Below are 144,179 nucleotides of genomic sequence, written 5' to 3'. Positions count from 1 at the left end.
TCATCATAAACCAAAATGTGATTTTGCTTGGGGACTTTGCGTGCTCTGGAAGCACATCCAGTGTGGTTTAATCATACATTTAAATAGCAACTGTGCTGGACAAAACCTGTATGCAGCGACATCCAAATATTCCAGAAACTTCCCTGAACTAATGTTTGGGAGAAAAGCAGATAAAAACCTGAGAAGCCTGTTGAACTGGGCATCCTCACACAAGCCATTAATTTCACTTGCCCTGTAGGAATAAATCAAAAAAAGAGAAGGGAAGGAAGACAGCACCCCAAACTGGTTTCCTTTCCAATTTATTCTCCCTGCTACATGCAAGACCGTTAACACCAATTGCCTTGCAGGGAGGATGCAGGATGTTAGCTTGTTTTTAAGTAATATTTCATTATATTTTGATTTAATATTGCTTCTATTGCTTGTACGCAGTTCCGAGAGGCTTCTTCTTCTGAGAGGCAACAGGTAATGAATAATGAAAACAATTTCTCCATGCTCTTAGTTCTGAGCTTGCTAAATAATCTGAAATCTGACTTTTTTTAAAAAAAACAACAACCGTTCTTTACATTTGGGGAAAAGCAATATAGACGAACATCACAGCCAACTGTTCGCCTGCCAACTCTAGAATTGCATCTTTTAAAGTTATTTTGATGTGTCAATTTTGGTGAATGGTATTTACAAAATAGAAAAACTTTTGGCAGTTGGGGGAAAAAAAGAAAATCAACTCCAGTAGGTCTCCTTTAAGCTTTTTTCTTTTTTCTTTTGCAGATTGAGCTGAGCTGCTAAAAGCTAAAGTGGACTTTGCATGTTTTCATAGTGGGCAAGTTTGTCTGTCTGTCTGTCTCTGTCTGTCTGTCTGTCTGTCTGTTTATCATCTATCTATCTATCTATCTATCTATCTATCTATCTATCTATCATCTATGTAGTTTTCTATCCATCCATCTATCCATCCATCCATCCATCCATCCATTTAAAAAGTTTGCAAATTCCTATCCCATTTATTAAATCTGCAAATTCTAAATTGCTATTTGGGCATGGAAATCTTCTTCCTGTGTATACAGAAATCCAGGAATGTCTGCAGAGAACTAGTGAGTAGAAAAGCTTCTTACAATTCCTCTCCAGATGAAGGAGAAGACTCAAGATCTCCCACAACTGCGCCAGACCAGGAGTCTCCAACCTTGGCAACTTTAAGACTTGTGGACTTCAACTCCCAGAATTCCTCAGCCAGCTTTGCTTTGCCAGCTGGGGAATTCTGGGAGTTGAGGTCCACAAGTCTTAAAATTGCCAAGGTTGGAGACCCCTGCTTCAGACAGTTGCTTCTCACAAGGAATCCACAAGACAGCAGTTTCCCATGGGTTTAGAGCAGGGGTGAAACCTACCTACTGGTTTGGGCCGTTTGCCCGAACTGTTAGTAAAAATTGCTACCGGTTTGCCGAATCGGTAGTAAAAAAATGTAAAAAAAAAAAAGTTCCAACGATCAGCTGAGTAACATGTGATCATCAGAACTTTTTTTGTTTTACTTTTTAAGCATTTTTTATTACCAGTTCTCTGGAACCAGTAGTTAAAAATGCTTTAAAAAGTATTTTAAAAAAGTTCCCACGATCGTGCGCCGCTCAGCTGATTGTTCGAACTTTTTTTTTCTTTTACTTTTTAAGCATTTTTTTACCACTGGTTCAGCCAAATAGATAGTAAAAAATGCTTTAAAAAAGTAAAAAAAAAAGGCTCGGATGATCGCGCGGCACAGCTGTGATCATCCAAGCCTCTTTTTTTAGTTTTTAAAGCATTTTTTTACTATCTATTCACCCGAACCGGTAATAAAAAAATGCTTTAAAAAGTTTTTTAAAAAGGTTCCCAAGATTGCGTGCCACAACTGATTCCCTCCCTGTTGTTCTACTTACCTTCCGAAGGCTACTTTTGGTGTGTATTGCGCATACACGCACAGCACACATTTGGTGCAAACCGCGCATGCGCGGCCAGCGAACCTGTAGCAAACTGGTTCAGATTTCATCACTGGTTTAGAGCTCTGAGTCTTTAAAGATTGGGTTAACATATTTCGTTTCTGACCATTTTCAAAAATGTTTTTTTTAACTTAAACATTAATGTGTAATAAACAAACCCTAGTATTTATTAAACCTTTTCACCTACCAGGATTCTTTGGTTTAACAGCACTGAGTGAGTTTCCTTCCATTCTTCGCGAAATAAGTTTTAAAGGACAAGTTTAAGGACTTATTATTTTTCCTTTTGCAATAAATAGCAAAGGAATGATTAGAACTTTGATTCCGGAAAGTTACAAATGGACTAAGGGTTGAGAGATGGATTTGAAAGAGGATTTTTGAATTAATATTAGGAATCCTTCACGTGGGAAAATCCTTTTATTTTGAATTCTCTTTAAATAAAATTTATAGTTGAAACCTTGAAGGTTGGACACTAGAGGGAATCAGAGGGAACTAAGTGTTAAATTCAGACTGGAGCAAAAATACTTTAGCGTTGGACATATTGAGGGATATCTTTGAATAATGGACCTAGAAATTTATTTTAAGAAAATCTGCCCCTGTAGATGGACAAGGTTTAAAAGAAGATATGGCAGAGGAACACGTTTTGCCAGACAAAACTGGTTAGAAAGTAGATTTTAAAATGACAAGCTACAAGAACGATACACAAAAAGATGCTACACTGGACATAAAAATGAAACTGGCTGATGTCTTAATAATAAAAAGAGGCATACAAATAACAAACCAAAAGAGCCGATTTAGATAACTTTGCTATATAGAATAGAATAGAATAGAATAGAATTTTTTATTGGCCAAGTGTGATTGGACACACAAGGAATTTGTCTTGGTGCATATGCTCTCAGTGTACATAAAAGAAAAGATACGTTCATCAAGGTACAACATTTACAACACAATTGATGATCAATATATCAATATAAATCATAAGGATTGCCAGCAACAAGTTATAGTCATACAGTCATAAGTGGAAAGAGATTGGTGATGGGAACTATGAAACGATTAATAGTAGTGCAGATTCAGTAAATAGTCTGACAGTGTTGAGGGAATTATTTGTTTAGCAGAGTGATGGCCTTCGGGAAAAAACTGTTCTTGTGTCTAGTTGTTCTGGTGTGCAGTGCTCTATAGCGTCGTTTTGAGGGTAGGAGTTGAAACAGTTTATGTCCAGGATGCGAGGGATCTGCAAATATTTTCACGGCCCTCTTCTTGATTCGTGCAGTATACAGGTCCTCAATGGAAGGCAAGTTGGTAGCAGTTATTTTTTCTGCAGTTCTAATTATCCTCTGAAGTCTGTGTTTTTCTTGTTGGGTTGCAGAACCGAACCAGACAGTTATAGAGGTGCAAATGACAGACTCAATAATTCCTCTGTAGAATTGGATCAGCAGCTCCTTGGGCAGTTTGAGCTTACTGAGTTGGCGCAGAAAGAACATTCTTTGTTGTCCTTTTTTAATGATGTTTTTGATGTTAGCTGTCCATTTGAGATCTTGCGATATGATAGAACCCAGAAATTTGAAGGTTTCTACTGTTGATACTGTGTTGTCAAGTATTGTGAGAGGTGGAAGTATGGAAGGGTTTTTCCTAAAGTCTACCACCATTTCTACGGTTTTGAGTGTGTTCAGTTCCAGATTGTTTTGGTTGCACCACAAGGCTAGTCGTTCGACCTCTCGCCTATATGCGGATTCGTCATTCTCTTGCATGAGACCAATCACTGTTGTGTCATCTGCGAACTTCAGTAGCTTAACAAATGGATCATTGGAGATGCAGTCATTGGTATACAGAGAGAAGAGAAGTGGGGAGAGCACACAGCCTTGGGGGGCCCCTGTGCTAATTGTACAGGTATTTGATGTGATCTTGCTTAGCTTCACCTGCTGCTTCCTGTTTGTTAGGAAGCTTGTGATCCACTTACAAGTCTGTTCCGGTACCTGTGGCTGGTTTAGCTTAGTTAGAAGAATGTCTGGAATGATGGTATTGAATGCTGAACTAAAATCTACAAAAAGGACCCTTGCATAGGTCTTTGGAGACTCAAGATGTTGTAGGATGTAGTGCAGAGCCATATTAACAGCATCATCTGTTGATCTATTTGCTCGGTATGCAAATTGCAAGGGGTCTAACAGCGGATCCGCGATAGTTTTCAGGTAGGAAAGCACTAGCCTTTCAAAGGTTTTCATGACTACAGATGTTAGAGCAACTGGTCTGTAGTCATTCAGTTCCTTCATGGTGGGCTTCTTCGGCACTGGGATGATGGTAGAGCGTTTGAAGCAAGAAGGAACATAACACATCTCTAGTGATTTATTGAAAATATGGGTGAAGATGGGGGCCAATTGGCCAGCACAGACTTTTAAGCAAGAAGGAGTTATCTTGTCTGGGCCTGGAGCTTTTCCTGGCTTTTGTCTGTGAAATAGGTCCTGCACTTCCTTTTCTGTGATCACTAGGGGTTGTGAACCCAATGAAATGGGGTCAGTTGTAGGAGGCTTGGCTGTTGTTGGTGTGTCTGAGATGGGGTTGTGGAGATAGGTGGCTGTAGTTTCCTTTCAAACCTGCAGTAAAACTCATTCAGGTCATCTGCCAGTTGTAGATTTTAAAATGACAAGCTACAAGAACGATACACAAAAAGATGCTACACTGGACATAAAAATGAAACTGGCTGATGTCTTAATAATAAAAAGAGGCATACAAATAACAAACCAAAAGAGCCGATTTAGATAACTTTGCTATATAGAATAGAATAGAATAGAATAGAATTTTTTATTGGCCAAGTGTGATTGGACACACAAGGAATTTGTCTTGGTGCATATGCTCTCAGTGTACATAAAAGAAAAGATACGTTCATCAAGGTACAACATTTACAACACAATTGATGATCAATATATCAATATAAATCATAAGGATTGCCAGCAACAAGTTATAGTCATACAGTCCTAAGTGGAAAGATATTGGTGATGGGAACTATGAAACGATTAATAGTAGTGCAGATTCAGTAAATAGTCTGACAGTGTTGAGGGAATTATTTGTTTAGCAGAGTGATGGCCTTCGGGAAAAAACTGTTCTTGTGTCTAGTTGTTCTGGTGTGCAGTGCTCTATAGCGTGCTTTTGAGGGTAGGAGTTGAAACAGTTTATGTCCAGGATGTGAGGGATCTGCAAATATTTTCACGGCCGTCTTCTTGATTCGTGCAGTATACAGGTCCTCAATGGAAGGCAAGTTGGTAGCAATTATTTTTTCTGCAGTTCTAATTATCCTCTGAAGTCTGTGTTTTTCTTGTTGGGTTGCAGAACCGAACCAGACAGTTATAGAGGTGCAAATGACAGACTCAATAATTCCTCTGTAGAATTGGATCAGCAGCTCCTTGGGCAGTTTGAGCTTACTGAGTTGGCGCAGAAAGATCATTCTTTGTTGTCCTTTTTTAATGATGTTTTTGATGTTAGCTGTCCATTTGAGATCTTGCGATATGATAGAACCCAGAAATTTGAAGGTTTCTACTGTTGATACTGTGTTGTCAAGTATTGTGAGAGGTGGAAGTATGGAAGGGTTTTTCCTAAAGTCTACCACCATTTCTACGGTTTTGAGTGTGTTCAGTTCCAGATTGTTTTGGTTGCACCACAAGGCTAGTCGTTTGACCTCTCGCCTATATGCGCATTCGTCATTGTCTCGAATGAGACCAATCACTGTTGTGTCATCTGCGAACTTCAGTAGCTTAACAAATGGATCATTGGAGATGCAGTCATTGGTATACAGAGAGAAGAGAAGTGGGAGAGCACACAGCCTTGGGGGCCCTGTGCTAATTGTACAGGTTTTTGATGTGATCTTGCTTAGCTTCACCTGCTGCTTCCTGTTTGTTAGGAAGCTTGTGATCCACTTACAAGTCTGTTCCGGTACCTGTAGCTGGTTTAGCTTAGTTAGAAGAATGTCTGGAATGATGGTATTGAATGCTGAACTAAAGTCTACAAAAAGGACCCTTGCATAGGTCTTTGGAGACTCAAGATGTTGTAGGATGTAGTGCAGAGCCATATTAACAGCATCATCTGTTGATCTATTTGCTCGGTATGCAAATTGCAAGGGGTCTAACAGCGGATCCGTGATGGTTTTCAGGTAGGAAAGCACTAGCCTTTCAAAGGTTTTCATGACTACAGATGTTAGAGCAACTGGTCTGTAGTCATTCAGTTCCTTGATGGTGGGCTTCTTCGGCACTGGGATGATGGTAGAGCGTTTGAAGCAAGAAGGAACATAGCACATCTCTAGTGATTTATTGAAAATATGGGTGAAGATGGGGGCCAATTGGTCAGCACAGACTTTTAAGCAAGAAGGAGTTATCTTGTCTGGGCCTGGAGCTTTTCCTGGCTTTTGTCTGTGAAATAGGTCCTGCACTTCCTTTTCTGTGATCACTAGGGGTTGTGAACCCAATGAAATGGGGTCAGTTGTAGGAGGCTTGGCTGCTGTTGGTGTGTCTGAGATGGGGGTTGTGGAGATAGGTGGCTGAAGTTTCCTTTCAAACCTGCAGTAAAACTCATTCAGGTCATCTGCCAGTTGTTGATTACCTTCAGCCTGGGAAGGAGGTTTGCCATAGCCGGTGATATTTTTAAGAGTTTTCCACATGTTTGCTGGTTCATTTGCTGAAAATTGATTCTTTAGCTTTTCAGAGTAGCTTCTTTTTGCTGCTCTTATCTCCCTTGTTAGTGCATTTCTGGCCTGATTGTACAGCATATTGGATTTATAAAAGAGACACTTATGAAAAAGGACTCCCAACAAGTTGAAGTCCATACGCCTTAAAGTTGCCAAGGTTGAGAAATATTGCTCTACAATCAAATTACCAAAGCTGAGAGATACATATCTTAGTATCAGCAGTATCACTATTTCCACCCATGTTCCATGGAAAACCAATGAAATGAAATGAAAGGCAGAGAATCTGGGGGAAAAAAACCCACAGAATAACAGAGTTAGAAGTCTTCTAAGTCCAACCGCTGCACGGGGAAGAGATTCTATACCTGTGATGACGAACCTATGGCGCGCATGCCAGAGGTGGCATGCAGAGCCCTCTCTGTAGGCACGCGTGCCGTCGCCAACTGCTCTTCTGGTTCCTGGCACGCACGTGTGCACCGGCCAGCTGGTCTTCGTGCACACCAGAGCGCTGGAAACCCGAAGACTAGCATGCACACCAAACAGCTGATCTTTGGGTTTCTGGTGCTCCGGCGCACGTGAAAACCAACTGGTGGGCGCTCATGAGTACACCGGAAACCCAAAGACCAGGTGGCCGGCGCACACATGTGCACTGGTCAGGTGGTCTTCAGGTTTCCGGTGCTCTGGCACGCGCACGCACACACATTCAAATTTGGGCACTGGTTGCCGAACAGGTTCGCCATCACTGTCCTATACCATTCCAGGCAATCTCTTCTTAAAAGCCTCCAGTGAAAACTAATCAGACCTCAAATGGTTGCTCCAGGAAGACACCCGGACAAATTCTTAGCGACCTCCCAGTTCTTAATTATCAGAAAGACGTCTCTACAATATTAATGGATTGTAGCTTCCTAAGGAGCACCTTCTGCTCATGTTACAGTAGGAAAACGGGAGAACAGCAGAAACTGAAACACACGTCTCAAAATAGCTAAGCGCGTAATCTGAAAATGTTGTCACAGGACGTTAAAAGCCACAGTGGGCGAGAAGAAGAAAATGCACCGGTTTTTAAAATATAACTTTCATTGATATTTTTAACAAGTTCTTTTTTAAAAAAAAATAAATACAAATATTAGAAAAGAAGCAAAGGAAGGAATTATGAATAAAAAGAAAAATATCATAAAGCAGCAGCAGCTTCCGATCTTTTTGACAGCGGTTAATATCTGCAGTGATTCGCTTAACAGCCATGGCAAAAAAATAAATAAATAATAAAATTGGGTGTGACTCACTTACCAACCACCTTGTTTAGCAACAGAAATTCTGGCCTCAATCGTAATCATAAATCAAGGACTACCTGTATAAAAATAATCCAAATTTATCCGCTGTTTATACTCTGCAAGATATCAAGCTCCTCTTTATTCTAAACTCTGAATTGTTGTTCTGTATTCTGTATGTCCTGCCATGTTGGATTAGAAGACCTCCAAGGTCCCCTTCTATCCCTATTATTTTATGTTCTTCTAGGTCATGATGTCTGAGCAACCTGGGGCCAGCATTAAGAGCATCAGGTTGAGGAAGCTATACTAGATGTTATTGCAGCAAGATGGGATGGACCTGGGGGTATCTGCTACATAACAAGCTAAGTTATGGTTGTCTGCCAAATGTTGGAAATGTAATCAGACCCCAGGTACTTATTATCATATGTGGTGGACGTGTATGAAAGCAAATAAATATTGGAAGAAAATACATACTCGGTTGGAAAAGATGATTAAGCAACATATAGACCTGAAACCAGAAATATTTTTGTTGGGTATAATGCTATGATAAAGAAAAGAATAGAATAGAATAGAATAGAATAGAATAGAATAGAATAGAATTTTTTATTGGCCAAGTGTGATTGGACACACAAGGAATTTGTCTTTGGTGCATATGCTCTCAGTGTACATAAAAGAAAAGATACGTTCCTCAAGGTACAACATTTACAACACAATTGATGATCAATATATCAATATAAATCTTAAGGATTGCCAGCAACAAGTTATAGTCATACAGTCATAAGTGGAAAGAGATTGGTGATGGGAACTATGAGACGATTAATAGTAGTGCAGATTCAGTAAATAGTCTGACAGTGTTAAGGGAATTATTTGTTTAGCAGAGTGATGGCCTTCGGGAAAAAACTGTTCTTGTGTCTAGTTGTTCTGGTGTGCAGTGCTCTATAGCGTCGTTTTGAGGGTAGTAGTTGAAACAGTTTATGTCCAGGATGTGAGGGATCTGCAAATATTTTCACGGCCCTCTTCTTGATTCGTGCAGTATACAGGTCCTCAATGGAAGGCAGGTTGGTAGCAATTATTTTTTCTGCAGTTCTAATTATCCTCTGAAGTCTGTGTTTTTCTTGTTGGGTTGCAGAACCGAACCAGACAGTTATAGAGGTGCAAAGGAGCTGTATATTTAGTTTTGCATGTACACCATCAAGGGTTGTATTTGTAACAATATTGGAAAAATGAGAACACTCCACCAGATGAGGATGTAATTCAGAAAATATCAGACTGTGTAGAGATGGGCAGATTGACTTTAAAAATAAAAGATAGAGAAGACCCAGAATATTACATGATATCAGGGGTGAAATGTAAAATTTGTTACTACTGGTTCTGTGGGCGTGGCTTGGAGGGGTTAATGTGACCGGGTGGGCGTGGCCAACTTTTCTTTTTTCTTTTTACTTTTAAAAGCATTTTTTCTACAACGTAAAGAAAATCCTTTTAAAAGCCTCTGATGATCAGGCAACTCAGCTGGGATTGCCAGAGGAGCCTTTTAAAAGCATTTTGTTTACAACCTCTTCGGCCAAAGAGTTTGTAGAAAAAATGCTTTTAAAAGCCTCTGACGATCCCAACTGAGCCGCACGATCATCAGAGGGTTTTTTTTTTTACTTTTAAAAACATTTTTTTGGCTGAAGAAAAAATGCTTTTAAAAGTAAAAAAAACCCCTTTGATGATCGCGTGGCTCAGCTGGGCATGGGCAGGTGGGGGGGAGGGATTTTTGCTACCGGTTCTCCGAACCACCTGCCGCCATCACTACCGGATCGGATGATCTGGTCCGAACCAGGAGCATTTCACCCCTGCTCGATATGGCATAGATTTTATGAGTGGTTGGAGATAAGAGGTAGGAATTAGATGAAGAAAGATTATTGCTATGTATGAATTAAATATAAAGATGGTTTGTAATGATAAATATGCCAATATAACTAACAGAATTATAAATAAGCTAATATAAAAAGAAATTTAGCCAAAACTATTCCGTTACATTATTACTATTGTTACCAGTATATGTGTTAGTATTTTTTTCTGTTCTCTCTTTGTTTTTCTTTTGTAAATGATATACCCTGACAATACACTGTATTCAAAATGTTTATGAATAAAAAAAACAAAAAAAAACACCCAACAAGCTAAGTCAGGGGTCTCCAGCCTGGGCAACTTTAAGCCTGGAGAACTTCAACTCCCAGCAAAGCTGGCTGGGGAATTCTGGGAGTTGAAGTCCTCCAGGCTTAAAGTTGCCCAGGTTGGAGACCCCTGAGCTAAGTGATGGTGAGCCCCATCCTAGAGTGTCATCATTTTGCAAGCCCACCTTCCTTGTGATAGGAATGGTGACATCACTGCACGTACGTAGATGCCATGAAATCACATCTCGTTCATTGCTTGCCAACAAAAAAAAATCAGCCCAGGTAGGTGTGTTGTTGTTGTTTTTCTGTCTACCAAAAATAGCTAATTTCTGGCTGAGAGCAGACCAGCTATAGATAGCCTTTTTTTTTGTTTTGTTTTTTTTAGTGGCTGCTTTTGTCGCATGGAATAATTAGCCTCCCCCCGACCACCCCTTACATATTGATTGTTCTGCAGCTCCCCCACCCCCGCTTGGTTTTTTTCTTTGTAAATGTTCTAGGAATCTATTTATGTCAAATGACTTCCCAGGTTGTCATATAGATGCTTAAAAATATCGACGCTCGATGCGAGCAGCATATCCAAGATGAAGAAATGTAATTAGAAACTTCAGCACATCGTGTCTCCTGTGATCTTGCATTAATGACAACTCTGAGAAAATTAACAGCTTTCATAGCAATGTCAAGGCTAAGCCCACCTGGGTGGGCAGCTGAAAGTTAATCTTAATACCGCACGGGATTCTCCCCGACTAATTTACAAAAAGTAAATCTGTTAGCATGTCTGGCTTCACACAGCACACTACAACCTAAACGGAGAGAACAGAATCATGTAGTCTGACATGTCAAAAAATCTTGTATTTTGCTTTCCGGTCTGATTTATAGACTGGAATGTACTGGGCCATATGGGGCTCTCTTACCCCCAGAATTGCATTGCCGAAATTCAGCAACGAAAGGGCTGATTTGGAGGGAAGAAAACTTTTGTTGTTTTTAATAAGGGTGGAGATGTAAATGAGAAGAGCCTAGGATGCAAGTATTTTTTTTTCTATTTTTTTAAAAAAAAGGTTTAAAATGACAGGCGACAAATGACATGAAAAAAGATGTTACCATGAACATCCAAAAGAAATTAGCTGATGTTTTAAGAATTAACAAATAACTAATTAAGAGAGAGTGACCAGGGTAATTTTCTTTTATTGGATTTACAAAAGAAGCTTGCTACAGCTTTGAAGAATTTTGTGAAATGGGACACAGAAAAAAAGAAACACAGAAATAACAAAAAGAAATCAAATTCTAGAACATTATTTGAAAGTACTAAATATTTGAGATTGTTAGAAGTAAGAGGAAGAAATATAAAGTTGGTTTATTTGACCAAGGCTAAAATAGAAATACTATTCTCTTTGGTAACTCTTAATAGATTTTTGTTGATCAGAACTGAACAGAGAGGCTTTAAGGATTTGTTCATAGTTAAGAGAAGAGACATTGATTGCACCTTGGTTTAGTTTATATTTGTTTTTTTAAAAAATTATGTTTAATAAAATTATTGTTAAAAAGGATTGCCATGATAGGCTGAACCACAAACTCCCCGCTTGCTCGGTGTTTATGAGAATTTGATATACGTGTTTCAAGGATTCCATACCTCCAGGCTTCCATTCTCTAACAGAGGGTCTTTAAAAGGACTGTAAGGAATACAGTGTTGAACCTTGACATGACCAGACTCTCTTATATTTGGGTAGGCTTAAAAATAATGGGATACCATCTGCTGCAGTGAGGAAGCAGATGCAGTGTAGGTTTTTTATTTATTTATTTACATTTATATCCCGCCCTTCTCCGAAGACTCAGGGCGGCTTACATTGTGTAAGGCAATAGTTTCATCCTATTTGTATATCTATATACAAAGTCAACTTATTGCCCCCCCAACAATCTGGGTCCTCATTTTACCTACCTTATAAAGGATGGAAGGCTGAGTCAACCTTGGGCCTGGTGGGACTCGAACTTGCAGTAATTGCAAGCAGCTGTGTTTAATAACAGGCTATCTTACAGCCTGAGCCACCCACGGCCCATGATATTATAAAGCTGTTTAGCAGTGGTGAAATGTAAAATTTGTTTCTACTGGTTCTGTGGGGGTGGCTTGTGGGGGTGGGGGTAATGTAACTGGGTGGGCTTGGCCAACTTTTTTTTTTAGTTTTAAAAGCATTTTTTCTACAACCTCTGGGAGTTGAAGTCCACAAGAAGTTGCAGAAAAAATGCTTTTAAAAGGTTCTGGCGATTCCAGCTGAGTTGCCTGAAATGCCAGAGGCTTTTGTTTTCTTTTAAAAACATTTTTTTCCCTTTAAAAGAAAAAAAAAGCCTCTGACGATCAAGCAACTCAGCTGGGATTGTCAGAAGAGCCTTTTAAAAGCATTTTTTCTGCAACCTCTTTGGCCGAAGAAAAAATGCTTTTAAAAGTGAAAAAAAAAAAAAAAACCTCTGATGATCGCGTGGCTCAGCTGGGCATGGGGGGAATTCTGGGAGTTGAAGTCCACACATTTTAAAGCTGGCCAGGTTGAGAAACATTAGTCTACACAGATAGATTTTGATAAATTTACCTGCTTCGGAAAAAGACAGGAGCAGACTAACCTTTTGTACCAGGGCAGGGGTCTGCAGCCTGCGGCTCTGGAGCCGCATGTGGCTCTTTCATCCCTCTGCTGCGGCTCTGTCACTCAAAATATGCATCACAACTGCCAATGTGTGATACTCGCCAGCGCATGATTTATTGAGCTTTTTGACCCATCTTTTTTTTGGAGTTCAAACATTTTTGTTGCAGAAATAAAAAAATCGCTTTCTCTGTAGCAGTTCATTGATTTCATAAATGCAGCACATTATAATGTTGAGACTGCAAACGATATATTATCTTCATTTTAGATGTCAAAAGGGTTTTGTGGCTTCTTGTGTTTCCTTTTCTGTGGGAAATGGGTCCAAATGGCTCTTTGAGTGTTTAAGGTTGCCGACTCCTGTACCAGGACATCCAGAAGGATGTGCATGAATGTCAACAACCACAAGGTGGCAGGTGCAACATCATAGTTGAAACTCTATTCCTGGCTGGGAGAATTCTAGGAGTTAAAAGTCCACCCATCTTAAAGTTGCCACAGTTGGAAAACACTGTCCTAAGCACACACTCGCTAGACGCAAACTCCCCCCCCCCACAGAACTAAACATTAAGAGAAAACACAACTCAACAATAGGGTGCTGAGTCATGTTTTACTGGGTTTATTGAGTAATCCACAATGGGCTGAACCAGTGGTGAAATCCAATTTTTTTAAACTACTGGTTCTGTGGGCATGGCTTGGTGGATGTGGTGTCGCTTGGTGGGCGTGGCAGGGGAATCCCCATTCCCTCCCCATTCCTGGGGGAAGGATACTGCAAAATCTCCATTCCCTCCCCACTCCTGGGAAAGGATACTGCAAAATCCCCATTCCCTCCCCACTCCAGGGGGAAGGATATTGCAAAATCCCCATTCCTACCCCACTCTGGGCCAGCCAGAGGTGGTATTTGCTGAACTGCTCAAAATTTCTGCTACCGGTTCTCCAGAACCTGCCAAAACCTGCTGGATTTCACCCCTAGGCTGGACTCGTAGAGGAAGAAATAGAAAAATACAGAATGGGAGGAATGAAATGGTGGAATAGTGTCTCCAGGAAAAGGGCAGAGCTAGTTGCTTGCTCTTGTCATGGTAGGTAAGATCAGAGGTGGGATTCTTGAGGTGGGATGGCTTAGGACCTGGGTACTTACGGGACCGCCTGCTGTTACCATACGCCTCCCACCGACCCGTACGCTCCCACAGAGAGGGACTTCTCAGGGTGCCGTCCGCCAAACAATGTCGGCTGGCGGCCCCCAGGGGAAGGGCCTTCTCTGTGGGGGCTTCCACACTCTGGAACGAGCTTCCCCTGGGTTTACGCCAAATACCTGACCTTCGGACATTTCGTCGTGAACTCAAGACTCACCTTTTTATCCGCGCGGGGCTGGCTTAAATCGGGATTTTAATGTTAAATTTATTAATTTTAAACGGGGTTTTAGTATGGTAAATTTTAATCACTGGGCTAATTTAAATAAGTTTTTTAAATCATATTTTAAATCTGTATATTGTATTGTTGGTTTTTTTATTATGCCTGTACACCGCCCTGAGTCCTTCGGGAGAAGGGTGGTATAAAAATCAAATAAAATAAATAAATAAATAAATAAATTCACATAATTTACCTACTGGTTCACCCAGCATTGAAAATGTGAGCGTGCATGTGTTTTACTTGTGCCCATGTGCTTTGCTCGTGTGCACACCTTCCGCACATGTGCCCAGACTCCAAAATGTGCCTAAATAGGACAGCATAGAGCTGGAATGGTGGGGGGAGTGGGTCCACCCATGATTTCCACTACCATGATACTACCAGAGGTACCATGATACTACCAGAGGTACCATGATACTACCAGAGGTACTATCCGAACCGGCTGGATAGTACCTCTGGGTAAGATCCATTGCCTCTCTTTTAGCCTTCAGGAAAAGCCTTAAATCCTGGCTATGCTGGCTGGTGTGAGGTCCTGAAGGTGAAGCTGTTGGCTGGAGGTGGTTTTTTCGGGACAGAGAAGTAACTCCCACTTCTCCCTTCCAAGTCTTTGTTTTTTAGTTTGTTTTAAATTTCTGTAACTTTAATCTGTTTTATAATTGTCGAATGTTTGTGCGTTTTATCTTGCTGTAAGCCACTCAAGAGTCGCTTTAAACTGCGAGATGAGCAGCAAGGTGTTTTCCAAGGCACCAGAAGGCCAGACAAGGAATAATGGATGGAAACTGATCAAGGAGAGATTCAACCCGGAAATAAGGAGGAATTTTCTGACAGCGAGAACAATCAACCAATGGAACAGAAGTTGCCTTTGGAAGTTGTGGGAGCTTCATCACTGGAGGCTTTTAAGGAGAGACTGGACAGTCATTTGCCAGAAATGGTGTAGGGTCTCCTGCTTGGGGGCGGGGTTGGATTAGATGACCTACAAGGTCCCTTACAACTCTGTTAATCAGGTTTTGGGAGTACGCCCTCGCTATTTGAGAGCGATCGCGTGCTCCGGCCCCCCTGCTTTTTCCCATTCCCCCGATGGCCAGAGTACTCGGGACTTGGGCCTCCGGCTGATGTTATGTAATGCAAGGTCCGTGGTTAACAAAGCCCCCCTGATCTCAGATCTAATTCAGGAGGGGACCACGGACATTATGGGCATTACGGAGACCTGGTTGGGCACGGAAGGGGGGGTTCTCCTAGTGGAGATGTGCCCACCAGGTTTCCGAGCATTCCATCAGCCGAGGGCCCAAGGTAGGGGTGGCAGGGTGGCGGTTATTATTAAGGAAAGCCTGGAACCGAGGGAGACCACTGTGCCTCAGATAGCTGGTTGTGAATCCCTCTATGTGAAGTGGGGCCGTAGGACTCAGGTGGGCTTGTTGATCACGTACCTGGCTCCTTGCTGCGTGACAACAGCCCTGGCCGAGCTGTTGGAGTTGCTGGCCGGGTTGGCAGTTGAAACCCCTAGACTGTTGGTCATGGGGGATTTCAACTTGCCATCAACTGGCGTGGCATCCTCGACGGCCCGGGAGTTCATGGCTTCCATGACGGCCATGGACCTGACTCAATTAGTGGACGGCCCTACCCACATCGGGGGTGGCACTCTAGATCTGATTTTTGTCTCTGGCCAGTGGTTGAATGATCTTAAACGATTTAGTTATCGAGCCTTTGTCATGGTCGGATCATTCTCTCCTTCGTCTGGACTTTCGGACCGCTACTCACCACTGCATGGAGACGGAACCAATGCGTTGGTTCCGTCCCAGGCGCCTGATGGACCCAGAGAGCTTCCTGATGGAGCTTGGGCCGTTGCCCAAGAATCTGGCCCGCGGCACGACTGAAGAACTAGTCGCGGCCTGGGAACAGGCCGCGGCTGGAGCTTTGGACTGTGTCGTGCCTTTGTGGCCTCTGACCCGGCACAGGTCTCAACCGGCTCCTTGGTTCTCCGAGGAGCTGAGGGAGATGAAACGCCGGAGAAGACGCCTAGAGAGTGCCTGGAGATCCAGCCGTTCTGAGGCTGACCGGACACTAGTTAGGTCCTATAGTAGGACCTACCTAGTGGCATTGAGGGATGTGAAACGTTCTTACGTTTCCCCCCTCATTGCGTCGGCAGATAACCGCCCGGCCGCCCTGTTTCGGGTGACCCGCTCTCTCCTTCAACAGGAGGGGCGGGAGGACCCATTACAAGGGCGTGCCGAGGAGTTTAATGGTTATCTATACGATAAAATCGTTCAGCTTCGGGATGGATTGGATCAAAATTGGGTAGATCCAGGCGAGAGTTTCGAGACCCGTCTTGTTGAGACTGTTTGGGATAGTTTTGACCCTGTGACTCCCGAGGACATGGACAGGTTGCTGGGAAGGTTGAATGCCACCACATGTTTACTGGACCCGTGCCCCTCCTGGTTGGTGCTGGCCACGCAGGAGGTGACACGAGGCTGGCTCCGGGGAATTACAAATGCTTCTTTGCGGGAGGGGGTCTTTCCCGCTGCCTTGAAAGAGGCGGTGGTGAGACCTCTTCTCAAGAAGCCTTCCCTGGACCCAGCTGTTTTAGGAAATTACCGTCCAGTCTCCAACCTTCGTTTTACGGCGAAGGTTGTAGAAAGTGCGGTGGCACGTCAATTACCCCAGTACCTGGATGAAACTGTCTATCTAGACCCGTTTCAGTCAGGCTTCCGGCCCGGATACAGTACTGAGACGGCTTTGGTCGCGTTGGTGGATGATCTCTGGAGGGCCAGGGATAAGGGTTACTCCTCTGCCCTAGTCCTATTAGACCTCTCAGCGGCTTTCGATACCATCGACCATGGTATCCTGCTGCGCCGGTTGGAGGGTTTGGGAGTGGGGGGCACGGTTTATCGGTGGTTCTCCTCCTACCTCTCTGACAGGACGCAGACAGTGTTGACAGGGGGGCAGAGATCGACCCCAAGGTGCCTCATGTGTGGGGTGCTGCAGGGATCGATTTTCTCGCCCCTCCTGTTCAACATCTATATGAAGCCGCTGGGTGAGATCATTAGTGGTTTTGGGGTGAGGTACCAACTGTACGCTGATGACACGCAGCTGTACTTTTCCACCCCAGGCCACCCCAACGAAGCTATCGAAGTACTGTCCCGATGTCTGGAAGCCGTATGGGTCTGGATGGGGAGAAACAGGCTCAAGCTTAATCCCTCCAAGACGGAGTGGCTGTGGATGCCGGCACCCCGGTACAGTCAGCTGCAGATGCGGCTGTCTGTTGGGGGCGAGTCATTGGCCCCGATGGAAAGGGTGCGCAACTTGGGCGTGCTCCTGGATGGACGGTTGTCCTTTGAAGACCATTTGACGACCGTCTCCAGGAGAGCTTTTTATCAGGTTCGCCTGATCCGCCAGTTGCGTCCCTTCCTGGACCCTATGCATGGTCACTCATGCTCTCGTTACTTCTCGCTTAGACTATTGCAATGCTCTCTACATGGGGCTCCCCTTGAAGAGTACCCGGAGACTCCAGTTAGTCCAGAATGCGGCTGCGCGGGTTATTGAGGGAGCAGTTTCGAAGCTCCCATGTAACACCTATCCTGCGCAGACTGCACTGGCTACCTGTCGTCTTCCGGGTGCGCTTCAAGGTATTGGTTACTACCTTTAAAGCGCTCCATGGCTTAGGACCGGGATACTTACGGGACCATCTACTGCCGTCCTCTATCTCCCAACGACCGGTGCGTTCTCACAGAGAGGGACTCCTCAGGGTGCCGTCAGCCAAACAATGTCGACTGGCGGCCCCCAGGGGGAGGGCCTTCTCTGTGGGGGCTCCTACCCTGTGGAACGAACTTCCCCCTGGACTTCGACAACTATCTGACCTTAGGACCTTTTGCCGCGAACTTAAAACCTATTTATTCCGCCTTGCTGGACTGGCTTGATTTTTTTTAAAAAAAAAATTTCGTTTGATTTTATGGGTTTGAAATTTCTGTCAATTTTATAGGGCGTTATTACATTTTAAATTTGGCCATTTGAATAAGTTTTTTAAGGGTTGTTTTTTAGTATTGTATGTTTTGTATTTTATTTTGGCTGTTCACCGCCCTGAGTCCTTCGGGAGAAGGGCGGTATACAAATTAAAATATTGTTGTTGTTGTTGTTGTTGTTGTTGTTGTTGTTGTTGTTGTTGTTGTTGTTGTTATTATTATTATTATTATTATTATTAATAATAATAATCTATCTCTATCTATCTATCTATCTATCTATCTATCTATCTATCTATCTATCTATCATCTATCTATCTATTAAATACATTTGATAAATAAAGGGTCGAAACATTGACTAAGAAGCCACTGTATTCCACCAGTCTGAAGGCAAGACAAGAAGCAATGGATGGAAGCTAACTCAGGAGAGAAGCAACCTAGAACTAAGGAGTAACTTCAGTGAGACAGTGAGAACAATAAACACCATTACAAGGAGGTTGTCAAAGAAAAGATTTGCCATTTGTCCAGAATGGTTTAGGTTAGGGTCTCCTGCATAAACAGGGGGTTGGATTAGAAGACCTCCAAGGTCCCTTCCCAACCTACTATTCTGACTTATTTATTTATTTATTTATTTATCAAATTTATATACCGCCCTATCTCCCGAAGGACTCAGGGCGGTGTACAGGCATTTAAAACACATAAATACAATGTAAGAAATATAAAAACAGTTAAAAAACTTATTCTAAACGCCTATTAATTTAAAATTAAAAATATAAAATAAAAGCCAATTTAAAAACCAGTAATTTAAAATTTAAAATTTAGCTCAGCCCTGCACAATTAAATAAATGTGTTTTAAGCCCGGCGGAAGGTCCGAGGTCCGAAAGCTGACGAAGACCGGGGTAGTTCATTCCAGAGGGTGGGGCCCCACAGAGAAGGCCCTTCCTGGGCGCCGCCAGACGACATTGCCGCTGACAGCACCCTGAGGAGACCTCTCTGTGAGAGCGCACGGGTCGGTGAGAGATATTCGGTAGCAGTAGGCGGTCCCGTAGGTAACCCGGCCCAATGCCATGGAGCGCTTTAAAGGTGGTCACCAGCACCTTGAAGCGCACCCGGAAAGCCACAGGGAGCCAGTGCAGCCTGCGCAGGAGGGGTGTTATACGGGAGCCACGGGGGGCTCCATCTATCACCCGCGCAGCCGCATTCTGGACTAACTGCAGCCTCCGGATGCCCTTCAAGGGGAGCCCCATGTAGAGAGCATTGCAGTAATCCAGGCGCGACGTCACGAGTGCGTGAGTGACCGTGCATAGGGCATCCCGGTCCAGAAAGGGGCGCAACTGGCGTACCAGGCGAACCTGGTAGAACGCTCCCCTGGAGACGGCCGACAAATGATCTTCTAGAGACAGCCGTCCATCCAGGAGGACGCCTAAGTTGCGGACCCTTTCCATCGGGGCCAATGACTCGCCACCGATGGTCAGCCGCGGATTTAGCTGACTGTACCGGGATGCCGGCATCCACAGCCACTCTGTCTTGGAGGGATTGAGCTTGAGCCTATTTCTCCCCATCCAGACCCGTACGGCCTCCAGGCACCGGGACAGCACTTCGAAAGCTTCGTTGGGGTGGTCCGGTGTAGAAAAGTACAGCTGGGTGTCATCCGCATACAGCTGGTACTTCACACCGAAACCACTGATGATCTCACCCAGCGGCTTCATGTAGATGTTGAACAGGGGGGGCGGGAGGATCGACCCCCCCGGCACCCCACAAGTGAGGCGCCTCGGGGCCGACCTCTGCCCCCCCGTCAACACCGACTGCGACCGGTCGGAGAGATAGGAGGAGAACCACCGATAAACGGTGCCTCCCACTTGTCGTGGTATTCTGCACTAAGATACACCAGATTGATAAGAATATAAATTTGCTACTTCAAGCAAAATCTGGGGGGAGTGATGTGTGTGTGTGTGTATACCTTTTCTTCAGGCAGCTTCAGAACTATCATGCCTTATAGCCATGAGGAGTAAAGGCTGCAGCTTCATATCATCCCAACTCAGATCTCCTCTGGTTCCTTCCTCTTCATTCTCTGGGGAAACACTGATTCCACCCCCCCGCCCCACCTTTGTTCCTCTAAATTCGACAAAATGGTACATTTCTGTGTTGACAACTAATACTGGAGCCAGGCAGGGTAGGAAGGCTCAGGCCCTCGTTTCCATGCTTGGATGAAGCAACAACTGTACTGTCACATGATGAGGTTATTGCTAGTTCAGTGAGTAAACTACGTAAGGCCTGGTTAAGCATATAATGGGAACATTGCAGTAGTGGGTTGCAAAACCTGTTGCTACCAGTTCACTCTTGCACAGAAGCGTCCGACGTGGGTGGGCGGAGCCTCCTACTGCTGCCGCTATCGGTTTGCCGATCCGGTTAGAATCACTACTGGAAAACTGGCTTTGAGTCTGATTTTCAGTTTCATTGATATATAGCAATAGTGGGTTTCAAAAATGTTAACTACCGGTTCTGTGGGTGTGGCTTGGTGGGCGTGGCATGGCTTGGTGGGTATGGCAGGGAAAGGATACTGTAAAATCTCCATTCCATCCCTATTCAAGGGGAAGGTTACTGCAAAATCCCCATTTTCTCCCGATCAGCTGGGACTCGGGAAGCAGAGAATAGATGGGGGCAGGGCCAGTCAGAGGTGGCATTTACCTGTTCTCCAAACTACTCAAAATTTTCGCTACCAGTTCTCCAGAACTGGTCACAACCTGCTGAATACGACCTCTGGTATATAGGTAGCCCTTGACTTACGACCATTTAACAACTGCTCAAAGTTACAACCGTGTTGAGAAAAGTTACGATCCAGCATCCCTGTGGTCACATATTCAAAATTCAAGCAGTTGACAATCGGAAAATATTTATGATGGTTTTAGCATCCTGGGGTCATGTGATCAACTACTTGTAACTTTCCCAAGGTGTTTCCAACATGCAAAGTCAATGTGGGGAAACCAGATTTGCTTAACGATCATGGCAAAAAAGATTATAAAATCGAGGGTTACTCATTTAACAACTGCATTACTTAGCAATGGAAGTTCTGGTGCCAATTGTGGTTATACAGTAAGTTGAGAACTACCTGTACACCAATTGCAGCACTTTAGATTTTAAGTACAGGTAGTCCTCAACTTACAAAAGTTCAGTGGTGAAATGTAAAATTTGATACTACTGGTTCTGTGGGTGTAGCTTGGGGCGGGTAATGTAACTGGGTGGGCGTGGCCAAGTTTTTTGTTTTTTGTTTACTTTTAAAAGCATTTTTTCTACAACCTCTTCGGCCGAAGAGGTTGTAGAAAAAATGCTTTTAAAAGGCTCTGACGATCCCAGCTGAAGCCCCACGATCATCAGAGGCTTTTTTTTTTACTTTTAAAAGTAAAGAAAAAATGCTTTTAAAAGTAAAAAAAAACCTCTAATGATCGTGCGGCTCAGCTGGGCATGGGGGGGGGAGGGATTTTTGCTACTGGTTTTTTGAACCACCCGCCGCCATCGCTACCGGATCGGGTGATGTGGTCCGAACCGGGAGCATTTCACCTCTGCAACGGTTCATTTAGTAACTATTCAAAGTTATACTGGGACTGAAAAAAGTGACCGTTTTTCACACTTATGACCCTTGCAGCATCCTCATGATCACTTGATCAAAATTCAGATGCTTGGCCCCCGACTCATAATTTTGATGGTTTGCAGTGTCCTGGGGTCAGCAATGATTACCTTCTGACATGCAAAGTCAATTAGGAAACCAAATTCACTTAACAGCCGTGTTAGTAGCTTAACAACTTCAGTGGTTCACTTAACTACTCTGGCAAGAAAAATGGTAAAATGGAGCAATACTCACTTAACAAAATTTTCACTTAACAAATATGTTTAGCTCAGTTGTGGTCGTAAGTCAAGGACCACCTGTATGAGTCCTTCTTGCATGTACCTGGTGGTACAATCCAGGGGTGGGCTTCAAAAATTTTAGCAAGAGGTTCTCTGCCCCGTTGCTGGGTGGGCGTGGTCTAGTCGGCCTCCTGCACCACCGCGGGGTGGTGGTGGTGTTCACCCTCCCTGAGCACCCTGCACTTACCTGCATCCAAAACGGGCTGCGTGGGAATTCCTGGGAGAGGCAGGGTGGGGTGGGGTGGGCCAGCCAGGAGTGGGATTTGGGGGTTCTCCGAACTGCACAGTGTCGGGCCTGGAAACCATACTAGACTTTAGGGTTCCAGACGCTGCCACATTTTTCCCCTGAGGGGAAGAAGGGGGGTTGAGGGGTATGGTAACATTCTTCAAGCGGTCAAGGTCGGATGGTGTTCACATCTGCAGGAGGAGTGGCGAGAAGATATTCGAATGAACTGGGAGAACGTGAGACCTTGTGACCAGCAAAGGGGTCAGGGGGGTGGGACTCTTGGGGTTTGTATAACTGGGAAAAGAATCCGGAAGTTCAGTTTTGGAATTTCACTCATCGTGTGCCAGTTTCCTCATGCTAGTAAAGAACTCTGAAAGACAATGGCTTCTGAGTTTTTTTTATGCAGAAGAGGTTTTTCTGGAACCTTGACACACAGAATCTTAGCTAGAGGTTCTCCCATACCCCTGCAGCCTACCCCTGGTACAATCTGATCTCCTGGCATACAAAAGTGGTGAGAGTTTTATTTCCAGCTCAGAGTTCCATGCCTTTTGAACACAAGAGGAAACAGATGCTTGAAAAATTCTTCAAACAATTCCAGGGAATTTACTCACGCCTGAAAATCTTACTTATTTTGCAGAAAACAAACATTAATTCCAATATCGACAGACAACGCTTATTAACAAGGACGGAAAAGACTATTCGTACTGTCTTATTATTAAAACTATTATTTTAAAAAAATCAGACCGTCTCACCTGTAATTGGAGATCCTCAGGAGTGGTGGGCATTTTCCTAAACTTCCAGTCTCATGGTTCTGAATAAAAGACTGATTTTAAGTAGATAGCTGCTGCATGCTGACCCTGGCATTGATTTGTTTACCTTTGGCTACATGAACTAACTTCCCTTGGGTGGAGTCTTCCTTAGATTGAAGATAGTATATCCTACTTGGAGAATTTATAGGTTTAAGGCAGTCTTCAGCATGCTGAAAAGTTGTAATCCAATTAATCTCTTCTAAAAGATTTGATGGGAATCAGCGACCAGTGGCTTCTGTTCCCATTTTCCAAGCCAATCATTTACCAGCCCAAAGTTCAGTTACACAATATTTTATGTTCCATTGTATGCTGAAAGGACAGATTCAGTCACTGGCTTTGCCAGATAAGCTGAAAGCCACCACTCCATGATCTCAAACAAATCCATTTTCTGGATCTGCCTAAGATATACAATAATAAATTCACAGGCCTGAATTCAGGCAAGTTGGACCACCCAAAAATAGCCCAAGGAAGGTTAACCTCCATCAAGTTGGGAATGAACACATTGCAACAGATCTAATTGACTCTCAGACAAGGGTAGAAGAGCTACAGCCCCACAATATTTATATCCATAATTTACTCAACCCAGTTTTCTGAGTTTGTATGACACATGGAACCATGAACCAAGTTGGGATGACATATGGGACCATAAACTAAGTATGGTTGACATATGGGACCATAAACCAAGTTTGGACCACAGGTGGAACCATAAACCAAGTTGGGATGATACATGGAACCACAAACCAAGTTGGGATGATACATGGAACCACAAACCAAATTGGGATGATACATGGAACCACAAACCTGATACATGGAACCACAAACCAAGTTGGGATGATACATGGAACCATAAACAAGTTGGGATGATACATGGAACCACAAACCAAGTTGGGATGATACATGGAACCACAAACCAAGTTGGGATGATACATGGAACCATAAACCAAGTTGGGATGATACATGGAACCACAAACCAAGTTGGGATGATACATGGAACCATAAACCAAGTTGGGATGATACATGGAACCACAAACCAAGTTGGGATGATACATAGAACCATAAACCAAGTTGGGATGATACATGGAACCATGAGCCCAAGTTGGGATGATACATGGAACCACAAACCAAGTTGGGATGATACATAGAACCATAAACCAAGTTGGGATGATACATGGAACCATGAGCCCAAGTTGGGATGATACATGGAACCATAAACCACACAGATTGGATTCAGACATAGTCAGATCATTGACCCCACCCTGCCATTTAAGGCAGAGCAGAAGTAGCAGTTTCGGTTTATCCTGCAAAAAAAAAAAAAAACAAGAGAAGGCACTTCCTTCAAAAACTGGGCCGAAATGCCTTTAGAACAGGGGTCTCTAACCTTGGCAACTTTAAGCCTGGTGGACTTCAACTCCCAGAATTCCCCAGCCAGCTTTTGCTAGCTGGGGAATTCTGGGAGTTGAAGTCCGCCAGGCTTAAAGTTGCCAAGGTTGGAGACCCCTGCTTTAGAAAATACCCTTGTAAAGAAGCCCACCCCCATCCTTCCCACCGACTGGCTATTCTTTTCCTCCTCCAGAGAGCAGGCAGCGTGCGACCCCACGGATGAGGCCGGTAAAGGGGGGTGGTGTCTCCTGTCTGACAAGCAATCGTGGGGGAGGGCGGCGGGCTGGAAGGAGGCGATGCCGCCGAGCCACCCCACCTCACGCGCGAGCCCTCGGTCCCCGCCTCACACGACGAGCGGCTCGGCTTAGAGCGAAAGGGGAGGGCAGAGCGAAGGAAGGTGGGGAAATAAGAGGGTTTCTGTGCCTGTGTGTAATTGCTATTACAGTAGACCAGCTGAAGGGTCAGCCAGGGAATATATTTATACACTCCGGCGCGCGCATGCCCGCCCAAGAAGCGCTCTCCTCAGCCGGGCCAGCCCCACTTTTCTTCGCTTGGCCAGCTTCGGCGGGAGACGGAGGGGTCGGCCAGCTCGAGAGCCGTTCCAGCGCCGGGGGGGAAAGAAAGCGGCGCAGTCGCGGAGCCGTTCAGGTCGGGAAGGCGAGCCAGCCAGCCGGCGTGAAGCGCTACAAGGTGAGAGAGAGGCTGCTGAGGTAAAAACGGTACCCGGCACGTGTAGAACGGAGGCGGCGGGCGTGTTTTTTTTGGTTTTTTTTTAGGCCGGCCTGGACCGTGGGGTGGGGGTCGCAAGACGGCTTTTCCGGAGGTGCTCGGCCACCGTCACATCCCGCGCTTCGGAAAGGCGCCGGGAAAGCCAAGGCCGCGGGACGGAGCGGGGCTCGGGACCACGCGCGTCCGGCCGCCCACGGGATGGCGAGTGGACAGGCGCCTCTGGAGGCGTTTTGAGAATGGACGGGATGCGCGGGAGTCGTTCTGGGGGCTGAAGGGGGGGGGGGTTTGCCGGCAGTGAAGTGGGGGTGGGTGGGAAAGAGATGCGGAAGGCACTTCCTTATTCCCGGTTCGACTGGCAAGCTACCGAGGAGGGCATACTGCGCAAGGCGCAAGGGGGGGAGGCGGGCCGGACGGGCACGGCCGAGTGTGGAAGCTTCGCCGGGGCTGCGCTTCTTCTTTCCCTTTTCCGGATTCTCGCCAAACGCGATCTCCTTCGATCCCTTTCGCGCAGCCAGCGCAGAACTGGACTGGTCTGTGGGGTGGGGGCGGCTTGTGTGTGTGTGTCAGGCGCTGCTTTATTCGCAAATGCTTCCCCGTCCCGTCTGCAATGGAAGGGGGGAGGCAAGGAATGTTACTTCTATTCGACCCCACTTCCTCTCTCCCCCACCCCTTCCTAACCCGGAGGAGCCTTTCGCGCTGATCCCTTTCGCGGGCTCTCTGGGCGGGAGGGGGGCGCGGTGTGTCGTCGCTCCCCCCCCCCCCAACTACCCCCTTGCGGTTGAATTCGCCGCGCGGCAGCCAGGACACCTGTTGGCCACCTTTCCTTCCTCTTTTTTTTTTTTTTTTTAAGGGTGGGATGGCCCGCTTCGCCCCACCCTCGCCCCCGGCTTCCTCCTGCCCTTTGCTGCTTCCCCCCTTCGCCTGCCTTTTTTGCGCCCGCTTCTTTCCGCCGCCGGATCGCAAGACTTGTATCAACCGAATTCGCTCGGCCTGAAGTGGGGGGGGGCGCCTCCGGTTCGCCCCCATTGATAGGCTCCTGGCTCAAGCCCCGCCCTCTTCGCGCACGCCGTTGTTGTAGGTCGGACGAGTAACCTTTGAGAAAGTTCGCCGCCGGCTGCTGACCGCAAATGGGTCCTGGGGTTGTGGCTGGGTTTTTGCTGCTGTTTTGGTTTTTGTAACGTATCCTGCGGAAATTACTACCTGCATCCTTAGGACAAGGTGGGCTTCCTTCCCTCTTATCCCCCCCCCCCGGTCCGGAGTTCCCACGACGGAATAAAGCCCAGGCACCCCAACTTTTTTCAGCATCTCCATTCCTCTTCCACCCTCCACGCCCCTTTTAGGCGATCCAAGTTTGACATACTGCATTGAGTGAGGCATCCAATGAACACAACTAACAAACTATAATTTGAACTCCAGTTAGCCGTAACATCCTTTTGACTTGTTATTTAGTAACAATCATCAACCCTTATGGCTTAGACTAGTGGTGAAATCCAAATTTTTTTACTATCGCTTCTGTGAGCATGGCTTGGTGGGTGTGGTGTGGCTTGGTGGGCGTGGCAGGGGAAGGATACTGCAAAATCCCCATTCCCTCCCCACTCCAGGGAGAAGGATATTGCAAAATCTCCATTTCCACCCCACTCTGGGGTCAGCCAGAGGTGGTATTTGCCTGTTCTCCAAACTGCTCAAAATTTCCTCTACCAGTTCTCCAGAACCTGTCAGAACCTGCTGGATTTCACCCCTGGCTTAGATTTAGAGCCATGCCTGAATTTAGCCATTTTTTTCTGTGTAACACTATCTGATTTTGCAACATGTTAACTTGTACCTAGCTCAGTTATGTCCATTCACTGCAAATGGAAATATTTTGGCTTTTATGTTTAAAGTCTTCTAAGAAAAAGATCTATTATTTTCTGCTCTGACTCTTGTCCAGCCTTATCAGTATCAACAGTAAAAATGTTTTTTTAATGTTAGCAATATTTGTATTGCGGTACATTATTAAATGTCTTCTTTCCAGAATTGGGAGTTTCCTCCAACCAGAAACGGGACAATTTTCTCTTCATTTCCAACACTCAGAGATCCGGGAATTGGTCTCGGCTTCTGACGGAAATCCTGTTTTTCAAAGCTGAAGATTGCATTGTGTGGGGATGAGAGGACCAGGAGGGCGGAGAAAGACTGTTACTATGAGTATTCTTAAATGAGGTGTTTCCTCTCCAGCATTAAGCAGAAGTTAATTCTCCTTCCTGAGAGAAAACATTTCTGGGGCCCATAGGGAGTGTTCCTCCACCCTTTTTTTTTTTTTTGGTAAAAATGTTGATTTTAGACTTAACAGCTTTTGGGAAAGGATTTTAGCTAAAAAGTGTTGGAGGTAGATGTTGTGAATACTGAAGGATTTGGATTTGGTTCCCAGCATTTTTTTTTTAGTAGAGCTGCATAACTATAAGAAACGAGCGGGCTGAGCTGGAGCGCAGGGTTAAACATGTCATCAGTTTAATCATCATGTCATTGCGTTCCCACAAGAGGCCCAAGTCCAGCCCCTCCCCATGAATTCTGTTGACCCTTATCTAATGCCCATTTGGCTTGACAGTTAGCAACTGTCCTCCACTTAGGATCACAATTGAGCCCAACATTTCTGTTGTTAAGTGAATTTTGCCCCGTTTTACGACCTTTCCTGCCACAGGTGTTGAGTGAATCACTGCGATTGTTAAGTTAGTAATATGGTTGTTAAGTGGAATCTGGCTTCCCCATTGACTTCGCTTGTCAGAAGGTTGCAAAAGGGGATTTACACAACTCCCAGGATACTATAACTGTCATAAATATGAGTCGATTGCCAAGAGCACCTGAATTTTGATCACATGTTCATGGGAGTACTGCCATGGTGGGGTGAAAAACTTTCACTTTTTGAAGTGCCGTTGTAACTTCGAACGGTCAGTAAATGAACTGTTGTAAGTCAAGGACTACCTGTAGTTCAGATTCTTGTGTATAGGTAGCATGGAATAAGCTTTCAGTGCTTTGAATTCTGATCCTGTTCTGGTTACTTGCACCTGACAGCAAGACTCTTGTAGAGGCAGTGAGAATGTCCTGGAAGGACAGCCAGAGAAAACTTGCTAACCAAGCAGGGGTGAAATGCTAACGGTTTGGACCGGATCGCTCGATCCAGTAGCGATGGCGATGGGTGGTTCGGAGAGCCAGTAGCAAAAATCCCTGCCCTCCCCATGAATTCTGTTGACCCTTATCTAATGCCCATTTGGCTTGACAGTTAGCACAGGTAGTCCTCCACTTAGGATCACAATTGAGCCCAACATTTCTGTTGTTAAGTGAATTTTGCCCCGTTTTACGACCTTTCCTGCCACAGGTGTTGAGTGAATCACTGCGATTGTTAAGTTAGTAACATGGTTGTTAAGTGGAATCTGGCTTCCCCATTGACTTCGCTTGTCAGAAGGTTGCAAAAGGGGATTTACACAACTCCCAGGACACTATAACTGTCATAAATATGAGTCGATTGCCAAGAGCACCTGAATTTTGATCACATGTTCATGGGAGTACTGCCATGGTGGGGTGAAAAACTTTCACTTTTTGAAGTGCCGTTGTAACTTCGAACGGTCAGTAAATGAACTGTTGTAAGTCAAGGACTACCTGTAGTTCAGATTCTTGTGTATAGGTAGCATGGAATAAGCTTTCAGTGCTTTGAATTCTGATCCTGTTCTGGTTACTTGCACCTGACAGCAAGACTCTTGTAGAGGCAGTGAGAATGTCCTGGAAGGACAGCCAGAGAAAACTTGCTACCAAGCAGGGGTGAAATGCTCCCGGTTTGGACCGGATCGCTCGATCCAGTAGCGATGGCGATGGGTGGTTCGGAGAGCCAGTAGCAAAAATCCCTGCCCTCCCCCCATGCCCAGCTGAGCGGCGCAATCATCAGAGGTTTTTTTTTACTTTTAAAAGCATTTTTTTCTTCGCCCGAAGAAAAGTAAAAAGCTCTTAAAAGTAAAAAAAAAAAAAAAAGTTGGCCATGCCCACCCAGTCACATTACCCCCCCCAAGCCACGCCCACAGAACCGGTAGTAACAAATTTTACATTTCACCACTGCTACCAAGACAATGGTGATGTAAGAGTGGTTTAAACCTGAGCCAAGAAAGTAACTTGAGAAAACGTCTGGGTCAAATCCATCCCTAATTCACATGAAGATAAGATGAGAGAGGGGGAAGCACATTCATACAGGTAGTCCTTGACTTACAACAGTTCCTTTAGTGACAGTTCAAAGACAGCACTGAAAAGAATGACATATGACCATTTTCCACACTTAGAATCTTTGCAGCATCCCCATGATCACGTGACCAAAATTCAGATGCTTGGCAACTGGTTCATACTTACGACCATTGTTGTTGTCCCAAGGTCACATGAACACCTCTTGCAGCCTTAAAACAAGCAAAGTCAATAGGGAAGCCAGATTCACTTAACAATCATGTTACTAACAACTGCAGTGATTCACTTAACAACTGGGACAAGAAAGTTCGTAAAATGGGGCAAACTCACTTAACAAATGTCTCAATTCAACAACAGAAATTTTGGGCTGAATCGTGATCGTAAGTCGAGGTCTACCTGTTACTTGCAAGATCGTTACTTACAGCTGTTATATTACAAGTAATCTCTGACCTATATGGAATTGCTGTCTTAGTCTGGTCTACCTTATAGGGCTGAGATCTCTCTGAAAAATCCTTACAGGTTACTTCTAGTCACCGCAGATAAAAATTATCTGACTTCTTCCTAGTTTTAATCCATTTCCTTATTCAGGGTTATTATTGCTAGGACAGAGAGAACGGATCAGATTTGAGTTTGGGGACGTGTGATTTATGAGCAGAAAGTCCCAATTACAAATTTTTTTTAGTCAATGTAGATTTCCCCAACCAAGTGCTTTCCAGATGGGCTGGGAGGACACCTTCTAGAAGTCTAATTAGCAACTTTTCCCATCTGGCACTGCATTTTGAGGAAGAAATTCACATTATTTGTCAATCAGCCCATGCATTTTCCTCTAGCTAAGTTGATATCGTTAAGATTTGCACTGATAAGATCTTGGCAGGTCATCCTGAGTTGTCTATTACCAGCTGTTGTGCCAACGTGGAATGAAATGATAGTTAAATAGAAAAAGCACATTAATCACCCAACTTTGGTTGATCAGCTAAGGATCTGAGAATTCAATGTTTTGTTTTGTTGGTCCGAAAGATATCTTTGATTCTCATGCATTATCAAAGAAATAAAAGAAAATGAAGTAATAAAGAGGGATTCGTGAGAAAGCAATTGTCCTTTTTGTAAAGTTTTAAGTTGCTTTTATAGTGGAACTTTACATTGTAGTTCTGTAAAAAGGCAATTATGACACAAAATTACTCACAGTGAATTATAGCTTAGAGACTTGAAAGGCTGGGTTGAAGATGATGATTCTGGAGAAAATATATGTGGCTATGAAGAGTTAACATCAACTTAATGGTCTCTAATCAATTAGGGGGTTGGTTATCAGTTTAAAGAAACCACTAGGACATTGGGGCTGGTTCATAAGCTGGCAACTCTATGCAGATTCTCTAGTTTTCACCAAGCTTCATTCCTCCATGCTGACTGAGGAATTCTGGGAATTGAAGTCCACACATATTAAACTTGTCGAGTTTGGGAAACCCCAATTTAAGTCTTGAAATTCATCATGGTTTAGCAAAAAATATATAGAATAGAATAACAGAGTTGGAAGGGACCTTGGCGATCTTCTAGTTCAACCCCCTGCTTAGGCAGGAAACCCTACACCACATCAGACAAATGGTTATCTGATCTCTTCTTAAAAAACGTCCAGTGTTGGAGCATTTACAACTTCTGGAGGCAAGTTGCTCCACTGGTTAATTGTTCTCACTGTCAGGAAATTTCTCCTTAGTTCTAGGTTGCTTCTGTCCTTGATTAGTTTCCACCCATTGCTTCTTTTCCTGCCCTCAGGTGCTTTGGAGAATAGCTTGACTCCCTCTTCTTTGTGGCAGCCCCTGAGATATTGGAACACTGCTAGCATGTTTCCCCTAGTCCTTCTTTTCATTAACTTAGACATACATACCCAGTTCCTGCAATCATTCTTCATATGGTTTAGCCTCCAGTCTCCTAATCATCTTTGTTGCTCTTCTCTGCACTCTTTCTAGAGTCGCAACATATATGTCTTCACAACACTGGGAACTGACTTCCAGGTCAAGACTGTGATTTAACCACAATAATTTGTGCATTAGTGGTACGTGTATTAGAGAGATGATTTGAAAGGAACTTAGCTTCATAGCTGGAATTGTACATGTTCCATTGAGTTTTGCATTTCACATCATTGGGAGTCAGCCATTGCCTTTGCATATTGTACAACCAAGCCATCCCATCAAGCTAATTGTGGTTCAGTTGTTTGGTCATCATAAGTTACTGGAGCCCAGAATTCTGTCTTGTTGACTTGTTGTTGTGTGAACCAAGACACTCTGTTTTACTGACCTTTAGTGAATTTGCTACTTTGGTCAATTATAGCCTTAAGATTTCTTAAAATCTTTCTTAGGTAAAGGTAAAGGTTCCCCTCGCATGTGCTAGTCGTTGCTGACTCTGGGGGGCGGTGCTCATCTCTGTTTCAAAGCCAAAGAGACAGCGCTGTCCGAAGACATCTCCATGGTCATGTGGCCGGCATAAGTAAATGCCAAAGGTGCATGGAACACTGTTACCTTCCCACCAAAGGTGGTCCCTATTTTTGTACTTGCATTTTTTTTTACCTGCTTTCAAACTGCTAGGTTGGCAGAAGCTGGAATAAGTAATGGGAGCTCACCCCATTACGTGGTATTACCCTGTTTCCCCTAAAATAAGACATCCCCTGATAATAAGCCCAATTCGGCTTTTGAGCGCATGCACTAAAATAAACTCCCCCTTGAAAATAAGCCCTCCCCAAAAATATTTAAATGCATGTGCAGCCAGTCCCCATCATTTCCTTTGATTTCCTCCACGTGCCCCAAAAGACCTACCCGAAAATAAGGCCAAACGCTTATTTCGGGGTTAAAAAAAATATAAGGCGGTCTTATTTTCGGGAAAACACGGTAGGGATTCGAACCGCTGAACTGCCGACCTTTCGAATGACAAGCTCAGTGTCTTAGCCACTGAGCCACCGCAAATCAAAAGCCAGTCTGTGGATTAGCTCATATTTTACAAAGAGAGAGAGAGAGATGGAGGCGAGATCAAACCTTTGGATTCCCAACTGTATAAATAGCAATATCTGGGTGGCTTAAATGAAGAACTTGATGTAATGGAACCACTGTGTTATTGTGTTTTGGATGTGAAAAGCCAATTCCCACCTGCAGACTCGGTGGCCAAGCAGAACAGCTTTTATTAATGTCCTGGGTATGCTGAAGCACTAATTTGCCTGGGGAATGTTCATTACCGGCAAACCCCTCCCTCCCAGCAAATGTCTCTATTGAAACATATGTGTGCTGTTCAAAAAATGCCTTGATGTGCATTCATGGTGTACTTGGGTAGTCAGCAAGTACAAAATGTAGCATATGCAGCAACCTCCGCAGTCGGTCCACACTCCCCACATCCGCAGAGAGATAAATAGCTGCTGTCTGTCTATTCAGAGTTTTCAGTGGGATCTGGAAAATTGGAACCTTGAATAAATTCATAAAAGATACGTTTACTTATTTGGTAGCTTTTCCTTTTGTGCAGAGGGCTTTATCACTGAAACAGTACATGGGGGAGTAACAAAGCTTTCCTTTTGTGACTGGGTTTGTTCTGTGTGCTTTGGAACAAAATGAACCCATATTTAGGATAAATTTTGTGTTGGTATGCGTGAACAGGTTAGGGCCAGATGGTTAGAAATTCAGGTTTAAGCAGTGGTGGGATTCAGCCAGTTTGCACCACTTTGGGAGAACCAGTTGCTAACTTTCTGAGCAGTTTGGCAAACTGGTTGCTGGAAGAAATCATTAGGGCAGAGAACCCGTTGTTAAATTACTTGAATCCCACCACTGGGTTTAAGGTATTGACCAATGTTTTTTCCCCCTTCTTTGTGGAAGCATCATAATTCATGGGAGAATTCTGGGAGTCCCAAAGTTGTCAAACTTGAAAAACATTGATTTGCAGGTAGTCCTCTATTTATGATGGCAACTGGGACTTGGATTTTGGCCATAAATCGAGGCATCCATGTGACTGGATCCAATTTGATGGTGGTTATTAAGCAAATCACACCATCATAAGTCTGAGTCATGTCAAGCAAATCATGTGGTTGTATGTCAGAAGTTATTCTCACAAATGAGTAAGATGTGATTACGGGTTGCTTCAGCCAGTTTGAAATGTAAATTGTTTGCCAGGCACCAAAATAAGGCTATGTGACGGTGGAAGAGTGGGGACAACGTTTTACAATGGCCAGAAATGCTTTATGGGCCGTAAAGCACTATGTCTGAGATTGTTGTAACTCTGACCAATTGTTTTATAGTCATAAATTAAGGTCTATTTGTAGTTCAACACTTTGCAACACGCAGGAAAGCTATTTAAAGCATTCAGGAGAAATGGTTTCCCAGCCGCTTTTTAAAGCCTTCAGGAGATGCAGAAATCGTAACCTCCATAGGTAGTTTTAATTATTTTGTTATGCCTTGCTTTGATTGTCTGTGAAGGTTCTCAGTCATCCAGGTCATGGTTGTCCCAAAGGTGCTTGCAACTGGACTTTGGGGCCTTGCTTTGATTGACGTCTAATCTAGCCTCCCACTTAGGGAAGTAAATCCAGTGCCAGCTATAGGCAATCATCCATCTTCTGCTTGGAAAACTTCATGGACAGAGTACCTGCTGTTTCAAAGCTGCATTTAGAATAGAATAGAATAGAATAGAATAGAATAGAATAGAATAGAATAGAATAGAATAGAATAGAATAGAATAGAATAGAATAGAATAGAATTTTTATTGGCCAAGTGTGATTGGACACACAAGGAATTTGTCTTGGTGCATATGCTCTCAGTGTACATAAAAGAAAAGATACGTTCATCAAGGTACAACATTTACAACACAATTGATGGTCAATATATCAATGTAAATCATAAGGATTGCCAGCAACAAAGTTACAGTCATAAAGTCATAAGTGGAAAGAGATGGGTGATGGGAACTATGAGAAGATTAATAGTAGTGCAGATTCAGTAAATAGTTTGACAGTGTTGATGGAATTATTTGTTTAGCAGAGTGATGGCCTTCGGGAAAAAACTGTTCTTGTGTCTAGTTGTTCTGGGGTGCAGTGCTCTATAGCGTCGTTTTGAGGGTAGGAGTTGAAACAGTTTATGTCCAGGATGCGAGGGGTCTGTAAATATTTTCACGGCCCTCTTCTTGATTCGTGCAATATACAGGTCCTCGCAGGTTGGTAGCAATTATTTTTTCTGCAGTTCTAATTATCCTCTGAAGTCTGTGTTTTTCTTGTTGGGTTGCAGAACTGAATTTCTAATTTACACTTAGCTACAAGGTCACTTGCATGATTCTGGTGCAGTAGGATGGGTGAACCCAACCACTGTAAATTATCATTAAAAGGTTAGCTTTTTTGTGTAAGCCCCATCTACCTGTTTGGGAAATGTTGGAGGCATGGCAATGACTCATCCCCTCTGGGTATTAACTGGCCTCCCACTACCATTATTTCCACTCCAGCATTTGCCAATTCCATTAACCTTTTGTTGCCCGAGTTCCTTCATACCTCTCACCTCTCGGAATAACAGAGATGGAAGGAACCTTGGAGATCTTCTAGTCCAACCCCCTGTTCAAGCAGGAAACCCTATACTATTTCAGACAAATGTCTGTCCAATCTCTTCTTAAAAACCTCTGGTGTTGGAGCACCCACAACTTCTGGAGGAAATTTGTCCCACTGATTAATTGTTCTGTCAGGAAATTTCTCCTTAATTCTAGGTTGGTTCTCTCCTTGATTAGTTTCCATCTGTTTTTCCATCCCCCACCTCCCTTTCTGAAATCTGCTTGTTTCCAAACTTCTGCTAAGGTAGAAGAAAGTGGAGAAAATCTCTACTACTTCATTTTGGTGGGGTGGGAAAGGTGGGTGTATTTGCAGAATTCCTTATTAGTAATTCTCCAAAATGGAGTGATTCAGAATCTACCCTGAAAATCCCCAGATCTATCAACAGGGCTTGTCTTGCTTATTTGCAACTTTCACTTTATTTGTGACTTTCAATTGGTTTCTTCCTCTTTCCTTTAAGAGTGGTGGTTGTCCTGCAGATCAGTTTCAGTCGTACTCTTAGCTAGTCCAATAAAGAGGGCTGGATCTACCTATATCCTCATTGGGGGGTTTTTGTGTCCTGATATTTCCCCGTTTTTTAAACTTATTTTTGCTTTATTTTTGATTGGGAGTTCTAAAAGGCGGAATGGGATATGGGCCAGGCAAGCCAGACTAGTGGAGCTCAAGTAGAGTTCTTTTTTTTAAAGTATTTTTAATTTTTTTAGACAAACAAACATAAAAACATCTTCAATACAAATACAGTGTGTCAGTTGGTTGATTACAAAGCTCAAGCAGAGTTCTGAAGACCAGCTGACCCCAAGTCATGTTGCAGAGAGTCATTGGGGGATGCTGGCTGTTGACATGCCAACCTCTTGTGATCCAGGAGAACTTGATATGGTAGCGAGTCAAAACAGATGAAACCTAGAATTGGCAATTGATGCTGGCTGTGTTATGTGCTAACCTTACGTCCTCAAACTTGGGAACTTTAAGATGTTTGGACTTCCAACTCCAAACTGGTCACTGACTGGGGAATTTCTGGGAGTTGGAAGTCCACACATCTTAAAAGATGCCAAAAACACTGTGCTACTCAAAAAAGGGTAGATAAGACTTTGACTGTATTGTTGAGAAAGGTCTTAAGGATGAGGCTAACTCTGATAGATGCTATATCTGCTCTTAGATGCCTGTTTGAGTCCCATGCAGGGGTGCAATTCAGCAGGTTCTGGAGAACTGGTAGTGGAAATTTTGAGTAGTTTGGTGAACTGGCAAAAACCACCTCTGGCTGGCCCCAGAGTGGGGTGGGAATGGAGATTTTGCAATATCCTTTCCCCAGGAGTGGGGAGGGAATGGGGATTTTGCACTATCCTTCCCCTGCCACTCCCACCAAGCCACGCCCACAGAACTGGTAGTAAAAAAAATGGAATTCCACCACTGTTTTGAGTCCGAGGTCCATGATCTGGAAAGCTTGAAAGAAAGCCACATTTCTAATGATGGATCTGAGGGCTGCCTGCCCTTATCCATTGATTCGTTCCGTAGCTTTGAGCAAGAGGCTTCCTCTAATACTTTTCCTGAATCATCTTCTTTTGAAAGGGAGGGAATACTTAGTGTGTCTCCTCCCTTGAATATCCTGATGTGCAAATGTGTTTAGCTAAATGCTGCTGGTGAAATTCTGAACTCCCCCCCCCAAAAAAAGAGGATTATTTTCCAAGGTCATGTTCCCGTTGTTGGAGGAGTCATTACTGCATCATTGCTAGCATGGTAGGCAACCTCGAAATGCGACAATGAAGATAATCAAAGGCCATGTCAGCTTGTGTATTGGGAATTACTGATCATACCACACCATGGATCACTTAACGATGGCTTGCTGATTATATTAAGCCACAAACCATGACTTGCCAATGATAATGGCTAGAATCAGACAGTATACTACATCAAGATTCAAGATCAAACAATCCATGAGGTTTTGGAAGTGATTGCACATCACAGATGTTCCCCTTCTTGCTTGCATAAGCCTATTGTTTGCTGAAGTGATTGACACATATCCTGTTCTGACTGTTACCATTATTAGAACAGAGGCAGGAGATGACCAAATTTGAACGGAGAAAAAATTTTCCCCACTAGTTCCTAGGAGGTTGATAAAGTGAATGAAGAGGTAAGACATTTTGACAAAAACTCATTGAAGAATTCCGGTGCCCTGGCTTTTATGTTGATAAGAGATCAACAATTTTATTTGGATGACTCAATATACAATCTCCAGCTTCTTTGGCTATCCACACTTCCGTTTCTCCTATATATATATTTTCATATTTTGACATTTCTGCCAGGAACTCACTCACCCTCTCCTTCTCCCTCGCTCCTCTTCTAGTTTTGGGTTCTTAGAAGTTTGTCTCGAGATGCTAATAATATAGAGATGAGTTTTTGTTATGATTCCGTTTTGGGCCAGCCCTGATCTCACAATACATAGCTAGCACAATTTTGTTTTACTTATCAGTTGACCATAACCTGGACATAACCTTGCAAGTGTGAAAGGCATATTGGTCTCCACCAGGATGTGGCCTGATCCTAACCCTTCTGTCCACATCCTATGATGGAAACCCTCATAGTATGTTTTGGATCACAGGTCCTCCCAGCCAGAAAGCTGGTGACATGAGATTTCCCAGAAGGCCGCTCTCTCCTTTCCGATTTCCTCTGGTCCTCAAGCTGACTTTGGCTACCAGCTTCTGTATATTCCCTCTTGAGGATGCTGGGCTGTTTTCAACCCCATCCCTGTCCTCCCCCTGCCTTGCCCTCCCTCTTGCTCTGCTTCCTCCTTGCAGTTGCAGTGAAATGGACCGGAATCTGGTGGCTTCCTGTCTCCATCCTGTTTCCCTCCAACAAACGCCCTTTACTCTCCTGCACACTTCCTCCCTGCCTTGTGCCTTACTCAGACCCTCGCCTGCTCTTAAGACCTTCCGTTTTTTCAGGGACGCTGTGTGAATGTACCGCTCTCCCTTCTGTGCGGTGCAAGTTCTAAGATTCGATGCAAATATGACTTCATAGGAAACCATGTGTTTTCACGCTTGGAGAAGGACAGATCAATGTTTTGAAAGGTGCTGGAATTAGGAGTGGAGCCTCCTTTACTATGGGTTACTTTTAGAGAGGGTGTGTGCATCTCTTTACCAATGTAAAGTAGCAAAGTTGGAAGGGACTTTGGAGGTCTTCTAGTCCAACCCCCTGCTTAGGCAGGAAACCCTAGACCATTTCAGACAAAGGGTTGTCCCATCTCTTCTTAAAAACTTCCAGTGTTGGAGCATTCACAATTTCTGGAGGCAAGTTGTTCCACTGATTAATTATTCTAAATGTATTTTAGGCCCTGTTCTAATTTTTCCACCATCCTTTGCATAATACAGGTAGTCCTCGACTGACAACCGTTTGTTTAGTGACTATTTGAAGTTACAGTGGGACTGGAAAAAGTGACTTATGACTGGTGTTCACATTTATGATACTTACAGCATAGTTATAGTCACACAATCAAAATTAGGCTGCTTGGCAACAGGCAGATATTTCTGAGAGTTGCACTCTCCCATAGGATCGCTATGTGCAATGTCCCCAGATGGCTTCCAGCAAGCAAAGTCAACGGGGGAAGCCCACATTCACTTAAGGACTGTGCGATTCACTAAACAACTGCAGTGATTCGTTTAACAACCGTGGCAAAAAAGGTCCTAAAATGGAGCAAAGCTCACTTGACAGCTGCCTTGCTTAACAATAGAAATGTAGGTTTCCATTGGGGTTGTAAATTGAAGATTACAGGTTTAGTATCAGTTCAGTGTTGAGAAACACACAACAGGTGACCCAAGATTGCCACTGTAATTTTTTTAATGTGATTTAATATTGGTCTATTGAGCAATTCTATTTACTATTTGCTATTATTAAAAATGTGAAGAGAAATTATTCTTCTTGTGACATATCTGTCATCGGACATTGACGATCATATTGGTGATCCTTTTTTTGTCAACAGCCGCATGAAAAAGTGCTGCTGAGTTTTGTCCGATCCAGTCCCTTAGGTTTTGAAGTCATGATGTTCTTTTTCTGTCTGGACCTCATTTGCCTTCAATTTTTCCCTGGAGGATTAAGTGAAGGATGCCGTATTTTTCTGGGTGTCGCATCGCATGTCCAAAATATTCTAACTTTTGCTTTTTAATGGCTTTGATGATTTCCCTTGGCTTTCTCAGGTGGCTTATCATCTCCTCATTTCTGATTTTGTCAACCCAGCTTATACCTAACAGCCGTCTCTAAATCCACATTTCAAATGCTTCTAGTCTCTTCAAGTGGCTTTCTGTCAGAGACCAACTCGCTACTCCGTAAAGCAGGGTAGAAAAGATGTAACATCTGACCGAAGGTAATTTCTCTTCGAGCCTCACACTTTATTTTTTGAAATAGGGCCTCTAGCATCCCACTCTGAAGCCAGCAACAGTCGCACTCCAGTTCCTGCTCCAGAAGTGTAGGCTCAAGTTAGCACCATTTGTTTTTCACTACCTCTTACCAGCCAGTCACACGGAACAAGAGCTAACACAGCAAAGGGTGGGGATGAAGGAGGAAAATGCAGAACCTCTTGATTTTGGATGCTCGGCAGTTTAATATTAAGAGACCAAAGTTGACATGACAGCTGCTTTTTGAGCAGAGCCCAACATTTGGGAAAAAAAATCTGCATTTTTTTGGGTGGGGGCTGTCTAGGAGATAGGCTGAGGTGATGCAGAATAACAGAATATTGGAAAATTTAGAAGGGACCTTGGAGGTCTTTTAGTCCAATCCCCTGCTCAGACAAAGGGTTATCCAGGCTCTTCTTAAGAACTTCCAGTGTTGGAGCATTCACAACTTCTGGAGGCAAGTTGTTGCACTGGGTTAGTTTGTTGAACAAGCGACAGGGAAAAAGGGAGAGCCCTCATTTCATCATGCTCGCCATCTGTATCTTTTATGGTTTATTGTGATTTATTGTGATGAGCCGCGGTGGCGCAGTGGTTAGAGTGCAATACTGCAGGCTACTTCTGCTGCCTGCCGGCTGCCTGCAATTTAGCAGTTCATATCTCACCAGGCTCAAGATTGACTCAGCCTTCCATCCTTCCAAGGTGGGTAAAATGAGGACCCAGAATGTTGGGGGCAATGTGCAGACTCTGTAAACCGCTTAGAGAGGGCTGTAAAAGCACTGTGAAGCAGTATATAAGTCTAAGTGCTATTGCTGTTGCTATTTATTTGCTTGATTTTTTTAAATTTGCATTTATATCCCGCCCTTCTCCGAAGACTCAGGGCGGCTTACACTATGTCAAGCAATAGTCTTCATCCATTTGTATATTATATACAAAGTCAACTTATTGCCCCCAACAATCTGGGTCCTCATTTTACCTACCTTATAAAGGATGGAAGGCTGAGTCAACCTTGGGCCTAATGGGGCTTGAACCTGCAGTAATTGCAAGCAGCTGCTGTTAATAACAGACTGTCTTACCAGTCTGAGCCACAGAGGCCCTTTGTTGTGAGCCATCCAAAGTCATTGAGAGTTGGGCATGTATCATGATGCTGTAGGTGGGAATGACCTTGGGAGAAAGGGAGGAGCCAAAGCCAGGAGAAGGGGTTGGATAAGAGGAAGCTTCGCCCACAAAAGAAATGTGGGCTTGGCAAACATCTCAGAAGGGACCCTCCTTGGTGTCTTGAGCTGCAAAGATGATGGGAGAGAAATGGACTTTCGGACTTGCAAGATCGATGTCAACCATGTGAGACAGCCCAGACAGGAAGCTTACCCAGATGAATAAATTCAACTTTATCATAAAGTTGCCTTTCACAGAATTTTGCAAGTCTGAAAATACATTTCTCCTGCATTGCCTTTCTAGCCCATGAAACTAGAGAAGGGTCCCTTGTGAGACATTTGTCTCATATCTCCCTATTTCTTCTGTGGACTGAGCAACCTCTTGTCCGACGGTTCCCCTGGCTATAGCCTTGCCCCCGTTTCCCAAGGCTATTCTCACATGTTTTACAACAGCATACAAGTTACCATCAAGAGTGGTGTGGTGACCTAGAGGTGGAGCTCTCCCCTCACATTCAGGAGGCTGTGAGTTCAATCCTAGGTAGAGGCAGATGTTTCTCTCTCTCTGGGCATATTGAGATTACCATATTTTTTGGAGTATAAGACGCTCCGGACTATAAGACGCACCTATCTTTTTTGGTGAGGAAAACAAGAAAAAGAAATCTGCCTCCGCCTCCCAGCAATTTCGCCTCATTGCAGCAAACAGCCTGCTTTACTTTCATTTTTGTTTTCAGCAAAGCTTGATTAGCACAAGAAAAAAAAAATCTGCTCCCAACAATTTACGTCCTTGCAGAAAGCAGCAGAGGCCTGCGCAAAACAGCAGAGAGTCGGGAGGCCGATCCAACAGACAATCAACTTGTGCTAATTAGGCTATGCTGAAGCTGAAATGGGCTGTTTCTTCTTGCTGCTTGCTGCAAGGAGGTAAATTGCTGGGAGGCAGAGGCTATAGGATGGGGGCCAGTGGATGGGTGGGGCCACATTCGATGTATAAGACGCACCTAAATTTTCACCCCCTTTTAGGGGTGGGAAGGTGCATCTTATACTCTGAAAAATACGGTATATCTGCTGAAAATAACTCCACATTGGTGACAGGAAGGGCATCCGGCCAGTAAACACTCAGCTCCATTCAGTTGCCCAGACTCTACCCCGCAAGGGATTATGAGGTCATTAAAATACGATGATGATGATACAAGTTACCATCAGCTCTGCAATTCTGAGCTTTTTGAAATCCAGAATTCCCTCTGACTTTTCAGGGGTGGAAGTCCACTGATTGTCTCTTAGCTTTGATTCTCACACTTGGCAAGACCTGCTGAATCCCAGCATCATCTGCTTAGCCAGCCCTCTTAGAGACCATCTGCAATTCTGAGTAGGTTGTGGTCTTCGTGCCAGGAACTTTGGCTGCTGGAGGGGCTCAGAGGCCACTCCATAGCAATCTTGGGCCTGCCTTGTTAATCTTAAGAAGACCATGTTCCCCGCAGACAGGCTCCTGCCTGCTAGCTTTACATTCTTTTTATATGATGTATGAGATCTCATCTCTCTTCCCCAATAGATCTATAAAATCTACTTTGAATGAAATGCAGTATGGCACTTTTCCATTTCTTATCTTGCCTTAAAAGCATCTGTACATGCAAATGGCTTAGAGAGAGAGAATTTTTTTTTTTTAAAAAAAAAGCTGTTTTGTGAAGATGCTGCCCAGGAGCAACAGCTATCAAACATCCTATGTGCTGTGTTTATGCCAACGCTTTTAAGCTCTTTCTCTCCAAGGACCCAACAATAAACTGTCTTCTAGAAACCTGGAGCAAAATGCAACAGTTTAAAATCTGATACCACTAAATTCAGCTCATCTGTCTTGGGAATTTGCTCTCATGTTTTTTGTTCAACTATAAAGGATTCTTAGTAAAGTACGGATATTGAGTATGAATCATTCTAAACCCACTTACCTTGGGCTGGAATCAGGACTGTTGTGCTGCATTGATGTTTTGTTTGGTTCCTTTAGATTACTTTTATCCTGCTTTTATTATTTTATAAATAACTCAAGGCAGCGAACATACCTAGCGCTCCTTTTTTCTCCAGTTTTCCTCAAAAGAACAACCTTGTGAGATGGTTTGGGCTGAGAGAGAGAGTGGCTGGCCCACAGTCATCCAGTTGGTTGGACCTCAGAGCAAATGCCTCCTTCAACTTACTCCTTGGCAGCTATTTGGTATTTTGTTGTTGCTAGTTGCGAAGTCATGTCCGACCCATTTCAACCCCAGTGTTATGGTCCATCAGCAGCCTGCGGAGCTGGCAACGGAGTCGGACAGTGATGAGGCTGAGGTGAGGCCATGGCCATCAGGAAGTGAGGTGCGGACTCCAGAGCCTCCAGAGACTGATAGTAGTGAGGCAGAGGACCAGGAGGAGCCTGTTCCTAATGCACGCATGAGAAGAGCTGCCAGAAGGCAAGAGCAGCTCAAGCAGAGGGGACGACTCGGGTGTAGGGCCAAGAGATGACTGGCCCCTCCCATAAGGCTTAAAACAGACCAGCACCTGCGTTTCAGCTTTGCCGGAAAACAACGTTGTAGCTGCGTCTTCTGCTTTGTCCTCTGCTTCCTGTATGTCTTTGTTTTTGTGGCTTCTAGATGTTTGCCAGGAAGGGCCTTTGGCAGTTTGCCTAATTGGATTAAAGTTTGTGAGATAGCTGAGGAATTTGTGTTGGGGGGCATTTGTTTTACTTTGAATTGAATGACGCTGGGAATGAAGTAATTCCCAGCTGTTCAAATAAAGTTTGTTTTTCCACGGACTAAGTTTATTACTACCTACTTTGGCCTGGGTCACAACACCCATGGACAACGTTCCTCCAGGCCTTCCTGTCCTCTTCCATCCTCTGGAGTCCATTTAAGCTCATGCCTACTGCTTCAGTGACTCCATCCAGCCACCTCATTCTCTGGTATTTGGTATTTCGGAGATGCTAGCTGTGAGTCAGGAGTTGGTAAACAGATATCAAACCAAGTTATCCCTGACTGACAACTATTGCAGCCTCTAGGACTGACAAACCTAGATAGGGTCTCCTTGATTCTGGTGTGCTTCATTGTGTCCATGTAGCTTTCTTGGTGTGAATAAGGAAGATGCTTGTCTCTCCATTTAGGACAGGGGTCTCCAACCTTGGCCACTTTAAGCCTGGAGGACTTCAACTCCCAGAATTCCCCAGCCAGCAAAGCTGGCTGGGGAATTCTGAGAGTTGAAGTCCACCAGGCTTAAAGTGGCCAAGATTGGAGATCCCTGATTTAGGAAACTGTGAGAAACCTGAGCTGTGCAAACAGGTAGACTAAACAAGAGTTTGCAATTCATCATTTTAAAAATCCATTTTAAAATTTTATTTAATCTTTCAGGCCTGGTAAGTGTTCTCCTTCTTTTTAAAAAAATAATAATTGTGAAGCTTTGTTCTGTGAAGAAGGGAGCCTGTTCAAAAGGACAGCTGTGGCCGTCGAACTTTGAGAAAATAGTTTCCCACAAACCACTGTTTGCAGCTTGACTGCTGTGAAACTCGTCTCATGTATATCTGTTCTTACCAGTGTAGATGATGCTATAATACTTTGTCATTGCTAAAAGGAAGCAAAGTCCATCTAGTTTGTACCAAGACAAAAATAACCTCAAGGGTTTCATTTTGAAAGCAGGACGCAACTATTAATGACCAATCTGATAAAACCATGACAGGGGAAACTATCATTTACCTCTATCATGATATATTGCTAAATCCCTTTCTAGGCATCCTTTGTGTTTTAGGTAAGCATTTAGTTGGTGGACAGGAAGTCGTCTTGCAAAGGCAGGCCCCTGTTCTGGGCTGCCAGTGACACATGTGGCCAGCTTCTGCTATCAACGCAAGGTATTTGCTGCAGTCATAAATCCTTAACTGAAGCAACACAAAAGCTCATTGTCGCAGACTTAAAACTTCCTGCTGCAGGTGCATGGGAAAACGTAGGCATGTGTTGTGATCAAAGCCCAAGTAGTGCTTACTAAACACAATTCAGTCCTCAACAAACTTATTTTATTATAACAGCTGAGAATTAATTCATTCTCAGCTTCGTCCAAAACAAAATTCTTCATAACCAGTCCCTCGGCCTTATCACCAACCTTTGATGTCTTTGGCAACCTGCCAAAGGCTTTTCTTGGCACAAAGTTCAAGAGACGTTGACAAGAAGCACGGAAATCAACGTTGCTTTCCTACAAAGAACCCAACGGCTCGTTGCTGCTCTTTTAAGCCTTATGGGAGTGGCCAATCATCTTCTGGCCTTATTCCTGAGTTGTCCTTTTTTCTTCTGCTGCTCTTGCCTTCTGGCAGCTCTTCGCATGCGTGCACTAGGAACAGGCTCCTCCTGTTCCTCTGCCTCTCTGCTGTCTGGCTCTGGAGGCTCCGAAGTCCGCACATCGCTCCCAGATGGTCCTGGCCCCATCTCTGCCTTGGACGCAGAGCCCTTGTCCGGGCCTTCCCCTGACTCCAGGACTGGCCCATTGTCCTCCACAGCCTCCTCACTGTCCGATTCCGCTGCCAGGTCCGCAGACTGTTGGCGGACCACAACAGCATGGAAATGCTTCTCCAAATGAATCCAGAGAAGTCAAATCACACATCTGGGGAGAAATTAAAACTAGTCAATCTACGGCAGTGGTTTTCAACCTTGGCAGCCTTTAAGAGGCGAGAACTTCTGAAGCTGGGCTGGAGCCTGGGGAGTTTTGGAAGTTGAAGTCCACACCGCTTAAAAGTTTCTGAAGTTGAGAAATACTGATTTACACAGTTCAATAGATAATTCAACAGAGCAGATTGGTGGAGTGTTTTTTTTAGGAAAGGAGGTGGAACGTTATTCACTGCAAAGAGCTGGTCAAGCAATCATCCCTGACTACTGTACCAGCTTGGCTAATTTGCTGAATCGGGCTTATTCGTTTCATGAAGATACCATGACAGTCTTTGTTCTATACTTCATAATCTGAAATGTGAGGCTGGCCTTAAGACCGTGCCTGACTCAAGTTCTGGATCACTTGACTCAGCCTGTATCTGGATCTCCTCCGGTGATTTTTCCATCAATATACTATCTTACAAAAGGGACGTGGGGGCTCAGTGGCTAAGACACTGAGCTTGTCGATCAAAAGGTCAGCAGTTCGGCGGTTCAAATCCCTAGTGCCACATAACGGGGTGAGCTCCCGTTACCAGTCCCAGCTTCTGCCAACCTAGCAGTTCGAAAGCACGTCAAAAAATGCAAGTAGAAAAATAGGAACCACCTTGGGTGGGAAGGTAACAGTGTTCCGTGTGCCTTTGGCATTGAGTCATGCTGGCCACATGACCACGGAGACGTCTTCGGACAGCACTGGCTCTTCGGCTTTGAAACGGAGATGAGCACCGCCCCCTAGTGTCGGGAACAGCTAGGACATATGTGCAAGGGGAATCTTTACCTTTACCTTTGCTATCTTGCGCAATTAACAGAGGAACAGAGTTGGAAGGGGCCTTGGAGGTCTTCTAGTCCAACCCCTCTGCTCTGGCAGGAAACCATTTCAGACATCTTCTTGCATCTCAAGCTGAGCTGAGATTCAGGCTAGGATGATCAGGTTTTGTGAATTTATTCCTTTTCAAGCCAATTATATGATTTGTACTTAGTTTTTAAGCACTAAGTGCAAATCACAGTAGTAGCAAATAAAATAAAAGTACATAAATAAAAAGTAAATTAAAAAAATATTAACATCTCTGCACCTGTTATCTCTTTGTATTTTCTGTCTTTTATAATCTTTTTATGGTTTTCATGTTTTTAAAATAATTAGCAATGGTAATTGTAATGGTATTGATTGGCTGTTTAGCTTTGGTATGTCGTTCATGGTTACTTGTTTGATGAGAAGAGTGGCTAAAACTTGGCAACTGGATTTCTTTCTGTTTAGAGTCTCATTCATTTCATTTCATTCATTCATTCATTCAATCAATCTTGCCTTTATTATTTTTACAAGTAACTCAAGGTGTAAACATATCCAACGGACCTTCCTCCTATTTTCCAACAACAACCCTGTGAGGTAGGTTGGGCTGCGAATGAGTGACTGGCTCAAGGTCACCCAGTTGGCTTTCATGGGACTTGAACTCAGAGTTTCCCGCTTTGTAGCTTGGTGCCTTAACTGCTAGACCAAACTGGCTGTTTGAATACAAATAGAGCTTGCTATTTTTGTTAGCGTGGTCTTTTCCTGAAAGATTTACTATAAACCAGGTCTTTTCTTAGATAATTGAAAAATGTACACAAGGCTGTTTTCAAAACCGTCTCTTCAGTCTTTTAATAGGCTCCGAACAGACCATTGTAATTGGCTTGCACATCACAAAGTTATAATATAGTTGTTAACTTTGAGAGTCTCATGATCTGTAGGCCCAGCCTTTGGTGGTTTGTAACTCATGTTTTAAGATTTAATGCAGTGTCCAAAAACCGGTCTCTTATGGCTTAGGCAACAAATCATGATTAAAATCGGCCACAGTCCTTGTGTCGACTCTATTATGCATATTTCATTTTGAAATAAACCCTGCTATATTGAGTTGTAGTTAATTCATGGATAGGAGAACCTTGAGTCTCAAGGAACATATGAATTACAATTTTCAGCGGCTCCAAGCAGCATGACTAATAATATGGAATAATATGGAATTCTAGAACTTGTATGCAACATCTAGAAGGTTTCAGTTTTCCACCTTTTATGTATAGTGCCTTAAGTCAGGATCTCAGTTTGCTGGCATGAAAAAATGCAGGCACCTTGTGACGAGATGGAAGGCAAACCAATTTATTAAATAAAAAAAATGTTTGCATAATATCTTATACCACAAACTAACTGACCTTACCTTAGTTAGAGAAAGTGAACAACCCGAACGATAAGTTAATGATTTAGTCCGGGCCCATAGAAGTGGTCGGTTTAGCATGTATCGTGCCACCCCAGCTGTGGTTACAATAATCACCCAAAGCATCTCACAGCATCAAGAGGGAGAAGCATTTTGGTTTGTTTGGTGTGTTTTTTTTGGTTTTTTGTATATTGTTGCACAATCACATTGAGTTCTGTAGCCCCATGTCCTATCTATCACCTTCCTCTCTTCTTCTGAGAAGTATCACTGTTGGTCATTTGCAGTTTTTGAGGCTGCAGGGAAGGGTGAGATTGCTTGAATCAAAGCAAAAGAATAAGAGGTCAGTGACTAGTTGTGCAATTAGTTGTGCAGTGGTTTATTGAATAAATTACAGTGACTGAGTTCATATATAGAAGATGCTAAGCTAAAATCAGGCAATCCAGTTTACGGCTGTTATGTGTGAACTCACCTCTAGGTTGGACAAGATGGTGTTTATCAAATAATTTTTGTAATAATTTGTGGCATCTGCCTTTGTTTTCTTCTTATGTAGAAGTTGGTGAAAAGAATTTTGAGGGTGCTTTTTCCCACCTTAACAATTAGTATGTAGTAATTGTTCTTCGGATTTTCACACTTCTCCTTCCTGGCTGCCAAGAGATAATCATATTCTCAAATTTGATCAAATAAAACTTTCACTCAGCAGAAGTTATTTATTTTATTTATTTATTATTCATATTTGTATACCGCCCTATCTCCTGAAGGACTCAGGGCGGTTCACAGGCATATAAAACACTTATATACAAATTAAAATAAACATTAAAAAACTTATTCTAATGCCCAATTATTAAAAATAGAAATATAAATATTAAAACCAATTTAAAACCCCTATAAATTTAAAATCTAAGCCAGTCCTGCACAGATGAATAAATGTGTCTTGAGCTCGCGACGGAAGGTCCGGAGGTCCGGAAGTTGACGGAGTCCTGGGGGGAGTTCGTCAACTTAGATTAGTTGACCGATGCTTGAGAGAAATGCCCAGCAGGTTCTATAGACTGTAACTTTCATAAGATTTTCTCCCCATGCAATATAGTTAAAAGAGTTATACAGATAGTTCTTGACTTACGATCACAATTGACCCCAAGTTTTCTGTTGCTAAGTGAGATAATTGTTAAGTGATTTTTTTTCTATTGTACGACCTTTCTTGCCACAGTTGTTAAATGAATCACGGCAGTTGTTAAGTTAGTAACACAGTTGTAAAATGGATCTGGCTTACCCATTGACTTTGCTTGTCAGTAGATCACAAAACGGTGATTGCATGAACCCAGGAGACTGCAGCCGTCATAAATATGAGTCAGTTGACAAGCATCTAACTGTCAGCAAATTTCCCGACAGTTAGAACAATTAATCAGTGGAACAGATCCAGAGGTTGTGAATGCTCCAATACTGGAGCATTCCAGTGTTGGACAACCATTTGTCTGAAATGATTGTAGAATTTCCTGCCTGAGCAGGGGGTTGGACTAGAAGACCTCCAAGGTCCCTTCCAACTCTGTTATTCTATTCCATCTGAATTTTGATCACGTGGCCATGGGGATGTCATAACGGTCATAAACGTGGAAAAACGGTCATAATTTCCTTTTCTCAGTGCTGCTGTAACTTCCAATGGTCACTAAATGAACTGCTGTATGTTAAGGACTAAGCTGCCTAGATTGATGTCTTCTGGTTTGTTTCCTCTCTATACTTAAAAGAAAACGACGCAGAGGGTCCTGCAAAATTTCATGGTGAATTGGGTGAGCGATACGATGCCACGGTTATACCGTGGTAGGAAACAATGTAAGCTGACATACGAAAGTGAAATCAACATGCACATGATACCCATAAGTGTTAGCTTTCGATCATTTGATTGACTTAGAGCCAGGGTAGTTTCCACATGATCTGAATCCAGAAAATATGTATTAAAAACAAAAATGGGTGGGAGAGGCGCTGTTTTCACTTGGCTTGCTGGGTTGGGAAATATAGTGATTTCCATCAACTGCATCTGGATAGACAGGAGGTTCCTTTTCAGTGGGGTGGAATAGGGCGATTACCTATTAACAGTTGTTAAGTGAATCACTGCAGTTGTTAAGTTAGTAGCAGGGTTGTTAAGTGGATCTGGCTTCCCCATTGACTTTGCTTGTCAAAGAAGAAGGGGATCAACACATTGGTGAAATCCAGCAGGTTCTGACAGGTTCTGGAGAACCGGTAGTGGAAATTTTGAGCAGTTTGGAGAACCGGCAAATACCACCTCTGGCTGGCCTCGGGGGAAGGGAATGGGGATTTTGCAGTATCCTTTCCCTGCCATGCCCACCAAGCCATACCACACCATGCCCACCAAGCCACGCCCACAGAACCGGTAGTAAAAAAAAATTGGATTTCACCACTGGATCAACGTGACCCCAGGATGCTACAACTGTCATAAATATGAGTCAGTTGCCAAGCATGTCAGTTGATCACATGTCAGTTGATCATGTGAGCCTGGGGATGCTGCAGTGATCATCAGTGTGAAAATGGCCGTAAGCAGTGGTGGGATTCAGCCAGTTCGCACCTATTCGGGAGAACCGGTTGTTAACTTTCTAAGCAGTTCGGAGAACCGGTTGTTGGAATAAAAAAACTTATTGCACTTTACAGGGCTAATCCTGTAAGGAAGGCAGGAAGGAAATGTTCTGGTAGTGTTTCTAGCCTAATCTTTATTGCCCTGCTTACAGAAACTGCCTCTCTGGTTAACCCTTATTACATTGTAACAGCTAAGGCGAAGCGCCCATCGACGTGAGTGATGTTGAATTGGCGACGCCCACCGAGCCATGCCTACCCAGCTGGTCATTAAGGCAGAGAACCGGTTGTTAAATTATTTGAATCTCACCACTGGCCATAAGTCACTTTTTTCAGTGCCTTTGTAGCTTCGAACGGTCACTAAATGAACTATGGTAAGACGAGGACACCTTGCAATTGGGCTCAATTGTGATTGTAAATCAAGGGCTACTTGCAATAGATTTTTGCAGCCAGATCTATTTGAAGGAACATCAGATCACACAGTTTCTCATTTACCTGCCTCTCCCCTGCTGCTCAGTGCAGGGTTTAGGAGCTAGAGGGTTTGGCTATTTCCAGCTCTTTTTTGTTTGTTTTTTTGAGGCTCTCTCCTTTCTTCCTCCCCCTCCCCCCCCTTTCCTTTTGGGGCTGCTGTGAAGGTCAGCCTCGGAGACAGAGGACTCCAGTATATCATTCTTGGCTCTTATGGTACGGTATTAAGGCACCCACCATCAAAAATAATTCCGCAGACTAGCCGTCAGCAGACAATGATTTGGGTTGACAACTGTGCAGTCAGCACTGGGCATGATGGCGACGTGTACTTGATGGAGCCCGAGCCACTGATCTGGCATTGATACGTGAGCGGGGACCCCAAGTGCACCAAGTGGGGAACAATTTTGAACAACTGCTTCTCAAAAAGATTGGAAAAGTGAGAGTTCATAGGCACAATGCCTTTTTCACAGCCACCTTGTTGTTTTCCTCCAAGATCCAATGATCGGAGCACTGGAGAATAAAATAAGACCAGGCTTTTTGGCAGCATTGATGGATTGATTCGTTTGTTTCTATGAGCTTCTAGACTTGACCAACTCCAAAATGACCCTGGGTGGCTTCACAGATTAGAAGAACATAGAAAAGAACATGTCAGATCAAAAGAACAACAGTCGCCCTGAAAGAACAAGCAAAACACTCTCCCTAAATCCGGGGTTTGGATGTCAAGCTCAATTTCATTGAGGGCCGCATCAGGGTTCTGTTTCACCTGGAGGCGGGTGTGTGTGTGTGTGTGGCCAGCTTGACATCACTTGTGTCGGGGTGGGGTGGGGGTGGCGGCCTGAGCGCTCTGCCAGCAAAAACAGAGTCCCAAATTCCGTTTTCATCCGCGACAACCTCCTGCAACCCTCTGCCAGTGAAAACAGAGCTCGGGAGGGCCACATGCGGCCCTCGTAGCTGAAAACGGACCTCGAGAGCCCGTTTTTGCTGGCAGAAGTACCACGGGCCGGTCCTTTGTTGTTTACAGGGTGGCCAAGCAGTCCAGATCTAAATACCCTGTGGGCCAGGTTCCAGCCTCCGGGCCTTGAGTTTGAAACCCGTGGCCTAAATCATCTGCGGCCCCAATGGTCCTGCAGGCATCGTGACCCAAGGCCTGCGGAAAGGAGCGAGGTCTTAGGTTTTGCCTGAAGGCAGTTCTTCTGCAGCTGCTACCCTACCAACCTTCTCAATAACATTCTTTAGAAAGGAGAGATTGAACAAACGTTGTCCAGGACTCTTGGGTCCAGAGGTGTCTTCTTGAGGAGAAGATGCAGATCGTATAGTTATTTCATGCTTATGCTTATATATATGCTTATATATCATATAATTATTTCATGCTTATGCTTATATATACTGTTGTGACAAATAACTAAATAACTAAATAAAAATAAATAAATGTACCGCGAGCACCTCCTTCAAGGTTGATGGAACCATCTCACCTCTCAAGAGGCCAATACCACCTCATAGACTGTAATGGAATGTGAGGATGACCTTGGAAGATGTTGGCGGGGGGAGGGAGGGGGGAATGTTGCCTATAGCAGCAGTCCCAAGTCTTTTTGGCAATAGGGACTGGTTTCATGGAAGATAATTTTTCCATGGACTGGGGCAGGAGGAGGAATCTGCAACCTAGATTCTTCACGTGCACAGTTTTGTTCACCTGCCTCTCACCTCCAGCTATGAGGCCCAGTTCCTAACAGGCCACAAACCAGTAGCAGTCCATGGCCTGGAGGTTGGGAGTTTGGGACCCCTGGCATAGAGAAGGACCGGGTAAACGGAGGAGGAGCCCACAACTGAGTAATGGTAGAGAAAGAAACATAGAAAGGATACTAATCAGGTGGTAAAACTAGACAGAGGGAGTTTTATACTTTCAGATTTGCAACAGAGATGTCAGTTTCCCAAGTAGACCGACCACACAAAAAAACTGACCACAAGATGAGCTCAATCTACTTTATTGTAAGGCCGCAGTAACAGAATCTTGCGTATTTGAAATTAAAAATGTCTTCATTTAGTTCAACTCTGGGAGTTGAAGTCCACAAGTCTTAAAGTTGCCAAGGTTGGAGACCTCTGATTTAGTTGCTTTCCTTGGTGTCATTTTGAGCATAGTAATTTTGCCCTCTCCATGATTGTGAGTTAATGCTTGTGTGAGTTGGCATTTGAAGATGAAATTACCCTTCTATTTTAGATTAGACTCCAGTTCAGAATTTTTTTTGGAGGGGGAGGGAAATGAGTGGGGTTCTTTCTGAGCTTCTTCCTCTTGTCTTTTGCAGGAAAAGACATTTTAGACACAAAAGACACTTTCTGCACTTTGGCATTCAGTCTCAAGCTTACCTAGTACGTAGGCACTGGGGCATGTTTTTGACATCACGAATAAATGAATGTAAAGTCTGTTTTGCATGAATGATCAACCATTTGGTCTCTCTGGCCATTTAATGTAAGGGCAAGGCTATCTATAGAAGATATTTTGTAAAAGTCCCTCTAATTGCAAATATATCCATTGACCTCAAAGATCTGTTTATTTATTCTAGGCATTTTAGCAGCAACTTAGAAGGCCATAGAGAGAGAAGGAGTAGAAATAATAAAATTTTATTAAGATTTAAGAGGCAATTGGGAAGTTTGTGAAACAAAACCATGGGGAAAATTAGCATTTTAACAAAGATTTCTTGCGGAGTAGATGTTAAAAACTACATACAATGGGGGAATCTGTATAAGAAGTCTGTTGAGGGAACTTTGACAAATGGAAACATGGATTTTCCAGTCTATTTTTAAAATAAAATTCCATAAAGCAAATTGATAGGCTCAATACTGTTTTGCTAACGTTGGTAAAAATGAACTTGAATTACATTTACGTGTGTATTCTAGCTTAGGTTTGAGCAAATGCAACACAACAGGCCATGTCCTGCAGCACCGGGTTCTAAATAACCATGGTTTATAGTGATTAAGGGTATAAGCAATCAAGGGGGGTGCTCTGTGCTAGAGGTGATCAGTAGAATAATAGAGAAAATTTTTCCTCTGTACCATTTGTGCTTTTGATTTTTAGTCGTTCTCTAATTCTTGGTAATTTTAATGTTTTTATACTTACGGTTTTATTGTATTGTTAGTCTCCCAGAATCACTTTGGATAGTGAGATACCTGGCAAATTTAATAAGTATACACATATAAATAAAAAGTATGCTTCTTTTTTTTCTCCCCTTAGACTCCTGTTCTCGGGCAAGAAACATGGAACAAGTGAACTGACGTGAAATCCCATTCTGGTGAGCCTTTCCTCTGGTGTAGCGGTGAGTGGGTGGGTGGGAGGAGCACACCCCTGGACTTGGGCAGGGGGCATAGAAAATAGCCCTGAAGGACAGACAGAAAAGCCCCTCCCTCTCAAGTGGGACTTGAGTCTGTTCCAGGAAACATCTCAGACCAGCTCCCTTTTAATTTATACAAAGAGAAAGTCAGACTTGCAAGATTCTGTTCCTAAAGCTCTTACAATAAAAATAGTTTTAGGCCTATATGGCATTGGTTTCTTGATCTGGGCTACCTTATAGGGCAGTGTTGGCGAACCTTGTCGGCACTGAGTGCCGAAATGGGAGCGTGTCTGTGTGTGTGTTTGTGTGTGTGTGTGTGTTGGAAATCGGAAGAGCAGCTGCCTGGTGTGCATGGGTGTGCTGGGCGGCTACTCTTCCAGTTTTTGGATGTGCATGTGCACCGGCCACCTGGTCTTCCAGTTCCTGCCGTACATGCAGGCACGAAGACCAAGTAGCTGGTACGCATGCGCACACCAAAAACTGGAAAAGCAGCTGCCCGATATGCACGCATGCGCCTGGAAGATGATATTCCGGTTTCTGGCACGCACATGTGAACTGGCCAGTTGGTCTTCGCGCACGCATGAGCACCAGAAACTGGAAGACCAGGTGGCCGGTGTGCATGCGCACGCCAGAATCCAGAAGTGCAACGGGCAATGGCTCGCGTGCCTGGAGAGATGGTTCTGCGTGCCACTTTAGGCACCCATGCCATAGGTTTGCCATCACGGTTATAGGGCTAACAGGGAAAATGGAAGCAGAGATGGGTGTCCTCCATCTTCGGGGAGTTAGAGTTAAGAGGTTTAAAGATGAGATGAATCATCTAAGATCTGGGGGAAGATAATTTTAAGAATTATCCTGAAAGAAATTGCTGTCGGATATTGCTTCCATCTGTTTCTCCAAAATAGTGCGGTTCTTCATCTAGGGCAATCTGCGTCCTCAAATCTGCTTTTTTTAACAGTCCTGTGAATTCTTCCCAACCGGTGTGGTGGGAAACGCATGGCAAATTTTCCTCTGTGGGAAACCCATGAATGCACGTTCTATCACTTTGCTTGTTATGTTCCACTCTGTGGTGAAATGTAAAAGTTGTTACTACCTGTTCTGTTGGTGTGGCTTGGTGGGGGATTAATGTGGGCGTGGGTGGGCGTGGCCAATTTTTTTTCTTTTACTTTTAAAAGTATTTTTTTTTACAACCTCTTCGGCCAAAGAGGTTGTAGAAAAAATGCTTTTAAAAGGCTCTGACCATCCCAGCTGAGCTGCACGATCATCAGAGGCTTTTTTTTTTTACTTTTAAAAGCATTTTTTCAGCCGAAGAAAAAAATGCTTTTAAAAGTAAAACAAAAAAACCTCTGATGATCGCGTGGCTCAGGTGGGGGGGGTGGGGGGGGGTGGCAGGGGATTTTAGCTACCGGTTCTCCAAACCACCCGCCACCATCGCTACTGGATCAGCCGATCCGATCCAAACCGGGAGCATTTCACCCCTGGTTCCACTTGAATTTCATCCCTGCTTCATCTGGATAGAAGTGATGGAAACTTCTTGAGGAGGGTGGTTGTGAAGGAAAGCCAGATGGTGGGGCCTGCATTAAAATTTCTCACTGCCGCAAAAAGCACATTGTGTGTAGGGGCTACTGCAAACCTGCGAAGTAGCAATAGGCTGAATTTGCGACGCTGTGCCCCTTTCTGTGTTTTTGATCTGTGGGCAGTTCATGAGAATCTACCGTGTTCATGTTTGACCAAGTTATTGTCTGCCTACATTTCCAAATGCCCCTTATTGCTCTTCCACTACTAATGAAAGGCTGCTGTCGGCAGGTGCCTTTGGGGTGCCTGTCGTTCTGAATTAGGATATATCTTCAGCTCTGTGCTTATTTTTCCTACAGTCTTCACTGCTCCATGCTTATAACCCTCAACTTAGCCACGGGAACTCTCTGAATGCAATTCTGTTCTCGCTTTTGTCCCCTCTATCTTCTGAAGGCAGGAAAGCATTCCGGACTGTGGCCAAATTAATCCAAAACCCCAAATTAATCCAAAACCAGAATAAAAACCCCCTTTCAATATGATTTGACCTTTATGTTTTGGGTTTAGAGAAGGGTAAGGATCAGTGGTGAAATCCAAATTTTTTTACTACCAGTTCTGTGGGCGTGGCTTGTTGGGCGTGGTGTAGCTTGTTGGGCGTGGTGTGGCTTGTTGGGCGTGGCAGGGGAAGGATACGGTAAAATCTCCATTCCCTCCCCACTTCAGGGGAAGGTTACTGCAAAATCCCCATTCCCTCCCCACTCCTGGGGGAAGGATACTGCAAAATCCCCATTCCTTTCCCACTCTGGGGCCAGCCAGAGGTGGCACTTGCTGGTTCTCCAAACTACTCAAAATTTCTGCTACTGGTTCTCCAAACTACTCAAAATTTCCACTACCGGTTCTCCGAACTACTCAAAATTTGTGCTACCGGTTCTCCAGAACCTGCTGGATTTCACCCTTGGTAAGTATAATACGTATTTTAGGACAATCCAGATCTGCCTGGGGTTTGGCATTGCTTTGATTTGTAGGGAGAATTGGTTCTTGCTTTTCCAGTCCCTCCCTTTTTATTCCTTCATCAATATTCCAGATGGCCAAGAGAGATCAGAAAGCATCTCATTTTATTTCCTTGGATTATAAGGAGTATTGTCCAGCTGGCAAGATGTTCTCTTCTTTCCTCAACCTTAAAAAATGTTTGGTCATAATTCCCTTTTCTCTTCAATTGAAAACTCGGCTACCAAGGGAGTTGGGTTGGTCCTGGAAAGCCCCCAGACATCTCTAGTGGTTCGCTCTTATTCCTGAGTGTTCACATCCCTTTTTTGGAATCTCCACGTATGTCTGCAGATATATGAGGGAAGCCCAGTTTCCCGCAGACTCATTTCCTGTGGTTTTCCGCTGCCAGAAACTTTGTAGAACTTGGCCTTATATGATGCAGCTTTTTTTACAGAAATGTTTGTGGAAGTGTCATCCGTCACACTCTGAAAACGAGTGTGTTGGAAGCCCAGGACTAAGCTGGGACTAGGATAGGGTATTATCAGTGGTGGAATTCAAATTTTTTTTTACTTCCGGTTCGGTGGAGGTGGCTTGGTGGGCATGGCAGGGGGAGGATACTACAAAATCTCCATTCCCACCCCACTCCATGGGAAGGATACTGCGGAATCCCCATTCCAGGGGTGAAATCCAGTAAGTTCTGACAGGTTCTGGAGAACCGGTAGCGAAAATTATGAGTAGTTTGGAGAACTGGCAAATATCACCTGTGGCTAGTCCCAGAGTGGGGTGGGAATGGAGATTTTGCAGTATCCTTCCCCTGCCATGCCCACCACGCCATGCCCTCAGAACCTGTAGTAAAAAAAATTTGAATTTCACCACTGCCCCATTCTCTCCCCATCCTGGGGGAAGGTTATTGCAAAATCCCCATTCCCACCCCACTCTGGGGCCAGCCAGAGGTGGTATTTGTCGGTTCTCCGAACTACTAAAAATTTCCGCTACCAGTTCTCCAGAACCTGTCAGAACCTGCTGGATTTCACCCTGGTTACTATCCAAAGGTCTGGCAGCTGCAGTAAATCTTAGACTAAGATAGAGTAAGATTTATTGTAGCTGCCAGAGATTTGCATACAGCCTTTAAAAATGTCACTCTCTCATTTTTTTGAGTGAGAAGGGGGAATCAGTAATTTCAGAAAAAAATAACTACAGGTAGTCCTTGACTTATAACCACAATTGGGGCTGGTCCGTTGCTAAGTGATGTGGTCATTAAGCAAGAGATCATGTGACTCTCTTCCAAATTTAGGACCAAATTTAGGGCCATTTTGCCATGGTCATTAAGTGAATCATATGGTTGTTAAGTGAATCACATGGTGTTTAAGCAAATCTGGCTTCCCCAATTGAATTTGCTCATTGGAAATTGGGTCAGGTGTGTTATTCAGCAAATGTTGACTGTAGGCCTAAATGTTTTATGACTTTTCCTGTTTTGATGGAACGTGTTTCGTTTTGAAAAGGATCGGCTTCTTGCTTTGTTTGGAAGAGATCTGATAGTGCACTTCCTGCTCCCTGGTGTGGCCAGCGGGTATCCCTGACCTCCCTACGCCATTCTGAATCTTTCTAAATATTGATTGTAATCTATAGCTTTTCGCCCCATCACGGACGCCTTCTCTTTGGACTGATGTGCAAAACAGGTTGCCATGCAACCAACAGACAGCAGAAAGAAAGAAAGAATAGGATGGGGGGGAAAGCCCAACTGAATTCAGCAGCACTTGAGAGAAACAAAGCCAGAAGTGTTTATTTCCTTGTTCCTTCTTTGCACCTCGTGTTGAATTGCATCATCATCTTCTCAACTCTGTGGTCACCATTATCAATGTGCTGAAGCAGCCAATACAGTTCTGGGCTGCATAAACAGAGGGATAGAATCCGGATCACGTGATGTGTTAATACCACTTTATAAGGTCACACTTGGAGTACTGCATCCATTTTTGGTCGCCGCGATGTAAAAAAAGATGGGGAGACTCTAGAAAGAGTGCAGAGAAGAGCGACAAAGATGATTAGAGGGATGGAGGCTAAAACATACGAAGAATGGTTGCAGGAACTGGGTATGCCTAGTTTGATGAAAAGAAGGATTAGGGGTGACATGATAGCAGTGTTCCAATATCTCAGGGGCTGCCACAAAGAAGAGGGCATCAACTTAAACCTAGTATGATATGGAGGAGTATCCATTGCTGTTTGCAAACTTTAGTATATGTTGCCACCTGTTGTATGAATCAAATTAGTTGGGGTTATTCAGTAAATGATGGTTAAACAAACCAGGTTTCTCTCTCTCTCTCTCTCTCCTTTTGCTTCTAGCAGCTGCTGCCCAGCAATGGGTTGTGTGCAATGCAAGAAAAAGAAGGCGAACCAAACTCCGAGGAACAGCAACGATGGAGCCATTAATCCACTGCCCAACTCCATCTACGATCCTAACTCCTCCCAGCAGAACCCTTCCAACTTCACACGGATCCCAGATTTCAATAACTTCCCAGGGACCCCAGGGCCTTTGACTCCAGCTGGTCCTGGGGTCTCCGGGGTCTACCCAGCACCCTCCATTCACATGCCAGGAATGGGGATTACAGGTCAGTCTTTGTACCGGCTAGGATGCTTGGCTTCAGGTTTTCCTTTCTCTCTCTTTTTTTCAGTTGTTTTAGTGCAGGGGTGTCCAAACTTGGCAACTTTAAGACTTGTGGACTTCCATTCCCAGAATTCCTCAGCCAGCTTTGCAAAGCCTGCTTTAGTGTTTCAAGATGGGGGTTTGATAAGTGAGGCCATCTTTTCAAAATGATTATTTCTGGTTGTTATTGTTATTATTATCTTTATTCATTAAACATGAAACTTAGACAACTGAACATTGACTAACACCATTGACTGGTGCTAATGGCTGATACGGGTAGCTGCCAGCGTCCTAGGTATCAACCAAGTACCTTCTTAAGATGTACGATGTTCCAAGTAGTACAGTCTTTTGCAGTTCTGCTGGTGTTATTGCAGGAAGCTGCAATTTGTTGGTGTATCTTATAAAATTCTTGGACATGGTACCAAGTGCCCCAATGACAATGCATATTATTGTTGTTGTTGTTGTTGTTGTTGTTATTAATTTATTTGTCAACAAGTATAATGAAACAAGTAACAGTATAGACATAGACATGGACACATGAAATAAATTGGCACAAGAAAAAGGATATAAATAGGCAAAACATAGCGATAAACACATAGAATGATTACATATAATTGGGAACAGTAGGACAGGGACGGTAGTCACACTGGTGCGCTTAGGCATGCCCCCTTAGGGACCTCTTAAGAAACATGAAAGTTCCATGGTAGGCAGTTTAAGGTAAAAGGTATGGAGATTAGAGAGACAAATTGCTGTTGGTCCAAATCATTTTATTGCTGGATGGTGCCCTCTTCGTTTATTTTCATTTATTTTATTTTATACATTTATAAATCTGGCTAAGTCTTAATGACACTGGGTGTCATGAAATGAAAAAATGATAATGGCAGTTTTAGAAAGTTACCCAAACACCAGGGAAAAAAAAGGCAACCATTAAAAGATAACGAGACTTGCAAAATTTGTCATCCATTGTTACTGAACATTATGGGCTGTGATATACAGGTAGTCCTCGGCTTATGAACAGTTACAAGAGTTCATTTAGTGACCATTCAAAGTTACAAGGAGCCACTCCCACGACCGTTGCTACATCCCCATGGTCAAGTGATCAAAATTTAGATGCTTGGCAACTAGTTCATATTCATGACCTTTTGCGACCTTCTGACAAGTAAATTCAATGGGGAAAGCCAGATTAACTTAACAACAATAGCAATAGCATTTAGACTTATATACCGCTTCACAGTGCTTTACAGCTCTCCCTAGCATAACAAATGCAATGACTCGCTTATCAACTGTGGCAAGAAAAGTCATAAAATGGGGCAAACCCACTTAACAAATGCTTCACTTAGCAACATAAATTTTGGGCTCAATTGTCATAACCCGAGGACTATCTGAACCAGTCTTGTCCTCCCCCTCTAGGCTGAGAAAGAGGAACAGGTCCAGAGTCCAACAAGCTTCTGGATCTAAGAGAGGGAGAGAAATTGGATCACAATTGGATAACAATAGTGCTTAAACCACTTTATAATGCTTCAAGGCACTCTCTAAAGCTGTTTATAATCTCAGCATTTCGCCCCCAACAATCTCGGTCCTTATTTTACCGACCTCAGAAGGATGGAAGGTTGAGTCAACCTTGAGACAACCTTGAACTCCAGATTTATTTATTTATTTATTTTATTTTATTTTATTTTATTTTTATACCGCCCTTCTCCCGAAGGACTCAGGGCGGTGTACAGGCAGACGTAAAAAAGACAATACAATGTACAATTTAAAATGTAAATTAAAAAACTTATTATAATTAGCCCGAAACTTTAAAATATATAAAAAACTAAAATCCCATTTAAAATTGATATTAAAAATTTAAGAAATTTAAAAGACCAATAAAATTCAAGCCAGCCCCGCGCGAATGAAAAGATGTGTCTTCAGTTCGCGGCGGAAGGTCCGAAGGTCAGGTATTTGGCGTAAACCCGGGGGAAGCTCGTTCCAGAGTGTGGGAGCCCCCACAGAGAAGGACCTTCCCCTGGGGGCCGCCAGCCGGCATTGCTTGGCGGACGGCACCCTGAGAAGTCCCTCTCTGTGAGAGCGTACGGGTCGGTGGGAGGCATGAGGTAACAGCAGGCGGTCCCGTAAGTACCCAGGCCCTAAGCCATGGAGCGCTTTAAAGGTCGTAACCAAAACCTTAAAGTGCACTCGAAAGGCCACAGGTAGCCAGTGCAGTCTGCGCAGGAGCGGTGTTACGTGGGAGCTACGGGTAGCTCCCTCTATCACCCGCGCAGCTGCATTCTGGACTAACTGAAGCCTCCGAGTGCACCTCAAGGGGAGCCCCATGTAGAGAGCATTACAATAATCCAAGCGAGAGGTAACGAGCGCGTGAGTGACTGTGCACAAGCCATCCCGATCAAGGAAGATGTAGGCAGAATTTGCCTGCAATACTACACTTTAACCACTAGGGTCCCAGTCCAACACCTTCACCCCTGCACCATCTTTTACAGATGGTCCTTGACTTACGACCACCATTGAGGCCAAAATTTCCATTGGTAAGCAAGGCAGTTATTTAAGTGAGTTTTTTCCCCATTTTATGACCATTTTTGCCACAATTGTTAAGCAAATCACTGCAGCTGTTAAATGAATCATGCAGTCATTGCGCAAAGAGCATCTGGCTTCCCCCATTGCTTGTCAGAAGCCAGCTGTGAAGGTTATAAATGATGATCACGAAACCCCACTGATGTTGCAACTGTTCTAAATACATGTTGGTTGCCAAGCGCCCAAATTTTGATCCGGTGCAGTGGTCATAAGTGAAAAACAGCCACAAGTCACCAATTTTCCAGTGTTGTTCATTGTGACCCAGGCCCAGGTAGGTAGTAGGAAACTCAGTCAGTGTAAAAATAAATAGTCTAAGTCTAAGTGCTATTGCTATTGCTAAGTCTTACTCAATCTGGAAAATGAAGGTAGCCAGGAGGACTATGGAGAGACCTATAGGCAAAACCAAACACCCCCAAAATAATAGCACTCCTAGCCACTGTGTGAAAATAAATAGCAGTAGCACTTAGACTTATATACCGCTTCGCAGTGCTTTACAGCTCTCCCTAGCATAACAAATGCAATGACTCGCTTATCAACTGTGGCAAGAAAAGTCATAAAATGGGGCAAACCCACTTAACAAATGCTTCACTTAGCAACATAAATTTTGGGCTCAATTGTCATAACCCGAGGACTATCTGAACCAGTCTTGTCCTCCCCCTCTAGGCTGAGAAAGAGGAACAGGTCCAGAGTCCAACAAGCTTCTGGATCTAAGAGAGGGAGAGAAATTGGATCACAATTGGATAACAATAGTGCTTAAACCACTTTATAATGCTTCAAGGCACTCTCTAAAGCTGTTTATAATCTCAGCATTTCGCCCCCAACAATCTCGGTCCTTATTTTACCGACCTCAGAAGGATGGAAAGTTGAGTCAACCTTGAGACAACCTTGAACTCCAGATTGTAGGCAGAATTTGCCTGCAATACTACACTTTAACCACTAGGGTCCCAGTCCAACACCTTCACCCTGCACCATCTTTTACAGATGGTCCTTGACTTACGACCACCATTGAGGCCAAAATTTCCATTGGTAAGCAAGGCAGTTATTTAAGTGAGTTTTTTCCCCATTTTATGACCATTTTTGCCACAATTGTTAAGCAAATCACTGCAGCTGTTAAATGAATCATGCAGTCATTGCGCAAAGAGCATCTGGCTTCCCCCATTGCTTGTCAGAAGCCAGCTGTGAAGGTTATAAATGATGATCACGAAACCCCACTGATGTTGCAACTGTTCTAAATACATGTTGGTTGCCAAGCGCCCAAATTTTGATCCGGTGCAGTGGTCATAAGTGAAAAACAGCCACAAGTCACCAATTTTCCAGTGTTGTTCATTGTGACCCAGGCCCAGGTAGGTAGTAGGAAACTCAGTCAGTGTAAAAATAAATAGTCTAAGTCTAAGTGCTATTGCTATTGCTAAGTCTTACTCAATCTGGAAAATGAAGGTAGCCAGGAGGACTATGGAGAGACCTATAGGCAAAACCAAACACCCCCAAAATAATAGCACTCCTAGCCACTGTGTGAAAATAAAATAGCAGTAGCACTTAGACTTATATACCGCTTCGCAGTGCTTTACAGCCCTCTCTAAGCGGTTTACAGAGTCAGCCTCTTGCCCCCAACAATCTGGCCCCTCATTTTACCCACCTCGGAAGGATGGAAGGTTGAGTGAACCTTGAGATTTGAACTGCCAAACTGCAGGCAGCCATCAGTCAGCAGAAATAGCCATTGTTACAGACAAATTTGAGAGGAAAAACCACAGAAGGCCATCTAGGCAGAGGAGAACATTTTCAAGCCATTGGAAGACACCGTGACTTTTCACCATCTCTGTCCAACCATTCAAGAAAATGGGGGCATTGAGGGTCTTTCTAAGGACTCAAGATGCCCACAGTGGCAATGCGTCCAAGGCTGAGTTTGTCCTACCCAGCTTTCTCTCTTCGTAGGTGGAGGAGTGACCCTTTTCATTGCCTTGTATGATTACGAAGCCAGAACAGAAGATGACCTGACATTCATCAAGGGAGAGAAATTCCATATCATCAACAATACGTGAGCGTTGGGTTCTGACATGATGGGAACACGGGACCTCTTCCTTAAGGTGAAGATAAAGGTTCCCCTCGCACATATGTGCTAGTCGTTCCCGACTCTAGGGGGCAGTGCTCATCTCCGTTTCAAAGCCGAAGAGCCAGCGCTGTCCAAAGATGTCTCCATGGTAATGTGGCCGGCATGACTCAATGCCAAAGGCGTACGGAATGCTGTTACCTTCCCACCAAAGCTTGTCCCTATTTTTCTACTTGCATTTTTTACGTGCTTTCGAACTGCTAGGTTGGCAGAAGCTGGGACAAGTAATGGGAACTCACCCTGTTATGCGGCACTAGGGATTCGAACCACTGAACTGCCGACCTTTCAATGGACAAGCTCAGCTTCTTAGCCACTGAGCCACTGCTCACTGAGACAACTTGTCAATCGAAAGGTCAGCAGTTCGGTGATTCAAATCCCTAGCGCTGCCGTGTAATGGGGTGAGCTCCCGTGACTTGTCCCAGCTTCTGCCAACCTAGCAGTTCAAAAGCAGGTAAAAAATGCAAGTAGAAAAATAGGGACCAGCTTTGGTGGGAAGGAAACAGCGTTCCGTGCACCTTTGGTGTTTAGTCATGCCGGCCACATGACCACGGAGACGTCTTCGGACAGCGCTGGCTCTTCGGCTTTGAAACGGAGATGAGCACCACCCCCTAGAGTCAGGAACAACTAGCATATATGTGTGAGGGGAACCTTTACCTTTACCTCTTCCTTACTGAAGCTAAACTGCATTGATTTTCTGGATGGGAACTACCAAGCAATTACATTGCTTTCAGTTTCTTTATAACGGGATGTAAATAAAGAAAGAGGAACTCTCGGTCTTAATGAGGAGATGAAGAGGCCCAGCTTTCTTTAACTTCTGTCTGTGGAATTGCACACCTGGGACAACTGTGGGTTGATTTTAGCTTGATACACGTGCGTGTACGGGTATGTCCATGTGCAACGGCAGCAGTAGCGTGTGAGTTGCAGGGAAAACTCTGCTCCTCTTGCTTGCACAGATTTCACTGTTGATTCACTGCAGGTGTGAAAAGAAGGCAGAGACCCCAAGGGTTTTTGGCCAATTAGTCTAATATAGTCCACTCTTGACTGACAATCGTGCAATAAAAAGTCGATTTGTTCTTGTTCCTTTTGACTGAGCTGCTCTCTGGATTCAGTTCCCTTTGGGTGGTGAAACTCCAAGCCGGGAGTCACTGATGTTGTGTTTTTGCCTTCTTTTTTTTTGTTTTTGCTACAGAGAGGGTGACTGGTGGGAGGCACGCTCCTTGACCACGGGATCCACCGGCTACATCCCCAGCAATTATGTGGCTCCTGTGGACTCGATCCAAGCAGAAGAGTAAGTACAGGAAGGCAGGAAGCAGGTTGGAGGGAAGGAGATATAGAAGTATAGTCAGCCGCACAAACAGGTTGAAGAACAGTTTTTATCCGTGGGCTGTCAGACTCCTGAATGAGTAATAACATCATAACTACGTAGTATGATGGACTGCAACATGTTCACACTGGTGCAATAGGACTGGGTGTTTTGTTAACGAGATTTTTTGGGTTAGGGATTTTTTGTCTTCACTGTGAGTTGTATTGTTTTGTGGGGCAGGTGTACTGAGGGAGCTCAACCAATCTCATTGTACATAGGTTGTGCACCGGCAATAAAGAGTTTAATTTGAATTTAGTGAAATCTGGCAGCTGTATGGAATGCAGGCTGGGGGATTCTGGGAGTTGAAGCCTGACTAGGTGGCTCAGTGGCTAAGACACTGAACTTGTTGATCAGAAAGGTCGGCAGTTCAGAGGTTCAAATCCCTAGTACAGGTCTTCTAGTTGGGTGGGGGGTTGGACAAGATGAACTTCAAAGTCCCTTCCAACCCTGTTACTGTTACGTGCCTTTAATGTTGAGAAATGCTGATCCAGAACATCTCTTCTTTCTTCCCAGGTGGTACTTCGGGAAGATTGGACGGAAGGATGCTGAGAGGCAGCTGCTGTGTCATGGCAATCCCCGGGGGACCTTTCTCATCCGGGAGAGCGAAACCACCAAAGGTACCACTGGGGTATCACCCTGTTTCCCTTAACTTTGGCAAGCCATTGGGGGACAGAACCGTCTGCATTGCTTCCCAATTTTGCCTTCTTAGCTTAGGCTGCTGCCTTCTAATCTTGTTGTGACCCAGGCCCAAGTAGGTAGTAATAAATGCAATCAGTTCAAAAACAGAGTTTATTAGAACAGCTGAGAATTAACTCATTCTCAGCGTCGTCCAAACTAAATCAAAACAAATTCTTCATAACACAATTCTTCAGTCTTATCACCTAACCTTGGTCTAATTAGGCAAACTGCCAAAGGCTTTTCTTGGCAAAAGTTCAAAAGCAGAAGACGCTGACAAGAAATAAATGCAGCAAGACAAGGAGCAAGTCTATCAACGTTATTTCTGGCAAAGAGCCCAAACGCCGTTGCTGGTCTTTTAAGCCTTATGGGAGGGGCCAATCATCTCTTGGCCCTACTCCCGAGTTGTCCTCTTTGCTTTAGCTGCTCTTGCCTTCTGGCAGGTCTTCTCATGCATACATTAGGAACAGGCTCCTCCTGTTCCTCTGCCTCATTCCTCTGCTCCGTTGTCCACACCTCACTCCCCGATGGCTCTGGCCCCACCTCTGCCTCCGACGCAGAGTCCTCATCCGGGCCTTCCCCAGCCTCCAGGACTGGCCCATATTCTTCCTCAGCCTCGTCACTGTCCAAATCCATTGCTAGCTCCGCAGGCTGCTGGCGGACCACAACAGATCTGCAGGAGTCCCATCTAGTGCCTGAAGAAGAAATATTCTCTTGTATTTTCTTCTACCTGGTCTCATTAGATTCAATAACAAAAAAGTTGCTTTAGAAACCTCAAAGAAGATGAGAATGTCAGTAATATAGGTGGAGGATGGTGTTCTCACACTTAGCTCTGTATCTGTGCTGGCTGGGGAATTCTGGGAGTTGAAGTTCATCCCTCTTGAATCTGCTGAGCTTGAGAAACACCGATCTTTAACAGATTAACACAGTTGGAAGGGACCTTGTAGGTCATCTAATCCAACCCCCCACCCAAGCAGGAGAGCCAACACCATTTCTGACAAATGGCACTCCAGTCTCTTCTTGAAAGCTTCCAGTGTTGAAGCTTTCCCACAACTTCCAAAGGCAAGCTTGGTAAGGCCACAGTTGGAATATCGCATTCAGTTTTGGTTGCCACGATGTAAAAAAGATGTGGAGACTGTAGAAAGAGTGCAGAGAAGAGCAATGAAGATGATTAGGGGACTGGAGGCTAAAACATACGAACAACGGTTGCAGGAACTGGGTATGTCTAGTCTGATGAAAAGAAGGACTGGGGGGTGACATGATAGCAGTGTTCCAATATCTCAGGGGCTGCCACAAAGCAGAGGGAGTCAAGCTATTCTCCAAAGCACCTGAGGGTAGAACAAAAAGCAATGGGTGGAAACTAATCAAGGAGAGAAGCAATTTAGAACTAAGGAGAAATTTCCTGACAGTTAGAACAATGAATCAGTGGAACAACTTGCCTCCAGAAGTTGTGGATGCTCCAACACTGGAGGTTTTTAAGAAGATGTTAGATAACCATTTGTCTAAAGTGGTGGAGGGTTTCCTGCCTAAGCAGGAGGTTGGGCTAGAAGACCTCCAAGGGTACCTTCCAACTCTGTTATTCTATAAAACATGACATGTTATTCTTTATTCTAAACCAAAACCACCTATTAATAGTCTCAAGCAGAAACTTTATGGTCAGTCACCTGTGTTACAAGAAGCTCACCAGACTGACTGCATTCCCTTGGGAAGGTTAAGTAAGGCTTCAAAGATTCTGTGGGAAGTCAAACCTGTGTCGCTTTCCGGAACGCAAGGACTCTAAGCTTGGCCCCCTCTTAACACTTCCCTCCCTCTAGCTGGAGATTCCACCCCTTTTACAGATTAAACAAAAATGGTGTCAGGGTTCCAAGTAATAATCCCATAGCAAGCAAAACTCCGAGGCAGGTAAATTCCTTAAAAAATAGTTTTACTGGGTATATCATATTGGCACAGTTCTGGTGAAAACCGATTCTGAAGGTTCCCGTGGTTTTCACCTAATTAAAAGTAGAAGTTTTCCCCCTTCCTCAAACAATCAGTCACATGGTCCAATGAAGGTGCCATCCTGTTGCCTGGTAACATCATTCCTCCTCTCTTTCTGACCAGGTGTGAGAATGTCCTTGGTTCCCAGGAGAAAGTGTTTTGTTTTGGATACACAACCCCAGCTATCTCTGTTCCCACCCTCTCCCTATCCCTCAGCTCCAGTGTGGCAACACTGAAGCTTCAAAATGGCTTCAGTCAGGTCAACTTCAGAGTTGACAAATGGAACAACTTTCTTGGGTTAATTATAAGCTTATCAGACCAAAGGGCACATGAGTGACTTCCAACATTCTCTAAAAAGTTGTCATCTTTGCGATATCACCATCTACATTCTATTTTTTTTATTTTTAATATTTTATTATGACACAATATGACAAACACGTAACATACAACATATAAATATATCCTCTTTTTAACCAATGTTTCTTAGTGGTCTTCTATCTGTTTAATACATTCTATTAACTGAGGTCCTCATTTGGGGAGGCAAGGAAAGTGTTGACCATCCCAGTGAGGTTAAACTACAATCCCCAGCATGCCTTGTGGTTGGCCTCTCTGGCTGAAGCTTCGGAGATATTGGAGCTCAGCAATGACGCCAAAGTCAGGTTGCCCCCACACAACCCATTTCTGCTTCCCATCTCCTCCTCCTAGGTGCCTACTCATTATCTATCCGGGATTGGGATGAGACGAAAGGAGACCACGTCAAGCATTACAAAATCCGGAAGCTGGACAGCGGTGGCTATTACATCACTACCCGGACTCAGTTTGAGACTGTGCAACATCTGGTGCAGCATTACAGAGGTAAAGAGTGATGGATTCAAGAGAGAGACAAGGTGTTTAAGATTGGTGTGGGAAAGATCAACATGTCAGCCTCTTAAGGTTCTCTGGTGGGCCTCTGGTGGCTCAGACTGCTAAGACAGTCTGTTATTAACACAGCTGCCTGCAATTACTGCAGGTTCAAGTCCCACCAGGCCCAAGGTTGACTCAGCCTTCCATCCTTTATAAGGTAGGTAAAATGAGGACCCAGATTGTTGGGGGCAATAAAGTTGACTTTGTATATAATATACAAATGGATGAAGACTATTGCTTAACACAGTGTAAGCCGCCCTGAGTCTTCGGAGAAGGGTGGGGTATAAATGCAAATAAAATAAATAAATTAAAAAAAATAAAAAAGGTTGTCCAGACAGAGTCCACAAAAGGACTAGAACTAAGTTTTATTGACATAGGTAATAATAACAAGTTCCTTGCAAGTCTGATTAAATTTTTCCTCTCTTCCTCCTTGTACTCTAATGCAGTGTTTCTCTACCTTGCTGACTGGAGAATTCTGGGAGTTGAAGTCCAGACATCTTGAAGCCCATCAGGGTTGAGAAACACAGTTCTAATGAGTCAGGGAAGAATCCGCCTAAGCATCTTCTTAACCTCAAGGAATTTTTTTAAGCCTTTTCTTGTAACAACTTCTGAATATTTTTTTCCAAGGCTATCTCTTTACAGCAAGAGACTGGTAGGAGAATGATGGAAGATCAGGTGCCAATTCCTGCATTTTGGGGCTCCCCTTTGGGATATTTTGAGGCTGGTTGTGGAGGGTTATTTAATTTAAAAAAAAAAAATGCTAGGACTTGTGTTTTCAGGAGCCCTTTGTTTTATTTTTATTTATTTATTTATTGTCAGTCATATATAACAGGTAAAAGTATAAATATAATTTGGATACATGAAAAGAGTAAGTAAAAAGGAATATTAGGACAGGGACGGTAGGCACGCAGGTGCACTTCTGCACACCTCTTACAGATCTCTTAGGAATGGGGTGAGGTCAACAGTAGACAGTTTAAGCTTAACGTTTTGGGGGTTTGCCTTCAAGATCGTTAGGGCTGCTCTATTGTGATTTAGGGATAAATCTAGCAGACTGAAGTTGCAGAACATCCTATGCTCAGGGTTTATGCCTAAGAATGTTCTGCAACCAAGAAGGCTGCTTTCGCTAGCCAAAAATTCCAACCTTGTACAGCCATCAGTACCCAGTTCCAGCAGAGTGACTCCTAAAGGTGCTTTTTCAGGAGGTAACTGGACTTTCCGTTTTTTTCTTTGAAGTCGTTTCGCTTCTCAGCCAAGAAGCTTCTTCAGCTCTGACAGGATAATGGCAAATGGAAGGATTTACACTCCTTGCAGAGAAGCTGATCGTTTGCATTCTGTTAGCGAGTCGAGAGAATGCAAGATGCAAGAACACAAATGACCAGCTGTCTGTAAATCCTTCCGTTCCCCACCATCCAGTCAGAGCTGAAGAAACTTCCTGGATGAGAAACAAAACGTCTTCAAAGAAAAAACAGAAAGTCCAGTTGCCTCCTGAAAAAGCACTTTTGGCACAACCATGACCTGGATGACAGAGAATCTCCATAGACAGTAGAGTGAATGTTTTTTTTAAAAATGGATTCAGGGAAGGGTAAAGTTCCAACCATCTTTTCTGTTGTAGCCTTGACCTGGATTTAGCCAGGGTTCTGTGCAGTGATGAAATTTAATTTTTTTTACTACCGGTTCTGTGGGCGTGGCTTGGTGGGCGTGGTGTGGCTTGGTGGGTGTGGCTTGGTGGGCATGACAGGGGAAGGATACTGCAAAATCTCCATTCCCACCCCACTCCAGGGGGAAGGATATTGCAAAATCTCCATTCCCACCCCACTCCAGGGGGAAGGATATTGCAAAATCTCCATTCCCACCCCACTCCAGGGGGAAGGATATTGCAAAATCTCCATTCCCACCCCATTCCAGGGGGAAGGATATTACAAAATCTACATTCCCACCCCATTCTGGAGCCAGCCAGAGGTGGTATTTGTCGGTTCTACGAACTATTCAAAATTTCTGCTACCAGTTCTCCCGGAACCTGCTGGCTTTCACCCCTGGTTCTGTGGCGAGTAAACAAACACAGGTAGTCCTTGACTTACAACCATTTGATCTGTGACTGTTCCAAGTTATAACAGCACTGAATGAATGGTGGTTACAGACAGTTCTCCAGAGTTCTGGCTGTCCCAGCGTCCCCGTGGTCACATGACCATGATCTGGATGCTTGGCAACCAATTCACACTTATGAGTGGTTGCCAAGCAAGCATCCCATAATCATAGGCTTGCCATTTTTCAGCTTTCCCTGCTGGCTTCCCCAGAAAATCAGTGGAAAACTGACAGTGAAGGTGGCAAACTGCCAGGATAAATTTAACCCATTGCACGACCTCCTCCAGCCCTCTATGCTTATGATACACCAGTCACTCATGCACCACCACCACCCGCCCCACTCCACACACTCTCCCCAGCCCCCTTGCATTCTCATACATCCCTTCCTCCATCCTCCACTTACCTGCCTGCTGGCCTGGGACTTCAACTTCCTGCTGGTTTCCCCACTGATTTTGATTGCAGGAAGCCAGCGGGAAATCGCCTTGCCCAACACCAAGGGAATTCAATTAATGACAGCAAGCAGGATTAGAGGAATTGCTGTTGCTAAGCAATGCTTCCACACTTTATGATGGCATCATTCGTAGAGGGAAGAAGAAGAAGAGAGGGAGGAGAGAGAGGAATAGAAGAAAGGGAAAAGGAGAGGAAGAAAGGGAGGGGAAATTAGAGTAGGAGGGAAGGTTAGAAAACAAGGAAGGAATAGAAGAGGCGGAAAGGAAGGAGAAGTAGAGAAGTAGGAGGAGAGGAGGAAGGAGGAAAGTAGAAAGGGATAGAAGAAGGGAGGGAAGAGAAAGAGAGCAGAGGAGAAGAAGACTTGTTGTAAAACAAGGGAGATGAAATGGTAGAAAGGCAACCCTGAGAATGTTCAAATTTATTAGGATGAAGAGCCAATTAATATGAAAGTTAAAAGGGAATATATACAATAAGATAACTAATTGAAATAATGTTAGGAAACTAGGATTTGAGGGAGGATGGTGATGGCATTTGTGTAATAAGTGTAGAAGTATTAAGATCAGATAAAAAAATATGGAAAAAGAATATTTTGGCAAAAATGGTAACTATGTAAAATGAAATCGGATATGATAATTTGTATAAGAGATGATATGGTCAATACTCTGTTCATAAAATATGTGTTTGTGTATGAAAGAAAAAAATCAATAAAACTTGATTTTAAAAAAAAATGATGGCATCAACTTACAGATGGAAATTCCAGTCCCAGTTGCCATGCTGAGTCGAGGACTTCCTGCAACGAATCACGTCTCTCAAATAGAAACAAAAAGGGGCAAAATCGTATTTGATGGATGTCTCTTCCAAAGCATCCAAGATTACCAGCTGTGAGATCTGCTCCTGAGTTTTGCATGCAGAGACTCGCAAAGGTCAAACTCCCCATTTTGGCACTGTGTTGAAAACTCCCCGTTTCCTGGTTTCTCTCTTATTTTCCTTTCGAAAGGAGAAGAGAAGATAGGGAATAATTATCGGAAATTGGAATGAAAAGGTGCCAGACGAGGTAGCAAGTTCAACTAAAAACCCCATTGTCAGCATTTTATGTTTAGCCAAAGTGAGGATATTTAGAGACATTCCCCAGACAGAGTATCTGTTGTGCAATGAAACAGCAACAGATTTTTTTGATCCTGCCTCCACAAGAAGGTTTAACACAAAGTGGCTATGCTAGCAGCTTTGATTAGAATGGTTAGCAAACCACAACTTTCCTCAGCTCTCAATTATGGCTCCATCATTCTTTTCCAAAAAAAACCCCAAAACTTTTAAAGCAAAATAATCTTTCTGGAGATTGTATATCCGGGATGCGGTGGTGGACCTTGCACTGTCCAACTGGTTACACTAGATAACTTTTAAGATTCCTTCCTATCCCACAATTGTATAGGAGCCATGGCGGCACAGTGGTTAGAATGCAGTATTGCAGGCAAACTCTGCCCACTGCCAGCAGTTCGATTCTCAATGGCTCAAGGTTGACTCAGCCTTCCATCCTTCTGTGGTGGGTAAAATGAGGATCCAGATTGTTGGGGGCAATAGGCTGACGCTGTAAACTGCTCAGCGAGGGCTGTAAAAGCACTATGAAATGGTATATAAGTATTTAAGTGTATAGGTGCTATAAGTATATAAGTGCTGATTGCTAGTGTTTTGACTTTCACAGAACTGGGAAGGGGTGGTGGAAATGGGAAACCTAATAACTGCAGCTGTTTTGTCAACCCTTCAACAGGTGTGTAATGAGGCTCCAGTCCCCTGCTGCCTTCTGCAAGGACTGATGACTCTACCTGGGCTGTGGATTGAGTGGAACAGAGTTTTCTTCTTGTTCCTTTCCAGTCCTCCCTCATCTTACCACCCTTTGTTTCTCTCTCTTTTGCCTCTCTGTTTCCATGATGCGTCTCTTGCTCTTCTGCCCTTCTCCCCCTCTTGGTTTTGGGGGCTTCTTTTGCAAGAGAGAGCTGCAGGATTGTGCTGCCGCCTGGCCGTGCCGTGCCCTAAGGGGATGCCCAAATTGGCAGACCTGTCCGTCAAAACCAAAGACGTCTGGGAGATTCCTCGCGAATCGCTGCAGCTCATCAAGAAACTGGGCAATGGGCAATTCGGGGAAGTGTGGATGGGTACGACCAACCATCAGGGAGGCTGGATGGAAGAGAGGAGGAAGAGAAGAAGCCGGGCAGATCCCCAGCACTCGAGAAGGGGGCTTAGCAGGGATGGAGAAAGTCCCATCTCTTTCAGTCTTTGTCCCAGGGTGGCTGCATTTCTTTTCACTGGGCAGATGGATTGGGGAGAAGCTGCAGGATGAATTACAGGAAGGTCCTGCAGACAATAGGTATAGTTAAACAACGGAACTCGCTGCCACAAGAGGTAGGGATGCCTGCCAATTTGGAAGCCTTTCAAAGAGAGTTAGATTAAATCCACAATGGAAAGAGCTGAACAGCGTTTACGAATCCCGAGTCTCTTTCTAAGTTCCAGCCTGGGAGGGAGCACATGTCTCTAATTACCAGAGGGGAGAGCATTCCTATAACCATGTGCTCCTTGTGGCTTTCTTAACCCGTGGCATCTGGATGTAAGAAGAGAATGTAGAATTTGATAGGGATTTTGGTCTGAGTCTTTTGAAAAGTCTTGGAAGACCATGTGGAAATGGTCCAGACAGTGTCTGGTGATCTTAAGTTAGACTGGTCTGTGACCAAGAGGACATTTTGCCTCAATTGTTTTGATGCTACCATGTTAGATCCTGTATTCTGAACAGGATTTGGAAAATAGCCTGCATTTGATTTCAGTAGTTGAATCCAAAGGTGGTTGGGATACAGTAGTGGAAACTTCAGCTGCAAGTCTGACCATGCCCCCAAATTCTCATTTGCAGTGAAGGTGCCGAAATGCAGTGCGGGTCCTTGGTGCTTTCAAAGTAAGCCAAGGGCACCACCTGGTGGTTTAAAGCAATATTGCTGCCTGGGCTCTGCTCCTTCTCACCTTCCGCTCCAAAGTCCAGCCTCCTCGCCTGGAATGCATGCTCCATTCATCGTCCTGCTTTCCCATCTCACTCCAATCCCATCTGTCCGCCCTCCCTCATTCCACCCCTTACAGAATTCAATGACGGTCTCTGCTACCTCCTAACCAAAATCTGCCCCACCCTGAGGCCCCAGACTATGGGACTGTCTAAAGATGCATGGGAGATCGGGCGCGAGTCCATCCACTTTGACAAGAAGCTTGGCATGGGCTGTTTCGGAGATGTGTGGATGGGTAAGACAAGGGGTCAGGGTTGTTGTTGTTGTTTTTAGAGGGCACACATGGACAAGGTGGGCAGCCCCCCCCCCTCTAAGAGAAAGGCTCCTTTTGTTGTGACCCAGGCCCAAGTAGATAGTAGGAAACTCAGTCGGTGTAAAAACAAACAAACTTTATTTAAACGGCTGAGAATTACTACATTCTCAGTGTAGTTCAACCAAATTAAAGCAAATTCCTCCCAACACAAATTCCTCAGTCCTATCACCAACCTTGGTCCAATTAGGCAAACTGCCAAAGGCCTTTCTTGGCAAACGTTCGGAAGACACCGATACAAAATAAATGCAAGAAGATGAAGCTATCAACGTTGTTTTCCGGCAAAGAGCACAAACGCTATTGTTGATCTTTTAAGCCTTATTGGGGGGGCAATCATCTCTTGGCCCTACTGCGTGCATTAGGAACAGGCTCCTCCTGTTCTTCTGACTCACTACTGTCAGCCTCTGGAGGCTCTGGAGTCCGCACCTCACTCCCCGATGGCCCTGGCCACACCTCAGCCTCCAACGCAGAGCCCTCATTTGGGCCTTCCCCAGCCTTCAGGACTGGCCCACGCTGTTCCTCAGCCTCATCGATGTCTCACTCCGTTGCCAGCTCCGCAGGCTGCTGGCGGATCACAGCACCTTTAAGATTCAGGCTAGGTTTGAAGATCAGAATATACATCTTACCTCTCTGTTTCATTCAGAGGAACGGCACTAGGGCTGTGTAGCACATTGGATTCAGTTCCAAGAAGGTGCTTTAGTGCAGCAGCCCCCAACTTTTTGGGCACCAGGGACCACCAGTTCTGCAGAGTGAGGCTTTTTCATGTACCAGAGTGGACATGGTTTCACATGTTGACTGCATCCCGTGGATGGGGCTTCACTTGTTGGCGCAGCCCAGTCTATGCCATGCCGTGGCCCAGTGCCAGTCCATGGCCCAGGGATTGGGGACCACTGCTTTAGAGCTTGCACTAGTGTAAACCCGATCTGCAACTCTTTAACGCAGCCACATCTTTTCTCCAGAGCATGTGGCTATCATCTGACTTAATTAGCATATATTTCTCCCATCAAGGTTGACATATAGTCCTTTCCCATAGACTGAAAGCGCAAGACCTATAGAAAATACTGCAGGGCAGAATTCCTAGTCCAGATACCAGCCAATTTCCATGACATACATTTGTATTTTTTCCCCTACTGTTATATTTTCCTCCCAAGTAGCAAGGTTTCCGGTCTGCCAAGATGCAGTTAGAGAATTTGTTATTAGTCCAGAGTTGGTTAACATGGGGTGTCCTACATACAGGTAATCCTAAACTTACGACCAGAAATGGGATCAGAATTTCTGTTGCTAAGCAAGGCAGCAGTTAAGTGAGTTACAACCCTTTTTTGCCATGATTGTTACGCAAATGACAGCAGCTGTTCAGTAAATCTGACTTTTCCCATTGAATTTGCTTGTCAGAAGCCAGCTAGGAAAGTCCCAAATGGTGATTACATCACTCCAAGATGCTTTAATGATCTTGGTGCAGTGGTCAGAATGCAGTACTGCAGGCTACTTCGGCTGACTGCTGGCTGCCTGCAATTTGGCAGTTCGAATCTCATCAGGCTCAAGATTGACTCAGCCTTCCTTCCTTCCGAGGTCGGTAAAATGAGGACCTAAATTGCTGGGAGTAATATGATGATCTGTAAACTGCTTAGAGAGGGCTATAAAACACTGTGAGGCAGTATATAAGTCTAAGTGCTATTGCTATTAACATAAATATATGCTTGTGGCCAAGCATCCTAATTTAGATCACATTACCATGACGATGTGACAGTCGTAAGTGCAAGAACTGGTCCTAAGTCACTTTTTTTCAGTGCTGTTGCAACTTTGAACAGTGCTAAATGAAAGGTTAAATCAAGGATTACCTGCACAATTGCTGGCATCTGTTAAAAAGAAGTCAACCCATAGAGTAGCTCCTGCTAGAAGACGACCAATTTGGAAACATGAACCTTAAGAAGGATGCACATAAACTCCCTTTTTACGACCCTGTAATCCTTTAATTCAGGGTATACAGGTAGTCCTCAACTTACAACAGTTCATTTAATGACCGTTCAAAGTTACAACAGCACTGAAGAAAGTGACTTATGGCCGTTTTTCACAGTCACGATCTATGCAGCATCTCCATGGCCATCTGATCAAAATTCAAATGCTTGGCAAGTGACTCATTTATGACGGTTGCCGTGTCCCAGGGTCACGTGGTTCCCTTTTTGCAACTTTCTGATAAGCAAAGTCAACAGAGAAGCCATTGTCACTTAACAACTCTGTTACTAAATGCAATGATTCACTTAACAATTGTGGCAAGAAAAGTGGTAAAATGGAGCAAGCTCACTTAAGAAATGTTTCACTTAGCAACACAAATTGTGGGCTCAAAATTGTGGTTGTAACTCGAGGTCTAGCTGTAGCCAGGGCAGCTGGGTAAAACTGAGCGTTTACTGGCTCGATGCCCTTCCTAACACCACGCAGAGTTAGCGGCAAGTATTTTTTTCTTTGTACCCCAGGAGAGAAATATCTGCCGCTACTTAGGATTGAACTCTCAACCTTCTGAATGGGAGGTGAGCGTCTTCATCACTAGGCCGCCATGCCACACATAGCCAAGGAAATGTCAGCTACGGGAAATGACTTCTTTTGAATTGAAGTCCTCAGTGTGGAGGCATTCCTATCCCATCATTTCTTCTTCCCCATCTCATTTTTGTTGTTGTTCATCTCGTTTCAGTTGTTCGGGGTCAGCCGTCCCTAACTTTGTGCTCCTGAGATGATTGGCGGCTATTCCAAGAATCATGGACCCAGCTTAGACCTGCTGGCTAGATATTCTAGGGATTGGCATCCCAATGCATCTGGAGAGCACTGGGTTGGCCGATGCTTGACCCTGGATTTCTTTCAGCCCTGTCCATTTCCATAACATTGGGGTGAGGGGGATCTTGGGTTCTGGGGCCCTACTGTCTCTATCCCCGGCGACCCTAATGCTGGTTCTTGCTGGTTCCAGGCACTTGGAACGGCACCACCAAAGTTGCGGTGAAGACGCTGAAACCTGGAACCATGTCTCCAGAAGCCTTCCTGGAGGAAGCCCAGATCATGAAGCGCTTACGGCATGACAAACTGGTGCAACTGTATGCTGTGGTATCAGAAGAGCCCATTTACATTGTTACTGAGTTCATGAGTCAAGGTTAGATAAGCTGCCTCCAGCAGACAGTGACCCTCCCTCTAGATGGGTGGGTGGCAAAGTGGCCAACCAGCAGGCCTCTGTGAGTTGGGTGAAGTAGGAACTGTTGATTCAATTGAGCCATCAAGTAGGCTTGAGCAATGGTGAAATCCAATTTTTTTTACTACCGGTTCTGTGGGCGTGGCTTGGTGGGCGTGGTGTGGCTTGGTGGCCGTGGCTTGGTAAGCATGGCAGGGAAGGATACTGCAAAATCCCCATTCCCTCCCCACTCCTGGGGGAAGATATTACAAAATCTCCATACCCAGCCCACTCTGGGGCTAGCCAGAGGTGGTATTTGCCGATTCTCTGAAATACTCAAAATTTCTGCTACTAGTTCTCCAGAACCTGTCAGAACCTGCTGGATTTCACCCCTGAATTTGAGTCCCTTCGGCAATTTTGATCCAGTAGCTTGAATTTGTTCACACCAAATTGTCCGAATCAAGCACCTTCTTCTTAGATGTGCACATTCAGAAACAAGAGTTGTCTAAATGAGAGTCAATTTAGGGAGACTTGATTTAAGAAAATTGCCTCCAAATTGAATATCCATCCAGGCAGTGATGAAATCCACATTTTTTTTACTGCTGGTTCTGTGGGCGTGGCTTGATGGGCGTGGTGCAGCTTGGTGGGTGTGGTTTGGTGGACGTGGCGGGGAAGGCAACTGCAAAATCCCCATTCCCTCCCCACTCCTGGGGGAAGGATATTGCAAAATCTCCATTCCCACCCCACTCTGGGAAAAGCCAGAGGTGGTATTTGCCGGTTCTCCAAACTACTTAAAATTTCTGCTACCGGTTCTCCAGAACCTGTCAGAACCTGCTGGATTTCACCCCTGCAACCAGTGCTATCAAAATGACACCTGAGCTCATAGGCTTAGGATCAAAAAAGATGCCCAGGGTTCAGACAATTGACTCAGAATGAAGGCCATGTGTAGGTCCACTGACATTAAACAGACCTAGAACCCACCCACTGACCTGGATGGAAGACCACATGTTAGGAATATTGTGTTATTAATGGGTGATGGAGACAGCAGCACCACGGAGAGCACCATGGACCACTTTCTCCTCTTGAAATCACCCTATCCAAGGTTCCTTTCTCAAGAAAGGGCAAGTGATATGGATAGGCCAGGGGTCTCCAACCTTGGCAACTTTAAGCCTGGCGGACTTCAACTCCCAGAGTCCCCCAGCCAGCTGGCTGGGGGACTCTGGGAGTTGAAGTTCGCCAGGCTTAGTTGCCAAGGTTGGAGACCCCTGGCATGGGCCACATGGTACCTGTGAGCCTCAGGTCTCTTATAGATATCCTGTTGTGTCTGCGTCCCCCGAGCCAGGCCTTTTGCCAGAAAATGACTTGGAAAGTGAGGGGGAAGGGCTGTCAGGACTTACCTCGGGAGCACCGGCTTCCCTGTCTCAGCTCCAGGAGCCAGAAGCAGGCCAGGTGGAGGAGGGAACAACAGAAGCAAGGGTGGGGCAGGCCCAGGAAGTGCTGAGTCATGGAGCCACACCCCACAGGATATAAAAGACAGCGAGAGCTGCTGTGTCTCTGTAACAGGCAAATCCACTGATTAAGAGCTGAAGTTTGTTTCTGAGTGACTCACCAGCGTCGTGGAAGATAATGGAGGCTCTTGGCAGATGCTGGCTATTCTGCTGCCAGAGCTGATAGTGTGGCTAATTAAGCCATCACTCGGACGGAGGCGAGGGAGGACACAACATATCCCTTTCATCTCCTATCAGGTTCCTTAAAATACAAAGGAAGGCGCAGCATCATTATTTCAACGTCCGTCCTATGAAAATTCTAGGATCGTAAACACAGTTTGTGCTCCAGTTTCATGCTTATGCTTGGCCATGAAGCCCCATCCTTCCTTCAGCCGCCCCAAAGTAGCCTAGTGATAAGATCTCCATGCCAGGCAGGAGGGGCCAATTCAAGGTGCTGAAGAGCCGATCCAGCTAGTTGAACGTCAGGTTTTGTAACCTCCCATGTTCATCGCACCAGCCGTTTTGGCAGGTTCTCAGGATTTCAAATGGGCCCACCAATCTCAGAACGTACTCACCTGTATACCAGCTCACGTTCCTTCACCTGGTACCGTCCAATGTTATTAGACTTCTGAAGCTCGGCCTGATGGGAACTGTAATCCTGATGCATTTCGAGTAGAAGGTTTGGAGAACTGGGGAATGGATTTCCGTTGTTTTGTCTCAGGTGCACAGATCCTGTGTCCTTCACAAATAATTTGTTGTAAGAAGAATAGATGGGAACGAGACTAAGCAGCCAGTAGACCACTGCTGCAAATGAATTATACCTGTGTTTTCCTGAAAATAAGACCTGGTTTTATTTTCTTTTGGGCTCCAAAATAAGCACTAGGGCTTATTTTCAGGGGATGCCTTATTTTTTTCCCATGTACTTTTAAGAGTACATGGGAGGCCCACTTCTTCTGCTTGCTCACAGTGAGGCAGGGGGCTGCACAATGTGCTAGTGCCACTGCCATGAGGCAGGGATGATGGAACTGCCCCACGCACCCTGCCCCAGCTTACCTTAGGGCCCCCACAGCCAAGCCACGGATGCCTTGACATTTGCCTTGTCTCACAGCAACGGCTCTAACAACCCCTTCCAGCAGGACCTCGCGTGACCACCAGCCCGCTGCTTCTGCTTGCTTATGCGGCCAAAACGGAGCAGGAGGCCTAGTGATGTGTGAATGCTGTGGCCCCAAGGTGAGGTTTGGGAGGGGAACTGGCCCACGTGCCCCACACTGGCTTACCTCAGGGCCCCCTCAGCCAGGGCATCCACGTCCCAACACCTGCCTCGTGGCTGTAGCACTGGCTCGGCCTCCTAGTCCATTGTGGCCATGAGAAACCAGGCAGGTGTTGGGGCATGGATAGCCTGGCTGCAGGGGCCTTGAGGTAAGCCAGTGTGGGGCAGCTCTACCCCCTCGCTTCGCCTCGCCGCCACGGCAACACAAGCAACCAAATAGAATGGGTGGGTGGCCAGCTGCACAGATGCTTAAGTAGGGCTTACTTTTGGGGTAGGGCTTATATTGGGCACATGCGCAAAAACCATGATAGGGTTTATTTGCAGGATAGGGCTTATTTTTCGGGGAAACATGCTAGTACAAGGGTCCCACTGAGAAGTGGCTCTGCTGATCTCCCACCTCTTCTCTTCTACAGGTAGTTTGCTAGATTTTTTGAAAGACGGGGATGGCCGTTTCTTGAAGTTGCCCCAGCTAGTGGACATGGCAGCACAGGTAACCTGATGGGCAGGAAACAGTCTCAGGGGTCAGTCTGTCTGAAAATTGGGAGCAGCATTTTCTGACTCCATTGGAGAGCGGGGGAGGGGGAGGGGGAGGGGAGGGGAGGCTGCCCAGGATCTGTTGAGAACAGGAGGAGCGGCAATGATTAAGTCTCCCGTGTGATCTCATCCCTGCCTTTCTGCTTCTGCACACAATCTAGATTGCAGCTGGAATGGCTTACATTGAGCGAATGAATTACATCCACCGGGATCTGCGTGCTGCCAACATCCTTGTGGGCGACAACCTTGTGTGCAAAATTGCTGACTTCGGCTTGGCCCGCCTCATTGAAGACAATGAATACACAGCTCGCCAAGGTAAAACTCTCAGGGGCACCCTGGAGCAGGAGAAAGAGTCACCTTTAAGCGGGCGAAGCTATTTGTGCAATTAACCATTGATTGGCAGATGCTGTCTCCGCTCTCGGGAGGAGGGAGCTTTTCTCGGTGCCGTTTCAGCACCGAGGTGCCACAGCGAAGCTGAGGATTTCTTTGTGCAAGGCTGCCAGGCAGGAAGAATCAGGACTAGGCATTAAGCTCCAGTTAATCTTATTTATGGCTCACGCCTATACACAAGGAGCTAGTCAAGCAAGGGCCAGCATGAAATTTGCACTAGATAAAAAGTCAATGGAATTCAAGAGGGGTTGGCCTTAGACTCTGAGAATATAACAACTCTAGGCTGATCACTCTCTTGACTCCACCTACCAGCTGTGCCTGTCCTTCTCTTGCAAAAGCAAACAGTTTCACTGAGCAACGGTCCCTGTACCATCCTCCCCCTGGCAACCAAATGACCTTCAAAAGCCCTTTCTAAAACTTACCTAAATCTAGTGGTGGAATTCAAATTTTTTTTACTATCGGTTCTGTGGGCTTGGTGGGCGTGGCAGGGGGAGGATATTGCAAAATCTCCATTCCCACTCCACTCCTGGGGGAAGGATATTGCAAAATCCACATTCCCATCCTACTCCTGGAGGAAGGATATTGCAAAATCGCCATTCCCGCCCCACTCCTGGGGGAAGGATACTGCAAAATCCCCATTCCCGCTCCACTCCTGGGGGAAGGATATTGCAAAATCTCCATTCCCACCCCACTCCAAGGGAAGGATACTGCAAAATCCCCATTCCCACCCCACTCCAGGGGAAGGATACTGCAAATTCCCGATTCCCGCCCCACTCCAGGGAAGGATACTGCAAAATCCCCATTCCCACCCCACTCCAGGGGAAGGATATTGCAAAATGTCCATTCCCGCTCCACTCCTGGGGGAAGGAAATTGCAAAATCTCCATTCCCTCCCCACTCCTGAGGGAAGGAAATTGCAAAATCTCCATTCCCCCCCCACTCCAAGGGAAAAATACTGCAAAATCCCCATCCCCATAAAAAACAACACAAACTAACAATCCAAAGAAATGCTAGAGTAAAAAGAGACTAGGGATAGAAGCATGAAAAAGGATTTAAAAAGGACAAGAAAAAAACAAACATATAAAAAGAATAACTTCTGACTTTTTCCAAGGACATAGATTACACTTACTTTTGACTCTTCATTTATTAATTTCCCCTTTACTTTTTTTGGGGGGTGGGGGAATGGACACTTTAAACTAAATACACAATTTTTTTCTTTTTTAAAATTTTAACAATCATCAAATCCAAGTGGCAAAATTTGATTTTTCTCTATCTCCTGAAAAAGAAAAAAAGTCCACAAGGAGCTTCCAATTACAGATAAATTTCTTCAGTGATTTTTCTCTCACGAGGGCTGTCAACTTGGCAAGAAGTTATTTTCTGAATTGCTTGTACATGAAGTTCACATTTGGAAGCAAAAACAATGGTTGGCGTGTTTGCCTTTTCCCTTCTAAGCCTTCCTGGTCAGAAGGACTTGTTCCTTGATTGCCCAGATTGGTGCTTGAGGCTTCTGACAACATAAATTAAGAACACTTTCTCTTGGCTGACTCTGTTTCTTGAGGGTGGGGAGGGGAGGCTGGTATGATCTGTGCTAAGAAGTCCATTTTCAATTGGCTGGTGATGTTTCCCCCAGAGTGGAGAACGTAGGGACCTTTCTCAGCCAGGTGGCATCTCCATACAATTGAACATGTCCAGAAATATTTTACAAGAAGAGTCTTCACTCCTCTGAAAACAACAAAATACCTTATCCCACCAAACTTGAAATCCTAGACTTAGAAAACTTAGAACTCCGTCGCCTTTGACAAGACCTAAGTTTAACTCATAGAATCATCTACTGTAATATCCTTCCTGTTAAAGACTACTTCAGCTTCAATTGCAATAATACAAGAGCAACCAATAGATTTAAATTTAAATGTTAACCGCTTTAATCTAGATTGCAGAAAATATGACTTCTGTAACAGAGTCATCAGTGCTTGGAACACTTTACCTGACTCTGTGGTCTCTTCCCATAATCCCAAAAGCTTTATCCAAAAACTTTCTACTATTGACCTCACCCCATTATTCCTAAGAGGACCATAAGGGGCGTGCATAAGAGCACAAACGTGCCTACCGTTCCTGTCCTATTTTTCTTTTTTCTTCTTTTTCATATATATATATATATATAGAATAGAATAGAATAGAATAGAATAGAATAGAATAGAATAGAATAGAATAGAATAGAATTTTATTGGCCAAGTGTGATTGGACACACAAGGAATTTGTCTTGGTGCATATGCTCTCAGTGTATATATATATATGCATATATCTCCTTATATTTCCTCATATATATGTTTATATACTATATAATCTTTTGTGTGATGCTTATATATATTGTTATGACAAATAAATAAATAAATAAAAAATCTGCACGATCTTAACCTCTTACAGTAATTCCATCTCCTTGCCAACAGGTGCCAAATTTCCCATCAAGTGGACAGCTCCAGAAGCCGCTCTCTATGGCAAGTTCACCATCAAGTCAGACGTGTGGTCCTTTGGCATCCTCCTGACAGAGCTTGTGACCAAGGGCCGAGTACCATACCCAGGTGAAGCGGCAGAGGCTCCCTTTAGCCTACAGATGAATTGTTGCGATATTCATTGATGCCAGAAATCTTCTTTGCAAATTGAATTGCCCTCTGGTTTGCATAATCCATTAAACACTAAACATCGTTGGGTTGGGTTGAGGTTGGGTTGAGTTAAACATCCAGTCATTGCAATTGCTGCAATTTTAGCAGCTTTTAGTTTCTTGTACGAGGTACTATCTGAGCCTAATCTGCTATGCTTTATTTGATAAACGCTGGTGAATCAGCTCCTGGTTCAGCTTATGACTGAGCAATTTCTACAGCCTTGAAGGCCATCCCAGAATTCATGTGGCTGATTGATTCCCAAAGTCATTGGGGCCCAGATTCAGAGTTAATCTGATTTGTGTGGAGAAGTGTTTGGGAGGTTAGAGAAAAGATTGAAAGCACATATTTTTTGCCCCTCAGAACTTCACAAACCATGGAAAAATTCCCCCCAAAGGCCAAATTTTAGCTCCCTATTCTGTTGGGGTCTGGGGGCCATATATTTTTGCACGCTTGAATCAATATGTTGCGCCAGCCCTGCTTGATGTGGCTTGACTTACCAAATTTTGCAGTGGATCATGTCCCCATGGTATTTCATCTGTTTGCGGCCCCTATGAATTTGTGCACGCTGGTACTTTCCTTGATTTTGATTTTGTATGCCAGTCTATGTGTTTGTGTGCCTTTGAGTCAGTCTTGGCAACAATTTCAAAAGTGATTTACCCTTGACTACCTCCTAGGGCTGAGAGGGAACAATTAGCCCAAAGCTGAGTTCATGCCTAAGATCAGGAGTGTCAAACACAAGACCTGCAGGCTAGATCTGGCAATGTGGTTGGATTAGGCCTGCAGGGCTGTCCTGGAAAATTTAAAGGGCCAGCCTGCATTGCTTTGGCCTGTCTATCCATATCACCTTGGCCCAGTCTACCTGCATCATTTTGGCTCAGCCTACCTGTGTTGTTTTAGCCCGATCTACCCAATGCATAGAGGAAACATCAGGCCAGCATGGCTTCAACCTGGTCTACTCAGTGTGAAGAGGAAACATGCCAGCTGTTTGGGGAGTGGTGTAAAGCTGGCCATGCCCATCCAGTCAACTACACCCGGTGAGTGGTGTCAAGCTGGCCACGCCCACCCAGTTGGCCACACCCACCCAGTTGCCCCCCTCCCCGAGGTCAACCACAGCCCTTATGTGGCCCTCAATAAAATTGAGTTTGACACCCCTGCCTAAGATGGAATTAGAGCTCACGGTCTCCTGGCTTCTAGGCTGATGCTTGAACCACTATCCCAAACTAGCTCTCTCCCTTGATTCCTAGGGACTCACAACAGGGCCATCCCATGGGCCGTTAAGTCTTCATCTTGACATGTTCTTCTCCTGCAGGCATGAACAACCGGGAGGTGTTGGAACAAGTGGAACGGGGTTACCGCATGCCCTGTCCTGGGAATTGCCCCCCATCATTGCACGATCTGATGGTGCAGTGCTGGAGGAAGGAGCCTGAGGAGCGTCCCACTTTTGAATACCTCCAATCATTTCTAGAAGACTACTTCACTGCTACAGAGCCTCAGTATCAGCCAGGAGACAACCAACTGTAACTGATGGATGGTGACCATGGAGACCTTCCCCCCCGCCCATGGGGAACTCTCTCGCAAGTGTGGTGGGAAACTGGGACACACTGCAGAAATCTCTTCCCTACCCAGGGCCAGGAACCGAGGGTCCCACCTTGTAGAACTGGGCTTAGACTCTTTTTTTTTTCATTTTAATTTTATTCCCTTTTGGGGGGAGAGGCGTTGCTTTTTTTTTTTTATCATTGGGGTTTTGTGTTTTAAATTCTGACTCATCCCAAATAGATGCCAGGCCAGTTTTTGGAGGTTTGTTTTTTTTAAAGATGGAGATGATGAGGAGTGAGGGTGTCGACGGCCAGAGGAGAGGTTTTGTTTCTTTAATAGTCCAATCTGTCTTAATTAAGTTACTTCTGTGTTAACTGGAGCAGGGGTCTCCAACCTTGGTCCCTTTAAGACTTGTGGACTTCAACTCCCAGAACTCTGGGAGTTGAAGTCCACAAGTCTTAAAGGGACCAAGGTTGGAGACCCCTGAACTGGAGAACCTTTGGCCCTTAAAAGAACCCTTGTGATGCTTTGAAAGGGCTTTGTACTTCGGCCCCATTGATTCCAGCCCACAACAATGGACTTTGGGGAGTTGTAGCCCCAAATGTTTGAATGCACCTTCTCCCTAACCCTGCTGCAGCCTACAAGGTTAAAAGACAGGAGGGCCTCAGGGCCATAGGATAAAGAAATTTGCACAATCAAGTTACCTAACCATCCCGCAGTCAGATATATCGTGACTGCATCTCTCAGAATTCATCAGCTTGCAAGGACTATTCTGGCTGGGAATGCTGAGAGTTGCAGTCTTATGGCATCAGACATGGGTTCCAGTTGCTGTGGAACGCCAACAGTCCTGATGCCGTTGGCCAAACAATCTGGGTTTGATAAGCACGTTTAAGTCCTGCAAGGTCTGGACTTCGTTCCTTCCCTACAACGTTCTGCGATATGGCCATAATGTGGACAGTGGGCACAGTTTTTCTTCTCCTTCCTCATTAGCCCACATGCTCTGAATTCGTGACTTGGTACTACCTGGATATCATGTTTGAAATCAATGAGTTACAACTATGATGGGAGAACGCATGTAGGCAGGATTCATTATAGGTTGATCAATCAATGTCAGCCTTTTTTCTCAAGAGGGTCAGCTTGGCTCTGAAACGATACGCTGGGAGGGGGGGGAATGCACTTCAAAAAAACAGGATAGGTCAGGACACAGCCCTAATTCGCTGGTGCATAAGGGAAGCAGACAGCGTTGTCCAGGACAACCGTTAAGGGAAAGGTGTGTGCCAAGATGGCTTTGGAGCCTGTTTGCAGAAGGAGAAGGTGTCTGAGCTGATTACTGTGGAACTGTGAAGTGTCTGTTCCATAGCCACATGGTGCCTTCTGACAATAAGATGATGCGCCTTACCAGATGGGGGCTTGTGCACCATCCCTTGAAAATTAATGATTTTTGCTTGTCAACTGGAAGCCGTTCCAGATGTTCCTTACCAGATGTGCTGGGACTGCAGTGTCCAAAATTCCTAGCCAGCAATTACAGCCCTAGCAAACCTGGAGGAAACGGCTGCCTTACCTGGTATCCGTATCCCAGTGATTCACCCTCTAACTTTTTCTCCCTCTGCACAAGAATCCTCTTAATCTTGAACCCTGGCAGGCACGTTGAGGAATCCGTCATAGGACCCTATCCATAATTTTTGGAGGGGAAGCTATGATTTCAACACCAGTAAAAGAATATTGGAGTAGGGTTGGCCTTCCGGGGATGGTTGGATTAAAATGCCATCATCCTTGATCACTGTCTTTGCTAGTTGGGACCACTGAAAGTTGGAGTCCAGGAACATCTGGAGAACCTCTGGTTCTCCAGACTAGGGGTCTCCAACCATGGCAACTTTAAGACTTGTGGACTTCAACTAGCAAAAGCTGGCTGAGGAATTCTGGGAGTTGAAGTCTACAAGTCTTAAAGTTGCCAAGGTTGGAGACTCCTGCACCAGACTGTCCTAAGAGTAGAAACCTAGAGCAGGGGTCTCCAACCTTGGTCCCTTTAAGACTTGTGGAGTTCAACTCCCAGAGTCCCTCAGCCAGCAAAGTTGGCTGAGGAACTCTGGGAGTTGAAGTCCACAAGTCTTAAAGGGACCAAGGTTGGAGACCCCTGACCTAGAAGATAAGTGTTGTAGCTGTCTAAAAACAGCTACAGTGAAACCTGCCCTATAGAACCAGAGGGTGAAAAATGAGTTTCCTTTCATCTCCATCTCTCCCTGTAATTGGAAATATGGCTAAGACACTGGTTATTGCTGAAACACCTGAACGATTACATTGCGTTGACCTGATAGTAAAGCTATGCAGATTTACTGAAGAAATAAGTTCATTGCTTATTTCAATCATGGTTCTGAACGGATCGTCACTGTATGGCTTAAGATTGGATGGACAAGGTCAGAGAAAAAGCCGAGTGGACACAGGCAGCAGTGGCTATTCCTTAGCACCTCAGCAAAAGAACAAAAAGCCAAAAAATTGCTGAGCGAATGACAAGCGGTTTGTGGCGAGGGGTCCCGTCATGGGACTTTTGAAACCAAGGTTGGCCAAGCTCACCGTACGTTGGCAACTTCGAGACTTGTGGACTGCAACTCCCAGAATTCCCCAGCCAACAATGCTGGGAGTTGGATGTTCACAGGTCTTAAAAGTTGCCAACACCCCTGCTTTTTAGACCAAGAGAAGGTTGGCAACTGCCCAAGAGTGCCATCTACTGCCTGTGGTGCTGAAGAGCAACGCCATAGAACATAAGCCACTTAATTTGGGTTTCTCCAACCTTTTCTCAACCTTGAGATTTACGATTAAATCAACGTAGGGTTCTGGGAACTGAAATGATGTAGTCTGGCAGAGGGAAGGATGAGTTCACTGACCATGAGGAAGCAAGTAAATGAGTTGGAGGTCCGTATCCTTTCCTTGCTATGGGCTTCCGCTCAGCGACGTCCTTCCAGTGAAGCAAGCAAAGTCCACCCACCCACCACCCACTGACCATATTGTCTTTGCTTAAGGACCATGATTTTCTTTGCAGAGTCCTTTGTGGTTCATGAGACATCTTTATTATCTAAGCTGCACTTCTGGGGAGCTATGATGTTAAGCTTCCTATCCCAGAAATGTGGTAATTTACATTTCCCAGCCCCCTGGTTTTTTTGGTTTTTTTAAAAAAGCCCTTGATTGATTCATTGATAGGACAGCTAGACAAATTCCATGCCAGCAGACCCTGGGAGATGTGGGCAGACGAGCCCAGGATGAGAAAGGGAGGGGCAGAGCCTTTAGGAAGGGGGGTAACCACTGCTGGTTTATAGTTAGACGATATTCAGAAGCAATCCAGACTAGCTTTGAATGAGATTCTTCAAGTGTCTTTGCTTGGAAGAGAAATCTATGGATATTGAGCACGCACAAACCTACAAAGCAAATGGTTAAATAAAGCAAGTTTACATGCCCTGTCCAGAGATTTTTTAAAATAAAATTGTTATTCAGATGCCTAGGAGCCGCCCCTTTCTATGATATATAATGTTGGTTTTTTTAAAAAATACTGTACATAAAGAGAAATAAACCTTTGTAACAAGACAGGCTGGGTACGGATCTTTGTCAAGCAGAAGAAGTCTATATTCAGAGTTAAAAGCAGAGCAAAGATAAATGGAATACAATCCTAGGTCACAGTTTGGTTTCTTTGGGGAAGTGTGTGGGGGGGAAAAATCAAGAAGATAGCCACAACGTGATTAAAGTCCCAGTCCATCCCAGGTAAGTCCTCCACAGGCATCCATTCATTTAGTGACCAGTCAAAGTTATAACGGTACTGAAAAGGGTGAATTATGACCAGTTTCCACACTTCAGACTCTAGCACAGGGGTCTCAACCTTGGCAACTTTAAGACTTGGAGTTCAACTCCCAGAGTCCCTCAGCCAGCAAAGCTGGCTGAGGAACTCTGGGAGTTGAAGTCCACAAGTCTTAAAGGGACCAAGGTTGGAGACCCCTGACCTAGAAGATAAGTGTTGTAGCTGTCTAAAAACAGCTACAGTGAAACCTGCCCTATAGAACCAGAGGGTGAAAAATGAGTTTCCTTTCATTTCCATCTCTCCCTGTAATTGGAAATATGGCTAAGACACTGGTTATTGCTGAAACACCTGAACGATTACATTGCGTTGAGCTGATAGTAAAGCTATGCAGATTTACTGAAGAAATAAGTTCATTGCTTATTTCAATCATGGTTCTGAACGGATCGTCACTGTATGGCTTAAGATTGGATGGACAAGGTCAGAGAAAAAGCCGAGTGGACACTGGCAGCAGTGGCTATTCCTTAGCACCTCAGCAAAAGAACAAAAAGCCAAAAAATTGCTGAGCGAATGACAAGCGGTTTGTGGCGAGGGGTCCCGTCATGGGACTTTTGAAACCAAGGTTGGCCAAGCTCACCGTACGTTGGCAACTTCGAGACTTGTGGACTGCAACTCCCAGAATTCCCCAGCCAACAATGCTGGGAGTTGGACGTTCACAGGTCTTAAAAGTTGCCAACACCCCTGCTTTTTAGACCAAGGGAAGAAGGTTGGCAACTGCCCAAGGGTGCCATCTACTGCCCGTGGTGCTGAAGAGCAACGCCATAGAACATAAGCCACTTAATTTGGGTTTCTCCAACCTTTTCTCAACCTTGAGATTTACGATTAAATCAACGTAGGGTTCTGGGAACTGAAATGATGTAGTCTGGCAGAGGGAAGGATGAGTTCACTGACCATGAGGAAGCAAGTAAATGAGTTGGAGGTCCGTATCCTTTCCTTGCTACGGGCTTCCGCTCAGCGACGTCCTTCCAGTGAAGCAAGCAAAGTCCACCCACCCACCACCCACTGACCATATTGTCTTTGCTTAAGGACCATGATTTTATTTGCAGAGTCCTTTGTGGTTCATGAGACATCTTTATTATCTAAGCTGCACTTCTGGGGAGCTATGATGTTAAGCTTTCTATCCCAGAAATGTAGTAATTTACATTTCCCAGCCCTCTGGTTTTTTGGTTTTTTTTAAAAAAGCCCTTGATTGATTCACTGATAGGACAGCTAGACAAATTCTATGCCAGCAGACCCTGGGAGATGTGGGCAGACGAGCCCAGGATGAGAAAGGGAGGGGCAGAGCCTTTAGGAAGTGGGGTAACCGCTGCTGGTTTATAGTTAGATGATATTCAGAAGCAACCCAGACTAGCTTTGAATGAGATTCTTCAAGTGTCTTTGCTTGGAAGAGAAATCTATGGATATTGAGCACGCACAAACCTACAAAGCAAATGGTTAAATAAAGCAAGTTTACATGCCCTGTCCAGAGATTTTTTTAAATAAAATTGTTATTCAGATGCCTAGGAGCCGCCCCTTTCTATGATATATAATGTTGGTTTTTTTAAAAAATACTGTACATAAAGAGAAATAAACCTTTGTAACAAGACAGGCTGGGTACGGATCTTTGTCAAGCGGAAGAAGTCTATATTCAGAGTTAAAAGCAGAGCAAAGATAAATGGAATACAATCCTAGGTCACAGTTTGGTTTCTTTGGGGAAGTGTGTGGGGGGAAAAAATCAAGAAGATAGCCACAACGTGATTAAAGTCCCAGTCCATCCCAGGTAAGTCCTCCACAGGCATCCATTCATTTAGTGACCAGTCAAAGTTATAACGGTACTGAAAAGGGTGAATTATGACCAGTTTCCACACTTCAGACTCTAGCACAGGGGTCTCCAACCTTGGCAACTTTTAAGACTTGTGGACTTCAACTCCCAGAGTTCCTCAGCCAGCTTTGCTTTGCTGGCTAAGGAACTCTGGGAGTTGAAGTCCACAACTCGTAAAGTTGCCTAGGTTGGAGCCCCCTGCTCTAGCAGATCCCCATGGTCACGTGATCAAAATTCAGATGCTTGGCAACTGGCAGGTATTTATGACAGTTGCACTGTCCTGGGGTCAAATGATCCCCATTTGTACCCTTCCCAGCTGGCTTCCAATAAACAAAATCAATAGGGGAAGCCAGATTTGCTTAATGAGTGCAATGATTCCCTTAACCTCTATGACAAGAAAGATCGTATAATGCGGTAAAACTCCCAACTGTCTTGCTTTGCAATGGAAATTTCAGGCTTAATTGTGGTCATAAGTCAGGGACTACATGTATAGCATGTGCAACGTACGTGGATATGACTTTGATTATGTTCTGGCTGCCACCTTAATTTCCTTTATTCTTCTGCAGACATTTCTGATGTTTGGTTTGGGCTCAACATAATTTGGGAGCCCAGCCATTGTAGCTGATTAACCATGGTTTATTAGAAGGTTGGCAGTTCAGTAGTTTGAATCCGGGGGTGAAATGCTCCCGGTTCGGACTGGATGGGCTGGTCCGGTAGCGATGGCGGTGGGTGGTTCGGAGAACTGGTAGCAAAAATCCCTGCCCTTCCCACTTCCCCGCTTGCCGCTTCTTTTAAAAAATGCTTTTAAAAGATTAAAAAAAAGGCTCTGATGATCCCAGCTGAGCCCTTTTTTTTAACTTTTAAAAGCATTTTTTTAAACAACCTATGCGGCCAAATAGGTTGTAAAAAAATGCTTTTAAAAGTAAAAAAAAAAGATAGCGCGCCACAGCTGATCAGCCCCTCCCCCGTGCGTGCTGTTCTACTTACCCCATGCCTCCTTTTGGCGTGCACTGCGCATGTGCACCTTGCATTTGGTGCATGGTGTGGACTGCACATGCGCAACCGATTCAGGTTTCACCACTGCTTGAATCCCTAGTGCCGCATAATGGGGTGAGCTCCGGTTACTTGTCCCACCTTCTGCCAACCACGCAGTTCAAAAGGACGTAAAAACAAATATAGAAATAGGGACCACTTTGGTGGGGAGGTAACAGCATTTAGTCATGCCAGCCACATGACCACAGAGACGTCTTCGGACAGCGCTGGCTCTTCGGCTTTGAAACGGAGATGAGCATCGCCCCCTCGAGCCAGAAATGACTAGCACGCATGTGCAGGGGAACCTTTACCTTTACCTATGCTTTGCATCTGGTCCAATATTCAGTTGATAATGATAAAACCAGAGGTGGGTTTCAGCAGGTTCTGACCAGTTCTGGAGAACCGGTAGCGGAAATTTTGAGTACTTCGGAGAACCGGTAGTAAAAATTCTGACTGGCCCCACCCCCATCTATTCTTTGCCTCCCGAGTCCCAGCTGATCGGGAGGAAATGGGGATTTTGCAGTAACCTTCCCCTGGAGTGGGGAGGGAATGGAGATTTTACAGTATCCTTCCCCTGCCACGCCCATCAAGCCACACCCACAGAACCGGTAGTAAAAAAAAAATTTGAAACCCACCACTGGATAAAACCGTGGCTTGATCACTCCTGTGTGTCCCTTGCAGATTATAGAGCCAAGGGAAACATTAAATCAGTCATTCTGAGTCTGTCGAGATTCTCACTCATCCAGGTCATGGCTGTCCCAGAGGTGTTTTTTTTTTCTGAGTACATCCTCAATAACAAATGAGAAGCGAAAGGTCTTCAAAGAAAAAAAAACAAAAAAGTCCAGTTGCCTGCTGCAAAAAATAAAAGCACCTTGGGGACCATCATTCCGAGAAAACATTCCTTTGAAAATAGCTTATGCATCTCTTCCAAAGAGCATGCAGCATCTTGATCATGCGGCCGAAATTGATGGTAATTCCAGAACAGCAGGAGAACCTCGTGTCTGAAGTACGTGATCACTTGTAAAGATTAAATCTGGCCACAGGTGTCCCTGAGAAGCCACAGCGGAAGTGTGTTATTAAAAGATAATAAAAGTGGGATATATAAATAAATGAAAATAGTGACATCACATGCTTTATAACGTTGTGCAAATGTCACAAATGATTCCATTACGTGCTGACGTGAATCTGGGCTATTTAACCTGCCATGGAGGTGGGTTAATGGAGCAATACACCACTGTCGTATCTGGTAAGATGTGGTCTTTTTATTCTGAAAGTTTTATTATTATTGAACCTCCTTAATTTATATCCTGATGTTCTGTCCTGGAGGACGCCCAATATGGCTAATAGTTTTGTTTTAAAAAGAAGCAGGCATTAAGCTGAAATTGAATAAACCCCGTTAAAAACAACATCTAACTAACTGAAAAGAGGAAAAGGGATGAAATTAGAAGAAATAAGCGCTTGGACCCCATCCCAAAGATAAAAGTGGATGCTGTGTGTAACTTTATCAAAGAAGCAGCTTCTACAATTTAGCTAAACTTTGTTCATCTGGGATACACCTTGAGTAAGCCACCAGTCCTTCTCATGAGTAAACATTTCCTGATGAGCAATTCCTACTTATCTCAGCTATGACAACAGCTGGATGACTTGGTGCTTAGAAGCTAAAAAGGATGGGCTGCCATTAAAAGTAAAAAATGTAGGCTGGAAAACATGTTTGAAATGGTATAAGGTCTCCTGCTCAAGCAGGGACTAGACCAGGGGTAGTCAACCATTTTATACCTACCGCCCACTTTTGTATCTCTGTTAGTAGTAAAATTTTCTAACCGCCCACCGGTTCCACAGTCATGCGCCGTGTATCATCGTCTGCACATGCCTCTTGCGCATCCTGGGTTGGGTTGGGGGGGGCACCAGCTACCAGCTCTGCTTGTCTGTTACAGCTGGGTGGTGTGGGGAGAGATGCGCGAGCTATTCTGGGATGAGGCTCTTTTGTTTGCAGTCGCACTATAGCGCCATTTAGTTTCACTTACGTAACGTGAACTAAACTTATGCATGGGCGATACAAATAGTATATTTTGAGAAATTTAAATTGTCATGGGGAATTTTATGAAAACCTAATGAAAATGTTTTTAAATAACGCTATGAAAACTTTTTAAAAAGTCAATTAAATTTTAAAAAAAGGAAAGTGCTTCAGTATCGGACAAAACCACTATTGCCCACCATGAAAGCTGGAACGCCCACTAGTGGGAGGTATGGACCAGGTTGACTACCACTGGGCTAGACCAAGGGTGAAATCCAGCAGGTTCGGACAGATTCTGGAGAATCGGTAGCAGAAATTTTGAGTAGTTCGGAGAACTGGCAAATGCCACCTCTGGCTGGCCCCAGAGTGGGGTGGGAATGGAGATTTTGCAATATCCTTCCCCCAGGAGTGGGGAGGGAATGGGGATTTTGCAGTATCCTTCCCCCAGGAGTGGGGAGGGAATGGGATTTTGCAGTATCCTTCCCCTGCCACGCCTACCAAACCACACCACACCACGCCCACCAAGCCACGCCCACAGAACTGGTAGTAAAAAAAATTGGATTTCACCACTATGCTAGACTAAAACCGTGATGGCGAACCTAAGGCACATGCATCAGAGGTGACATGCAGAGTCCTCTCTGTGGGCATGCACGCCATTGCCAGCTGCTCTTCTGGTTTTTGGTGTGTGCATGCATACTGGCCAGTTGGTCTTCCCATGCCAGAGCGCCAGAAACCCCTAGACTGGCTGGCTGGTGTGCATGCGTGTGTCGTCCTCCTGGTCTTTGAGTTTCTGGCGCTCAGGTGCACATGAAGATGCATGCTGGAAAACTGAAGACCAGCTGGCCATCTTCAGGTTTCGGGTGCTCTAGCGCAGGGGTCACCAATCTTTTGGACTTCAGGGACTACTAAATTCACAATTTTAAATCCCACGGACCACTAATATGATCTGCCTAATGACCGGCTGGGTGGGTGTGGCTAGGTGGTCATGTGATTGGGTGGGTTTGGCCAATTCAATATCACTCACATCAAGGGGAGGCTCAATGGCCTCTACTCACCCCTCCCCTCCCACTCTGCTCCTTGTTTGCCCGCCCGGGCTCCTTAGGGCCCCAACAGGAAGCAGTTGTCAGAGGTAAGCAGCCACCATGAGAAAGAGTTTGCAAAACAGCTCAGTTCAAATCTGAAGGAAGCTTAGTAGAAGCACCTCACTGAGGACTACGAGCATAGGCTTTCCAAGCAGAAGACCTGCGGGAGTGCAAGGCCTGGAGGCTCAGTGGGCTGAGATGGTCAGCCAGTTCCAGGCCATGAGGCAGTCCCACTGGAACAAGGCCCTCTGGCTCTTTGCCACCAGTGGTGCTTCCCTTCAGCCTTTGCCCAAAGCCCCGCACCAGGAGGCTGAAGCAGACCCCAAGTCAGAATTTCTGCCCCCCTCCAACCCACAAAAAAAGACCCCGAAGGGGGAGACTCTCTGCAGCAACACAAATGTTCATTGCATGTATCTGTCCCAGGAGCCGTAGTTTGAGGACCCCTGATTTAGTGCAATATAAAAAATGCAAATAATTTTTCTGTGGACCACCAAAATTTTCTCATGGACCACCAGTGGTCCCGGGACCACCAGTTGATGACTGCTGCTCTAGTGTGTGCACGCACATACACACGCATTCCAGTTTGGGCACTCAGTGCCGAAAAAGTTCACCATCACTGGATGTTGTGTCTTGCCCGCCCTCAGAGCAGCCGGGGCCTTCTTATCTGCTCCCGAACACGGAGGAATGTATGCCTCCCGGCCCCAGTCCTGGCTCCATGCCCAGACAAACTGCAGAAGAAGGAGCACCTCCCTGCCCCAGCCCTGACTCCATGCCCAGGCAAGCAGCAGCTGGACCTCCCCTCCTCCACAGCATGTGAGCCTGAGGAGGGTTTATTACCAACAGCTGATTGGAGTGATCCTCGCATCAGAAGATTGGATAGGCGGAGGCAACAGAAGGAAGGGAGGGGCAGGCCTTAATGAGTGCTGAGTCATGGAGCCACACCCCATGGCCTATATAAAGGATCTGCTTTCTGGCAGTCTCTGAGTCAGGCAAAGTCGAACTGATCTTGCTGAAGTCACTTACTGGTCTCCTGCCTGCTCTGAGGACTTTGCTAGGACTTTGGGCAGAGCTGCAGAGGCAAGCCTGATTCGGATTTCCCTGACCCGGCCGTCAGCGGAGGAGTGGGACACGACACTGGACTAGAAGATCTCCAAGGTCTGTTCCTACCCTGTTATTTTATAGGTTATGTTCTGGAAGAAGAAACCTGCACAGATGAAGCCATAAAAGTTACTAGGAATCACAAAATAACAGTTGGAAGGGACCTTGAAGGTCTTTTAGACCAGGGGGTCTCCAACCTTGGCAACTTTAAGACTTGTGGACTTCAACTCCCAGAGTTCCTCAGCCAGCTTTGCTGGCTGAGGATCTCTGCGAGTTGAAGTCCACAAGTCTTAAAGTTGCCAAGGTTGGAGACCCCTGTTCTAGTCCAACTCCCTGCTCATGCAGGAAAGAAGATTGTAAAATACGTCCTACCTCTTTAAGATCCATCCTCCAAGGAGGAACTCTGTAAAAGCTGCTCTAACGGTCTTAAGTTGATACCAAATGGATCCCTGGGAAGTACTGAATTATGAAGGCTCGCTAGACTTTGTTGATCAAGATAAATGTTTCCTTCCACATTCTGTGCTTTATTCTTGGATTGTTATTTCTCATGACCAGACGTGGTTCATCTACCGTAGCTTTTCCACAATTCCTTACATTTGCAGTCAACTGTCTGGAAGTTGTGTTCACACTACAGGCTTATTATCCTGGTAATTGGATGAACCTCTTTTCTAAGTTGGCGCAATGGGCTGAACTCAATGGATTCCTTTTTGGATAGCGTGTGCAGTCCCTGTTGTACGAACGTGGCTTACTGCAGAAGAGACTTTACATGTACTATGGATGGATTGGCTACAGCTTTACCTGACCTCATTAAGCATGGCATGAGAACAAAGCCGTTCTAAATAATGTAATGCTATTGAGTGTATTGATTTCCCCTTGGGAAGAATCTATCCAAGTCTTCAGGGGAAACCAGTGGATAGGATCAGAGCTGAAACTGGGAGGGGTGATTCCCCCTCTTTTTCTCCGTTATGCTCACCTTTTATCTCTTTGTTTCATTCATCGCTCCTCTTTCCCTGATATTGCCTGCTTTCACACAACACCAGTTCGGTGTCTGCAGTCCTTTAGAGATCTGTTTGCCTTTTAAAATGCTTGAGGCATCTTTATTTGTCCATTTGCTCAACCTTCGAGGCATCTTAGCACAGGCACAGTCTGAATTCATACAGGGTTCTAAACCAGAACGTGGCTTGTTTAATTAATGGGCTGGTCAATTTAGACTTCAGCAAGAAGTTAGACTAGACTAGACTAGACTAGACTAGAGTAGACTAGAGTAGAATAGAGTAGAATAGAATGGAATAGAATTTTTTATTGGCCAAGTGTGATTGGACACGCAAGGAATTTGCCTCTGGTGCATATGCTTTCAGTGTACATAAAAGAAAAGATACCTTCATCAAGGTACAACCCAGATTGTTGGGGGCAATAAGTTGACTTTGTATATAATATACAAATGGATGAAGACTATTGCTTGACATAGTGTAAACTGCCCTGAGTCTTCGGAGAAGGGCGGGATATAAATGCAAATTAAAACAACAACACTTACAACACTTAATGATAGTCATAGAATAGAATAGAATAGAATAGAATAGAATTTTTTATTGGCCAAGTGTGATTGGACACACAAGGAATTTGCCTCTGGTGCATATGCTCTCAGTGTACATAAAAGAAAAGATACCTTCATCAAGGTACAACAAGGTACAATCAAACTGTAGCTTGGTGGGCCCAGTCAGATGCAGTCTGTAATTTTTTTAAAAAACAAAATAAAAGCTTGAAAGAGATGGCTATTTATCAGTATACTGAATTAATCTCTGATGTCAGATTTTATACTTTTAAAGATGGCAATATGCAGTAACTGCAAATGTACATTTACTGTATTCTAAAGAAGCAATCTAGAACGAAGGAGAAATTTCCTGACAGAACGATCAGTGGAACAACTTGGCTCCAGAGGTTGTGGGTGCTCCAACCCTGGTAGTTTTAAAGAAAAAATTGGACAACCATTTGTCTGCAATGGTATAGGGTTACCTGCCTGAGCAGGGAGGTTGGACTAGAAGATCTCCAAGGCCCTTTTCAGTTCTGTTATTCTGTTAAAGGGAAAGAGAATATATAAGGGCTGTGGTGGCTCAGGCTGTAAGATAGCCTGTTATTAAAACACAGCAGCCTGCAATTACTGCAGGCTCGAATCCCACCAGGCCCAAGGTTGACTCAGCCTTCCATCCTTTATAAGGTAGGTAAAATGAGGACCCAGATTGTTGGGGGGGGGGCAATAAGTTGACTTTGTAAATATACAAATAGAATGAGACTATTGCCTTACACACTGTAAGCCACCCTGAGTCTTCGGAGAAGGGTAGGATATAAATGTAAATAAATAAATAAATAAATAAATAATATTCCAAAGCCAGAATGAGCATCTGTGGTTGTTGTATACCTAACTAGGAAGCTCAGTGTTTTAACCTTGGCAATTTGAAGAAGTGTGGACTTTAACACACTAGCTGGGAAATTCTGAGAGTTGAAGTCCACACATCATAAAGTTGTCAACACTGAGATAGATTACCATATTTTTCAGAGTATAAGATGCACCTGAGTATAAGATACACCTTAATTTTTGGGGAGGAAAATAAGAAAAAAGCTGATTGGCAGGTGGATCGGCCTCCTGGAATACCCCCAATCAGCTGTTCCCAGCGGTGAATTTTAGCAACAGATTCCTTGGTTGTGAGCTCTGTGCCTTCCTTTTTTTTGCTTTGTTTCTCCCTCTTAAACTTCTGAAACTCTGTTTCAGAAAAAACTTTTTTTCCTGCCTCTGAAAGCCTCCGAAACAGCCTCAGAAAAAAAGCCTCTGAAGCTCTGTTTGGGGGCTTCTTTTCTGAAGCTGTTTGGAGGCTTTTTTTTCTGAAGCTTTGTTTCTGATGCTTTTTTCAGCCTCTGAAACCTCCGTTTGAGAAGCTGTGGGAAGCTACATTCGGAGTATTAGACACACCCATATTTTCACCCTATTTTGGGGGGGGGGAAAGGTGAATCTTATAGTCTGAAAAATACGGTATATCTTTAAAAAGAGTGCTTATGGCAACCCTTGGTTCTGTTAAGACTGCTGTTTCCCCTTGTCCAGATGTGCTTAGGGGTTCTGGCCCCAGTTATAGTACTCAGTGGAATATGTAAATTGCGATGATCCAAGTGGGATGGCAGAGACACGTCTTATTGAGGTGATTTGGGATGAGTTTGAGACTGTGGCTCCCGAGGACGTGGACAGGCTACTGGGGAGGCTACATGCGACCACGTGTTTACTGGACCCGTGTCCTTCCTGGCTGGTGCTGGCTACTCAGGATGTGACACGAGGCTGGCTCCAGGGAATTATAAATGCTTCATTGTTGGAAGGGGTTTTCCCTGCTGCCTTGAAAGAGGCGATGGTGAGACCCCTCCTCAAGAAGCCTTCCCTGGACCCAGCTGTTTTGGGTAATTATCGTCCAGTCTCCAACCTTCGCTTTGTGGCGAAGGTTGTAGAGAGTGTGGTTGCATGGCAGCTTCCCCGGTACCTGGATGAAGCTGTCTATCTAGACCCGTTCCAGTCCGGCTTCCGGACCGGTCACAGTACGGAGACAGCTTTGGTCGCATTGGTGGATGACCTTTGGAGGGCCAGGGATAGGGGTTGTTCCTCTGCCCTGGTCCTATTAGATCTCTCAGCGGCTTTTGATACCATCGACCATGGTATCTTGCTGCACCGGTTGGAGGGGTTGGGAGTGGGAGGCACCGTTTATCGGTGGTTCTCCTCCTATCTCTCCGACCGGTCGCAGACGGTGTTGACAGGGGGGCAGAGGTCGACCGCGAGGCACCTTACTTGTGGGGTGCCTCAGGGGTCGATTCTCTCGCCCCTCCTGTTCAACATCTACATGAAGCCGCTGGGTGAGGTCATCAGTGGTTTCGGGGTGAGTTATCATCTGTACGCTGATGATACTCAGCTGTACTTTTCCACCCCGGACCACCCCAATGAAGCTGTCGAAGTGCTGTCCCGGTGCCTGGAAGCCGTACGGGTCTGGATGGGGAGAAACAGACTCAAGCTCAATCCCTCCAAGGCGGAGTGGCTGTGGATGCGGCACCCGGTACAGTCAGCTGCAGCCGCAGCTGGCTGTGGGGCGAGTTATTGGCCCCAACGGAGAGGTGCGCAACTTGGGTGTCCTCCTGGATGGGCGGCTGTCGTTTGGCGATCATTTGGCGGCCGTCTCAGGAGGGCCTTCCACCAAATACGCTTGGTGCGCCAGTTGCGCCTTTCTTGACCGGGATGCCTTATGCACGGTCACTCATGCCCTTGTCACTTCCGCTTGGACTATTGCAATGCTCTCTACATGGGGCTGCCCTTGAAGTGCACCGGAGGCTGCAGCTAGTTCAGAATGCAGCTGCGGGTAATAGTGGGGCGACTCGTTGCTCCCATGTAACACCAATCCTGCAGCTTGCACTGGCTTCCTGTGGTCTTTGGGTGCGCTTCAAGATTTTGGTTACCACCTTTAAAGCGCTCCATGGCTTAGGACCCGGGTACTTACGGGACCGCCTGCTGTTACCTTTGCCTCCCACCGACCCGTCGCTCACACAGAGGGCCTTCTCAGGGTGCCGTCCGCCAAGCAATGCCGGCTGGCGGCCCCAGGAAGGGCCTTCTCTGTTGGAGCTCCTACGCTCTGGAATGAACTTCCCCCTGGTTTACGTCAAGTGCCTGATCTTCGGACCTTCCGCCGTGAGCTGAAAACGCACTTATTTATTCAAGCGGGACTGGATTGATATTTTATTGGGGTATTTATGTCTTATGATTTTAAATGGTTTTAAAATTTTGGCCATGTTATAATATTTCTTTTTAATTTCTTTTTAACGTTTATACAGTGTATTTTTACTAGGCTGTACACCGCCCTGAGTCCTTCGGGAGAAGGGCGGTATAAAAATTGAAATAAATAAATAAATAAATAAATAAATAAATGTGGGTCAATAGTGTGTTGAACCTAGATATCTACCAGTAGTTCCAGACAGGAGATCAGCTGCAAATTCCTTGAGCAATACACCCATGAAATTTACATTATTAATAAACAATTGGTCAGAACAGCCATATGTAAAACAAGCAAAATAGAAATATTAATGGTCTAATTGCATTGAGCGGTATAGCCATAAAACATTTAACAATTAAAAACACTGCTAATAACATTGAGAATAATAATTTATCCCTCCCAAATGAACTCACGAGTTGCATTCTTAGTTTAGTTTAGCCACGGCCAAGAATGAACTCTTACCAAGGATCACCTTGAAATTACTATTAGACAATAACATTCTACGGATTGAAAATCAATCTGCTTGGTGTGTTTTTTCTAACATTGGTCAGATAGTTCAATTGGGCATTTATTGCAACAGCTTCTGGAGAACCGGTAGCAGAAATTTTGAATAGTTTGGAGAACCGGTAGTAAAAATTCTGACTGGCCCTACCCCCATCTATTCTCTGCCTCCTGAGTCCCAGCTGATCGGGAGGGAAGGGAGATTTTACAGTATCCTTCCCCAGCCATGCCCACCAAGCCACGCCCACCAAGCCATCCACGGCCACCAAGCCACACCCACAGAACCGGTAGTAAAAAAATTTGAAACCCACCACTGCTGCGGGGCTGTTGAGTCTCCATCTGAGGGCTGACAGACGGCCCAGCCTCTGCCTCTCTCTTTCTCTCTCCCTGCCTCTCTCTCTCTCTCTCTCTCTCTCTGTCTCTCTCTGTGTCTCTCTCTCTCTGACAGCTCCATTCCCTCTTCCCCCTCGGAGCTCTCAGGTTGCCTTGATGCTGACCCTGACTCCCACGCCTCCTCCTCATCCGATTCGGCTGCTGGAGGGACCAGCAACATTAACAGAATCTTGAAAGCCAATGCGAGTTTCTCTCTGCCCTACACTAAACAGGATGGGATTATTCTGAGTTTCATACTCATGTTTCTCTTTATCTCATGATTGTGCGATCTCTTCTGTAAGACCCTTCATGGCATGCTCCTTCTTTTCCCCCTTAGTGGCTCCCACACACCATCCCTATGGTCAGCTGTGCGTTCCTTTACATCAGTGGTTCTCAACCTGTGGGTCGGGACCCCGTTGGGGGTCGAATGACGATTTGCCAGGGGTCGCCTAAGACCATCGGAAATATGGGAAGTATACTTGCGAGTCGAAGAATCGCGCTCCAATGGTTGACTCCACAAGCCAGCTGCAGGCTCTTCAAATCGCTAGCCGAATTTGGCTTCTGGCGCGATGAATTAAAAAAGAGAGAAATCTTTGCTCTGATGTCTCCCTCTCAAGCCAGCTGCAATCACTCCCAATCGCTAGCCTAATCTGGCTTCAGGCGCGATAAACTTAATAGGGGAGGAGTCTCCGCTTTAATGCCTCCGTCCTCAAGGCAATCGCAAGCAGTTCAGATCGCTAGCCAATACGGCTTCAGGCGCGATAAATTCAAAACGAAAATAATTTTACAGTTGGGGTCACCACATCGTGGGGAATTGTATTAAAGGGGTCACAGCACTATAAAGGTTGAGAACCACTGCTTTACCTGCTTTGCCCTTTGAATTGTGCGGTTTTTACAGGATAGCCTGGTTCGCACAATACGTAAAGACAGTCGCTGGGTACTGAATCACAAACTCCCCTAGGTAGAATTTTAGTCCAATCTAAACTGGATTGTGTGTTGATTGGTGAGGCTTCTGTACTATGGGTTGAAGGTCACAATTAAGGTTCTTGAACGCTTGTGTTTACAAAGGGGTGCAAAGGATATTAAGTGCTTTTTTTTAAAAAAAAGGCAGCAAAACTGTCTTTGCTCCTCGTGAGTTCATTCTCCCAAAATCTTGGTTTGCAAATGTAGGTTCAGATGGAATTGAGATACAGATGGAATTGAGATACAGACCTCAGCACTTCTTCCTTCTGTTCAAAAGCACTGATGGTGTTACCTGGTTGGGTAATGAAATGTCCACAAGAAAACACGCAACCTCAGAGAGAACCAAGGGTTCAAAAAAACCCAAAAACCTTAAGAAAGTTGGCTATATCATTCCCCCACCCCCCCAGACAACTTGCCCAAGGTTGGTGCCAAGCAGGGCTCTTCTTTGTTAACTGTCACGCTCTTGGTATGTTCTCCGAATCTGGCAACGAAATGTCTACAGGAAGAAAAAAAAAAACCAGATGAAGCAAGGATCTGCTTTTTCTACGGCCGGCCTGGCGAGCTTGATCGGAGAGTTCACCAGAGTTTATTTATTTTTTTATTTTATTTTATTTTTATTTTGTTTACATTTATATCCTGCCCTTCTCCGAAGACTCAGGGCGGCTTACAGTGTATAAGGCAATAGTCTCATTCTATTTGTATATTTTTACAAAGTCAACTTATTGCCCCCCCCAACAATCTGGGTCCTCATTTTACCTACCTTATAAAGGATGGAAGGCTGAGTCAACCTTGGGCCGGGCTTGAACCTGCAGTAATTGCAGGCTACTGTGTTCTAATAACAGGCTGTAACAGCCTGAGCTATTCATTGAATCCTCTTCTGCTCTTCTCTCCCCTCCCCCCCCCCACCCCCATTTGCAAAGCCACCGATTCCTCTTCCTCAGAAACAGGCCATCAAAAAAATAAAAAAAAAACAGCTTTGCAGGACGCAGGCCACCCCGTCCGTCAACCTTCATTGCAGTGAGAAAAGTGCAGCTAAGCAAGAGACGTTGGCAACTGCCCCTTTCATCGTCCAGCTGGTGCACATTAAGTTTGCCTTTGCTCAGCGGCCCCTACTCTCTGTTTACTGAAAGTGGCCGTGGCCAAGATCGGGGCTGCCTGTTGCAGAATCAGGCGGTGAAACATAGCCCGTCTCTCCTGCTGCTTCTCTCTGCCAGCGTGCTCCAAATCCTGCTCGGAGCCATCTGTGGAGGCCATTTGGCGCAGTTTCCCCTGCGACGCTGAGCTTGCCAGGGAGTTGTTTTTATGCTGACCCAGCCAGCAAGGACAGCTGGCTATGCAAGAAGCATAGGAGGGTCAAGGGGCTAGGAGGGCTAGAGGAGAGAGAGAGAGAGAGAGAGAGAGAGAGAGAGGAGGCTGCTTGCTCAGAAAGGCAGCAGGGAAGCGGAGGGTGTGACAGCCAAGTGCAAAGAGGCAAGCAAACCAGAGATCCGGGGGAGCAGCGTTGTCGTTTTTTTCTCTCTCCACCCCCCCCCCCACACCCCACCGAACTGGTGCATTGCAGAATTGGCCAAGGCCGTGGCAAAGCAGGGAGCAGCACCTGCCCACCAGACGAAATGAATTTGCAGGGAGACCCTGAAGCTAATTCTCCACATCTGGCAGGGCTGAGCCTGGGAGTGGATGAGAGAGAAAGGATGGGGCTCTTGCAGGAGAGGGAGGACTCGTGGCCTGGGGCCAGAGCGGGCCTTCCCCCCCCCCCCACAAAACCTACCCCAAGTCTCTGCTTTGTTAGCTTTGGGTCCCCAAAGAAGCCCTCCTTCCCCACCCCGGGGAATTTGACTGCGGATCAACCCATGTGCATTTTTGGCCTCCCCCCCCCCCCCCATCTATCGGGGAGAAACAAAAGAGAGCAAAAAAGAAAAAAGAGAGCAGAAGGCAGAAGATAGAATTCGTGGACTTTGGGAAATAGAGTCTAAATATCAGTCTCTGGAAACTCTGGCGCTGCAGCCCCCCAAAAGGGGGTCCCTTGCAGTTAAAAAAAGAGAGGAAAAATGCCTACTTCTGAATTAGAGAGTTATGTTTCCTGGAGTCCCACCTACTCATACTGCTGCCCCTTTCCAGTTAGTGTCATTTTCTTTGTCATCCAGCTCTGCGGACAATGAGACCCATTCAGCAGGTTCTGACCAGTTCTGGAGAACCAGGAGCGGAAATTTTGAGTACTTCGGAGAACCGGTAGTCAAAATTCTGACTGGCCCTGCCCCCATCTAGTCTCTGCCTCCCGAGTCCCAGCTGATCAGGAGGAAATGGGGATGTTGCAGTAACCTTCCCCTGGAGTGGGGAGGGAATGGAGATTTTACAGTATCCTTCCCCTGGAATTGGGAGGGAATGGGGATTTTGCAGTAACATTCTCCTGGAATGGGGAGGGAATGGGAATTTTACAGTATCCTTCCCCTGGAATTGGGAGGGAATGGGGATTTTGCAGTAACATTCTCCTGGAGTGGGGAGGGAATGGGGATTTTGCAGAAACATTCTCCTGGAGTGGGGAGGGAATGGGGATTTTGCAGTAATCTTCCCCTGCCATGCCCACCAAGCCACGCCCACCAAGCCACACCCATAGAACCAGTAGTAAAAAAAATTGAACCCCATCACTGACAAGACCTCATTGTGTTTGGAGGCAACAATCCAGTCTTCCTTGAATGCCCAAATGGGGCAGGGTATCTCTTGTGCCTTCCAGATTGGTGGGGGTGGGGGTGGAAGGTGGGGATGGATGGGCCCCACATCTTTTTCCTCGAGCTCTTCCCCAGTTTCCTTGGCATTGAATACGGAGCAAGGCTAAAAATGAGACGTTTCTGCAGAGAGGCAGGAAGTGAATTTCTCCCCAGGCAGATTCAGAGAGATCTATTGGCCCCCTGAAGCGATATGTGATTAGCTTCATCCTTATTGGGACTTCTCAAGGCCTTCATTCCGAAGTTTATTCTGTGGAGTTCGGACCTTCTACTGGGGTCAGCCCCACTCAGTAGACCAGACCAGGAGACTAACTCCACAGGAAGCCTAAAACTACTTTTATTGAGACTGGCTACAATAAAAAAGAAACTTGCAACTTAGATTGGGCTGACTTGGATGAGGGGATAGATGGGGAACTCATCAAATTTGCAGATGACACCAAGCTGGCAGGAATAGCCAACACTCCAGAAGATAGGCTCAAGTTACAGAAAGATCTTGACAGACTTGAACATTGGGCGCTATCTAACAAAATGAAATTCAACAGTGAAAAAAGTAAGGTTCTACATTTAGGCCAAAAAAACAAAATGCACCAGTACCGTATATGTGGTACCTTGCTCAATAGTAGTACCTGTGAGAGGGATCTTGGAGTCCTAGTGGATAACCATTTAGATATGAGCCAGCAGTGTGCAGCAGCTGTTAAAAAAGCCAACACAGTTCTGGGCTGCATAAACAGAGGGATAGAATCAAGATCACGTGAAGTGTTAGTACCACTTTATAATGCCTTGGTAAGGCCACACTTGGAATATTGCATCCAGTTTTGGTCGCCACGATGTAAAAAAGATGTTGAGACTCTAGAAAGAGTGCAGAGAAGAGCAACAAAGATGATTAGGGGACTGGAGGCTAAAACATATGAAGAACGGTTGCAGGAACTGGGTATGTCTAGTTTAACAAAAAGAAGGACTAGGGGAGACATGATAGCTGTGTTCCAATATCTCAGGGGCTGCCACAAAGAAGAGGGAGTCGGGCTGTTCTCCAAAGCACCTGAGGGTAGAACAAGAAGCAATGGGTGGAAACTGATCAAAGAAAGAAGCAACTTAGAACTAAGGAGAAATTTCCTGAAAGTTAGAACAATTAATGAGTGGAACGACTTGCCTGCAGAAGTTGTGAATGCTCCAACACTGGAAATTTTTAAGAAAATGTTGGATAACCATCTGACTGAGATGGTGTAGGGTTTCCTGCCTGGGCAGGGGGTTGGACTAGAAGGCCTCCAAGGTCCCTTCCAACTCTGATGTTATGTTATGTTATGATTCTCCTCCTCCTCCTCCTCCTCCTCCTCCTCCTCCTCCTCCTCCTCAAATTGCATACCCTTCCAATACTGATGATGTTACTTAGTTGGGTAATGAAACATCTGCAAGAAAACAACCAAGCTCAGAGACCGTAAAAGGACTTTTTCAATCTTCCTCCTCCTCCTCCCCCCACCCTCCTCCTCCTTCTCCTCCTCCTCCCACCCCCAAGTCACTTCCAGATACAGTATTATCTTCTCGTGGACTTAGAAAATGTTTCAGTTCCTGACTATCTCCATCAAGGTCATCTTTCTACAACTGGGAATGGAACTTGGCACCATTGCAGTTGAAATGACTCTAGACAGCGCATCAACTTTAGGAGCGATCCAGGTCCCGCTTCTTGGTGGTATTGCAGGAAAGAATATAAAGAATCCATCAAGCCTATAGTCATTAAGTGAGTCACACTCAATTTTACAACCCTTCTGCCGCAGTTGTTAAATAAATCATGTGGTCATTAAATGAATCTGGCTTCCTCCGTTGACTTTGCTTGCTGGAAGCTAGCTGGGAAGTCATAAATGTTGATCATGTGATCCCAGGACAATGTAAACATCATAAATAGATTCCAGTTGCCAAGCGCCTGAATTTTGATCATGTGGCTGCGGGGATGCTGCAGCGGTCATAAGTGCCAGGATGGGGTTGTAACTCACTTTTCCCCACAGCCTTTTAACTTCAAATGGTCATTAAACATATGGCCGTAAGTCAAGGACTATCTATATATAAAATATATTATTGGAGAAATTTCCTGACAGTTAGAACGATTTATCAGTGGAACAACTTGCCTCCAGAAGTTGTGAATTCTCCAACACTGGAAGTTTTTAAGAAGAGATTGGACAACCATTGGTCTGAAATGGTATCGGGTTTCCTGCCTGAGCAGGGGGTTGGACTAGAAGATCTCCAAGGTCCCTTCCAACTCCGTTATTCTAAATGATTCTATTCTATATGTCCCATACTTGCCAGATGCCAGAGAAGCCAAAGTTAGAAGGGGCTGCTGCCATGGTATGGCTCCCCAGGGAGATGAGACTGCCTTCCCTTCGGTAGCCTTTTTTAGGATGCTATTAAAAATATTTTTTTCCCCAGCACTTTTCACCTTGCCTGCACCTCTGATTCTTCTTATTACTTTTGTCTCCTCGTTGTCTTGGGGTTAGGATTATATGCTGTTTTAATCTGTGTTGGGTTTTGGGCAGTATTGTAGCCACGGGTGGGGCTGCTGGGGGTTCTCAGGGGTTCGGGAGAACCTCTAGCTAAGATTCTATGCAGTTCAGAGAACCCCCAAATCCCACTCTTGGTTGGCCCCGCCCTGCCCATCCCACCCCACCCCGCCCCTCCCAGGAGTCCCCATGCAGCCTATTTTAGATGCAGGTAAGTGCAGAGCGTGCGCGGAGGCTTGGGGAGGGTGAAAAACGGGCCTACCGGAAGTTCGGGAAGGGTGGAAACAGGCCCATTTCTGACCTCCAGAAGGCCTCTGGAGCCTGGGGAGGCTGTTTTCGCCCTCTCAGAGGCTCGAGGAAAGCCTCCGGAGCCCGGGGAGGGCAAATCCCTCCACACACACACACCATGGTGCAGGAGGCACCTGTCCCAGAATTCCCAAGTAGGGGAAAAGCAATCGCTCTGGGGCTAGTGACCAGGCTGAGCAGGTAGCAGCATAGGAGGAGGGCTGCATGCATTACAGGGAGCCTTCATTTATTTATTTATTTATTTATTTATGTCACAACAATATATATAAGTATCATACAAAAAAGATTATATAGTGTATAAACATATGTAAGAGTAAATATTAGGAGGAATAAGCATATATATATATATATATATATATAGAAGAAGAAGAAGAAGAAGAAGAAGAAGAAGAAGAAGAAGAAGAAGAAGAAGAAGAAGAAGAAGAAGAAGAAGAAGAAGAAGAAGAAAAACAATAGGACAGGAACGGTAGGCACCTTTGTGCGCTTATGCACGCCGCTTATGGTCCTCTTAGGAATGGGGTGAGGTCAATAGTAGACAGTTTTTGGTTGAAGCTTTGGGGATTATGGGAAGAGACCACAGAGTCAGGTAAAGTGTTCCAAGCACTGATGATTCTGTTACAGAAGTCATATTTTCTGCAATCTAGATTAAAGCGGTTGACATTAAGTTTAAATCTATTGGTTGAATTACAACAGTTGGCTTAGTGACCATTCAACGTTACATCAGCCCTGAAAAAAGGGAGTTATGACCAGTGGTGGGATCCTGCCGGTTTAACAACCGGGTCGGTGATTGTATGCTTCGCGATTTTTCACACTTACGGCCATTGAGGCATCCCCGTAGTCACGTGATCAAAATTCAGATGCTTGGCAACTGGTTCATATTTATGACGGTCCTAGGGTTATCTTATCGCCTTTTGCGACCTTCTGGCAAGCAAAGTCCATGGGGAAGCCAGACTCACTTAACAGCTGCGTTACTAACTTAACAACTGCAGTGATTCACTTAACAACTGTGGCGAGAAAATAGCAATAGCAGTAGCACTTAGACTTATATACTGCTTCACTGTTGTGGGCCGCCAACAGCCTGCGGAGCTGGCAACGGAGTCAGACAGTGATGAGGCTGAGGAAGAACATGAGCCGGTCCTGGAGGCTGGGGAAGGCCCGGATGAGAGCTCTGCGTCGGAAGCAGAGGTGGATGATGTGCAGACTCCGGAGCCTCCAGAGGCTGATAGTAGTGAGGCAGAGGAACAGAGGAGCCTGTTCCTAATGCACGCATGCGAAGAGCTGCCAGAAGGCAAGAGCAGCTAAAGCAAAGAGAACGACTCGGGAGTAGGGCCAAGAGATTATTGGCCCCTCCCATAAGGCTTAAAAGACCAGCAACGGCGTTTGGGCTCTTTGTTGGAAAACAACGTTGATAGTCTTGCTCCTTGTCTTGCTGCATTTATTTCTTGTCGGCGTCTTCTGCTTTTGAACTTTTGCCAATAAAAGCCTTTGGCAGTTTGTCTAATTAGACCAAGGTTGGTGATAAGACTGAAGACTTGTGTTATTTTTTTATTATTATTTTTTTATTATTTACATTTATACCCCGCCCTTCTCCGAAGACTCAGGGCGGCTTACACTATGTTAAGCAATAGTCTTCATTCTATTTGAATATTATATACAAAGTCAACTTATTGCCCCCAACAATCTGGGTCCTCATTTTACCTACCTTATAAAGGATGAAAGGCTGAGTCAACCTTGGGCCTGGTGGGACTTGAACCTGCAATAATTGCAGGCAGCTGTTGTTAATAACAGACTGTTTAGCAGTCTGCGCCACTCAAGGACCCAGTTATGATTATGAAGAATTTGCTTTGATTTAGTTTGAACGACGCTGAGAATGAGTTAATTCTCAGCTGTTCTAATAAAATCTGTTAGGCTCAATTGTGGTTGTAAAAGGAGGACTAGATATGATGGATGGGAAGCAGCAGCATTTAGTACCATCTGATTGGGGTTCTACTAGAGCCCCTCCCCCCCCAGGAGAGCCCAGTGGGGTGTAGTGGTTAAGGTGCCAGGAGAGAAACTGGTGGACCAGGAATTTTAATCCCATCTGAAGCACAAAGCCAAATGGGTAGCCATGATCCAATCCTTCTCTCTCAGACCGAGGAAGAAGGAAATGGTGAATGGCTTCTGAAAAAAAAATGGCCAAGAAAATTGCAGAGAATATTTCAGGAAGTCAACAGGAATCAACAGTAGTTTGAAGGCACCCCAAAAGAAAAAGAGAGGGAGGGAGGGGGAGAGGGAAATAGAGAGGGGTGGGAAAGGAAGAAGGAGAGGAAGGGAGAGGGAGAGAAGAGAGTTAGGGAGAGAGAGAGAGGAAGAGGGAGAGGGAGGGAGAGGGGGGAGAAAGAGGGAGGAGAGGAAGTTGGAGGGGAGAGGGAAATAGGGAGGGAAGGGAGAGAGGAGGAGAGGGAGAAGGAGAGGTAGAGAAGGAGAGAAAGGAAAGTTAGGGAGAGGGAGGGAAGGGAGAGGAAGGGAGAGGGAGAGGGAGGGAGGAGGGGAGAGGGAGAGATTTAGAGTTAGAGGGAGGGAGGAGAAGGAGAGAAAGGGAGAGGAGAGGAGAGTTAGGGAGAGAGAGAGGAAGAGGAAGGGAGAGGGAGGAAGAGAGGAAGGAGAGGAAGGAAGAAGAAGAGGAAGAGGAAGAGGGAGGGAGAAGGAGTGGAAGGGAGAGGAGAGGGAGAGGGAGAGAGAAAGGAGAGAGGGAGAGGGAGAGAAAGAGAGTTGGAGGGAAGGAGGGAGGGAGGGAGGGGGAGAGGGAGAGGAGGGGCGGGCTTTGGATTCTAAATTGTCATCTTATATATTTCTTTTTACACTCATGCAAGTTGGATCGGTGGAAGACATTAAGCCATAAGGTAAACAAGCTAATCAAATAAAAACAGAATATTTAAACTTCAAAGATAGTACATAAAGAACCTAGATAGAAGGGAGAAAAAAGCTAAGCTTGATGTCTCTGGAGCATTAGTTGATGATTCAGGAACTATTTATTCTATTTAAAAGTTTTTATGTACCGTACCTGCCTAGTTTATGCACCATAATTTCCTCCATAGCCAGCATTTGGACAAAACATTCCAGTTTTAGCAAAATATTCCCATATTTTGCTAAGCCACTAGATGGTTACCAGCCACTGTGACTTGTAAATGGTAGATTATGGCTTATAGTAGTATGCTGAATTGGAATTCAGGAAACAATAGTTAAGACAAATTATGGCTTAGCATTAGGTAGAAATCTGGCCACTATGTAAACGTGAACTGCTCAGGAGCCTCTGTTGGCTGGGGATTTTGGAAACTGTAATCCACTCACATCTGGTTGGAAAACCCTGTCTCTACATTTAGAAAGTTTCTAATCATATGCAAAGTTAATAATAATAATAATAATAATAATAATAATAATAATAATAATAATAATAATAATATCAGAGTTGGAAGGGACCTTGGAGGTCTTCTAGTCCAACCCCCTACCCAGGCAGGAAACCCTACACTATTTCAGTTCATCAAGGTGCAGCTGTCATTTTCATAATTATAGCGATAGTACAGTGCCTCCCTTTTTTTAATTTCAAATCCATTTTTCTGCATTAAATTCCGCTTTAACTTAATTGATTCATCAAAAACGATATACTCGGGCCTTAAATATATTGCTTTGTGCTTTATTCTAATAGCCTTTTAAAACGAGGACAAAGATTTTTTTTTTAATCAATCTTTTTATCTCTTTAGAGGCCAATTTGTATACAAGTTGTAGTTATGCATAAACTCAGCAGTTTTTAACTAGCTAACAGCTGGAACACAAAGTCTTCCTCTTCTAGTTAAAGCCATACGCCTACCAGGGCTGGAAGGAAAAATCAATACAGGTACTCCTCGACTTACAACCATTCATTTAGTGACCATTCAAACTTACAGCAGCACTGAAAAAAGTGACTTATGATCATTTTTCAATTTACGACCGTTGCAGCATCCCAATGGTCATGTGATCAAAATTCAGACGCTTGGCCAACTGGTTCATATTTATGAGTCATGTGATGCCCCTTTGTGACCTTCTGACAAGCAAAGTCAATGGGGGAAGACAGATCCACTTAAAAACTGTATTACTAACTTAAGAGCTACAGTGATTCACTTAAGAACCATAGCAAGACAGGTCCTAAAATGGGGCAAAATTCACATAGCAGTATCACTTATGTACCAATTCACACTGCTTTACAGCCCTCTCAAAGCGATTTACAGAGTCAGGATATTGTCCCTAACAATCTGGGTCCTCGTTTTACCGACCTTGGAAGGAGGGAAGGCTGAGTCAAGTAAGCCAGTAAGGATCGAACTGCTAGCAGTCGGCAGAACTAGCCCGCAATGTTGCATTCTAACCACTATGCCACCACGGCTCCTAACCAATGTCTCGCTCAGCAACAGAAATTTTGGGCTCAGTTGTGGTTGGTAAATCAAGGATTATCTGTAGTTAGGTAATGCATTAGGTCTGGTCACTCCGTGTAAAAACCTAGAACACCTCCACGCAAAGACCTGGGACCAAACCAGAGGTGGTATTCAGAAGGTTCTGGCCAGTTCTGGAGAACTGGTTCTGGAGAACTAGTTCTGGAGAACTGGTAGCAACAATTTTGAGTAGTTCGGAGAACCGGTAGTAAAAATTCTGACTGGCCCCATCCCCATCTATTCTCTGCCTCCTGAGTGCCATCTGATCGGGCGGAAATGGGGATTTTGCAGTAACCTTCCTCTGGAGTGGGGTGAGAATGGAGATTTTAGAAAGAGATTATCAGAATTGTGGAAGAGTGGCAGGTCTGACAGGGGGTTTGCTCTTAAGAGCGAATTTTCCTGGATTTATGACCCCACCGAATTCCACTCCTTCCAACTTCAGCACGCCCCTGTTTTTATCAGGGAAAAGGAGAGGAATGTTGCTTCTGCTCTAGAGAACTTATTAAATTGATTGATATTCCAAGCAGACGGGAATTTCACAAGCGTTCGAACTTTGATGTAGAATCAGCACGGCAAGTACCGACTCCCTTTTTGAAATTTGAAACCTTTCTTTGTCTTTGATTAATTGACTTTTAAAATGGCGTCTAAAAGTGAAAGTAAAATTTTTTAGTACGATGAAGCAGCGTTACTTGTGGATTGTTACAAACGGAGTTTTTTTTATACTGAAAGGAGGGAAGGAGAGTTATTAAGTTTGAATTCCTGATTCTTTTGAAGACAGAATGGCAGCTAAACCTTTAAAGCCTTCTGGAAGAAGGGATCTGAACCAAGTCTTGAGGAAATATTGAAAGAACAATTAAAACTTTCTGAAGATAGGCAAAAGAGATGATGGAGAATTTTAATGCAAAAATAAGAGAAGATATTCTTATGGCAGTTCAAGGACTGAGTAAAAATTGAAGGATTGGAAGTGGAAATGCAACAGATCTCTCAGTCAAATAAGTATTTAGAAGATGAAATGAAAGGTGTTCAGAAAAAAGTGGATCAAAATGAAGATCAGGTTGTGATATTACAATATAAACTTATGGAAGGAGCTCTTAGAATTCGTGGTATGCAGAAGAGCGTGGAGAAGACTTAAGAAAAATTATATCAGAAGCATTGGCTGAATTTATTGAAGCGGACCCCAAGAGGTAGCTTACCAAATTGATAAAATATATAGAGTTAATTCTTGGATTGCAAGACAGAGAAAGCTTCCTCGGGACATTGTGGTTTATTTTGTGAAAAGGACTATGAGAAATCAAATTCTGCAAGTTTCATATCAGACAACTTTAAAAATTGGAGAACAGGAGTTGAAGGTGTTGAAAGAGATTCCTTCAAAGATGTTAAGAGACAGGAAGCAATTTGCTTTTTTTACACAAGAACTTAAAAAACATCAGATTCAATTCAGATGGGAGGTGCCAGTTGGACTGACACTATTCTATCAAGGAAGGAGATATAGAATTGACACGGTTTTAAAGGCAAAGGATTTTCTTTCTACAGTTTTGAAAGTCGAAATAGAAGTGATAGAAAACTTCAAGAGACTCAAGAAGGCGTGGTGACCCAAGAGCCTTTATTGCTGCCAGTATTAGAGGAACCACAAGAGCAAAGGGTGACAAGAGGGCCCTTAAGCGTAAAGAAGAGCAACAGTCTCAAAGTAAAAGTCAGGATCCCATTATGGAAGCTGTGGGAGGAGCTAGACGGAAGATACCGGAGGAGGAGCTTCCGTTGTCTGCTTCAAAGCTTCAGGAGGCCAGTAATGGCAAATAGAATCTTGTCATGGAATGTTAATGGCTTGAATTCAGCTCAGAAAAGAAGGAAAATATTTCACTACTTGAAACAATTTAAAAATGATGTGATTTGTTTGCAAGAGACACATATAAAATTATCAGACCAAAAATATTTAGTTAATTCAAAATTGGGTAACCATTTTGTTGCATCAGCTTTGGAAAAGAAGCATGGAATTGTTGTATATATCAGGAAGGATATACCAGCTAAGCTAATTGAGGCAGATATTCAAGGAAGATTTATTGCTATTGAACTGGTGATAGATGCAAAAAAGACTTTGTTGATAGGTATTTACGCACCTAATCAGCAACAAGAAAAGTTTTACAAAATGTTACATGAGAGGTTGACCCTCTGGGATTATAGTTCGTTTATTTTATTAGGAGACTGGAATGGAGTAATTGATACAAGAAAGAGAACTTCCTCCAAGAAGATACCTATACATGCAAAATTACCAAAATCTTTTTTTGAAATGATGGAAGACTTTGAGTTTAGAGATATATGGAGGTTACGGAATCCAGATGAGAGAGATTTTACTTTTTTTTCTGATAGGCATCAATCTTTTTCACGCATTGATTTTATTTTAATTTCTAATGACTTGCTTTCTAGGGTGAAGAAAACGAAGATATTTTCGAGGTGTTTAACTGACCATAGCCCAGTATGGATGGAATTATTACAAGGGAAAAAAGGTGGTAGAACATGGAGGTTGAATGAAAATCTGTTTAGATATGAGGATAATGTAACTTATTGTAAGAAACAGTTAAAAGAATTTTTTGATTTTAATATGTACAAAGGGACACCTATAGGAACTGTGTGGAAGCGAGCAAAGCGTTTATTAGAGGATATTGATTTTATTTGGACAACAGGCAAAGGAATAATAAACAAAAGCAGCGTAGATATTTGGAAGAAGAAATTCAAAGGAAGCAACAGTTATTAATTCAAAACCCACAAGATCATAAACTTAAAGAGGCTATAAAAATATTACAGAGTCAATTTAATATGTTAATGGCAGACCAGGTGGCAACGAATATACAATATGCTAAACATAATACTTTTTGTAATGCAAATAAACCTGGGAGATGGTTGGCATATAATTTAAGGAAGAAACAGAAAGCACGTGTCATACAAAAAATAGAATATAAAGGTAAAGAGATATATCAACAGGATAAAATTAAAAAGGCATTCTCAGAATTTTATACTGCACTATATGCAAAAGACAAAATATTGGATAGGGATATTTATGATTATTTGAAAGATTATAAGGTGAATATTCTAACATTAGAACAGAGGGAGGAGCTGAACCGGCCGATAGCTACTGGAGAAATAGTGGAGGCAATTAAACAATTAAAAATGGGGAAAACCCCTGGTACAGATGGTCTTACAGCAACTTATTATAAAAAAACACAGGATGAAATATTAGGCCCACTTAAAGAATTATTTAATCAGATACAATTAGGAGTGGAATACCCCGTCATGGAAAACATCTTTTATTTCACTGATACCAAAGAGGAGCAAGACTGCTCTAAACCTGGTAACTATAGGCCGATTTCACTTTTAAATAATGATTATAAGATTTTTGTAAAAATAATAGCAAATAGATTAATGTTAGTTTTACAACAAAGAATTCATACTGATCAATCTGGTTTTATAAAAGGGAGGCAGATGAGGAATAATGTTAGACAGATTATTAATATATTGGAATATTTGGAAAAGAAGAATACTTCAGCACTTATTTTTTGGATGCAGAGAAAGCCTTTGATCGATTGCATTGGGATTTTTTATTTAAATTAATAGAGAAAATGCAATTTGGAGACTGTTTTATTAGAATAATTAAAGCGATTTATGGAGAGCAAACAGCACAGATTATAGTAAATGGTAGTTTGACAGAAGTTATTAAGATTGCGAAAGGAACAAGACAGGGATGTCCCTTATCACCATTATTGTTTGTTTTGACTCTGGAACCATTATTAGATAAAATACGAGAATTAATGAAAATAGAGGAATTAAGATTAGACAATATGAGTACAAAGTTAGAGCTTTTGCAGATGATGTAGTGGTTACGTTAATGAATCCTATAAATTCAAGTAGATTTTTGTTGGAAGTAATTGATAAATATGGAAAGGTATCAGGATTTAAAATAAATCAGAAAAAACAAAAGTGATAATTAAAAATATGTCTATACAACAGAAACAAAAACTAGAGGAAATGACAGGATTTGAGGTAGTAAAAAGGTTAAATATTTAGGGTCTATATTAGCTCATCGAACAAGAAACTTTATAAGAATAATTATGACTTGCTATGGCAAAAAGTTCAGAATGATATGAATGGCTGGAAGAAATTGCAGTTATCCCTATTGGGAAGGATTGCGGCTATTAAAATGAATGTGTTACCTAGATTTTTGTTTCTGTTCCAGATGATACCTATAATTAAAAAGGATAAAAATTTGGAAGATTGGCAGAGTGGGATTAATAAATTTATATGGCAGGGTAAAAAGGCGAGGGTTAAAATGAAAATAATACAGGATTCACGGGAAAGAGGTGGTTTAAGAATGCCTAATTTTAAACTATATTATGAAGCAGTAACCTCTCAGTAATAAGTGACTGGTTTAACTTAACAGAGGAAAGAATTTTGAATATAGAAGGTTATGACTTGTTATATGGATGGCATGCGATTTATTTTATGGAAAAAAGTGGATAGGGCTTTTAAGAATCATGTGTTGAGAAGTGCTCTTTATGGTCTGGAATAAATATTCCTATAAATTAGATTATAAGATTCCTATATGGGCGAGCCCTAGACATGCAATAGAGAATATAAATATAGAACAGAAACAGGAAATGATTACATATAAAGAACTTTTGTATGCTGAAGGAGGTAGATTGCAATTAAAATCATTACAGGTATTAAATGAAGAAGGGAGGAATTATACTTGGTTTCAATATGGGCAAATAAGTGCTAGATGGAAAGAAGATCAAAAAATTGGTATAATGCAAAGGAGGAAAATTTAATAAAGCAAATTAGAAATCAGACCCAGGAGCATATAAAGAGATTGTATAATGTGTTGCTTGAAATAGATTCGGAAAAGGATTTGGTAAAGGATTGTATGATAAAATGGGCACAGAATATTCAGGAACCAATAATGTTGGAAACATGGGAGAAAATTTGGGTTAGAAATGTTAAGTTTACACAAGCACAGAATTTAAGGGAAAATTTTTATAAGATGTTTTATAGATGGCATTTAGATCCCAAAAAATTATCATGTATGTATCCTAATATCCAAGCGAAATGTTGGAGGTGTGATTGTGATGATGCTACATATTTTCATATTTGGTGGACTTGCAAGAAAATTAAGGTCTTTTGGATAAGAATTTGGTGGATTATTCAAAATGTACTGAAGAAGAAGATAAAGTTCCTGCCACAATTTTTCCTTTTGGGAATTATAATGGATTGTACAGGGATTGAGACTAAACTGATTTTGAACTTAATAACAGCAGCAAGACTGTTGATTGGACAATACTGGAAGAAAGAAGAGATACCTACAATAGAAGAATGGATATTGAAAGTTATTAACTTGGCTGAGATGGCTAAAATCTCAGCGATTTAAAAGACAATACGCAGGAAAGATATTTAATTGAATGGAAAAATGGATTGATTATCTACAAAACAGATATCAGATTAAGAAATATCAGATTGCCTTTGAATAATTAGAAAGTTATTTTATGTAATGGGGAGGGGGTTGGGAGACGAAAAGCTTTGGATGTGGTTATTTGGATTGGACTTTACCTTGTGATTGACCCGGGAAGCCGGGGGGGGGGGGAGGGGAGGTTTTTTTTTTTTTTTTTGGGAGGGAGGGGGAAAAAAGGGGGAAAATGTTTTTGTTTTTTTTAAAACTCTTTCAATAAAAAAAAAAAAAAAAAAAAGAGAATGGAGATTTTACAGTATCCTTCCCCTGCCACTCCCACCAAGCCACGCCCACCAAGCCACACCCACAGAACCGGTAGTAAAAAAAAATTGAATCCCACCACTGGACCAAACCCCAAGACTCGGGCATGGTCAACCTTAACTACAGATTAACGTCACCTGGAAAGGGTTGCCCATCCTTGAGTCAAGCTGAAAGCATTGGTTGTTCTTCATCTAAAAAATAAAATAAAAAATGAGGTGATGAAAATTTTTTATAACCGTTCTTCATTGTTGGCTCTACATGAAGCAGCCCTGCCTGGTCTCAGTGAGACTCTTTGTAAAGGAATGACTGTTGTTTGCTCATGGAAGTCCTTGGCTTGACTTCTGTGGTCTTCTCTGACATCCAGAGGCTGGAGGAGGACAGGCATAGCACAGAGTGGGGGCGTTGGTTTGGTTTGGGAAAGCAGCTTCAAAGCTTGCTTGTTTTTGTTATGGAGCAAGTTTGTTTTCTCTCTTGGCCAAGCATTGAAGAAGAGCAAACTGCTGTTAGCCTTCATCTTTTATATAGTTTTTAATTTGTATTCTATGTATTGTGTTTTTTTATTGGCTGTGAACCGCCCTGAGTCCTTCGGGAGAAGGGCAGTATACAAATATAATAAATAAATAATAAAAATCTTCACCTTCAATAAATATCCCATGAAGCCCACTGGGCTCCCCACCCCAGCTGATGCAATTCCATTAAACCATGACTTCGAACCATGATTTGCTAAAGAAATCATGAGTACGTGTAACATGTTAAGTCCAGAGGTGGGTTTCAGCAGGTTCTGACCAGTTCCGGAGAACCGGTAGCAGAAATTTTGAGTAGTTTGGAGAACCGGTAGTAAAAATTCTGACTAGCTCCACCTCCATCTATTCTCTGCCTCCCAAGTCCCAGCTGATCGGGAGGAAATGGGGATTTTGCAGTAACCTTTCCCTAGATTGGGGAAGAAATGGAGATTTTACAGTATCCTTCCCCTGCCACGCCCACCAAGCCACGCCCACCAAGCCACACCCACAGAACCGGTAGTAAAAAAAAATTGAATCCCACCACTGGACCAAACCCCAAGACTCGGGCATAGTCAACCTTAACTACAGATTAACGTCACCTGGAAAGGGTTGCCCATCCTTGAGTCAAGCTGAAAGCATTGGTTGTTCTTCATCTAAAAAATAAAATAAAAAATGAGGTGATGAAAATTTTTTATAACCGTTCTTCATTGTTGGCTCTACATGAAGCAGCCCTGCCTGGTCTCAGTGAGACTCTTTGTAAAGGAATGACTGTTGTTTGCTCATGGAAGTCCTTGGCTTGACTTCTGTGGTCTTCTCTGACATCCAGAGGCTGGAGGAGGACAGGCATAGCACAGAGTGGGGGTGTTGGTTTGGTTTGGGAAAGCAGCTTCAAAGCTTGCTTGTTTTTGTTATGGAGCAAGTTTGTTTTCTCTCTTGGCCAAGCATTGAAGAAGAGCAAACTGCTGTTAGCCTTCATCTTCACCTTCAATAAATATCCCATGAAGCCCACTGGGCTCCCCACCCCATCTGATGCAATTCCATTAAACCATGACTTCGAACCATGATTTGCTAAAGAAATCATGAGTACATGTAACATGTTAAGTCCAGAGGTGGGTTTCAGCAGGTTCTGACCAGTTCCGGAGAACCGGTAGCAGAAATTTTGAGTAGTTTGGAGAACCGGTAGTAAAAATTCTGACTAGCTCCACCCCCATCTATTCTCTGCCTCCCAAGTCCCAGCTGATCGGGAGGAAATGGGGATTTTGCAGTAACCTTTCCCTAGATTGGGGAAGAAATGGAGAATTTACAGTATCCTTCCCCTGCCACGCTCACCAAGCCACGCCCACCAAGCCATGCCACGCCCACCAAGCCACGCCCACAGAACTGGTAGTAAAAAAAATTGAAACCCACCACTGATTAAGTCGTACTGACAGTGGAGGGAACAGGTCCACTTGGAGGGGGGAGAGCAAGTTAAGAGGTTATGTACAAGGCGTTAACCCCATCTTTTGTGTTTTGTCTGTTTTATTTTCCAGGATGTGTTTTCTTCTGCAGGGGGGTGGGGGGGGACACCTGTCAGTTTTGGAAGCCATACTAGGCCGGAAGCTTCCATGCTGCCACTTTCTCATGTGTGGGAAAAGTAGGAGAGGGGGATTTAGTAGAGGGGCTGTCTTTAGACATAATAGCATTCTTCCTGTTGGCCAAGGTCAGGCCGATCCTGCATCTGGAGAAGGAATGGTCGGAGTGCCGTCTCGAGATGGGACGGTTGGCGATTGGAGCATGTGATCGACTGAGGAGTCAGGGGATGGTTTGGGGGAGGGGGTTGATTTACTGAGGGAAAAGCCGTACCTCTCACATTCGGGTTTTCCCAGATGTGCCAGTTTACCTATCCTATTAAAGTGAACTTTGAAAGATGCTTGCGTCGGAATTTTTACTTGGAGTGGGGGTGTTTTCTGGAACGCTGACACGTATGTTATGATTTACAGATCACAGCAGTGGGATTCGCACAATGTGCCAAACAGGAGAGATATGGCGTAATGTGATATAGAAACACATAGGTAACACGAGTGATTCAATCAAACCCAGTTTAGCGTTATGTCAACCCAATTTAAATGTAGTTCACAGTATGCTGCGTCATACTGATGATAGCTTGTCTAGTTTGCTGTTGCAACAGTAATTGGGAGTTTTAAGTCAAGTTTTATGGCTTAATATGTATGAACTCAGCCACTGGTGGTTTATTCAATAAACTTCGATGAAGCAAACAGTGTCTAGCAAGAAATGTGTGAACAAAATCACAAAGAATGACCAACAAAAAAGATAACAATAACTGGGTTGCCTCTGATAATGTTTCTGATAATTGAAAATTAAGTTTTGTAGCAACTGGGTTCACCCAACCAGCTGGATCTGGTTAATATGTGTTTCAATATGCTGTCTTAGCCATGTTGGTGCAGTGGTTAGAATGCAGTATTGCAGACTAATTCTGCCAACTGCCAGTAGTTTGATGATCCTAATTGGCTCAAGCTTAACTCAGCCTTCCATCCTTCCGAGGTCGGTAAAATGAGGATCCAGATTGTTGGGGGCCATAGGCTGACTCTGTAAACTGCTTAGACTGCATAGGGCTGTAAAGCGCTATGAAAAGGTGTATAAATCTAAGTGCTAGTGCTATTAACAGTCTGTGAATGAGGCCATCACATTACACTGAAATAGGTTTTATTTATTTGCACACATGGCATGCAATGTAAACCTTGCCTTTATTTATTTACTTATCACCATTGTATCCTAGCTCAATCAGTTTGACTCATCCATTTATGCCTGGATAAGATGATTTTACAGTTGGGTCTGTGATGTGAGTCCAGCCATCCACCTTTTTGTACCTCTCTGCATCCTCTTATCAGTTGGTCTCTCCTCCCTGTATGTTGTTTCCCTGAGTCTCCTTTCCCCAAAACTTCTCTATCCAGCTTTCTAGAGCAGGGGTGTCAAACTCAAGGCCTGGGTGCTTAGATCTGGCCCGCGGGGCCTCTCTGGAAACAATGAAGGACTGGCCCGTGGCATCTCTGCCAGTGAAAACGGAGCTTTATTTTTATTGTGAGGGACTCTAAAGTTTCAAATTTTTAAAGATGGGAGGTTATGTATATTTTGTATACTTTAGCTTGTGATTGTTGGTCATAATACCCGGTATTTGCTCTGTGAAGTCTGGGGGGGGGAAGGGGAGGAGGGGGTGAAAGGGGGTGAAATGATACATGGATTGATTATTAATGTACAGTAATTTTTGAAGATATGAAATTAAAATTTAAAATGATATTGGGGATGCTCGACTGCCATTTCAGAAAGAAAAGGAGAGAGGAGTAGAAGGAGGGAAGAAAGTAGGTAGGAAAGAGTAGAGAAGGAGGAGGGGAATAAGAAGGTTAGATAGGGTGGAAGAAGGGAGGAGTGGAGAAGGAGGAGAGGAAGTAGTAAAGTGAAGGAGATGAAGGATGGGAAAGTAGTAGAGGGTAGAGAGGGAGGTTGTGAAGAAAGGAAGTGGCAATCGGGCAGGCCTGAATTAGTAATAAATAAAAATTAATGATTAATGATGGATAATAGTTTGTACATAAATATGATGTTGGAAAATGGAAATAAAAATTATTAAAAAAAAGAAAAAGAAAACGGAGCTCGGGAGCACAGTTTCTCTGGAAGAGCACTTGGGTCACCATAGGCACCCCCGACACAAGTGATGGTGATCTGGCCACATCCACCCTGGCCACACCCACTCTCCTCCCCCCCACCAAACAGGGATGGGATTCAGCCAGTTCGGACCTATTCGGGCCGTGGTGGCTCAGGCTATAAGATAGCCTGTTATTAAACACAGCTCCTTGCAATTACTGCAGGCTCGAGTCCCACCAGGCCCAAGGTTGACTCAGCCTTCCATCCTTTATAAGGTAGGTAAAATGAGGACCCAGATTGTTGGGGGCAATAAGTTGACTTTGTAAATATACAAATAGAATGAGACTATTGCCTTACAAACTGTAAGCCGCCCTGAGTCTTCGGAGAAGGGCGGGATATAAATGTAAATAAATAAAAAAAAATTTACATCCGGTTCGCCAAACCGGTAGTTGCAAGGACTGGCTGATCTTGCCCACCCCGCCCCTCCTCTCCCAGGAATCTCTATGCAGCCCGTTTTGGATGCCAGGTAAGTGCAGGCCTCACGTGGAAGCTCTGGGAGGGTGAAAAACGGGCCTACCGGAAGTACTGGAAGTCCGGAAACATGCTCGTTTCCGGCCTCCGGAGGGCCTCCGATGCCCGGGGGACGCCATTTTCACCCTCCTAGAGACTTGAGGAAAGCCTCTGGAGCCTGGGGAGGACAAAAATGCCCCCCCATGGTGCAGGAGGCCAAGTAGGCCATGCCTGCCCAGCAACCGGGCAGAGAACTGGTTGCTAAAAATTTTCAATCCCACCCATGCCCCCTCCAGGGTCAAACACAACTCTGATGTGGCCTTCAATGAAATCGAGTTTGACAGCCCTGATCTAGAGTCTGTCCCCAAGGAAAGGAAAACATCCTGAAAGATGCTTTGGTTCTTTTGCTCTCCTCCAGCCTTATGGAAGAGGGATGGGAACGTCGGGCACCCATCCAGGAGCAGCTCGGAGCTGCCGTTTGAAGGATCTCACATGCTTAATTGCAGCTGGTGACTTCTTGCTGAATAGAGGGAAGAACACATGGAAGAGTCTGAGAGGAGGTTTGGCTGTGCCAAAGATTGCCGAAGGGGAGGGGTCTTTGCAGAACAGCTGTCCTGTTTTCCATGATGGCGAATGGGAAGCTTTGCTTTGGAAGGAATCTGTATGATGACCTAACAGGAACTGCGATATAGCAAAGATGGAAAAAGAAAACAGACGGTTGGTGGGAGAACTGGCTTGGTGTCTAAATTTCTCCGGATCTCCCAAAAGAGGCTGGGGAATGGATGTGACTTTTGACTAGCTTGCTTGGGCAGTGGTATAGCAATAGCAATAGCAATAACATTTAGACTTATATACGGCTTCACAGTACTTTTACAGCCCTCTCTAAGCAGTTTACGGAGTCATCCTACTGCCCCCAACAATCTGGGTCCTCATTTTACCCACCTTGGAAGGATGGAAGGCTGAGTCAACCTTGAGCCCGGTGAGATTCGAACGGCCAGATTGCAGTCAGCCAGCAGTCAGCAGAAGTAGCCTGCAGTACTGGTTGTACTCAGTACTTTTCTAATAGTATCAACCCATTGGGTGAGATCTCAGAGGATGTCAGCCCATGAAAGAGAACTATTGTTCACTCTAATATATGACTAGACCGGGGTGGCCTTCAAAAATTTTAACAAAGGGTTCTCTGCCCAGTTACTGGGTGGGTGTGGCCATGGTGGGCGTGGCCTAGTCAGCCTCCTGAACCATGGGAGGGGGGTCATTTTTGCCCTCCCCAGGCTCCAGAGACTTTTCTTGAGCCTCTGGGAGGGTGAAAACAGCCTCCCCAGGCCCTCTGGATTCCCAAACTTCCAGTAGGCCCATTTTTCACCCTCCCCGAGCCTCCGCGGGCACCCTGCACTTACCTGCATCCAAAACGGGCCATGTGGGGACTCCTGGAAGGGGCAGGGAGGGTTGGGCAGGGCCAGCCAGGAGTGGAATTTGGGGGTTCTCTGAACTGCACAAAATCTTAGCTAGAGGTTCTCCCGAACCCCTGCAAACCCCCAGCAACCCACCCCTGGACTGCACATATGTAGCTGAAAGGGAATTGGAGAATCTTGATAGCCCACTCAAGACCATTATCAGGGGAATTTTCTGAGTTGGGGAATCCACAGCATTTGAAGAAGAAAAAAAAAAGTTAATCCAGTTCTCTTGTTTTCAGACTCTTCAAGTTCTCCATCCAGGTCCAGCAACAACATAGACTTCTCCAAATGGCGATTGGAGTCCGCGCTTCTTTGACAGCCTTTCCTTAAACCCTAGATATGAAGGGGAAACATGCTTTGACTTATGGCCCTAATGACAAGCCCATAAGAAGTAGGGTCGCAGTATCACTTTTCTTAACTGCTCAGTTGGAACTAGCCACCCAAAAGATGCTGGAGGGAAATATGTCGGAAAATTGCCTTTAGGTTGGTCTATACCAACTGTAGGATAAGTGGCATAACCTGGGGGTGGAGTTAAAAGAGGAATCAGCCTAGAACTGTGATGGTGAACCTATGGCACGTGTGCCAGAGGTGGCATGCAGCACCCTCTCTGTGGGCACATGAGCCGTCACCCCAGCTCAGCTCTGCCACACATGCTCACGCACCTCCCATCGGCCTGCTGGTCTCTGGGTCTCTGCTGCTCAAGCACAGGGGGCACATGTAGGCGGCCGCATGTGCGAGGAGGCAGGGTGCATGTGTATGGGTGCATGTGTGGGGGGAGCATGGGGGGCCGTGTACGCATATGCGGGGTCGGGCGGCCCGCATGTGCAGGGGTCATGCGTGCAGTGAATTTGGGGGGTTCGGGCACACACGCTCACATTTGTGCACACGCACACCGTGTGCTTTGGGCACTCGGTCCGGAAAAGGTTAACTATTACTGGCCTAGAATCTCTACGTAGCCACAAATGAACGAAGTCCAACCTCTCTTGAATTCCATTGATCCTTGTCTAATTCCATGCAGGTGCTAATCATTAGTTGAGAATATTCCTGTGCATAGGCATGAGTAGCAATGAATCAGTTCAATTAGACCTTCAGATGTGGACCTGATCTTTTGTGACCTACAGATTTATCCATGGGTGTGTGGAGAGGTAGAGGGTGAATGGACCCCTATGACCAAGGGGAAAAAAAATAATTTGGCTTATAATAGGTTATTTCAACAGAAGCTCTTCTCAATTCTGCTGCTGTCTTCAGATACTCTGCTCAAGTTGCTGCCTTCCAGTTGCTTCCTATTCTGCTGTGGTCTCCCGATGTCAGTTGCTTCCTGATCGGCTGTGGTTTCCAGATGTCCTGTTCTAGCTCCCCACCTTCCAATTGCTTCCTGCTCTGCTGTGATCTCCAGATGTCATTCTAGCTCCCCCACCTTCCAGTTGCTTCCTGTTCTGCTGTGGTCTCCAGATGTCCTGTTCTGTTGTGACCCAGGCCCAAGTAGGTAATAATAAATTTAGTCTGTGGAAAAACAAACTTTATTCAAACAGCTGGGAATTACTTCATTCCCAGCGTTGTTCAACTCAAAGTAAAACAAATGCCTCCCAACACAAATTCCTCAGTTATCTCACAAACCTTAGTCCAATTAGGCAAACTGCCAAAGGCCCTTCCAGGCAAACATCCAGAAGCTACAAAAACAAAGACGTATACAAAGCAGAAGACGCAAATACAACGTTGTTTTCCGGCAAAGCTCAAATGCCGGTGCTGGTCTGTTTTAAGCCTTATGGGAGGGGCCAGTCATCTCTTGGCCCTACTCCCGAGTTGTCCTTTTTGCTTGAGCTGCTCTTGCCTTCTGGCAGCTCTTCTCATGCATGCATTAGGAACAGGCTCCTGCCTCACTACTCTCAGTCTCTGGAGGCTCTGGAGACCACACCTCACTTCCCGATGGCCCTGGCCTCACCTCAGCCTCATCGCTGTCCGACTCTGTTGCCAGCTCCGTAGGCTGCTGACGGACCACAACATGTTCTAACTCCTCACCTTCCAGTTGCTTCCTGATTGGCTGTGGTTTCCAGATGCTATGTTCTAGCTCCCCATGTTCCAGTTGCTTCCTGTTCTGCTGTGGTCTCCAGATGCTCTGTTCTAGCTCCCCCACCTTCCAATGACTTTCTGTTCTGCTATGGTCTCCAGATGTTCTGGTTTGTTCCCTTCCCATTGCTTCCCGTTCTCCTTCACCGCTCCGGGGCCCTTTGCCCTTCTCTTTGCCTGCCAACAGAAGTACTATCTCCCTGACCTGCTGCTGCTGCTGCTGCTGCTGTCACCTCCTGGCACACGACCTGCTTTTAGCCCACTCAAAAAAGCCCTCACGGTGGCAGGAGGTGATTAAAGAGGAAGCTTTCTTTAATCAGGTGGCACAGGCTCACCGCATCCCATCTCTCAGTCAGAGGCTGCTTGGCTGCTTTGGAAAAAGGGAGAGAGAGAGAGAGTGAGTGAAAGAGAGAGAGAGAAGAGAGAAGAGAAGGGGGTGGATTGATTTTATGTTAATCACCAGCCCAGTGACTGGGGTGGTGTGACTGTGAAATCAAAAGGCACTTATCTGCTTTCCAGAAGGACACTGCAGGGAATATGGCTGCTGTTTTGTTTTTCTCCCAGCATCCTCTGTTCCCTGGGGACTGCTCCTGCTCTTCTCCCCCACACACCACAACTGTGCATGTCTTTCTGTTTATACTTTGGAAGGGATCTCTAGGGGCAAGAAGAGAAGACAGGAAAGATGCTGTGCTCTAATGCTCATGAATATATCTGGTCTCTTCTACCTTAAACCTCCCTGGTGGATTGTTGCCCTACCTCTCTCCGAGGCTCAAATGTTACCATCTCAACTTGGTTGCTGAGGAAATGGCACTTCTACCGAACAGGAGGGCACACCTCTGTGGGAGACAAAGACAGGTTGGGGAGGGAAGGGGACCGGAGCCTGGCCATGGGTGGGAAAAACGCCACTGCGGTAGAGTCACGGAGTCTCCAAAGCTCAAGGTGGCACCTACTGTAGGCCGTGTGTCAACACCACTGCCAAGGCAAGGGAGGGTGGATTTCCTGGCAGATTTCGGTGACAAGAAGTGCCCCGAAAGGAGTCTGTGCAGTCATCCAAATTCAAACATTCCCAACTGATAGTCATTCAGCCTTTGCTTGCGGAGGTCTGGCAAAGAAGTAGCACCTTCTCTTAACCCTAACCTCCTCATTCATCACTATGGGCAACAAGTCCCTGAATTTGGTCCTAGCTCTTCCTGGATGTGCTGGGAACTCAAGTTGGGATGCCTCTTGTGTTCCATGAGAGAATGGTCATTCCTGCATAAGCAGCCTCTGCTGAGAGCCTTCTTGTTGTGACTCCAGCCCCCAAACCTGGCCCCATGCTCGAAAATGACTCAGAAAGTGAGGGGGAAGGGCCGGTAAGGCTTACCTTGGGAGCACCGATTCCTTTGGCTCGGCTCCAGGAGCCAGAACCAGACCAGTCGGAGGACGTAATGAGGCCGTCATCCCCTGATTCCTCCCCTCCCCAGGCTACGCTTTCAGACCCAGCTGATAATAATAATCAAGCTTAGCTTGACCTGCGCTTCAGAAGATTAGAGAGGTGGCGTCATCAAAAGGAAGGGTGGGGCAGGAGCCCCACCCCACAGGATATATAAGGAGCTTTGGGACTGCTCTCACTCCACGGGAAGCAAAATTTAGCTGATGTGTTTCAAAACGAGCTGAAAGTCTTGCTATGTGAGTCATTTGTTTGAACTTTGCCAGGCAGCTGCGATTTCTCTGCCAGGACTGATAAGAGCCATGAATCTACTGGCTAAAGGCCAGCTCATGGGTCTGAAGTGGGGAAGGAGACAGAACACTTCTAGACATGGAGACTGCAATTCCCAGAATTCCCCAGGCGGCAAAGTTATTGCTGAAGATACAGGTGGTCCTTGACCACAATTGAGCCCAAGATGTATGTTGCTAAGTGAGATATTTGTTAGGTGAGTTTGGCCCCTTTTATGGCTTTCCTTGCTCCATTTGTTAAGTGAATCACTGCAGTTGTTAAAAAAACAACACAGGTTGCTAAGAGAATCTGGCTTCCTCTTTGACTTTCCTCGTCTGAAAGTCACAAAAAGGTGATCAGGTAGCCCTGGGACATCTGCGACCATCACGAACCACTTATCCAGCATCCGAAAGTTAATCACCTGAACCTTGGGGAGGCTGCAATGGTCATAAGGGTAAAAAATGGCCACAAGTCCCTTTTTTTCAGCGCTGTTGTAACTTCGGTCACTAAATGTACTGTTGTAAGTCGAGGACTATCTGTAGCGAGTTGGGGGAAGGTTGGGTAGGCAACTGGTTGAAACAGCTAGGTTGGACAGCCTGAGTATATCTATACCTTGTATAGATTGGGAGGGAGGGATGTCCTATGGATGCATTTTGTTGCATTTGTACACATGCTGATCAGCCACAAAGGGGAAAACCTTTCCTGCCATGGAATAATAATAATAATAATAATATGCTTGGCCTGGAGGGAGAGAATTAACAGAATGAGTTTAGTTCCCTGTAGGGAAAAACCATCTCCCACGCCTACTCTGGCTTTTTAGACAGTGGACTGCAGCCCCATGCTCTCTTTCTCGCCTGGGGCTGGGCCCACCCTCCTTTGTTTTAAGAGGCGCATTGATCCAGTTTGTGCAGGCCCCCCTCCCTCCCTGCGCTTCCACCCCACGGTATGTTCTCCTGTCACGTTCTCCCACCTTGGCACTCTCCATCTGCCCTCCTTTGAACTTTTCTCTTTGCCGCCTTGAAAAACTCCGTGCTGGTGCTGTGCACAGAATCCCAGGCGAGCCCTGGGCAATGCAGAGAGAGAGAGAGAGAGAGAGAGAGAGACAGAGACAGAGAGAGGGGGGGGAAGAGAAAGGCACTCTAGGATAGCCTCCCGTCTGCAAGTGGCTGGCTCGACACAGCCCCAATTAGAATGCTTCCAACTCCCTTTGCAGCAGAGGCGTCACACTGCGAGCTCCCTCTCCCTCCCCTCCTGCCAATACCTTGAAAACCACTCTCCTCCTGACCGCCTTCTAATTAATGCTCCCCATCCCCGGATCTGCCTGGCATTGATGTAGCTTTCCCAAGGCATGTTTTGTCTTCTGCTGCGAGGCTTTAGCCAAGCCAGGGAAGAAGGGGGGGTGCAAAAGACTCGGCACCCAAGTGGTTGAACCCCCCCACTCCCATCCCTGCACCCTGTGCATCCAAGGCAGCAAGGAAAGGCTTTTATTTTTCCAGCAGGGGAGGAAGGCTTCCCTTGGTTGTCCCCAGAAGCATGGAGGCGAGGAACTGCTGTGGAAACAGTTTCATGCCTGCCTCCAATCCATCGGGTGACCATCGGATGTTACAAGTGGAGAAAGCTCTCCTGACCATCCGAGTCCCATCGTGGCTAACATTGTGAGCTAAGGAGTCCATAACTTGGACTCTCTTGGATTCTTTTACCCGTGTTTTCCCAAAAATCTTTTAGGCTTCAAAATAAGTACTAGGGCTTATGTTTGGGGGTGTCTTATTTTTTCCCCCCATGCATGGGCGGCCCACTTCTTCTGCCTGTTCACGGTGGGACAGGAAGACCCGCGGCACTCCAGCGCCGCTGACAGCGAGGCAGGGGAGTGGAGCTTCCCCATGCGCCCCATATCGGCTTACCTCAGGGCCCCCGCAGCCAGGTTATCCATGCCCTAACACCTGCCTCGCCTTGCGGCACCAGCACACCACTTGGCCTTCCGCTGCATTACAGCCACGAGCAAGCAGAAGAAGTGGGGTGGCGGCCATGTGGGCTCCTGCTGCACATAGCTGCTGCTGCTGCCACTGCCACCGTGAGGCAAGTATCGGGGCATGGATGGACTGGCTGCGGGGACCCTGAGGTAAGCTCCACTACTACCCCATTTCGCCTCATGGCCGCAGCATCACGAGCAACCAGATGGAATGGCCGGCTGGCCGGCTGGCTGCACAATCTCTTAAATAGAGCTTACTTTGGGGGCAGGGCTTATATTAGATGCATGCATAAAAAAACACGCTAGGGCTTATTTTCAGGGAAACTGGGTAATAAGGTGTCTGTGTCTTTCCTCTCCACCCCCATCCCTTAAGAGGTGCATTAAAACCAGCCTCCGAGCAGTGTTATTGTTGTGTCTGCACCCCCCCAAGCTGGGCCTCCTGCCAGAAAGTGACTTGGAAAGTGAGGGGGAAGGGCCGTCAGGACTTACCTCAGGAGCACCGGCTTCCCTTGCTCAGCTCCAGGAGCCAGAGGCAGACCAGGTGGAAGAGATAACGAGGCCTCCGTCCCCTGACTCTCCCCCCTCAGACCACGCCTTCAGACCCAGCTGATGGCAATCAGGCTTGGTTGGACCCTAGGTTTCATAGGCAAGATAGGAGGGAACAACAGAAGCAGGGGTGGGGCAGGCCTAGGAAGTGCTGAGTCATGGAGCCACACCCCACAGGATATAAAGGCAGCAAGAGCTGCTGTTCCTCTTCGTAGCAGGCAAATCAACTGATTAACTAAGAGCTGAAGTTTGTTCCTGGGTGACTCATCGGCGTCGAGGGAGATAACAGAAACATTTGGCAGGCGCTCGCTATTTTGCTGCCAGAGCTGATAGTGCCACCTAATTAAGCCATCGGACGGAGGCGAAGGGGGACAGAACAGTTGTTATTATTTTTGTATTAAAGAGTTTTACAAAGAATTTATTCAATACATCCCATTCCCCTCCCCCCACCCATCTTCACTCACCCACCCCCCCGGACTTCCCAGAGCAAAATACAGGGTATAAGATCTAACAATCATAAGCTAAAATACACTAATTATCCATAAATTCCCATTCCTTCCCTATAACCTCAACTCTCCTTCTCCATAATAAAGAAAAAAAAAGGAAATGTTCATTCATAAGATATTTGATATTTCTCCATCCAATAATTGTTCTAATTGTAGTCAGTCCATCTTATTCATTCCAGTATATTTTCTTGTGGGTATTCATTCAGGTACACTGAAATTTCCACCGCTTCCAACAGTTCAGTACTTTTAGCATCCATACCCAATAACATCAATGACTAAATAAACATTATCTTCTTCTTCTGTCCAGCTGCTTTTTGGGCTTTTTGGTCCCACCACAATTTGGGAAACAGGCCATTTCTGGCCTCCGGAGAGCCTCTGGGGTTGTGGGGGAGGCCGTTTTTGCCCTCCCCAGGCTTCTAGAAAGGCTCTGGAGCCTGGAGAGGGTGAAAAACGGGCCTGCTGGGCCCACTGGTAACTTTTTTGCTATCGCGTGCCAAAAGTGGGGGGAGCGCCGGGGGTCCATGTGCACATGCGTGGGGGGCGCAGGGCACAGGGACATTGAATTATGGGTGTGGGAACGTGTGTGCGTGACCCCCCTGCGGTCCCCCCACTTTTGGCATGTGACAGCAAAAAGGTTAGCCATCACTGTTCTAGACATACCAGCTTCTAGCTTAGAGTGCTTTCTATGGGCACTTGGGTGTGAGAAGACCCCACTCCCACTCTAAGGGAATGATCTGAACTTCAAACAAATCTTGTTTGCATGCTGCAAAGCATCCTTCTCCAGAAAGGTCTTTTAAGTTGCAAATAATCTTAAATTCCATGCAGGCCCTATTTATCTTACAACCTGAGCGGATAAATACAAATCTATAGTTCTGTAAGTAGATGTGCTTACCTGCTTATGGGGGGAAAAAACTATTGCATCCAAGCTGTATCTAGGGAGAACTTCCTAAATTTGGCTTTGAAAATGGATGTTTGGTGATAGACCATAATCCTCTGTGGCAGAAAGTGAATGGACCAGCCCCCTGACAGTTTTCTTTGAATGCCGGTGGCTTGTTTTTAAAATATGAGAAGTGGTTGCAGGAACTGGGCATGTCTAGTCTAACAAAGACAAGACTAGGAGACACATGTTAGCAGTGTTCCAATATCTCAGGGGCTGCCACAAAGAAGAGGGAGTCAAGCTATTCTCCAAAGCACCTGAGGGCAAGACAAGAAGTAATGGATTTTTTGCTTATGGAGGCAGTCCTGACAGTAGCATTGTTTACAAAGGCCTCATTATGCCTTGAAGGCTAATCTTTTTTGGATGGATGGATGGATGGATGGATGGATGGATATGATGGACAGACAGGCAGGCAGGCAGGCAGACAGACAGACAGACATGGATAGATGGATGGGTGGATAGACAGAGATTGATAGATTAATAGATAGGGTAGATAGATCTTGCATAAGATCATCCTGCTCTCATCACCCAGAATTTATAGATGTAGTTCACTGTTCTCTCACACTGAAGGTGTTCCTAGTCTGTGGTCCACTCCAGAGCTGAGACACCATTTTCAGGGCTGGGAAAACTATTTTTCTCCTGATCTTTTCCTAGCTGTATTTGCACAGAGAGCTCAGTAGGAAGGTGTCTGAACACACACAAGCTCACTTAGGCATAAAAGACACACTTAGTCTTAAACAACCCTATTTTATTATAACAGCTGGGAATTGCTTCATTCCCAGCTTAGTCCAAATTAATTCCAAAACAAGTCCTGCAGAAAAAGTCCTTTGGCCTTATCACACACGTTTGTCTTCTCTGGCACCCTGCCAAAGGCTTTTCTTGGCAAAGCCCCAGTGGTGGGATTCAAGTAATTTAACAACCAGTTCTCTGCCCTAATTATTTCTTCCAACAACCAGTTTGCCAAAATGCTCAGAAAGTTAACAAACGGTTCTCCCGAAGTGGTGCGAACTGGCTGAATCCCACCACTGCAAAGCCCCCACAAAGTTCAGAAACAAGAGATGCTAACTAGAAACAGATGTAGCAACGTTGCTTTCCTACAAAGAGCCAAAAGCCATTATTGCTCTTTTAAGCCTTATGGGAGGGGCCAATCATCTCTTGGCCCTACTCCTGAGTTGTCCTCTTTGCTTTAGCTGCTCTTGCCTTCTGGCAGCTCTTCTCATGCGTGTATTAGGAAAGAGGCTCCTCCTGTTCCTCTGCCTCTCTGCTGTCTGCCTCTGGAGGCTCCGGAGTCTGCGAATCACTCCCAGATGGCCCTGGCCCCATCTTTGCCTCCGACGCAGAGCCCTTACCCGTGCCTTCCCCTGACTCCAGGACTGGCCATTGTCCTCCCCAGCCTCTTCACTGTCTGACTCCGCTGCCAGCTCCCCAGGCTGCTGGTGGACCAAAACAAAATGGTCACACAAGCCAAGTGTATTTTTGCAGCCAAATCTGCAGGGTAGTTTAGGTTTCGGTATGTTGGGCAAAAATGGGGTTCTTTGTGTAAACTATGTTTCAGTTAATCAGGGATAAATGTGCCATGATGTACAATCCCCAAAAGGGGAAGGAAAACTTGCAGATAGAACAGAGGCATTGATATAATATAATATAATATAATATAATATAATATAATATAATATAATATAATATAATATAATATAATATAATATAATATAATATAATATAATAATATAATATAATATTATAATATATTATAATATAATATAATATAATATAATAAAATATAAAATAATATAATATAATATAATATAATATAATATAATATAATATAATATAATATAATAACAACAGAGTTGGAAGGGACCTTGGAGGCCTTCTAGTCCAACCCCCTGCTTAGGCAGGAAAACCCTACACCATCTCAGTCAGATGGTTATCCAACATTTTCTTAAAAATTTCCAGTGTTGGAGCATTCACAACTTCTGCAGGCAAGTTGTTCCACTTATTAATTGTTCTAACTGTCAGGAAATTTCTCCTTAGTTCTAAGTTGCTTCTTTCCTTGATCAGTTTCCACCCATTGCTTCTTGTTCTACCCTCAGGTGCTTTGGAGAATAGTTTGACTCCCTCTTCTTTGTGGCAGTCCCTGAGATATTGGAACACTGCTATCATGTCTCCCCTAGTCCTTCTTTTTATTAAACTAGACATGCCCAGTTCCTGCAGCTGTTCTTCATATGTTTTAGCCTCCAGTCCCGTAATCATCTTTGTTGCTCTTCTCTGCACTCTTTCTAGAGTCTCAACATCTTTTTTACATCGTGGCGACCAAAACTGAATGCAATATTCCAAGTGTGGCCTTACCAAGGCATTATAAAGTGGCACTAACACTTCACGTGATCTTGATTCTATCCCTCTGTTTCTGCAGCCCAGAACTGTGTTGGCTTTTTTAGCAGCTGCTGCACACTGCTGGCTGCTAAAAAAGCCAACACAGTGACCAATAATAATAAGGTGACCAATAATGATAAGGTGACCAATCATCCTCCTTTTGGGAGGACAGTCCTCCTTTTGTAAGTTCTGTCCTCTCTCAAAAAGGGTCCTCCTACATGTCCTCCTTTTCGATATTTGAAGACTAATCTGGAAATCTCCGTATTTGATCGATGCCGATCCGATCCGATGCATGTGATGGGACGTATTTGTATTTGACATGACGATTTGCCAAGGCTCGGTACAGTGTGGTGAGACGCGATTATGAGACGCATGCGCCCCGCACAGGAGAATTGTTTTGAGAAAGTGTGCCGTGCGCAAGAGTGTGCCACGCGCAAGTGGCCTTGTTTACTTCTTACCAAAAAATGACACGGCACACACGCACACATTAGGCTCACTTCTTTCTCAGTGAATGTTCAATCATACACAGGTGAGCACAATAATTCATGTTTTATTAATTCATTATCTATTTAATAATTTCCAAATATGTATAATTTTATTTACCAGTAAATTTATTGTTATTGTTTCAGTTTTAACAATTAATTTTATTTATTCATAATGAATGTGCTTGCATTGTTTGTGTAGCTCTATATTTTATTTTTAATATTAAATTTCATTTAGGGATGGAAAAATCAAAAAATGACATTTCAACGATAAATTGAATAAAGAATTTCCATTCCTCATAACAAAGAAGGATAACGTTGTTTTCTGCAATATTTGCAGCAGAGAATTTTGTATTGCAGTTGGGGGCAGAGCAGCTATTACGAAACCCTTGACCACCAAGAGTACTCATTTAAATAATAATTAATAGGCATGTAAGCATAATTACAATGTAAAATGTTACTGTTACAAATGTTTTTATTATGCATTTATCATATTATAGTGTATTCTGTATTATTGTTGCAATGAATAAAATGTTTCTTTTATTTACGATATTTTTTTCTTCAATTTATTTGTGTCCTTCTCATTGTAAAAAAGTTAGTCACCTTAGCATTGATATTTACCATTTTCTTTCAAAGTTCTTTGAATTATTGCTTAAAGGACTGCCATGGTACTTGTGAATACCGGCTTTGAATTGTGAATTGTCAAGTATTGAGGCTGGCAATGTGGAACATGTATCCTAAAATTGCCTGGACCATGGCACAGTTCATGCATGACATAAATACACGCTATCTCCTGTCCATTTGTACTTCAGAGTTTTCCTTGCCATTTTTATAATTCCATTCTAATTTTGTACAGAAGCCACGGAGTTTAATTGTTCCCATATTGGAATTATGGTATAATGCTGTTACTGGATCTCCATTAACCCATTATTAAATGGGTTCAGTTAGAAATTTGACAGTTGCATTCACACAATAAGCCAAGTACGTTAGGTTCAATCCTGATTCCATTTTTCTTCTTTTCTGTGGCTCAGCACTTTGTACGAACTTAGGCCCTATGGACAATTTGTGATTCAGTACATCGTACAAATCCAGGAAATAAATAAATTCAACAATCAAATTAAGCATGTTGTATGAATGGCAGTGTTCGGGTATTTGTTCAAACAACATTAAGACCATATTCCATTAACAACAGCCCACCCACCCCATCTCATCTACCTAGACTTTCTTAAAACACTTTGATGTGCGTATTTCTGTTTTTGGAACTAGTTAAAAGCAAAAATAAATGTGCAGAAGAGAGCAGAATAAATCTGAATCCAAAATTCTTTAAAATATATGGTTAAGATTCTGTTGTGACCTAGGCTCAAGTAGTTATTACCAGACACAATCAGTCCTAAACAAACATATTTTACTAGAACAGCTGAGAATTACTTCATTCTCAGCTTAGTCCAAATTAATTCCAAAACAAAGTCCTTCAGAAAAAATCCTTCGGCCTTATCACAAACTTTTGTCTTCTTTGGCACCCTGCCAAAGGCTTTTCTTGGCAAAGCCCCACAAAGTTCAGAAACAAAAGACACTGAATAGAAACAGATGTAGCAATATTGCTTTCCTACAAAGAGCCCAAGAGCCGTTGCTACTTTTTTAAGCCTTATGGGAGGGGCCAATCATCTCTTGGCCCTACTCCCGAGTTGTCCTCTTTGCTTTAGCTGCTCTTGCCTTCTGCCAGCTCTTTGCATGCAAGCACTAGGAACAGGCTCCTCCTGTTCCTCTGCCTCTCTGCTGTCTGCCTCTGGAGGCTCCAGAGTCCACGCATCGCTCCCAGATGGCCCTGGCCCCAGCTCTGCCTCTGATGCAAAGCCCTCGTCCGTGCCTTCCCCTGACTCGAGGACTGGCCCATTGTCCTCCCCAGCCTCCGACTCCAGTGCTAACTCCGCAGGCTGCTGGTGTTGTGAGCCAGGCCCAAGTAGGTAGTAGGAAACTCAGTCAGTGAAAAAACAAACAAACTTTATTCAAACAGATGAGAATTACTTCATTCCCAGCATAGTTCAACTAAATTAAAGCAAATTCCTCCCAACACAAATTCCTCAGTCCTATCGCAAACCTTGGTCCAATTAGGCAAACTGCCAAAGGTCTTTCTTGGCAAACGTTCAGAAGTCACAGATACAAAAATAAATGCAAGAAGATGAAGCTACCAATGTTGTTTTCCAGCAAAGCTGAAACAAAGCTGGTCTGTTTTAAGCGTTATGGGAAGGGCCCTACTCCCGAGCTGTCCTCTCTTGCCTTCTGGCAGCTCTTCTCATGCGTGCATTAGGAATAAGTTCCTCCTGTTCCTCTGCCTCACTACTATCAGTCTTTGGAGACTCTGGAGTCCGCACCTCACTCCCTGATGGCCCTGGCCCCACCTCAGCCTCATCGCTGTCTGACTTCGTTGCCAGCTCCGCAGGCTGCTGGCAGACCACAACAGCTAGTGGACCACAACAGATTCTCTCCCTGCCCTCCCCCTCTCCCTTTCTCCCCTTTCCATCTGAGATGAATCTCCTCTTGCAATTTGGGCACTATCCAGAGGTGAAATCTGTGGCCTCTGTGGCTCAAGACTGGTAAGACAGTCTGTTATTAACAGCAGCTGCTTGCAATTATTGCAGGTTCAAGCCCCACCAGGCCCAAGGTTGACTCAGCCTTCCATCCTTTATAAGATAGGTAAAATGAGGACCCAGATTTGTTGGGGGCAATAAGTTGACTTTGTATATAATATACAAATGGATGAAGACTATTGCTTGACATAGTGTAAGCCGCCCTGAGTCTTCGGAGAAGGGCGGGATATAAATGCAAACAAAACAAAACAAAATCCACTTACCTTTGCTACCGGTTTGTGCACGCGCCTCCTCCACGCATGCAGAGCCTTCTGTGCATGCGCAGAGGGTCAAAAATGGGACGTGATGACATCCGGTCAGGTGGGCGGAGCCTCCCACCGCTGGCGCTACCGGTTCGCCTAAGCCAGATAGAACCGGCTGAATTTCACCACTGGCTCTATTTATTAGTTTTCTGTTTTGATCTGAGTCTGATTTGCCTATCACCCAAAAACTTTGCCTAGATTCACACATTTCTCTAAACCAGTGTTTCTCAACCTTGGCAACTTGAAGATGTGTGAACTTTAACCCAGCACGAAATTCCCTAGGCAGGAGGCTGCTTGGGGAAATTCCGGGAGTTGGTCCGCCCCTCGTAAAGTTGCCAAGTTTGAGAAACACTGCTTTAAACCTTGACATGATTTGTTTAGCATTGGCTAGGTTGGATGCATAAACTCCCCCACACTATGGTTTGTAAATCATAGTTTATGACCATACGGGGTATAAATCAGCTGTGGATTGTGCCATTAAGCAGAGTTAGGCAAACCTTGGCTTAACATGATGTGCTGGATGCAGTCTATGAAAGACAGGGAGTAGTACTGGTAGTATGCATTTTTGTATTAACGCCTGCTTATGAACTCAAATGAAATTCTTCTTCCCTTACTGCCTTTATCTTCCCTCCCTCTCTCCCTCCCCTTCCTTCCCTCCCTCCTTCCCTCCTTCCTCCCCCTCCCCCCTCCCTCCTTCCCCTTCCTTCCTCCCTCCCCTTCCTTCCTCCCTCCTTCCTCCCTTCCTTCCCTCCCTTCCTTTCCTCCCTCCCTCCCTCCTCCCTTCCTTCCTCCTCCTCCCTCCTCCTCCTTCCTTCCTTCCTCCTTCCTTCCTTCCTTCCTTCCTCTCTACCCTTCCTTCCTCCCTCCTTCCTTCCTCCTTCCTCCCTCCTCTTTCCTTCCTTCCTTCCTTCCTTCCTTCCTTCCTTCCTTCCTCCCTCCCTTCCTTCCTCCCTCCCTCCCTCCTCTTTCTTCCTTCGTTCCTTCTCCATCCCTCCCTCCCTCCCTTCCTTCCTTCCTTCCTTCCTTCCTTCCTTCCTTCCTTCCTTCCTTCCCTAGGAGAAAATTATTATAGAGAGCACTTACAAGTTTTACAACACACAAAAGGCTGGAGAGGAAAACAAAGTCAGAGAGAAGAGGGGCAAAGGTGGAGATAGATATTGGCAGCACCCGTCAATCTGTTCCAGTGGTGGGGGGGAAACAGTTGGGGAGAGGGCTTGGGACCCGTCAATCATCCTGCTTGGAAGGAGGTCTGCATTGGAAGAAGGCTGGTTCTGTCCCAAAGGCTGGAAGAGAGAAGAGTACAGGTGCGATGGGGGGGGGGCTTCTCTTCACTCCTGGGATTTGCAGCATGGTTTAGGTTTAAGAGCCCAAAGAAGGACATGCTGGGAATGAGGCAACTGCCTGCATTGTTAATGCAAGGAGAGTGTCTGACATGGACTCCCCCCCCTCCCCCGTCTTCCGAGGGGCAAGAGGATGCTGTGAAACAGGGGGCTTGAACCTGTGCGGTACTTTAGCGTGACTTGTTTATTAAGCCTCCAAGGAGGTCGCTTACTTGCCGGGAGGTCTAGTTATATTTCTGCTTCCCCAACCAGCCAGCCGGGCGACAGGAGAACAGCTGTATTCAGACAGACAGATGATCTATCCAACGATGGCTAGATCTGACTCCAGGAAACCCGGGGAGGGGGGGAGGGACGGAACCACAGGGAAGAAAGAAAAATGCACAGGACAGGGCAGCTACTGCTAGGAAACGGCGAGGCAGGTTGAAGGTACGGCCGCTGAATGCAGGATTAGCAAATTCAAAGAGCAAGTTTCTAGCCCTCAGGGTGCCAAGATAAGAAAGGGAAAAGAAGCAGCTGCCAGGAGTTCTGGAAGCTCTGGAAAGATAGGTTATGTTTCAAGATCCTAACCGAGGAACTTTAGATCTGTGAAGAAGCCAGGGAGCTGGTAATGAAACAAAAAAAAAGAAAAATAATTCCCGTTGAATATTAAGATTCCTGGGGTGCCTCTTTCCTTTTAAAATTTATAAGCAGTGCATATAGTTGGAGATGTTGACGTTAAGCAGGAAAAAAATGGCATTTCTTTTTCGATATCAGGAAAACAACTCAATGCATTCTGCTGGGTATCTTTTACAAGTGCTATTTGAGGATTAATTATATACTTTGGTTATTTTTTTCCCCCATTTTTAAGTATCCTTTCTGAAAATGCTCCTTTTGTTTTATTCTTATTTCTAAATATTCCCGGGGCTCTTTAGGAAAGCTACAAAACTCGTGTGAAGACTGAAGCTGTTATTTTAATCGAATTAAACTATTGAGCGTTAGGCTGTTGAGTCTGTGATCTGCTCTAAAGAGCCTCAATTAATTTCTTTTTCAAAAAGTTGAACACCTCTGCCATTTAAGAGAAACTGCCAAGTTTAATCTCACAACAGAGGAACAGAGCCAGTCACCAAGCTCTAATAAGGCTGTTCCCGTCACCCCTTTAACCCTGACCTTCCCATGTGGGCTTATTTTTGTCTTTTGTTGCTGGGCAGGTGGACCATAAAGAAAATATTAGGTTGCTGCTTGAAACATTTTCACGTAGAGGGAACCCATTTGAACAGGTCCTCCAGGAGGAGTTCACGGTGAGCCCCATTCCCATGAACCGATGGGGGATGGAGTCGTCAAAGAGAATCCCATCAATCTGAAACAGCTTTACCTACAGGAGCGTTTTCTCAAACTTGGCAACTTTAAGATGTCTGGGCTTCCAACTCCCAGAATTCTGTAGCCAGTGCGCTGTCTAAGGAATTCTGGGAGTTGAAGTCCATACGTTGTAAAGTTGTTGACTTGAGAAACACTGCGGTAGCGGTTCGCTCAGTTCCCTTGATCTTCCAGAAGTTGGCAAAGATGGAGTCTTGATTTTCGTGCATTGGGGTTTGAAGCTGTTTGGGGAATGTCGGTTATTCTTACCATGGGCATATTATTTATAGCCACTCTGAGTTAGGGAAGGATGCTGAGGGACACACATTGAACAAACGATGGTAGCAATAATCTTCCAAGGATATTTCTGGAATTGATTAGGGGCCAGGAGCAATACATGGAAATAAAGGTGAAGATAGATTTTGGCATTTTGCTTTATAGCGTGCCAACTCTGACTCTCTTGTGTGCGCATTTTAAGAGTCAGGTGAGGCAGGGAATCTAGTGGATTTCAAGGGACAGATCCACAACCTACAACTGCAGTAGCTACCTCTAAAGGTAGGTAGGTAGGTAGGTAGGTTCCCCTCGCACATATGTGCTAGTCGTTCCTGACTCTAGGGGGTGGTGCTCATCTCTGTTTCAAAGCCGAAGAGCCAGCACTGTCCAAAGACATCTCCGTGGTCATGTGGCCAGCATGACTCAACGCCAAAGGCACACGGAACGCTGTTACCTTCCCACCAAAGGTGGTCCCTATTTTTCCACTTGCATTCTTTTACGTGCTTTCGAACTGCTAGGTTGGCAGAAGCTGGGACAAGGAACAGGAGCTCACCCCGTTACGCGGCAGCACTAGGGATTCGAACTGCTGAACTGCCAACTTTTCGATCGACAAGCTCAGCGTCTTAGCCCCTGAGCTTTGCAACGTGCCAACTCTGACTCCCTGTGTGAGCATTTTAAGAGTCAAGTGAGGTAGGGGGAATCTAGTGGATTTCAAGGGACAGATCCACAACCCTTTACAACTGCATTAGCTACCTCTACAGAAGGACATTTCAGACAGCTTTGTCTGGTAGCCTTCATCCCTAACATCAGTATTGCACAAAAAAATGGGAAAAACACAGAAGACAATATCTCTGTCCTTTGTGTGATGAATGCAGCCATGGTGGCATGTAAAAGCAGTATATTGCACAGCACCGTATTTGAACTTCCAATTATTGCTTATCAGCAAACTAAGATTACACACAGCCAGGTCCGCAACTCCCTTTTCCCCAGTCAAGGGATAGCTTTGAAGTCGGAAAGGATTGGGAGGAGGCAGCTGCTAGAACAGAGAGTCCAGTGGTTTTGCTATTAGCACCTTGACCTGTCCCTGCACAGCTGGCGTTCCTGATGCTGACGCAAAAAAGACCTGAGGCGCAGCACCAGAACTAATGGGCTCTGGAGTAGCATAATGCTTCCTGACACCTGCTCTCACCTCCCCCTTGTAGCAATGCAGGTACAGCATGCAAATAAACCCTCCTCCCTGGACACATTCCCTCCCCTCCAAAAAAGCACCAAATAGGATACTCTGTTTAATTGAGTCTAACGCGCTGCTTTGATTTTGAACTCTAGATCAGAGCTTCTCAACCCTGGCAGTTTGAAGAGGGGTGGACTCAGGGGTGAAATGCTCCAGGTTCGGACCGGATCGTCTGATCCGGTAGCAATGGCGGCGGGTGGTTCGGAGAACCGGTAGCAAAAATCCCTTCCCCGCCCCCATGCCCAGCTGAGCCACACGATTGTCAGAGCCCCCCCCCCTTTTTTTTTTACTTTTACTTTTAAAAGCATTTTGTAAACAAACTCTTTGGCCGAAGAGGTTGTAAAAAAAAATGCTTTTAAGGAATTAAAACAAGCCTCTGATGATCGTGGGCTGAGGTGCCTGATAGTCAGAGCCTTTTTTTTTTTTTACTTTTAAAAGCATTTTTTAAAAGGTAAAAAAGCTGAAGCCTGCTAGGCAAAAAATGGCGGGGGGGATTCGTTTGGGGGAGAGAGAGAGAGAGAGAGAGAGAGAGAGGAGGGAAGGAAGGAAGGAAGGAAGGAAGGAAGGAAGGAAGGAAGGAAGGAAGGAAGGAAGGAAGGAAGGAAGGAAGGAAGGGGTACAAATCTGGCACTTAGAGGATTCAGAGCTTCAGAGGATTATCCAGGACTGGAAGGGACCTGGAGGTCATCTAGTCCAACTCTGCTCCAGCAGGACATTGTTAGTGAGTTTCTGTCTTTTGATTCCCCAGTCACATGACCCCCCCACCAAGCCACGCCCACAGAACCGATAGGAAAAAAAATTAGATTTCACCACTGGTTGGACTTCAACTCCCAGAATTCCCCAGCCAGCCACTTTCAATTCTGGGAGTTGAAGTTCCCCCCCCTCCCGAATCTTAACATTGCTGAGGTTGAGAAACACTGTTTTAGCGTATTACATTAACCCAGCCATCTGTGTTTTACAGTTAAGGAAATCTTGGCTTAGCGCACCATAAGAATACAGGCAAAGACAGGCTAGAAAGCTTGAGTGTGCAGGAGGCATCTGGCAATGGAACAGAACGGAGGATTGCCAAGCGGAGGTGGGGGGGAAAAAACCTGAGAGTTTTCATCTTCACAAATGCTTCATCCTGCCATTCCAAAAATAGACTGGTTCCCATGGTGTACTAGGTCAGCCCGCAGTTTGCTTGGCTTGGACTTAGCTCTTTGGGTGAACCCAGCCCATTATGGCTTAGAGAGCCAGCCATAGTTAAGCTGTGGCTTACAGCAACGCATGAACCAATCGGTTGTTAGGAAGGCAGGCAAGCTTTGGCTTTGAAAAGATGGCTGGTGCCTTAAGAGAATTTTGCTGAGGCGGCTGTTCCCCTGTCCTTCTGCTGTTTTCTTCAGTCCTCCTCCACCCCCTCCCGTTCCTGCAGAAGAAAAAGCAAGAAAAGCGGCTAAAACTCGGATAATCGTTTCAGCAGCTGAGAGCATCATCGCCGATGGCCTGAGAGCATTCTGCCACTGGATTGTTCTGTCTTTTGTGTCATTTACCGGACAACAATGGCATGGGCGTATCCATTAGCAACCTATATGGCAAACCCATTCCAAATTTTTAAGAGAAAATGTGATCCGTAGGTGGGTACGTCTAGGCAGAAAGGTAGGTGGTCCACTGAATTACTGCTAACAAACCAGTCATCGCTGGTTTTAAAGTAATGGTTCGGTTGATATCCAGGTCACACCCAGGTTTTCCCAACAGCTCCTGCCTTAATGGGTTTTTGGCTTGTTTGCAGTCTAGCGTTTTTGTGTGCTCTTGCCCATAGTGGCTTCCAAACAGTGGTGGGATTCAGCCAGTTCGCACCAGTTCGGGAGAACCAGTTGTTAACTTTCTGAACAGTTTGGCAAACTGGTTGTTGGAAGAAAACATTAGGGCAGAGAACCGGTTGTTAAATTACTTGAATCCCATCACTGCTTCTAAACCATGGTTTGCTGCTAAGCGTAGTTACCAAAAAGCTGTGTACGGGAACCTAGCCATGAAGCGAACAAAGAAGAGGAACTTTTACTCAACTCGGTTCAC

General features: G+C 44.8%; 1 protein-coding gene across 4 annotated transcripts; it reads left to right on the top strand.

Annotated features, from left to right (window-relative positions):
* The first annotated feature begins 24,710 nt into the window (after positions 1-24,710).
* FGR (FGR proto-oncogene, Src family tyrosine kinase) lies at positions 24,711-87,312 on the top strand. Of its 4 annotated transcripts, none has more exons than XM_058195618.1 (13): positions 24,711-25,025; positions 53,437-53,494; positions 58,373-58,635; positions 63,174-63,276; positions 64,538-64,636; positions 65,225-65,328; positions 68,069-68,218; positions 72,784-72,948; positions 77,103-77,282; positions 80,468-80,544; positions 80,750-80,903; positions 83,425-83,556; positions 84,947-87,312. In XM_058195618.1, the coding sequence occupies exons 3-13, from the start codon at positions 58,386-58,388 to the stop codon at positions 85,156-85,158; spliced, it is 1,626 nt and encodes a 541-aa protein (XP_058051601.1). In that variant the 5' UTR covers positions 24,711-25,025; positions 53,437-53,494; positions 58,373-58,385; the 3' UTR covers positions 85,159-87,312. The 4 variants fall into 4 exon arrangements, with proteins under 4 accessions (XP_058051601.1, XP_058051602.1, XP_058051603.1 ...); XM_058195619.1 differs by having other exon boundaries at positions 58,370-58,635; XM_058195620.1 differs by lacking the exon at positions 72,784-72,948 and adding an exon at positions 73,916-74,071 and having other exon boundaries at positions 24,712-25,025.
* The last annotated feature ends 56,867 nt before the right edge of the window (positions 87,313-144,179 follow it).

This window comes from Ahaetulla prasina, chromosome 10 (genome assembly GCF_028640845.1).
Source record: "Ahaetulla prasina isolate Xishuangbanna chromosome 10, ASM2864084v1, whole genome shotgun sequence".
In the NCBI taxonomy this organism is placed as follows: domain Eukaryota; kingdom Metazoa; phylum Chordata; class Lepidosauria; order Squamata; family Colubridae; genus Ahaetulla; species Ahaetulla prasina.
Note: the sequence above shows the minus strand (reverse complement) of the source record. Positions and strands in the feature narration are given on the sequence as shown.

What these genes read in the sequence shown, in the direction of transcription:
- FGR (XM_058195618.1), top strand. Translation starts at nt 58,386, where the DNA reads ATGGGTTGTGTGCAATGCAAGAAAAAGAAGGCGAACCAAACTCCGAGG. An exon ending in TACTGAGTTCATGAGTCAAG is followed by an intron (nt 77,283 to 80,467) that starts GTTAGATAAGCT and finishes TCTCTTCTACAG; the next exon opens with GTAGTTTGCTAGATTTTTTG. An exon ending in TAGTGGACATGGCAGCACAG is followed by an intron (nt 80,545 to 80,749) that starts GTAACCTGATGG and finishes CACACAATCTAG; the next exon opens with ATTGCAGCTGGAATGGCTTA.